Genomic DNA, 126,791 nt, shown 5'->3' on the forward strand with positions numbered 1-126,791 from the left:
ACAATGCGACTGGACTGCCACCTAGTGGTTTGTCCAAGATGCTTCCAGGTAGTCATTTATTATTATACGGGACATTTTGTTATTTTAAATGATTTGTTCGCTTTATTGTAGAACTCTGCATTGTCATTGTGCTTTTCTGCACTGATGGATACAACCATATGCTTTGGTCTTTGGATCCTGTGCCACTATTCATAGGCAAAATAGGGTCAAGGGAAACTGCCTAGGAAGACCAATAGTCCATCTAGCTCAGTATTGTCCACACTGCCTGAAAGCCCACCTGGGGGGGGGGTTGAACCCGGGACCTTCTGCATGCGAAGCAGATGATCTGTCAGTGAACTCTGGCTCCTCCTAACATCAGTGCAGGAGACTCGTAGGAGACTCTACAGCAAGGTGTTTGGACATTTGCTGAGATATGGAATGAGAAAAGTTGACAAATTTTCTCTACCATTAGTGTAAAAAGAATAAGACTCCAAGTTACATAGAATGCTTTGTCAGGCAGCTTCCACACCTAAGTACTTAGCAGTTTGAGACTTTGGCCTCCCCATAGCTTTCTTCCCTGTGTTCCATCATAATGTTAAGATAGGCATTCTTCTGTCTTGCCCCCACCCCATTCTTGACTAAACCTTACCTTCTTTCCCTGTTCCATCCCTATTCCTATACTATTTTAGGTGGAATTGGTGGGGACTGGATTTAAGCACTGCCTGACACTGCCCCCCCCAGGCCATCACTGCCCCCCCCCCACTTAGCCTTACCCCTGGCCCATCTCAAAACAGCAACATAAAAGCACCACCACATTTCAAGCAATCTCTGCAAGTCCATTAAGTTTTGGTCATCAGACGCCTTTTGGTTTCAACAGATTGCTGAACAAATGGCTGGATTTTGAGAATGTACAGATGTTTGGCTAAGGATAAGTCCTTCCCCTCCCACATCTTTTTTTGGATTCTAGGAAAACAAAACAAAAAACAGCTTGAGACACAATAACAGTTACAGTCACTAGTTTCCCCTCCCTGGCCATGGGCAGGGCTCGCTTTTTTTTGCTCAGCAAAGAGCAATTAGGGCTGCATATTTCCAATATGAGGGAAATGATCCAAAGGTCCGGTTTTGCTGCTGCAGCCATGTGTGGGATGCCAATGGCCATTCCTGTAGAAGGACGTCAAGCTGTAGAAACTGCAGCTGGACTTGTCTCTCTCTGTCAAGTCCAGCTCCTCAGCTTTAAAGCAGGTGGCCCAATGTCAGCCCCAAGGGAAGAGCTGGAGAATGCCCTTTGGAGACCTTGAGGAGCAGCTCTGCAGCTCCACATGCCGTCAGCCTTCCTGAACGAGAGAGCCTTGCTATGGACTTCTGTAAAGCAGGCCCCAATGGCAACAAGATTCTGCCAAATCAACAGATGCATCATCTGTCGACACAACTTTTATCAGTATGGGGTAGGGATGTGTGGATCTGCCAATTCCAATTCTCTTGATTTCCTGTTTTTCAATCTGTGGTTAAAAACAACAACCTAAAGAAGATTCATCAGCATTTTAGTGCAAAATTTCATCTAATAAACCTGTTTTTCTATGCAGTTTGGCCTAATATAGACAGCTTTACAAAGCAATTCCCCCTAATATCACACATTTCTATGTTATTTTCATAAATATATGCAATATTATGCACAAATATATTCATTTTTGTGCATGTTACTGGGCAAGAGAAATTGCATTGCAAAATTCAAGCAATGTAAATGTAAAACGATGGCCGTTCTTTGCTTTGCATATTCTTTCACAAAGTGCAAATTTGGTAATTTTGGAATTAAAAGAGAGCTTAAATGAATGTCTTCCCCATCCCAGCTTTCCCCTAGGAAAATTCGCAGATTACCACTGAATCAGAGCAAACATTAATGAGCTTCTCTCCAGATTGATGTTTGCTACAATTTAGCAGACATTTTTAGTTTTGGGAGGGAAAGTGGTGCAGCATAGGCAAAGCCACTGAGACCAGTGTCTAGAAAGCACAGGACAACTACAAGAGTGGTTGGGCCCAGAGCAAGCAAAACAAATTCTGCATGTGTACCAGAGGCCTTGGATCTTGAAGCAACTAGGGTTCCCAACTTTTCAACAGGCTGCTTCCACCCTGTCCTTAACTGTTGCTTGGTGCGCAGCCATTAGCAGACAGCCATGCTAGTGCTGGGAGCTTCACCTGCTCAGGTAAGCTGCAGTTTCAAGTACAATCCTCCAAGTCCAAGTGTGGCAAGCAACTTTCTTCAGAAACAAGGCATTGGCTACCCCAAGCCTGTTCTGCTCACTCTCTGATGTACCTGATTTCCTAAGCACTTTGCATGTTAAGATTTACAAATGCTTTCAGAAGACTGTGATGCACCAGCTAAGCAAGCAATGGGAAGGAGTTAAAAGTGTTGAGCTGGCCGGCTTCTCTGTGTTGGCAGCCAAGGAAGAGGCTTCCTGGGAAAGCTGCAGTGTAAGGGATTGATTTCCCTTGGAATTTGCCTTTGACTGGGTGAACGTTCTTGATGATACAAGGCGGCTCCGTGGTAGGCGGGAGAGAGTCCTAGCCAAGGACAGCAACAATAGCAACAGTTCATTAGAAACCCCAGCAGAGCCCTCACTATTCCACAAGACAGTTCTAGGTGGATCCCTAGGACAGGACTTTGTGACGGGGTGGCAGCAGCTGCAGCACATTAGAAGAACGGAGGAAGCAGGCTGCATTCAATATCCTTCTAACTCCTGGATTCAGCAAGTATTAAAATACATGCCAGGCTACCTTCCTGTATTGAGGTGATCTCCTGGGTTATGGGCCATTAAGAGAGCAAAGGGAAAATGAGAAGGCAACTCAGAGATACTCCTCATTCAACTCAGAGATGGTTAGAAAGGCGAAGCTGAAGTTTAAAGTAGGCAGTGATGTGATCTAGAAGAAAAGCAGCAAGCTGGAGACAGAGTCCAATCAGCATTTGAGATCCATGTTTTATTTCTGCTTGTTTCTTGGGAGAAACAAGACCCTTTGGGGGTGCTGATGCTCTGCACCCCTCCATCACAGCCTAATAAAGCCTCATATATCATAAAGACACCACAGTTTTCACTGTGCTTCATTCCAAAAAGAAACACAAACCTTGGGTACCTCCAGAATCTCACACTGCTCAGAGATTGGTGGCGTGCAACAATATTCAGAAGCTCAGGAAAAGCAAGGAAATGTGAATCCAAAATGTCTGTGGTCTGTCATTACATCTCTGGACAAGTGTTTGTGGATAGATTCAACAGCAGGATTGTTACTTCTGACAGATGCCGCTCACAGTTCGCCAGAAAAAAACAGTGTGTCTTTAGGGTCACTAAGGAGTTGAAACTGAAAGGCATTGAAATACCCTTCTTGCAGTTGGCAGCAGTTGTTGGCATAGGGCTAACAACACCCCTGGAACAGCCTGCAGGTTTTGATTGTGCCCTCCTTTCGCACAGCACTAGCAGTCAAGGGAGAAGCAGACGGAAGATTATCTTAGGCAGCAAAACTCTCGCTAAAATCAGGGAGTGGCTAATGGAAGCTTTTCCAGGAATCTGTGCGTGCATTTCTGCACGTTAGCAGAATCATGAGAGGCTTCCCGCAATGATCATAGAGGGAGGGAGGGAGGAGGTATGATGGTGTGCCTTTTGCCAGCACCCCCGGGTGAGGATTGCCATGCCCAGAAGGAAATAAATGATGCACCAGCTGCCCGCTGAAGGCAAGTGCCTTGGCATAGCCCATGGAAAGGAAAGCAGCTGACTCTCCTGCTTCCTAGAGAGACTCCTGTTCATAGTCATGCCTTGCAGGCACAGCCGTCTCCGCTGTAATTTGAAGAGCATTTATTAGACTTACATAACCCAGGCGGATTGTGGCACTCTCTGCCAGCTGCCTTCTTGCACAGCAGAGTCAGAGCAAGGGCATGGATGGCAAGTGAAATCCTCTAGTGTTGAAAGTCAATCTGGAAACGGCTGGGAGGGAAGCAGAGGTGTTTCTCTGGCCCTCTCGGGTACTGTACAAGCAGCGAAAGAGGCGGGCGGCAACGGAGCAAAATGTACCAGTTGTAAGAGCCAATGCCAGGCTGTTGATGCTGTTCCCATGGTGACAGCATCCCCAGGGATGCCTGAACACAGCTCTTCCACTTCTTTACCCACAGAGATGTAAGTAGCAACCCTTGCATTGTTGCCAGTGCTTGGAGTTAGCTAGTTTTGGGGGTTCTTTCCTGAAATGTTTTATTTGGGCGAATTAAGGCCCAGCTCTCTGGACTGCAGAATCGCCTTTAAAACACCCAGCCCTTACAAGTTGGGGAGGTACAGCCCCAAACCCCATCCAAGAGCATAAACGAATTCCCAGGATCATCTTGGTAGTCTACAGCAAGTGTGGAGAACACATTCCCAAAGCGGTTTAACAACTGATCCCTCTTGCCAGCTCTGTGAAGGGAATAGGTGTCTCCTATCAACTCTCAGCACCCTTAGCAAACTACAGTTCCCAGGATGCTTTGGGGGAAGCCACAACTGATAATGTGGTATAACAGTGCTTTAAAAGTCTGGTGTGGATGAGACCATTGTTTGGTTTGCTTTAAATTGATGCTGCTGCTGCTTCTTTTGGATTTTAATATTATGTGCTTCTAACCTACCCTGGGAACTTATAGTTAAGGGCAGGCAAGAAATTTCTGAAATAAATACCTAATAATTAAATATTTAACAAATCAATGATGATGACAATAATCATCACCACCACAGCATGCAACATAAAAGGAGTCTGGTGTACACTCAACATTTTTCCTTGAGTGGAAAATCTATTTATTTCACGTGATTCATATACCTCTTATTGTAATAAAGCCTCAAAGTGGTTTACAAATCGTACGTTTGGACACAATTTATTAACATCATTGTAAAGGTAAAGGTAAAGGTAAAGGTAAAGGTAAAGGTAAAGGTAAAGGTAAAGGTAAAGGTAAAGGTACCGGTACCCCTGACTGTTAGGTCCAGTGATGGACGACTCTGGGATTGCTCATAATAATAATAATAATTTATTATTTATACCCCGCCCATCTGGCTGAGTTTCCCCAGCCACTCTGGGTGGCTCCCAATCAAGTGTTAAAAACAGTACAGCGTTAAATATTAAAAACTTCCCTGAACAGGGCTGCCTTCAGATGTCTTTTAAAGATAGGATAGCTGCTTATTTCCTTCACATCTATAGGCCGAGGGAGCTGGCGTTTGTCTGAAGGCAGCTTCCAGGTCATGTGGCCAGCATGACTAAGCCGCTTCTGGCGAACTAGAGCAGTGCACGGAAATGCCATTTACCTTCCCGCAGGAGCAGTACCTATTTATCTACTTGCATTTTGACGTGCTTCTGAACTGCTAGGTGGGCAGGAGCTGGGACTGAGCAACAGGAGCTCACCCTGTCATGGGGATTTGAACTGCCGACCTTCTGATCGTCAAGCCCTAGGCTCTGTGGTTTAGACCACAGCACAACCTGCATCCCTTCACATCATTGTACCCTTAGTTAAACGAATGTCTACCAAACTTTTTGCTCTTGAGCTCATGAACAATCTCTTCTGCATTACAGCACTATCTGGAATGACATTTCCTAGTGTTTTATTCAATAATGATTTCGTGCTTAAAACAAAAACAAAACAAAAAAACTACCTTGTACTTTATTTCTTCCTTTACCACCAGGTTTCAGGCTGACTGTTTTCAAGAGAAATGCAAAACCGACCACCATCAACTTCCTCTCTATTAAACGTCAGCAGCATCAAAGGACGATTTCCTCTGTTTATTATCTTCAGCTCCTTTCAAGTTGCTGCACTTTGGTTTTAAGCAATCTGTGTTAGATGAAACCACAGAGCAGTTCAGCTAGGGTACATTGACTCTGATAGGACGAAACCTTCACCAGTCTGCGTACTCTGGTTTGGGGCAGGACTTGCAGTTTGAGATAAACACGGACTTCCCCAATAGCTTAACCCTTCTCCTGCCTTCAGCGGTTAGGTAATTTTAGATTCTGGAGTTATTGGGGTATGGGCGTTTGGAGTGAGAGTGCATTAACTCCACGTATTTCAGAATAAACAGCTGAGCTGCAACGTTGGGAGTGGGGCGGCTTTTGTTCATTCTGCTAAGTGGGACCCTGGACTTTTGCCCCAAAGTCCCACCCAGACTGTGCCGCTTCTTGCCTGCAAAGTTCAGTTCTCTCTTCCGATGCTCCTAAGCTCATACTGTAAATAAAAATTCCGTTGAGGGGAAAAGAACTGCCTTGAGGGAGGGGGTGTTTTTCTTTCTTTTTCTTTCGCAATATTTTTGTTTTGTTTTCCAAAAAATAACTGGGTACAAGTCTAGTAATATAATACAATCTCCACCAAAATAAAAATAATAAAAATCATTGAGTTTGTAGTGTCATTTCAAGCATATTCTTAAGACGTTAATGGTTAAAATAGCCTCTCCACAGCCAAATTTGAGTAGTTGGTGGAAGTGAATTGTTATCTTCTTCCCTTACATATGAAAAGAAAGAAGATCAGGTTTCAACAAAGGTATCTCTCTTTGTAACAACTTTTGCTACGCTCTTAAGTGACAGCCAGATCCCAAATGTTGTTGAACCATACCTGGAGGCGTAGCTTAGGCTGAAATTTCCAAAACTCCGTTTATCTTGAGCAGATTTTGCAGTTTCACACATTCCCTACACTAAAAAGGAAAGGAAACCTGAACTAACACAAAGCGATATTTGCCGTTTCCGTGATGGTTTCTCCATAGAAGTCAGTAGTTCTTATCTACTGTAATAGTAGATTCATTTATGACTCTGCCTTAGTTAAGTAGCTTAACAGGGAGAAAAACAAGAGTACTTTAAGAGTATTTGCAAGTAACAAAAGCATTACTTGGCCAAAGAGGAAGGTGAAGGAGAAGAGGAGCTTCTGTCCCAAAAGAAGGTGTTTTAATATAGTTTGGGCAGTTTTGCCTAAGTATGGAAACTGAGCACATTGTACCCTTGTGTATATGCTGTAAACAGCATTTCTGTAAATGCTATCTCTGACATTGCCTGTCACATAGGTACTTAATAAGCATAGAACCTCACGTGCCTGATCCCCTGCTTTTTTCAAACTTGACATTATCGTTATCAGCTTTCCAACCAAACAACTTTTTTTTTTACAACTCCACGTTTTGTATCCACCTGCACACTAAAAAACAACAACCACCACAACCACACACAGGGTAATAATAATAATAATAATAATAATAATAATAATAATAATAATTTATTATTTGTACCCCGCCCATCTGGCTAGGTTTCCCCAGCCACTCTGGGCGGCTTCCATAAAAACCAAAAATACACTAAAATATCACAGATTAAAAACTTCCCTGAACAGGGTTGCCTTAAGATGTCTTCTGAATGTCAGCTAGTTATTTATCGCTTTGACATCTGATGGGAGGGCGTTCCACAGGGCGGGCGCCACTACCGAGAAGGCCCTCTGCCTGGTTCCCTGTAGCTTTGCTTCTCGCAATGAGGGAACCGCCAGAAGGCCCTCGGCACTGGACCTCAGCGTCCGGGCAGAACGATGGGGGTGGAGACGTTCCTTCAGGTATACTGGGCCGAGGCCGTTTAGGGCTTTAAAGGTCAACACCAGCACTTTGAATTGTGCTCGGAAACGTACTGGGAGCCAATGTAGGTCTTTCAAGACCGGTGTTATGTGGTCTCGGCGGCCGCCCCCAGTCACCAGTCTAGCTGCCGCATTCTGGATTAGTTGTAGTTTCCGAGTCACCTTCAAAGGTAGCCCCATGTAGAGCGCATTGCAGTAGTCCAAGAGGGAGATAACTAGAGCATGCACCACTCTGGCGAGACAGTCCGCGGGCAGGTAGGGTCTCAGCCTGCGTACCAGATGGAGTTGGTAGACAGCTGCCCTGGATACAGAATTGACCTGTGCCTCCATGGACAGCTGTGAGTCCAAAATGACTCCCAGGCTGCGCACCTGGTCCTTCAGGGGCACAGTTACCCTATTCAGGACCAGGGAGTCCTCCACACCAGCCCGCCCCGTCCCCCAAAAACAGTACTTCTGTCTTGTCAGGATTCAACCTCAATCCATTAGCCGCCATCCATCCTCCAACCGCCTCCAGGCACTCACACAGGACCTTCACCGCCTTCACTGGTTCTGATTTGAAAGAGAGGTAGAGCTGGGTATCATCTGCATATTGATGAACACCCAGTCCAAACCCCCTGATGATCTCTCCCAGCAGCTTCATATAGATGTTAAAAAGCATGGGGGAGAGGACGGAACCCTGAGGCACCCCACAAGTGAGGGCCCAGGGGTCTGAACACTCATCCCCCACCACCACTTTCTGAACACGGCCCAGGAGGAAGGAGCGAAACCACTGTATAACAGTGCCCCCAGCTCCCAGCCCCTCTAGACGGTCCAGAAGGATGTTATGGTCGATTGTATCAAAGGCCGCTGAGAGATCCAGCAGAACTAGGAAACAACTCTCGCCTTTGTCCCTAGCTCGCCGGAGATCATCAACCAGCGCGACCAAGGCAGTTTCAGTCCCATGATGAGGCCTGAATCCCGATTGGAAGGGATCCAAATGGTCCACATCCTCCAGGCGTGCCTGGAGTTGTTCAGCAACCACGCGCTCAATCACCTTGCCCAAGAATGGAAGATTTGAGACTGGGCGATAGTTGGCCATACTGGCCGGGTCTAAAGATGGTTTTTTAAGAAGCGGTTTAATGACCGCCTCTTTCAGCGGATCTGGGAATGTTCCCTCACAGAGGGAAGCATTCACCACCCCGCAGAGCCCATCACCCAGCCCATCCCGGCTTGCTTTTATTAGCCAGGATGGGCAAGGATCCAGGAGACAGGTGGTTGGTTTCACGCGTCCAAGCAGCCTGTCCACATCCTCGGGGGTAACGGATTGAAATTGATTCCATGCAACTTGACCAGATAGAGCTCCAGCACTCTCCCGCCCCATCCCTGCTCCCACGGTGGTGTCTAGCTCCTTCCAAATATGAGTGATTTTATCTGCAAAAAACTTTGCAAAATCGTTGCAGGAGATCTTGGGGTCTTTACGAGGCCCCGGTGGTAAAGGTGGTTCCGTTAAATTACGAACCACCTGAAAGAGTCTCCTGCTACTATTTTCTGCAGATGCAATAGAGGCGGCGAAGAAAGTATTCTTCGCCATCGCTATCGCCACTTGGTAGGCTCGACGTTGAGCTCTAACCTGTGTCCGGTCAGATTCGGAGTGAGTTTTTTGCCACCGACGCTCTAGCCGTCTCAGCGATTGTTTCATCGCCCTCAGCTCCGAAGAAAACCACGGGGCTGTCCAGGCTCCATGCAATAGGAGAGGGCGCTTCGGAGCCAGACAGTCGATAGCCCTGGTTAACTCCACATTCCAGCGGGCCACCAGGGAATCAGCTGAAAGGCCATCAACATGGGATAAAGCATCCCCTACCACTCTCTGGAAACCATTTGGATCCATTAAGTGGCGGGGGCGGACCATCCGAATTGGTCCCACCTCCCTGCAGAGGGGAAGGGTCGCGGAGAAGTCCAGTTGCACCAGGAAGTGATCTGACCATGGCACTTCTTTTGTTTAACTTTTACTTAGTGTCAGATCACCCACGTCACTAGAGGTGAACACCAGGTCTAAGGCATGTCCATGACTATGAGTTGGGCCAAACTTATTCAGGGACAGCCCCATGGAGGCCATGCTTTCCACGAAGTCCCGAGCAGCCCCTTGTAAGGTCGTGTCGGCATGGATGTTAAAATCCCCTAGGACAACCAAACTAGGTGTCTCCAGGAGAAAATCCGCCACGACCTGAAGCAGCTCAGACAGGGAATCCTTGGTGCAGCGGGGAGGTCGGTACACCAAAAGGAATCCTGTACTGCCCCTATTGCCCAACTTCCAGAACATGCACTCAGAAAACTGGATCTTCCCAGTAGGACGCCTGGTGCAAGCTAGTGACTTCCTAAAAATCCCCGCCCCCTCCCCGCCCCCTCCCCGCCCACATGACCTGGGTTGCTGTGCGTAAGAGAAACCTGGTGGGCAAGCAGCGGCAAGGACAGGCCCATCTGCTTCCTCCAACCAGGTCTCTGTCACACATGCCAGGTCAAATCCTCCATCCACAATCAGGTCGTGGATGGCAGTGGTTTTATTCATCATTGACCTGGCATTACACGGCAACACCTTCAGGTCATGTAGGTTTCCCCTGTTGATTCCAGTATCCATCCGGTCAAGGCCAGACCTGGAGGCAGGGATAGTCTTCAAACAACGACTAAACCTGCCTCCTCGGTAATGACATGGTCTGGTCTTAGCGTAACTCCGCCTCCTGCCCATGATCACCGAGATCGGATGTCCCAGTGCTTCCCCCCCTGTGGAACTTGTCCCAGCCATCATGTTGGCTGGGGCCCCACTCCCAGGCAGCCCTGATCCCGCCCCTTAAAAACAAGACACAAACTATACAGAACCAATAGAACAACAACAAAAAGGAACAGAACAATTATACTAAAATTAATCCCCAACCAAATATCCCACCCACCCACCCCCAACAATGGAAAAAAGGAAATAAAGAAATAAAAATTTAGTGAAATCCCGCCAAGTTAAATTATTTTAGCTTATTACATATAACAAGACAAAGGTTTGAGAGGTACAGAAAAGAGCAATGATATCATCTGGTCCACAACTTAAGAAAGAAAATGATTCTGAGAAGAGAAATGGTTATTGCAGAGATATAAACAATGCCACGAATAATAAGATCATGATTCCACACAAACGGGGTGAGGTGGGTGGGTGTATGTGCTGGGAAGAATTTGTGGGAAAGAGAGGTATTAATCACCCCACCCACCCACCCACCTGCCAATTTCACCTACAAATACCCCTCCCCACCTTGAATCGCATTATAAACAGCAAAAGACACAAGACTGGGAGAGGACTTTGTGAAGATAATGAGCGCTTTTGCCCTCACACCTTTGAAGCGTTTGGCGAATAATATTAACTAGCTGTCTTGCTTAACTGCAAAAAAAAAAACACTAGAAAGTGTTCCAAGAAATAACAGGACTCCTCTGGAAGTTGGACTTTGCACCCCCATCATGTGCCTCATTATCTGTTTGTTTTATCTGGTGAACATAACCTGATCTCTGGAGCGCAGAGACTTATGCAATCTGGAAAGTTATCAGGGCTCTCTTGGGCCACTCTGCCACAAGACACACACATCTGTAGTGGCAGACACAGGTCTTCTAGTGCTGGCCGGTGTTTTAATCTTTCTTCAAAAACCTTACCTTGCTGAAGAGTCTCCAGTCTGAAAAGGACATGGCCTGCTCTACCCGCATCATAGCAGTCTGGATTTTTCTTCTTCATGGTATGTACATTGGTGGAACAGGGACCGTGGAAAGAGGGAGGGAGGGCTTGTCTACAAAACCATCCCCAAAGGCCAGTCCAGTCCATATGACTACATGTTCATGGTGAGTATGGCAGAACTGAATGGATCTTCTGGGCTGATTTGGTACACAAGGTTGACAAATTTTTGGTTGCTTTTCTCATGAGCATCCAGCTTACCATGACATTCCACTTCCCTCAGATTGTTCAGGGCCTGCACATTCAACCACTTCAGCACCTGCGAGCCATGCGGAAAGCCTTGGGTTTATTGAGCATTCCCGATTTGCTTTCACAAAGCTTTCACAGAGGTTAGATTATAGTATTCATTGAGCATTAGGGATGGGAGGATCTTATAATTTCAGTTCACATTTTGTCATTCTTAAATTTAGCTCACCACATTTCTGCAGAAGTTTGCTACTGGGGGGGGGGGGGAAGTACTCATGGAATTTATTCAGCATTTCAGTACAACTTTTCTTCTCATAAGCACATTTTCATATGTAGCTATGACCGGTGTACATATTTTTGCAAGCAATTTCTTCTAATGCTATGCATTCTTGTGTGTTATTTTCACTAATGTATTTGTTTTTATACCCAGTTTCTCCTAATACATTATTATTATTATTTTGGTAAACACTCTGATTGGAGAACTGCATTGCAAAATTTAGTAAGTGGGAATTTCGAAGGATGTCTGTGTTTCGGTTCTCATATTGTTTCAGAAACTACAAATTTAGCTTTTAATGTGAACTGAATATAATTTCTCCTCGATCTGGATCAAGCATTCATTCTGATTTGCTTGCAGGGAGCTTACATATCTTCCCATTTATCATTTGTTCAACCACACTTTTCAATGCATTTCTCTGTCATTTTCCAAACTGCAAAAACAAAACACCAATATGCATTATATTAGGAGAGTGTGCTTTACTCAAATGTAAAACTGCACACAAACAAATGTATATTAAGACAAATCAGTACTAAAATGCTGGTGAATTTTCATGAGGGCTTTATTTCCTTTTTTTAAAAAATGGAAACTGGTGTAGAAATATGGAGAACTGAATTTAAGGGGGGGGGGGGAGAGAGAGAGAAACAAAAACTGAGAAATTCACCCATCCCTACTCTTCACAAAGGGAACCTGTAGAAAGAGCAGAAACGTCCTGCTTCAAGTCCTGGCTAACTCTGGTGCCTCGTCAACTCAGACTCTGGTAAACTGCTCAATGGCATTCTCCAGTCAATTTATGGCACTTAAAATGATAAGCCGGAGGGATGCTCAGCAAATCCTACATTGTGCCAAACATAGCCAAGAACTATCCAGTCTATGCTTATCATGTTCCATGATTTGTGTCATTGGGCTTCCACCCTGTTATCAGCTGCTGTTCCCTTTGGGGCAGCGGCAGAGAACAGACACTGAATTGTCATTAATTGCACCTGTCAGTACAAGCACTGGATGCAGGCATCATGCAGGCTAACTCTCCAAACTCACAACAGTACGAATCAAATTATCTCCCCTACCCCATTCCCAGGCCTTTTCCCCCCTTGCACCTCTTTTTCTAGGGGGGGGACACACACACACTGCCCATCCCCATGGCTTTTGCAATTTTAAAAGCAGCAAAAGCTGGGAGGAAGATATAGTCAAACTACCATTAGCTGATTCTGCCTGCCATTGGCTCTGCCTCCACTTACTTCTCTCCTGTCTGCCCCCCCAATCCCAATGGGCACCAGCCAACACTGCCCAGGAGCCTAAAAAGACTCCTAGGATCTCAAACCATTTTTCTTTGTTTACTGTACCTACTTATTTATGTGTCCTTTAACAGTGTCTCAGCATGCAGACCATATTAGGGAAAGGGAACTTTTCCTGGCATGAAGATAAAAGTGACAGACATAGTTCTCCTTGTTGGATTTCTTCCTGTCATCAGGTGACTGTTAATTTGAAAAGAAAACCCAACAGGAGCATAAAAATAAAAGCAGACCCACCCCCACCCCCAATTTTCCCTGTGCTCCATTAACTCTATCTAAATATGCTTTCAGCCCTGAGCATGGCTAGCTGAATTTCTAAGGCTGCAACACAGAGCCAAAGTACTGTATAGCACCGCATGCTCCTTCGATGATGTAAACCTCTGCCTGCTGCCAGCAGGGAAAACGTGGCACATCTGGTGCCAATTGCTAGAGCTGATTACTCTCTTGCCATCCTTGCTAATGGAACGGACCACACACTCTCACGCCAAGTGTCATCTCTCTCTACTGGAAACCAATGGTAGCATTAATCCAACGGGATCAGCTCTGCACAGCCTCTTACAGGGGCAGTAAACTTGAAAAAGTTCAGGAAACTTGTACGGTTTGCCTGGGCAACTAGGATCAGTGCAGTGCACCTGAAATCAATAAAGAAGCAAAGGCAAATGATCATTGGGACTCCTACACTCAGTGAATAGGGGGAAGAGCCATAGCTCAGTGGCGGCAGAGCATTTGCTTAGCATGCAGAAGCTCCCAGGTTCAGTTCCCAGCTTCTCTGGATAGGGCTAGGAGTGCTCCCTGCCTGAAACTCTGGAGAGCTGCTGCCAGCTAGTGCAAGAAATAAAGAGCTAGATGGACCAATGATCTGACTCCACAGAACAGCAGTTCCCTACATTCCAGATTTAAATATTTATATATCTTGTTGGTAAATTTTTGCAAAGGTAGGCTCATTCACACTTGCAGGTTGATCACTGCAGGACCAGCTGATGATTTGCATGTGTGAATATGCCACCACTGAGTTAGCCACTAGAGGTCTTGTCTAAAGGTTGCAAAAGGTAAAGGGACCCCTGATCATTAGGTCCAGTCGTGGCCGACTCGGGTTGCGGCGCTCATCTCGCTTTACTGGCCGAGGGAGCCGGCGTGCAGCTTCCGGGTCATGTGGCCAGCATGACTAAGCTGCTTCTGGCGAACCAGAGCAGCGCACGGAAATGCCGTTTACCTTCCCGCCGGAGCAGTACCTATTTATCTACTTGCACTTTGATGTGCTTTTGAACTGCCAGGTGGTTGGCAGGAGCAGGGACCAAGCAACAGGAGGTCACCCCGTCGTGGGGGTTCGAACCACCAACCTTCTGATCGTCAAGTCCTAGGCTCTGTGGTTTAACCCACAGCGCCACCCGTTGTAATGTGTCTTAATTTGCAATACAGACCTCTGTTTGAAGGGTTGCCAGAAGACAGCCCTCTCTTTGAAGGGCCGTCAAGTCCAGTTTAAAGATATAGAACCAGGAGTACTGGTTGGTTCTTAAAAGACTAGAGGAGAAAGCTGAAGTGGTGGAGCCTCTGCCTCACAAACAGGAAGATCTCAGGTTCATCCCTCAGCATCTCCAGATAGGGAACGTCCCCTGCCTGAAACCCTGGAGAGCTGCTGCCAGTCAGTGTAAACAATATTGAGCTAGATAAGACAATGGTGTGACTCTATATAAGGCAGCTTTCTATGTTCCGAGAAGACTATACATATGTGGAGGGTTCCCCCACCCCAGCATATTTACTTTTAGAGACTTTCCTATTCCCTGAAGCACAATACCTGCAGGAGCCAGGCTTCCCTGCTCACCTTCCCCAGTTATTTAAGGCTATATTTCCTCTGTGATACAAGAGGAGATGTGAAATCAATATTCCATGCAAGCACTCAGTGAATTATAAATCTAACCCCTGGCTTCCAATGATGGTCCTACTCAGACTAGACCCAACTGAGATTATAGGCATGGCTGCCTTAGGTCCAATAATTTCAACGGGTCTCTGAGTAGGACTTTAGCATTTTAGCAAACAACTGCAACAGGATGGGTGAACGAGCATTTGGCCATACATCCTCTCCCCCGCTCCCCATACACAACCCAGACATTCTTACTCGAATATGAATGGAGTGTTTCATTCTTTTTTAGGCCTCATCACAGGTTACCCCAGGAAAAGAAGTTCTGACTCAGAAGACATCAGAAACTGTACAATCACTCCTCCGGTGAGATCCTTAATATTGCTCAAAATTGAGGAATCTATTATTTGTGTTTGTGTGTGTGTGCATGGGGGGGGGGAGGGAGAACGCCCTTCCCAAACTGTCTAGCATCTAGGGATGGCAGAGAAACTCTATTCAGTTCGCATTTGAATCAACTTTATCAAATTCACACTTAACTGAAACAATACACCTACCTTAAAATACAGCTGTGCTCTGAAATTAGCACTTATCGAATTTTGTGGTGCAGTTCTCCAACCATCTTTTAAAAAATAATAATGTATGTATTAGGTTAAAACATGCATAAAAATAAATATACTCATGAAAATAACATGCAAAAAGGGCATCACAAAAATGTGAATTTTAGTTCAAAACTGAATATAGTGGTACCTCGGGTTAAGAACCTAATTCGTTCTTGAGGTCTGCTCTTAACCTAAAACTGTTCTTAACCTGAGGTACCACTTTAGCTAATGTGGCCTCCTGCTGCCATCGTGCCGCCACCACACAATTTCTATTCTCATCCTGAAGCAAAGTTCTTAACCTGAGGTACTATTTCTGGGTTAGCAGAGTCTGTAACCTGAAGCGTCTGCAACCTGAAGCGTCTGTAACCCAAGGTACCACTGTACAAAAATGTGCAAATTGGGTAGAATTGCATACAACGATGTGTATATTCAGAGAAATTTGCACTACAATGCTGACGAATTGTCATGAGGATTTAAAAATAAATAAATTGCAAATTGCTGCAGAAACGTGTAAAAATGAGAAACCGAAAGAACGAAAACTGACAGATCCCTACGAAGGTGTAGTCCAGCCCTATGAAGCACCTAGTCAGGCAGCCTCTGAGGTCCAAGTGTCAGTGCTTTGCTGAGACTGTGAGGCAACATTGAGAAGGGGCCAGTGGAGGAGAGTGAATGGCTGCCCTGACCCCCATTTCTTCCTCTTCTGCCCTTGTACTGATCATCCATTTGTGCTTTCAGCACTTGCCTCCTACAGTCACCAATACAAGTGAGCGCCTGAGCACCCTGCGGCTGCACATGCAGTCTCACAACTTCTCTGCCTACATCATTCCTGCCACGGATTCACACATGGTAAGGCAAAGGGTGCAGTCGTTCCACCTTTATCAGGGGTGGGAAGGGACTGGGTTCTGTCCAAAAAGAAACACTACATTTCCATACCTGAAGCTACAAAGATAGGATGGCAAGTGTGTCATAAGAGACCTGGCCATGTATGTGGCTTCAGATTCCCAGGACTAGCAGAAGCAGGGTAGGTTATGCAAGACAATCTATTTCTATATGGTAAAGGTGCAGGTGGCACTGTGGTCTAAATCACTGAGCCTCTTGGGCTTGCCGATCAGAAGGTCAGCGGTTCGAATCCCCACGATGGGATGAGTTCCCATTGCTCTGTCCCAGCTCCAACCTAGCAGTTTGAAAGCACACCAGTACAAGTAGATAAATACCACTGTGGCGGGAAGGAAAACAGCGTTTCCATGCACTCTGGTTTCTGTCACTGTGTTCTGTTGCACCAGAAGCAGTTTAGTCATGCTGGCCATGTGACCCAGAAAGTTGTCTGAACAAAAGCCATCTCCCTTGGCCTGAAAGCGAGATGAGCGCTGCAACCCCGTAGTCACCTTTGACTGGACTTAACCGTCCAGGGGTCCTTTACCATTTACCTTCTAATTTGCATATATCTGCACACTTTGTATAATGTACGCAGATTGCAGAATTCTGTTTTTCTGGACACATAATTTTGATTTCCTAGCTGCATAAGTTTTCTGTTTTGTTTTGGGTTTTTTAAGAGGAGATAATAGGGACGCGGGTGGCGTTGTGGGTTAAACCACAGAGCCTAGGACTTGCCGATCAGAAGGTTGGCGGTTCAAATCCCCGTGACAGGGTGAGCTCCCGTTGCTCGGTCCCTGCTCCTGCCAACCTAGCAGTTCGAAAGCACATCGAAGTGCAAGTAGATAAATAGGTACCACTCCGGCGGGAAGGTAAACGGCATTTCCGTGCGCTGCTCTGGTTCACCAAAAGCGGCTTAGTCCTGCTGGCCACATGACCCGGAAGCTGTACGCCGGCTCCCTCAGCCAATAAAGCAAGATGAGCACCGCAACCCCAGAGTCAGTCACGACTGGACCTAATGGTCAGGGGTCCCTTTACCTTTAAAAGGAGATAATATAGTGGTATGTTATTAGAAAGGGGAACCTTTCTTGCACTTAAGTGCATTGCAGGGGGTTGGACTAGACAGCCCTAGAGGTCCCTTCCAACTCTACAAATCTATGATTCTGTGAAGACAATTCACTGCACTCAGAGGGCTTTTCTGTTTCCCAGAGTGAATACATTGGTGAACGGGACAAGAGGCTATCCTGGATGACAGGCTTCACAGGATCGGCAGGTAAATACTCTTTCAGACTTACCATCCCACTTTTCCTGGTCTACATTGGCCAGGACCCTAAGATACACAGGTCCTGAACAATAAATGGGGGACGTGTGGCCCTCTGCAAGTTGTTGGCCTTCAGCTCCCATCAGCCCCAGCCAGCACAGTCAGTTATTAGGGGGGATAGGAGCTCTGTAGTTCAGAAATATTTAGGTCCCAGGTTTCCAATCCCCAGCCTAGGCCTAATACAGACTTCTGTTCACTGGGAGTTAGAACCAGCACCTAAATGGAATGCCAAGTTAATGGAATGTGCATAGAAATATCAACAGCACATTACTGTTAGCAAAGTCGCTTCTATAATACAGGAGTCCAGAGTGAAATGAAATCCTGATAACACATTACTCAGAAAAGCTGAACAATACAGTATATAAATTGGGAAGAAAAGAACAAAGAGATTTTGTCTTTATTACTTCACAACATCCACATAACCAAACATACAGAGAAAAGAATTCCCTCAGAACTACACAGCCAATCAGGGCATGTGCTACCTCAGCAAAAATCATTTCCCCCTGCCTGCCTGTTTCCCTCTTGGCTAGTTGACTTTAGCATTGACAGAACTAACCCTTAAGCCATATGTGGGGAACCCCTGATCCTCTGGATGTTGCTGAACTACAATTCACATCAGCACTTGGCATGATCGCTGTCAATTGACTCATTATGAACATGCAAAGGAAGGAAGGCAGGGAATAAAAAAAAATTCTGAATTTTTGAAGAAGAAAAGTAGCTGCATTTAATGTTTTAAAGATGTTGAGAGGTGTCATATTCAAGGCACTGTATTTGCTTGTTTAAAATAAAAAAATTAAAGGGGAGGGGGACACAAAGGGCAGAAATTCACCATATCTGATTTCTCACACCTGTAATATGAGTGTGAAGCTTGCATCGGCAAAGATTCACATGTGGTCTAAACTTGGCACTCATGTTCTCTGTGTCTTTTCATTGACATCATTTATAAATGATGCACTTCACATGAAAGAGCACTCACAACATCGGTTGTGAAACACATTGCCACATCCATTCTACACCATGCATATAAAGGACATTTAAAGCACATGGCTCCCCCCCCTGCAATGAAACCTGGGAACTGCAGTTTATCATCACAGAGCTACAGTTCCCAGCACCCTTAATAAACTACAGTTTCCAGGATTATTTGGGAAAAGACATGTGCTTTAAATGTATGGTTTGGATATGACCTATTTAGGACGTGGGTCCAAACCACTGAGCCTCTTGGACTTGCTGATCAGAAGGTCGGCGGTTCGAATCCCTGTGACAGGGTGAGCTCCCATTGCTGTGTCCCAGCTCCTGCCAACCTAGCAATTCGAAAGCATGCCAGTGCAAGTAGATAAATATGTACCACTGCAGCAAGAAGGTAAACAGCATTTCCATGTGTTCTGGTTTCCATCATGGTGTTTTCTTGCACCAGAAGCGGTTTAGTCATGCTGGTCACATGACCCAGAAAGCTTGGACAAATGCTGGCTCCCTTGGCCTGAAAGCAAGATGAGCGCTGCAACCCTATAGTCGCCTTTGACTGGACTTAACTGTCCAGGGGTCCTTTACCCTTTACCTTTTATTTAGGCCTTGTTTAGCTCTGGGATACCAAGACATAGTAAAGAAGCTTATAGGCATGTACAGAGTATATTTCCTTCACCAAGTAGTAACCAGTTCCAGCAAGTGCTAGGAAATAGGGCTGAGGAATGTGTTTTCAAGCAAGCTCAGGTCATAGCAACTCTGATGTTAGGAATTTATCATGATACACACACATTAAATTGTTCTGCTTGTTTGTTGTAGGGACTGGTGTGGTCACTTTGCAGAAGGCTGCGCTCTTCACTGACAGTCGCTACTGGATCCAAGCTGAGCGGCAAATGGATTGCAACTGGGAGCTGCAGAAATCAAGTTAGTGCCCTCCATAAAAATGTCTTGGGGTGCAGTTCCCCCTCTGGCCACCAGGGCTGCAAAGAGATAGGGAGAAATTCAATTCAGCTCACAATTAAATGTGAACCTTCTTAATTAGCTTTTCCTGAAACAATATGCAGATTGAAAAGCAGCCGTCTTTCAAAATTGGCACGTCTGAATTTTGCAGTGGAGTCCTCCAGCCAAATAATGTGAAGAAAAATGCATCTACTAGGACAGTGTGTGCATAGAAATGCATATAGCAGTGAAAATAACATAGAAAAATGCATTGTACTAGGGGAAGTTGCTTTGTGAAACTTGTGCATACAAAAATGTGAAAATGAATAAATTTGCACTAAAACACTGGTGAATTTTCATGAATACTATATATATATATATATATATATATACACACACACACACACAGTGGTGCCCTGCAAGACGAATGCCTTGCAAGACGAAAAACCCGCTAGACGAAAGGGTTTTCCGTTTTGGTGGTGCTTCGCAAAACGAATTTCCTATGGGCTTGCTTCGCAAGACGAAAATGTCTTGCGAGTTCCTGCGGGTTTTTTTCCCTCCCCCCCCCTTTCTAAGCCGCTAAGCCGCTTATCAGCTGATCCGCTAAGCTGATAAGCCGCTAAAAGCCGCTAAAAGCCGCTAAACCGCTAATAGCGCTAATCCGCTAAGCCGTCAATGGGCTTGCTTCGCAAGACGAAAAAACCGCTAGACGAAGAGAATCGCGGAACGGATTCTTTTCGTCTTGCGAGGCACCACTGTATATATATATTGCACCCAGATGTGGAAATGCAGAGAAGTGAACTTAAGACTGGAAAAATGAGAAACTGAAATCGACAGGTTTGTTCATCTCTAGTGCCACACATCAGCAGACAAGCCCTTCTAGACTAAAGCAGGTGTCCTAGGAGACTTCAGTGTGAAATGGATGACCAGGTCAAACAGATACTCCAACCACAAGTCCTGGGCTGCTTCCACCGTGTGAATTTCTTGTGAAACAGCTATGCTTTGTTCACCCACTTTTTTTAATGAGGCACCTGCATAGCTAATTAACTAATTCAATTCATTAATCAGTGCCCATAAAATATCTCAATATGATTTCACAATAAATTCACATCAAGAATAAAAGCAATTATGCGATTTCATATATGAAAAACAGGCACACAGACTCAGGAACCGCTGACACGTGACACCTACATCTTGCTAGGATTCAGACTCAAGTCTACTGACCTTTATCAAGCCCATCACAGAGCAACTGGTCCAGGGCTGGCATAGTCTCTCCTGATTGCTTCATATTGAATAACATTGGTGGCAAGATGGTACTATTTGGAACCCCCCAGCACAGCTGCCACTGAGCCAGAAGGTAATCACCTGAGGCTATTCTCTGAAACCAACCCTGGAGGTGGTATCAGAGCCACTGTAAAACAGTGTCTCTCACCCCCATCTTCCCCCCACCCTAGTCTGTTCAAGAGGATACCATGCACAGTGGCAGCAAACGCTTCTGAGAGTGCAAGTAAAAATAACAGCATCACCCTATCTTTCTCCTAATAAAAGTCATCTGTTGGGGCAACCAAGGTCAATCCAGTCCCATCACCAGGACTGAACCCAGATTGAAATGAATCAAAACAATTGATTTCACCCAAGAGTGCCTGGAGCTGTTACACCATTACCCTCTCAATCCCTAAATCCGAAAAGGGAGTATTTGTAGCTGGGCAGTAGTCACTGCAAAGTCCAGTGTGGGCCTTTTCAGGAGTGATCAAATCACTGCCCCTTCGACAATCGCTAGGACCACTCCCACCCACCCCGCAAGGATGCCTTAATCACATCCTGGACCCACTTGACCCATACCCACTGCCCTGTCCAGATTCATCCAAGTATGCTGCTGTGATGTCAGCATCAGGGAGGCAGTTCCACCCAACGACATTGGGTGCTACTGGCTCTGCCATTGAGCTATGGCATTAGTTGACTCAATGGCCAATGTTACCAATGGAATTGCAGCTAGCTTCTTCTTCTCTTGAGGTGGTCCATGCAGTTGCTGGAACACTCACCAGTGTTCACTCTCCTTTCTCTTGCAGCCTGGATCAACTCTATTGGGCAGTGGATTCTTCAAGAAGTTTCAGCTGGGGAGAGAATTGGATTGGATCCCTTCCTCTTTTCTATCAGTAAGAAGCACTGTTCGTCACATCTGCACTATGCATTTAAAGCACATGGTTTCCCCCCAAAGAATCTTGGGAACTGTAGCTTACTCCTCACAGAACTACAATTCCCAGCAGCCTTAACAAACTACAGGTCCAGCTCGCACTGCCCTTATTCCACCTCTGGCCTGTGTTTCCTTTTGGAAAAATGAGGCACAGCAGAAACTATGGTGTCTTTATGATACATGGTTTATTTACACATATATACAACCTGAAGCCTAGCTAGAGAGGGATACAGAGCACCACAAGGTTTCTATTTCCCCCCTGGTTGCAGCCTTGCAGCTCAGCAGCAAATCACTCATCTCCAACCTTCCCCTGACAGCTTGCATCACTCTGTTCCTCTCAAGCTTTCATTGTCTCGGCCTCAGGAAGAGGCCCCACCCTTTCGTGATGCTAATGGTTCATTATCCTCAGGCCACCACCTCAAAGGGAATTAAGATGACTCCATTACCTTTCAACTCATGCTGATTTCCTAGCATTAAGAAGTGCCTAATACACAACACAGGAAGTCTGCCCAGCATAATATGCTAATTAAATTATTAGGACGCAGGTCAAATACATACATGGATCTATGTTAAACACACATGAGTGCGCCTATTTCCTGGTTCTAGCATCCCAACTTAATTAAATTCTAACACTAACCCGATCCAGAATTCAGGTTGTCTTGCACCACAGATTCATAATAATACAATAAATAAAACAAGATTACTTAAACAACATGCAACATCCAATAGCAAAAATAACAAGAGAGCTTCACAGTTTCAGCTTAGTGCTAGAGATACTGCTCCCATTACGTTGCTCATGTCCCTCTCATGCATTTACTTGCAAGGCTCCCAAGCACAAGGAGTTGGGTAGTTGGAAACACGCCTCTCATGAGATTTAGACATACATCTGTGTAAATGCACACTTAGCCATGGTGCTCAGTGGGCGATTTTACCTTCTAAGAGGGATGGAGAGGCCTAAGTCCACCCAGAGTCTAAGAGTAACTGCTCTACTACAGGTGACTTGCTCTGCCCCTCTCCCACAGACCCTGGCCAAGGAAAGCTGCTCTGTACCTGTGGGCACCTATGGAGTCATTTTCAGTCCCTGGATTGAACTAGTTCAGATTAACTTAAAAAAAATCTGAATAACGCATGAAATCAGTTGCTGTAATTTCCAGGTGAACTGAATGTGAATTAAGGGCTCATCCCCACTTCCACCTGTCCAGTGCAAAGAAAGCATGATGGGTCTGAGCAGTTTTACCTTTGCTCCCCACCCCACCCTGCTTCCCCCGGAAAACATGCTCTTTAGCGATTAATCAGAACAAATGGCAATCTGCAGGAAACCTGATTGCCATTTGCTGCAATGCAACTCTAAACCGTGGATTTTCCCAGGGGAAAGCAGTGCAGGAAACAGAAGTGAGATAAGCCCTCAGTTCCTTCTGCAGCGGAACTTGGGGAGGTTGTATAAATTCAATTCAATTTTCATTTTCATTCAATAATTTTATACATGGGACTACTCTGTGTTTGATTGTGGTCACTGCATTTCACATTTTTACCTATCTAAAAAGTACAGTGGTACCTCTACTTACGAATGCAATCCATTTCGGGGTGCCATTCACACCCTGAAAAGTCCATAAATAGAGTGCCGCTACTGCGCGTTCGTGAAGTGCGATAGACCACTTCTGCACATGAACGAAGCGCACAGATCGCTTCTGCGCATGCGTGAAGCGTGCAGATCACTTCTGCGCGTGTGTGAAGCATGCAGATCGCTTCTGCACATGCACGCGGGGCGAACCCAGAAGTAAACACTTCCAGGTTTGCTGCATTCATAACCTGAAAAGCTGCAACGTGAAGCAAACGTAACACGAGGTATGACTGTAATGCTGCTATTTAAGTTCAAATAATGTAATTGTTGGGGGGAGGAACAACCACTCACATTACATAGTGTGTTTCAATGTTCTTTTAAGTATATATTCTAATTTAGCAGAACGACTTGTAAGATACTGAAGGCTGGGGGGAAACCACCAAGGACGACATGAATAAACTGAATTTAACTGTGGACTGAACTGGAACAGAATCAATTCCCTTTGGGAACAAAATTAGTTCCTTTTCTGTAATCGTTCTTGGCTGCTGTTCAATGTGAACTGGAACTAATTTCTTCTAGAAATGATATTTACAATCACTGGTGATTTTTCCGCATCTACCTGCTTGACATCCTCTTTCCGCAGAAAACTGGGAGAGCTACAACCAGATCCTGGAGGGTTCAGATATAATCCTCGTTCCCCTAGAGGACAACCTGGTGGACCAAGTGTGGGGGGCACAGAGACCTCCTCCTCCCACCAACACCATCTACCAACTCAATGACAACTTTGTGGGTATGTTCTTGAGCCATGCATGGACTGGTGCCGGCCTTCCTGGGGAAGTGCCACACCTCAGTGGCAGAGCTCCTGTCTAGAACAAAGTCCTAGGTTCAATCCCCAGAATCTCCAGGTACAGCAGGGAATATCCCCTGACCTCTGTCTGAAACCCTGGAGAGCTGCTGTTAGCCAGTGTATACAGCACTGAGCTAGTTGGCCAATCCTATGACTATAAGATGGATTCCTGGTATGCCCTGCAGAGGACCTTAAGGTCCATGAATAACCATTGTTTAGAGGTCCCAGGCCCTAAGGAAGTCAGACTATCCTCCACCAGGGCCAGGGCCTTCTCAGTGATGGCTCCGACCTGGTGGAACGCTCTGTCCCATGAGACTAGGGCCCTTCAGGATTTAACCTCCTTCCGTCGGGCCTGTAAGACAGAGCTATTCTGTCTGGCCTTTAATTTGAATTCAGCCTAATCATTTATTTCCCTTCTCTTCTCTCCCCTTACCCTTTTATGAAGATCACCCGCTCTGAGACCCCACAGCTAATTCTCCCCTGGCCTCCTCGCTGGCCCAAGTAGGACCAATTCAGCCAGCTAGCCCTGGGTGTTATCTAATGCTTATTTCCCCTAAATTGATTTTTGAATTTTATTGTTATTCATGTTTTTATACTGTATTTTATGCTGCTTTATAATTAAGTGTTTTAAATTTGTGGTTAGCTGCCCTGAGCCCGGTTTTTGAACCGGGAAGGGCGGGGTATAAATAAAAATTTTTTATTATTATTATTATTATTATTATTATTATTATTATTATTATTCCTATGTTCATACATTACACTAGAGTTATTTGGCAGGACTGGCCTGTTTTCTCTAACATTAATGAAGTTCACGGGAAGCAAGAAAAGACATTCAAGTTGGCATGCTTCAGTGTTCTAATATTCCCTGACTTGGCATCAGGCAGATAAGTTCTGTATATATTTCCTATTTTCATCTGTTTGGTTTATCTCTCCTCCCATTGCTTATGTAACTCCGTAATGTGCCCTGTACACTGATAGCCTGATGCTGTCCAGGTTTTCACAGCTGCCTCTAATACCTTCATTTCTGGACCATCGAAACTGGTTCTTAACTGCACATGGTCTTGCATGTAGCCCTCATGGAGCCACAAGGTGCCAACCCACCTCCCATTGAATCTCACCTCCTCCTCTTTCAGGGAGCAGTTGGCAAGAGAAGATTTCTGCTATCCGGACTCAGATGGAGAATCATGGCAGGAAGCCCACAGCAGTCCTGCTTTCTGGTCTCGAGGAAACTGCCTGTGAGTGCTCCGTTGTAATCAAGTTAATGCACAGCTTGCTTTCTATATTTCCACATTGCCTGTTTCTGCAGCCTCCTCAGCTATGTCAGTACACATTCCCTTTGTTGTCCTCACTTGCTGTTCCTGAGCTACTCCCACCAGGGCTGGCTCCAGAGAGTGGCATTGTTAGGAAAGCTTCAGATGCTTTGGAAGCAGAAGGTCGCATGTTCAGTCCTGTGCTTCTTTAGGTAGGGCTGGGAAGTTCCCTTTGTGAAACCCCAGAGAGGTGCTGTCATTCACTATATACAACACTGAGCTAGATGGACCAATCACATCCCTGCCAATTAAAATTGTACAGTGGATTGGGAGATCTTGCATATCAAACTCTTTCTCCCCGAAAGATCAGACTTTTTTTTTATAAGGAAAGTGATTGGGAAATGCACTGGAGAACATGTTGATAACATTTGCTTTGGCACAATGTCATCTAACCTCCCCACAAACAAATCAGAATGAATGCACAATAAATATCCACCATGGTCTGATCTCCCTGCAAACAATTCAGAATGAATGCTTAATAATAATAATAATAATAATAATAATAATAAAAGGTCATCTGAATGTGCCCTTATATACAGTTTGCACGCCACCCCAATCTCTGAGCTGTGCAAGATTCCAGGGATTTCAGAATGACCCACGTTCACTTCAGGGCCTTCTCCTCTGCTTCCCCCGTGACTCTAATCCTGTCTCCGTTCTGCAAGCCACTCTCCCTATAACCCTACCCTGCTTCCTTCAACCACTTAAAAGCCTCCTGGGCAAAAAGAAGAAGAAGGGGGAAAATGGAATTTGTAAGAAACTCCTACCTTTCCACAGGGCTCTTCAATCTTCGGGGAGATGACATCCCTTACACACCTGTCTTCTACGCTTACACACTTCTCACCAAGACAGATATCAGGTATTTGAGCAACTTACTCACCGTCTCAAACAAGGGTCTGGTTCAAACAAGTGGGATCCAGAATAAAATGGCTGCAGTGTGAGATGCTCTCCTCAGGGTGCATGCCAGCCAGCCATGCCCTCTTCCAGAACACTCCATTTCCAATCCTCCATTTCCTGTTTTACCTCCCCTCCCCCAAAACAGAAACTCAGCATTTTTTCCTAAGCATTAGGGATGAGGGAGAAATTCTATGCAGTTTGTATTTACAGGCAACGCTACCAAATTTTCACTTTCAGTCTTCATATCGTTCCAGGAAACACAGCCCTCCTTCGAAATTCTCACCTATCTGAATTCTGTGGTGCAGTTCTCCAGCCAAACAATGTTAACAAAATTCCCATAAGTTCCCTGAGAAGAGGGATGGGCTGCTTTTAAAACCACTCTTGAAAACTGGAGCTCTGTGAGAGAAATAGAGGCATCCTAACAGCTCTCAGGGCCCTTAGCAAACTATCCTTCCCAGGATTCTTTGGGGCAGGGGAGGCCATGACTGTTTAAAGCAGGGGTCAGCAACCTTTTTCAGCCATGGATCGGTCCACTGTCCCTCAGAACCATGTGGTGGGCCAGACTATATTCTTTTTTTTGGGGGGGGGGGGTAATGAACTAATTCCTATGCCCCACAAATAACCCAGAGATGCATTTTAAATAAAAGCACACATTCTGCTCATGTAAAAACACCAGGCAAACCCCACAAATAACCCAGAGATGCATTTTAAATAAAAGCACACATTCTGCTCATGTAAAAACACCAGGCAGACCCCACAAATAACCCAGAGATGCATTTTAAATAAAAGCACACATTCTGCTCGTGTAAAAACACCAGGCAGACCCCACAAATAACCCAGAGATGCATTTTAAATAAAAGGACACAGTCTACTCATGTAAAAACATGCTGATTCCCAGACCATCCGCAGGCCGGATTTAGAAGGTGATTGGGCCGCATCCGGCCCTTGGGCCTTAGGTTGCCTACCCCTGGTTTAAAGTGATTTTTACTGTTTACTAGCACATTAAATGCATAGTGTTAGAGGGGGCCAAAGTGAATCAGCAAAGTAACACACAGTTGTTTGTTCTTCCGACCTCACTTGGTTTGCCTCCACCCCTCCTTAGTCTGTTTGTGAACCAGAGTCGACTGAGCAAAGAGGCATCCCAGTCGCTGGTCTCTCAGTGCCCAGGGCCCCTGTGTGTGCAGGTGGAGGACTATGATCAAGCAAGCGCAAGTCTGAGAAAGTATGCCCAGCAGGATGGCGTTCAAATCTGGATTGGGAGTGAATACACCACCCTAGGACTCTATCGAGAAATCCCCCTGGTAAGTAAGAAAGATGGAGGGACTCTTGTACAGGGGAACCATTGAACGGGAGAGGAGGCTGCACTGGAAAAACTGGGGGAGAAGCATAGGTAACTGCCTTCCATTGAGTCAGACCATTGGTCCATCTAGCTCAGTATGGTCTACTACACTGACTGGTCAGGGATGTGGGTGGTGATGTGGTATAAACCACTGAGCCTCTTGGTCTTGCCGATCAGAAGGTTGGCATTTCGAATCCCCACAACGGGGTGAGCTCCTGTTGTTCTGTCCCAGCTCCTGCCAACCTAGCAGTTCAAAAGCATGCCAGTGCAAGTAGATAAATAGGTACCACTGCGGTGAGAAGGTAAACAGCATTTCCGTGCGCTCTGGTTTCCGTCACGGTTTCCGTCACAGCTTAGTCATGCTGGCCACATGACCTGGAAAGCTGTCTGTGGACAAACACCGACTCCCTTGGCCTGAAAGTGAGATGAGCGCCTCAACCCCATTATTAAGTAGTGGGTTGACAAAGCAGACAACACAGAGATTTCTCCTAGTAGTTCTTTATAAGTAAGCTGGAACTGAACTGAACTGAACCGGCTTGGGGCTGTCAACATTATAACAGCAACCCAGGGTTTCCCACCTAAATAAACTGATGTGGACCTGAGTGAAAACTATATACACAGTACCCATGGTGGCCAGGGTGAGAACATCAGTACTTAACACCCATGGTCACATTTGACTGGACTTAACCATCCAGGGGTCCTTTACCTTTTACCTTACCTTACACTGACTGGCAGCTCCTCTCCAAGGTTTCAGATGGGAGGCACTCCCATGTGGAGATGCCAGGGATTAACCTGGGACCTTCTCTGTGCAGAGCAGATGCTCTGCCACTCAGCTATGGCCCTTCCCATGTGAAAAGGAAGAACATAGAGAGTGAGCCATCATCACCACTCATGGTTTGGAAACTTAGGATAGGAATCTGCCTTGGACCAAGTCAGACAATTGATTCACCTAGCTTAGTATTGTCAACCCTGGGCCCATCCACACGGGTACCCCTTTCTGTTTGCTAAAAGCAAAAGTTTTGTTATGTTTTCATATGGCATCGAATAGTGCATCGCCTCCATTCACTGTGCAATTAAGAACGTAAGAGCTTGCTGGATCAGGCTAGTCCAGCATTCTGTTCTCAGTGGCCGACCAGATGCCTGTGGGAAACCGGCAAGCAAGACCTGAGCACTCTCATCCTGCAGTTTCCAGCAGCTGGTATTCAAAAGCATGCTGTCTCTGAGGGCATAATCAACATAGCTGGTAACTTCCTGCACAGGAAGCTCTCTGCATGGTTTTTGCATGCTGTTTGCTGTCTTAAATCCTGCAAAGTTTCTGCGCCACCTGACAATGTTTGCAGCGGGTGGCAGTGCATGACAACTGAGCTGCCGAGCCTTGCTTTTTAGGTCACACAAGCTATTATTAGGCACACCTCTCCTTTCACTCTGGTTAGGGCATATGCATTTGCACAGAAAGTTACCTGTGCAGAGGCGTGGTTTTTTTCTGGGTGGTGTAACTGAAGTCTCTTTTTTCTGCACTGTATTTCACCACAATGCCTTGTAGAACCAACAGGGGGAAAGTTGTGAAAATGAAATAAAATGCCATCTGAATTCAGCCTGAAATTGGAAGATTTGCTAATCCCCTAAACCTAGATAGACCTTTCATCTGATCCGGAGGGACTCTTCCTCATGTGTTATGTTTGTTACTTCACAAGTGTTTTTAATGTTGAGCTCTGGGATTGAAACCAGGCTCCAGGACCAGAGCCCTGCCTCAAATGGAGTTCATTGAGGGACACAGCAGACATCAGGAGATGATCGTGCATGCATGCATGCAGGCACTCTAAGATATGCTGTGAGAGCTGCCACATATAGAATGCAGCATAACCAAAGGGGAACTGCGCAACATGCTCTGCAAGTGATGACAAAGGCCTGCCTCCAGCTAGTCTGTTTCAGAGTAAGCCGACAGGTGCATCCCCCCTGAGAATGGCCTGTTGACATGGCTGCCTCCTTTCTGTCTTACAGGAAAAACTCTTGGTAGAGGAGTACTCTCCTGTCATGATCACCAAAGCAGTCAAGAACACCAAGGAGCAAGAGATGCTGCGAGCTGCCCATGTATGTAAGCCCACCGCGAGTGCAAAGGCAGTAGAATGTTGTGGTGCAATGATCTTGTGAGTTTAGATTTGGATGGAAGCTCAAGGGAGTTCTCCTAAAACACAGCAAGTGGACCCTTTACCCATGACTGGTCTGGACAGTGTTGCCTGAAGCCTTTGGGGCTGGCACCCATCAGGACTGGTGGGGGAGAGGGTGGCTCCTCATCTTTGACAGTTTCGGGAGTTCTTCAACAAGTATCAACTTGGGGGAGGACCCACAAGGGGATCTTCGGCATTGAACTCTGGGGACCCTGCCTGCTCCCCAAGATTCTCAACCCATGGGGTGTCTGTTTTGTCTTCTGAGGACTCCATGTCCAGTATCAGGTCAGGGCTAGACATTATGCTGGAAGAGATTATAACATGAGGCCATGTTGCAGCCATATAGCGTGGCTCCAGCCAACTATGATGCCTTCTGCAGATGAAAACTTGATGCAGGGTGTAGACAGTCAAAATGGGACATCTGTGAATGATGTGTGCATTCCAGAACAGACATGATGATAAAATGATATTTGAATATTTATTGCAATCATGTGTTCCATTTGGTTTTGAGAGAGAGAGAGAGAGATAGAGAGATAGAGAGAGAGATTGAAGGTGTTTTTGGACATGCTCATAAATTTGCAACGTGGCTATTTATTATTTTGCTGTAAGTTTCTCTGTGTACTTATTATAGAAAGGCAGGATAGAAATACTAAACAATGATTACAACCACAGGTACGAGATGCCATTGCAGTGATTCGGTACTTGGTCTGGCTGGAAAAGAATGTTCCCACCGGTTCTGTGAATGAAATCTCTGGCGCCCGTTATGTAGACCAGTTGCGTAGGTCAGTCTGAAAAGGGCAATGCTTCATTTAGACTAGTTTTGCCATGGTCTGATGATTATCACATTGTGAGACCATGGAAGAAGGCCTTTTCACTGGTGGCACCAGTGTTGTGGAATGTCCTCTCTGCTGAAATATGAGAGGCCCCATCTATATTGGCATTCTCCCGGCTATTGAAGGTACACCTGCATTCATTCCCCTGAACTTGAACTTCTTGACCTATCTATTTTAATTGGGGGTTTTAAAAACTGTCTCATTGTTATGCTTCGGGTATAGGGTGGTATAGAAATTAAATAAATAATAAAAATAATGGTATTAAATCTGAGTGGTTTTACTATTTTGGTAGAGTTGTTTTATTCTTTTATTTTAATTATGTATGGAATTTATAGTAGATTTTATGCTTGTAAATGGCTTAGAAGCTTTTGTGGCATGTGAACAGTATGAAAATCAATCAGTGGTGATGACGCTGTGGAGGGTGAAAAGGGTGCCAACCAGAGTTTTCTCTTTCCCTCCACAGCGAAGAGGCCAACTGCAAGGGACCCAGCTTTGAGACAATCTCCGCCACTGGTCTGAACGCAGCTCTGGCCCATTACAGGTAGGGATTAAGGAGAATTTTTTTTCCGTTTGCAACCCTACCTGATTCACATTTACCAAAACAATACAGGAACCGAAACACAGGTAACCTTCGAAATTCACAGTGCCACAACCCAAAACATGTGGACAGCTCCCTCTCTCAGAACCAAAGTAGTGGAGGACTACACCATTTTCTTCTTATTATCACTCACCATTTCCATCTCCTTAACTAGGGCCTATAATTAGAGATGGATAGGGATGGAGGGCTCTGCCCTTATCAGTTCCCCCCTTTCCTCATTTTCCCACTCTTAAATTCAGTTCTCCACATTTCTGCAGAGATCTGTGATTTGTGAAAATTCATCAGCATTTTAGTGCAAATTTCTCCTAATAAACATGTTGTTGTTTCTTTGTATGCAGTTTTGACTGATGTACACATTTGGAGGCTCCATCTGCATTATACATTTAAAGCAGTATCACCCCCCCACTTAAAACGGTAAGGGCTTCCCTCAAAGAATCATGGGAACTGTAATTTGTTAAGATTGCTGAGAGGTGTTGCCCCTTCAAAGAGCTACAGTTCCCAGAGTATTTTAACAATCAATCCCTCTTCCCAGGGAACTCTGGGAATTGTAGTTGTGTGAGGGGAATAGAAGAATCTTAACAACTCTCAGCACCTTTAGCACAGTTCTCATGATTCTTTGGAGGAAGCTATGACTGTTTAAAGGGGGATGATATTACTTTAAATTATAGTGCAGGCAGAGCATTACAGTAGGCTACATTCCAGCAATACAGAAATCAGGCCGGAAACACACAATCCTATCCACACGATAACATTTAAAGCACATCTATGCCACTTGAACAGTCACAGCTTCCTCCCTTCGAAACCTTGGGAACTGTAATTTCCCCCAACAGGGCTACAGTTACCAGCACCCTTAACAAATGCATAGCTGTCAAGTGTCCCTTATTTGAAGGGACAGTCCCTTATTCCAGCGCCATGTCCCACTGCTGTCCCTTATTGATGGATGTCCCTTAAATGTCCCTTAAATGATGTCCCTTAAATTTCAAAGGAAGCAGCTCCCTCCCTCTCTGCCGGCCAGGGAGGAGGGAGGCTCCAACTGTGTTGCTTGGCTGTGTTGCTCACCCAATAAGAAGTCTAAGAAAGACTGGGGGGGTGGAGCTTGCATGCCTTTTGTGTGGCTAGTTAATGCAAGCTGAGGGGTTTTTTGAATGCTGGGCGCCATTTCGTTGCACGTGCTGCTGCAAACTTTGCAGTGCAAAGCCAGGCCGGGGAGGCATCTTAAGTTGTAGCTGCATAGGCCTTGTGGTGCATGTGATTCAGATTCTATTCAGTTGAACCTCTGGTTACAAAGTTGGTTGGACAGTGTTCTCGAAGCTACTAGCATGAGTTTGACCAGACTGCAGGAGGACAGGAAGACTGGAATGCCTGGAATAGGTGAGGCTGCAGGTCCCTTATTTGGGCTGCTGGTCCCTTATTTTCAAATCTGTAAGTTGACAGCTATGAACAAATGGCAGCTCCCAGGATTCTTTGGGGGAAGCCATGTGATTGAAATGCATCAGTGTGGCCTCTTCTCTCCCCATCTTTCAGCCAGACACAAGCGCCCAAGGAGGAGCACAAAATGGGGGTGGTGAGAGGCGTGGCCAGGGGAGAGGAGGTGTGGCCTTGAGAGGCAGCCAGTCCAAGGGAGAGCCCCAAAGGGCCAAACAGAGAGGTCTGGAGGGGCAGATTTGGCCTCTGGGCCTGAGGTTCCCTACTTCTGCCTTACTGCCTCCTTGCATTCTCCACAAGAACAGTTGAAAAATTGGGTTTGTTAAAACTGGCGTCACAGCCTCTGAGAACTTAGGCTTGGCACCCATTACCACTTACTTTGGCTCCAGTGCAATCCCACCGCTGGTGTTAGAAGCGATGCACACATGATACTGAGCCAGGATCCTTATCCATGCTGTTGTTTCTTGAGATACTGTATACTGCTGTTTGATGCAGCTTCTACCCGATTTGAAAACCTAAACCATGTTCACTTCACAGTTAAGCTAAGGCGTGTACATTCGAAGCAGATGTTGCACATGTACAGATGGCAGATTCACGAAGACCAATGCTGGGCCAGGGGTGGGGGAAAATCAAACAGTTAATGTGCATCAGCTGAAGACATCCCCCCACCCCCTCACTGGTTTGAACAGCAACATGGAAGCACAATGTTGTTGTTGTTGTTGTTGTGTGTATGAGAGAGAGAGAGAGAGAGAGAGAGAGAGAGAGAGAGAGACTTTGTTGCATTTTAAGCTACTGATGTGCACATAGCCTTGGTCTGCAATGCTCACATAAAGGAGCCCATCCTAAAAGCCGTGAGCGTGTAAAGGGAAACCACAGAGCTGCCAAGAATCTGCACAAACCGGGGTGGGCAGGATCTAAAAATGGCATGCCCAAATATAGGTTGTGGTTTGTGCACATGGGTTCCTGAGCGTTCATGTCACACCTGCCTCTGCAAAGCATAGGGAGAGAGAGCCCTGCTGGTGAATTCAGCATCCTGTTTTCTCAAACTTGCTAGCCCTCCCCCCCCCCCCCCGCCGCTTCCAGGAAACTCACAGAAAGGCACAAAGGCAATTATATCCCCACCTGGGAGCCTTGGGACATGGAGGTGCCACTAGGGAGCTCACTCCCACAAGAGGCAATAATGACCACCAATTTCAATGGCTTTAAAAGGAGATGGTTTGTGGAGGATACGGCTGCCAATAGTTGCTAGCTGCTCTGTTTGTATGCTATGTTCAGATTCAGAAGCAGGCTGCCTCTCTGGGGAGCTATCCTGGGAGAGAGCTGTCACTCTCTTGCTCTGCCTGTGGGCTTTCCAGAAACACCCAGGTGTAGACATCCAGTGCATTTAAAGTATCTGGGAACTCTAGCTTCTTCATGGTGCTGGGAGTTGTAACTCTGTGAGGGGTAAACTCAGGAGCTGGCCAGGTTAGCCCACAAGGGCACAGGCCTAGGAAGGCACAAGAATTGCACCTCTGGCCTGGAGTGGCTAGGAGCCTGCATACACCCCAGGGCTGCTCCTCCACTGTTCGGTCAGGCATACAGGCTCCTCTGGCCATCTCTGCAGAGGAATCCAGTTGCTGGTGTGTACTGCTGTAGCCATGTGGGCAGGAACGGGACTGGACCTAAGGGTCAGGGGTACCTTTACCTTTACTTCACTGTTGCAGCAGCCCAGTGGAGCCCTCTCCAGCTGGCTGGCAGAGCTTTTAGAAGTGTGAGCAGGGGCTCGGAGAGAAGAAAGACAGAGAGAGCAGGGAAGAGTTGTAGGAGGAGGGAAAAGGAAGGGGAGCAGAAGGGAAAGCATGGAGCAGAAGGAGGCAGTAGGCAGACAAGCAGACAGACTGATTGGGGGGATGGGGAACAAAGCAGACCCAACTCTGATGGCCAGGGAGGAAATCACTGTCGGAGTGCAAAAGGTGAAGAAAAGCAAACTTTAAGTTTCTACTCCATAGTTTCTCCTGGCTTTGGAGGCTCCAATACAGTTCCTTGCCAAGGGCACAAGCGCCTAGGCTCGCCTCTGGGTAAACGACAATTCCCAAGATTCTTTGGGGTGGTGTTTGAAATGTATGGTGTGTACATACTGGTCACTGTAGAAAACAGGAAGAGGGTACTGGATTAGTCTATTCTTTGGTCTGATTCAGCAGGGTTTTTTGGGTTTTTTACTAGCAGCCTTTGGGGTGAGGTGGAGCAGCCCTCCCAAAACCAGCATCCCTGCCACTTACTGGGTGGGACTTGGGTGACCCATGGTGGTGGCTCGGATGGGATGCACCAGTGAGAGTGGCAGGTTGGCACTCGGTGCAGCCACACAGCCCGACCTCACCACAACCTCACTCCACACAAGGCACAATCAGATAAGCTGCATCGACCCTGGTGCTAGGAGGACGGCTTTGCAGCACATTCCCACCCCTTGGGCCACTGTTGCTTCTTACATTCTTGCTCTGTTTTTCTGACTGCAAATTGTTGTGATCTATGTTGTTATCATCTGCCGTGGGACTTTACGGTAAAGGGCAGGGAAGGAATAAAAACCATAATCTAAACAGAGGCTGTGTACCCATGCCTCTAAAGCACATGACTTTCCTCCAAAGAATTCTGGGAACTGCTTGTTAAGGGTGCTGGGGATTCTAGCTCTGTGAGAGGTAAACTACAGTTCCCATGATCCTTTGGGGGAAACTATGTGCTTCCATATAATAGTAATATTCCTTTACTCTTGTTGGGTGAATGTTGCCACCTTATCCTGTTTTTGAATTTCCCTGCGTCTGCTGACGACTGAACACTGAGCTTGGAGGCACAACTGCCTGACCCAACATGCTAATTCTGATGTTCCTCTCTGTACCTTTCTTTTCCTCTTTCAGCCCATCCAGTGCTACTGCCCGAAACCTGACTGTGAATGAAATGTACCTGCTGGACTCAGGGGGCCAATATTTGTGAGTATGGGATGCCCTTTCTCTCTTTGGCCAGGCTCAGGGGCCTGTACCTGGCAGCGGGTTTTATGGAGAAGCAGCTCACCTTGTGGGCCAGAGCCTCTGGCAGGTGGGTCACTGTACTGTAGGAGGGAGAGAGGAAAGTGGCAGGAAGGTCAGCGGAGAGCAAACACACTGGCTTACACATCACCAGCTTCCCCACTGCCTCACCCTTCCTCCTCCGTCTACACCAGTGAGCCATCTGCTGAGAAGGTAGCAAAGAGACTCCTCCCCACCTAGCAAGCTGCTTCTGGATTTATGGAGCTTTCTCCTATCAAGGATAGCACTCTGAGTATGCCCCAGTGACAACTCATTGTACTCTAGGGTTTGGTTTCATCTATTGATCTCTGAAATACAGCATCCTACCCTACAGACTATATCAGAGGCAGATTTGAGGGAGTGCAACTGGTTTGGTCGCACAGGCCGTGGAACCTGGGGGTGCCACAACTATTATTTGGAATGCAGTGAAAGAGGTGGGGGCACTGCTAAAATTTGAGAACTCAGCGTCTGCCACTGACCGTATGGAGTGTTAAGAGCAACAGCTGGGACCCTCTTGAGAGTTCTGCTGCCCTCACAGGCTCGGGGTGGTAGAACCATAGACTTGTAGAGTGGGGAGGGACCCTGTGGTCATCTAGTCCAACCCCCTGCAATGGAGGGATTGTGCCTGTGGTGGCCTCTAAATTGTGGAACTTCCTCCCCACAGAGGTGCATATGGTGCCTACATTATGTAGTTTTTGTCATATGCTGAAGACACACCCCTTTACCTTGGGTTTGACAAGGGGTGTGTGTGTTTTAGGACTCACCTGTGATTTGTTTAAACTGTTTTTAAATTGTTGTAACCCACACTGGGGCTGCTGGTGAAGGGTGGGTAATGAATTTGTCATAATACTTGTTGTTGTTACAAATTATTGGGCGCTTTCTCTATAAAGTCTGTAAAATGTTGTGAACAGGTTACAACATATAAACAGTCAGAATATTTACTACCCATCACATGATACAATTGAAATATCAAACTATGCCTAGGAGGAAGAGCAGAGGTGCTCCCAGATTGTCATTATTTTTGTTGTTAAGATTCATTAGGCTCCCTGCTCAAGGAACAGGTCTTGTGGAGGAGATCCAGGGTTGAGGCGCAATAAATGGTATTTAAAAATACAGCTACTCAGAATAAAACAGGTAACCAGAAGGAAGAACAAAGGCATTGCTAAAAAAACGAAACCCTCCCTTCCTAAATCAGGGTTAAGAGTCAGTCAAGTATCTGGGAGCAACAGGTTCCACGTAGCAAAGGGGGAACTGCTGCTCTCAGAGGTCCTCCATGTGCTCCCCTAAATATATCTGGCACGACTTTGGGGCTAAGTGTGGGGAGCCCGATCCACCAAAACAGCTCCTCACTACCTAAAACTAGGTAGTTTTATACACTCTGGACTCCTTAAGGAGTGGGGGACATGCCTCTTTGCATGGCAATTGGATTACTGACTTTGCTTCAAAATGTGGTAAGCCAGCCTTGCTACATTTTGGGAAGCCCTCCAGCTCCTTCTGCCAGGTGAGGCTCTGGACCTCTGCTGCAAAATCCTGACCTGACGGGCACCGTTGCCTGACAAAGCTCCCTTCGCTTTGCTTCTCTCACCCCTGCAGAGATGGAACAACGGACATAACCCGCACTGTCCACTGGGGGGAGCCCACAGATTTTCAGAAGGTACTGTTTCTTCTTCCAACACGTACACCTGGATTGCACACCTGGGACTCAGGGGCAAAGTCTTGTTTTCCTTCTGCTGTATTTCCACCCCCACCCCCTTGTTTAAGTTACTTTGCCCTCCTTTTCTCTTGCTACCTTCAGGGTGGCTATGGTAAAGCAGGTGGCTCCCAAGTGCATTGTTGTTGTTGTTGTTGTTGTTGTTGTTGTTGTTGTTGTTGTTGTTTTTCAAAAAAATGATTTTTACAAAATTAAAAACACACTAACAAATAAACAAACATAAACCATAACCTTATTAAAACTAATATTCTTAACATTGTTAAGTGACTTCCTCGTATCCCCCTAGTTGAATTTCAGTGCTTATCATTTTAACAGTTTTCCAAATCAAAGTTCTTATAATTTTAACTTAATCACTTAACATCACTCTTTCTTCCCAATTCAGCATTAAACATAATAATTCATCACATTACTTATTTAAGTCTTAAGCCTAACTGGTAATTGCAAGCTTTCTCCAATTAATTTAACTTAACATATTTAACTAAATAATCATTAAATTTCATCCATTCTTCCTGGTACTCCTCATTCTGGTCGCGGACTCTTCTGGTCAGGTCGGCTAGCTCCGAAAAGTCCATCATCTTCATCTGCCATTCTTCCACAGTTGGTAGTTCTTGCGTTTTCCATTTCTTAGCTAGTAAAATTCGAGCAGCAGTTGTGGCATACAAAAATAATTTAACAACTTTCTTGGGCAATTCCAAACCTGTTATTCCCAGAAGAAAGGCCTCTGGTTTCTTTATAAATGTATATTTCAACATTTTTTTCAATTCATTGTAAATCTTTTCCCAGAAGTCTTTCACCACATGTGATAAAAAGTTTCTTCTTTCTCTTTACATTTCCAGCATAGATTGTCACAGTTATGATAAATCTTAGCTAATTTAACAGAGTCAAATTCCATCTATACATCATTTTCATTATATTTTCCTTTAACATTGTACATGCAGTGAACTTGACCCCTCTCTTCCACGATCTTTCCCAATCCTCAAACATTATGTTATGTCCTACATCTCTTGCCCAATCTATCTTCTCTGATTTATCTTGTTCATCCTTTGTATGCCACTCCAAAAGTAAGACAGATTCTTAACTTTAGTGTCCACCAACTCCATCTCCAATTTAGATTTTTCAGAAGCAAAACCATTTTTCTGATCTAATTTGTACAATTCATTAATCTGGTGATAATGTAACCAATTTACCTTATCTTTAACTTGATCAAATGGTTTTAACTTATATCCTTATTTATCCTCCAGTAATAAATCTGAATATGTCAACCATTTGGTATCCATATTTAAATTTTTCTGGGTCTTCGCCTCCAGTGGTGAGAGCCATCTGGGCATCTTCCTTTCTAAAAGATCTTTATATTTCATCCAAACATTGTACAACGATTTCCTAATTACATGATTTTTAAATGCATTATGGGCCTTTACCTTATCATACCATAAATATGTGTGCCATCCAAACATATTGTCAAATCCCTCCAGATCTAATACATCAGTATCTTCTAGCTGTATCCACTCTTTAATCCAGCAAAGCGCTGCTGCTTCAAAATAGATTTTCAAATCTGGCAGGGGAAATCCCCCTTTTTCTTTGGAATCCGTAAGTAATTTATATTTAATTCTGGGTTTTTTCCCCTGCCAGATAAATCTAGATAAAGCTTTCTGCCATTCTTTAAAACATTTCACATTATCTATAATTGGGAGGGCTTGAAACAAAAAAAGCATCTTAAAAAAGCAACACATTCATCTTAATCACTGAAATCCGGCCCATTAATGACAATTTTAAATTTGACCATACCTCCAGATCTCTCTTAATTTCATTCCATAATTTCTCATAATTATCTTTGTACAAGTTCAGATTTTTCCCAGACAGGTTCACCCCCAAATATTTAACTTTTTTCACAAAATCAAGGCCCGTCTTTTCTTGTAGTAGTTTTCTTTCATCATTGTCCAGATTTTTCTCTAATACTTTGGTTTTGCTCTTATTTAACCTAAATCCCGCTACTTGTCCGAATTCCAGTATCAGCTCCAGTGCTTTTACTGCACTGGAGTCTGGGTCTTGTAATGTCAATACTGTCATCAGCAAAGGCTTTTAATTTATATTGTTTGGATCCTAATGTAATATGTTGTTGTTGCTGTTAATTGAATTAATATACCACCCTATACCCAGAGGTCTCAGAGCGGTTCACAGAAAAGATCACAACATATATAATCAGAATAAAAGCAACAACTCAATAACACCCCCCCCCCTGAAAAGAGCCACATTTTAAAGTGTATAGGACAGGCATAGGCAACCTAAGGCCCATGGGCCGGAAGTGGCCCATGGGGGTTGTTTAACTGGCCCATGGACCCCCGCCACCCACACGGCTGGCTCCTGTGCACCGGGCTAAACTGGTGCAGAGCAGAGCGGGGACCGCCTTCCACGACGCTGGGTGGCTTCCCATTGGCTGCAGGAAGCTCCTCTAGCCAATGGGAAGCTGCACACGCCTCCTCTGCGCCGGAAGGAGTGCTGGAAATGGCATTTGTGCATGCATGCGTGCGCTCATGTGCACACATACACATGCACTCTGGCCCACCGTGGCGTCTGCAGGATTGCGAACTAGCCCATGCCCCAAAAACGTTGCTGACCCCTGGTATAAGATGTCAAACAGATCAACCATAAAGGTACAGGGACCCCTGACCATTAGGTCCAGTCATGACTGACTCTGGGGTTGCGGCGCTCATCTTTCTTTATTGGCCGAGGGAGCCGATGTACAGCTTCCGGGTCATGTGGCCAGCATGACTAAGCCACTTCTGGCAAACCAGAGCAGCTCACGGAAACTCCATTTACCTTCCCGCCAGAGTGGTACCGATTTATCTACTGCACTTTGACGTGCTTTCGAACTGCTAGGTTGGCAGATCAACCATAGGCCTGGTTAAAAAGTAAAGTTTTTGCCTGGCGCTTAAAGGTGTACAATGAAGGCACCATCACTTTGGGCAGAAATATCTCAACTGGCTTACCTCCTGAAACCTGTCCCCATTCTAGGGAGACCCCAGCAGTAACCAAGCCAAGTGGTACATTATTTCCCTTGTGGAACCGATGTCCCTGGTACCTCTGCCTATATTGGGCACTTGGTGAGAGTTGGTACAGGTCTCCCCCTCCCACCATGCATTTAAAGTGTACCCCTCACAGAGCTGCAGTTCCCAGCACCTCCATAAGAAGGAAGTATCAGCAGGCTTGGAGAACCCTGAGGTTTGCAAAAGTACCAAAAAACAAAAAACACAACCAACAACACTTTTCAGGGGAGGATTCTGGGAAGGGGAGGGGACAAAAACAGCTGAATAAGAAATAAGTATGTTCAATGGAATGGCCACAGAATGTGGAGGGTGGGGCTGGAATGATAAAGGAATGGACTGCAGGGCAGGGCAGTGGCCAGGCAGCAGCACCCAACACTGCAATATTTTGTTGCAGGATTTGCATGTTGGTTTCAGTTCATGACTCTGAATGGAAACTCATCTGCTGTGCTCCGCAAGGGGCTTCCCAAACCAGACAAGGAAACTGGGTGCTTAATAAAACATACTGTTTGATTATCTTTCACAACAGCAGGTTTTTGGCATCCATCTGTCTCAAGAGACAATGGAGTGTGCCTCCGAGGGTGAAGTCAAACTGCTGCATTAGTAGCACCGAAGTGACGTTTCTGGGGCACAAACCTAGGCAGTGTGTATGGAGGCCCTGGGCTGCCCAGACCACAAGACCCACCCCCCTTGGCCTCACTGATGTGGTCCAGTATCTTTGGTTGAGGAACAACAAATAAGGGATTATTCTGTAACCCAGGGAATTCTGGGTGAAAGGACTCTGAGTGGGTGGGTGAAAGAGCTATTGGAAAATATGGTGTGTGTCCCCTTCATCCCTGAGTGCTAGGTCAGGGTTGGGTTCTTCACCCCTCCCTGCTTCCCCTAGTACAAAACAGATCAGTGGTTTATAATAATAATAATAATAATAATAATAATAATAATAATAATAATAATAATAATAATTTATTATTTATACCCCGCCCATCTGGCTGGGCCTCCCCAGCCACTCTGGGCGGCTTACATAAAAACCAAGAATACAGTAAAAGGGCAGGTTTTGTGTGTTCTTACAGCAAATAAATTTTCCATGAATCTGGCTCATCTCTCTCTCCCCCCCCCCCCATTTCAGACATGCTTCCTTTCATCTCTTTATTTCTTCTTCTCTTCCACTTCTTAGGAAGCCTATACCCGTGTGTTGATGGGAGTCATTGACCTGTCCAGGCTCGTCTTTCCATCCAGAACTTCAGGTGAAAGGGGGCACCAAATAAAGTCAGAGCCAGCTTCTGATATAGAATGTTTGTCTCTTCCAGATTTAATTTCAGCTCTAGGAGGGGCAGCCCAAGGTCACACCCACACCATACATCTAAAACACATTTAAAGCAGGTAAACATATGGTGCGAATGTGGACCAAGACATTTTGCTGCCTGAGGCAAATGAAATGATTCCATGGACAGAAGCTGGCTGGACTGCTGGTTGAGTCTTACACAAACACCAGCATGGTGTTTTTCCACCATAACTGACAGCAGCAGTCTAGTTTAGTAAGGGTGGTTAAGGCAGACTACGTGCGATACATACAGCTCTGTCTTCCATCAGTTCGCTGCCACTGCCATCAGCACCACTCTTACCTGAGGCAGCTTCCTCACTCTGCCTAAAGATAGAGCTGGCCCTGTGAACATGCTTTGGACATAGGTGAGAGTGTCTCTGCAAGTTGTTCTGTTCCCGCTCCCACACCGCTTTCCTCCTGTGTCTCAGTTCTACTTAGACCCTGACCCACCAAGCAGTTCTCCAGACCTACAGCCTCAGGGGTCACTTCTCAGGCTATGTCACACAAGATGTAGTGATGGCTGCCAACTTGGGTGGCTGTAAAAAAGAATTAGACAAATTCTTGGAGGATATCAGCAGCCACTAGGCATTCTGGTTATGTTCCACCTCCACTGTCAAAGGAAGTATGCCTTTTATTACCTGTTGCTGAGATTTGCAGGTGTGGGAAAGGGTGTGCGGGAAAACTAAGTGTTCTCTCCTGCTGTTCCTCAACAAAACTTGACTTTTCTGTTTTAGGGAGACATTTGGAGGCCCTTGCTCGCCGAGCCTTATGGGAAGCTGGGCTCAACTACGGCCATGGCACTGGTCATGGCATTGGCAACTTTTTGTCTGTTCATGAGTGTAAGTCGCACCAGGGTCAGATTGAATTGCGCTTGTATTGCCCTTCAACAGTGACAAACAATGAAACAAACATTTTAAAAATGGCAATCCACCTTCTACGCTACTAGAAGCTGAATTCTGGAAAATCTATATAACAGCCTGCCCTACACATTTGCTTATAGATCGGGTCTGCTGTAGCAAAGGCCAGTAATTTGCACAGGGCACTGAAGCTTTGACAAGCTTGGGGGTCACTGGAGGTGGGGCCAATTTATTCCAATTTCCTCCCCGTCCTCCTTCCTTGCAGATATACTATGGACCTTTAACTAAGCTCAGTCCTATCAGGATACTTTCAAGCTGATCTCTGTAATATTCAGGACTAGAAACTTGGGGAGTTTTAACATGAAAAAATGAACACCAAGATTTCTCATGATATTATGTCTGTTTGCAGGGGTTGTGTAGCTTTGGTGAAATGCCATGGGAGAATTGGTTTTCATTGCGTTAAGAGGGGAAGACTTCATAGTTCAGTAGGGATGGCAAAATCTCTTGGGCTGGTTTTCTGATAGCAATAACTGATCCTCTCACCTTTAGGGCCTGTGGGCTTTCAGGCCAACAATGTGCCCTTGGGAAAAGGCATGTTCACCTCCATAGGTAAGTGCCACATGATCTTCTCTGGTTCTGATGCCACCAAGCCTTGCTTCCCGCTCCCCATCCTGAATCGCAGGCAGGGATTCTTTTTCTTTCTGGAGTTTGTATCTGGGAACTGCTAAATGTTTTATTCACTACACCATATTCTAGAGGGGTACTTGTGTTAGTCCGTTACAGCGAGCAGAAGTAAGATTTTTTGCAGTTCTTTAAACCACATGAAATCACAATAATGTGCATGTTTACCAAAAGTCTTAGTGTGTCCGTAGTAAAAGCTGTCCACAGTTTCAGTCTAATAAGATTTATTGCAGCATAAGTGTCTGTCATTCAGAGCCCATTTCGTGAGACTGCCTTCCCTCTGGATTTCCACCCTCCGGTACCCAGGAATTTGCATTGCTAAAGAGGGTCTCATTTAAATAAACAGCCTGACTGGTTTGGGCAATGAAGTAAGAAGATTTGCCGGATTGGTGGGGAGGGGGAGGCACAGAAGCACTCTGAACTCTCTCTCTCTGCCTCCTCTCTCCTTTGCCCCATTCTCTCCAGAGCCAGGCTATTACCAGGATGGTGAGTTTGGGATCCGCCTGGAGGACATTGCTGTTGTGGTAGAAGCAAAGACCAAGGTGATACTCCTTCTCTGCCTTTGATAGGTCACTAATGGGTGGATGCAAGACAACCTGTAGGACATTTTCTGTACAAACTGTGAGCTGTAACCTTAAATAGGTAGAGATTCTGCAACATACAGGTCAGGCCTTAAGGTATTTGGAATCCTCAAAGTCTCTTTCATTCCCATTTCCCATTCTAAGGAGGACCCTTCTGCATGTTCAAAGGGGGGGAAAGCATTTATAATTGTCCTTTGTGTGAAATAACTGCAGCCCCTAATCCAGGACCAATTGCATAGTAAGAGGACAAGGGGAGCCTTTGTGGCTGAAGTGTGGTGCAAAAAATACAACTCCCATCAACCCTGACAATTGATCATGATGGCAGGGTCAGGTGGGAGCTGTAGTCTAGCAACATATGGACGGCCACAGGTTCTTCATACCTGCTATAACGAAATATCCAGTGCAAGGGTAGGTGGTCATTGTCACCCGTAGGATGGTGGGGGACAACCCCATCATCCCTTGAATTTCCCTGGGGCCAACTCAGTCGTGTATGGACAACATTTGGCTTCTTCACTCTATAACTTGACAACTGGCAATTATATATGTGAACAGACTTCATAAGGGCCAGACAAGATGTGAATCTAAAGGTGTCATGGCAAACCATGCCCATGGGTGGTGGTTGTTGTTGTTTTTAAGGAAAAGTAAATGCAGTGTGTAATTTTCATTAGGACTGTAGTATGTGAGGAACCCCTGAGTGGTTTTGGCTTGTTCACACGCCCGAGTTGCCCTTTGATTCTACAGAAGAGAGAATGTACATGCAAAACTCAACCTCACAAAATTGATGCAACTGCTGAAAAAAATGTGAGCCACCTCCTTTCTTTGTCTGCCATAGTACCAAATGTCTGAAGAGCCCTACCTGACCTTTGAGGTGGTGTCCCTAGTGCCCTACGACCGGAACCTCATTGATGTGAATCTCCTGTCCTCTGAACAGGTGAGTGCAAGCTAAGGGTGCACAGATCAGTCTGTTTCTGGCATTGTTCATTCGTTCCAGCCCATTTCTACACCCATCTGCAATTTTTAAGAAAACACATACAAAAAGTAACATTATATTTGCATGCACTTTATCCTAAAATATGTGTTTTTGCCCTGATAGGGGGTACATAAATGATCATAAAACGTGCATTTGGTGTGCATCTAAAACATGCATTTCTGTATGCATTTTGGTATATTGAGACAAGAACTGCAAAATTTGGAGAAGTGCAAAAGCTAGAAGAGAACTGTGCTCGATCTGTGAACTAGTATTTATTTAATTTAATAGGATTTCCTACCAGCCCTTCAGCATAAGGCCCTGGGGTGGGTTGCAAACCTGCACTCATAGAATATTAAAACCCAATGAAACAATTTGGAACAGACCAAAGAAGGGCCCAGGGTGTATGAATTAGATTTGTTTGCTTAAAATTACAGACTGATTAAAATCCTCAAGCATCTCTAGCAAAAGCCTGGTGGGTAAAGAGAGCAGGGTCGTGCAGTGGGGAGGAGCCTGCCACACCAAACACAGTGTTCCATTTCTCTGTCTCTCTGTCTCTCTGTCTCTCTGTCTCTCCCATTCCGCCTGCCACACACACACCCCCAGATCAAATACATCAACAGGTATTACGAGTCCATCCGTGAGCACATCGGCCGTGAGCTACAGAGACGCAAACTGGATGAGGAATACTTGTGGCTGGAGCAGAACACAGAGCCCCTTTCTCACACCAACCTGCTGACAACATCCCTAAGTACCCTGGCTGTAGGCACCTTGACCTCTACTCTTCTGCCTAGGGTGTAGGGCTGAGTTTGGGGCATTATACCGCTTCACTGGTCCACATAGCTGCACTTAAGCCTGCCTCTCCTTGCTGTTCCACCTCCAAACTTAGCTTACAGTTAGCAGCCATCTATGGCTGCCGGACACTGTTGCTTCCAAAGCCTTCTGCCCATCAAGTCTCCGGCTCCTTACAGGACAAAATATATGCAAACAGCCCTTGATCTACAGAGATCCAGTCTGCTCTGAGAATTTGGAGAATCTGTGCTCATCTTTACCTACAGTATATCCAATAAAGGGCTCTGCTGTTAGGCCTTAAAAAGAAGGACCTGAGATGTCCATGTCTGAAAGTTCATTCGATGCCCTCCTTCATTCTTACTGCATTATGTGTCAGTGTCATTTTCCCCCCAGTTAAGAAAAAAAAATGCATCTGTATGTAAAAATGGCACACAGAAAAAGATACATCCCTATTTGACATCAGGATTTAATACAGCAGTATATATAGCCCCAAAGAAAAAGAAAAACCCCAAAGGAGGAAATAATGTACTTGATTCCCTTGAGTCAGCACCCCATCTGTGCATGGGATTGTCTTCATGTTTCACCAACTAACATGGAGCATCTGTGGCTGTCTCAGCCTGGTTCCCTCCAGATTTTGGACCACAGGTCTCACAGTCCCTTGTCCACTGGCCATGCTTGTTGGGACTAATGGGAGTTGCTGTCCTACAACATCTGGAGGGCACCAGGCTTGGGAAACCTCAGTTTGGATTTTCTGCGGATTGTCGTTTGCTCCAATTGAGTTTTAAAGAGTGTGGTTTTTGCAGAGAAATCTCCAAACACAAACAAAAACAGGTGCTTTGACATGGAGCTTTAAAGCACAGACTGTTCCTGGGAAGAGCAGAGGAAAGGTAAATGTGGATAAACCCAGTTTCAAGTGCATATTGTAACTTCAGTTTTTTTGCAATTAAAGTGGGCCTAAGTGTCCCATTGCCTTTGCTCAAGAAAGCCACTTATAAAAAAGAAACAGACTTTTTGCAGTTTGGAAAGCAGTAGAGAAATGCCTTGAAAGTGTGGCTTGAAAGAATGATGTATAAACACCTGCAAGCAAATTAAGATGAATGTGGGACAAACACTCATTGTTGTATAAAACCACCTTGCAAACAGATCAGAAGGTTATATATTTTCTTCCCTCTTATTGCACTTACGATCATGATCTCTGCCCTGCTGCAATTTGGGGGTGGGGGCAGGGACAGAGAAGAGAGATGGACCATAGAGAAGGAAACTTTTAGAGCAACCCATACAGGGCCATAACCAGACAAAATGGCTGTGCAATAGACCATCTATACTTGGGGGAAATGCACAGAAATTCCATTATGCTTTAAAAGTCTGATTTTTTGAGGTGGGAGGAGGGCGAATGGACCAAAACAAGAGAGGAGCATATTTTGATCATGGTATCATGTTGGTGTCCTATAAAAAGCAAATGAACAAAACACAAAGTTCCATAATAAATGTCAAGTGTGGAAAAAGCCAAAATGTCAACATCACGTGTATTTTCTGGAGGCATGGTACACGGTTATGACTTGCATGGACAAGAAACACTTTACTATTTTTAAAATAAAGTACAAAATATTCCAGCATTTGTTGACGTGAGCAGCGTGCGTCCTTCATTCTTGACATCGCATGAAGCCGGATTGCAAATGTCACGCAGCCCCATAACATTTTGTATGTTCCGTGTGCCTACCATCTCCTTGGCAGGGCTGGAATGTAATTAATTTCTCCCTCTCTTTTATTTCTTCTCCCCCACCCCCCTTTTTTAAAAGACATCCCTCTTTTGCTTTCAGCCTGGGACCATTATTCATCCACTTTGTTGATTTCATTTTTATTGCTTGAGCTTGCTGCTTCAAATCACCAAGGTCATACTCATCTTCTGTGGGAGAGATTCATTGTGAGGGAAAATAAGATGGTCCTAGTAGCAGCTGCGCCACGGAGCGCATAACACAGGCACAAACAAAACACATGCACGAAGCGCATACGGCCGGGTTGTGTATATTACTGTGCAGATAGGGCATGCCATTTTAGGGAGTTAAACTTAATTTCTGTGAATTTCTTCAGTGAGGAGTTTTAAAACTATGTTTTGGGGTGTGAGGAATTCAGATCTGCTTTTATTCGTGACTAGACGTTTAGCTTGGTAAATCTACATGTGATGAAGAAGCATATTAAGATGCTTTCAGAAAATCAAATAATTTTAATTTTACCTTCTGAAAATGTCAGGTAATGCAAACAAACAAACAAACAACAAACAAACATGTATCTGCCAATCATTTTTAATGAGTTCTGTGCAATTTAACAATTCACTTACCAAGCAAAACTAAATTACTTTAATATAACCAAAGTATCTTTTGAATTCCCAAGTCATGTTACAACCTTATAGCACCTCTCATTTGCTGAATTTGAAAGTTGAAAAATTCAGCAGCTCCTACTATGCTGGCCAATATTCCTACCAGACTATCATTTTATTCTGGGTGTATTCTGCAACAAGTTATTGGCACAATAATCATGCACTAGTGCACTAGTATTTATTCTGCTTTAGTTTACTCTGTGATGCATCTTCAATGCTACCACCTTATTGCTGTCCAGAGGACCAATAGTGCAACAGAAGTAGCCCATGAAATCCCATTTGTGGCATTAAAAATTACGAGTTTTAAGTTACAGGATATATACTGACTGGAAATGAAGCGGTTTGATCAGCTAAAAACTTTTTCAGGTGAAAAGTGAGACTGCACACAGGGGTGGACTTTGGTAATATGGTGCCCTGAGTGAGGACAAAATTTGGCTCACCCCCACCCCAGATTTCTTATTTTCACAATAATTAATTTTGGTACAGTTGCCTTTTTCAGGATCTTCTCCGTAGGTACCCACATAAATATAGGTATGATGATGTGCCCTCTTAGCTCAGCATCCGGCGGGGGGGGGGGCAACCTGCAGTGCCCTAAACCCATTGCTGTTGCACATGACCACCCTAATAGAATTGTGGGCACAAATCATCATGAAGTCATATCGAGAAGTCTGTCTGGAAGGGGGCCTGCACAGAATGGAGTTTGTGTCAAAATGTAGTATCCTGACAGTGCGAAATCATGCTCTGAAATTATACAGAGGCTTTCTGAAATCAACTGCAATATTCAGCCAGGAAGTGCTGTGTTGCTTTTAGTGCTTGTGCAGTGAGCAGACTGTCACTATCCTGCACAGGAAACCACCAAGGCCTCATTCCACCTTACAAAGTTAGGTGCACTTAAGCCCATTGATTTCACTAGGCTTCAGCACATCACACTTGTTTTGTGGTGGCCTGTTTAAGCTGTGCAGAAAACTACAAAGCCCATGATGTAATGTGACTTTGGAGGCTGACTGCGTGACTTTCAGCTAGACACTCTCTCTGAGCCTATCCTACCTCTCACAGCTATTGTGCAGATGAAATGGGGAGGAGCGCCTGCTAAATTTCTTACAGCAGGTGATGCAGGGGACCATTGGATCTCCAGATGTTGCCGGCCTGCAATTGCCATCACCCCAGGCCATTGGGCATGTGTGCTGCAACTGATGGAAGCTGTGATTCAGCAGTATCTGGAGACCCAAAGGTTCCCTCCGTCTGCCTTAGAGGAATGGTGGGCTAAAATGGAAATAAATATGGAAGTGTTAGTAGATAATCCTTTCCTTTGGCTCTCCAAACAACCCCTGTGCTCCAAAGACCCACACCACCACAGCAAGGGCCCCACTATTGTGTTTTCAGGGGGAGAGGCACCCTTTTGAGTCTCACGTTTCGAGAAGACAGGCATCAACCTCTCACTTGGTCTTGGGTGGAGAAGTCTGCCTCTGCATGTAAGTCGCCACTTCCTTCCTGTGCAAGCGTGCAAGCGTGGGGCTGGGCCCCTGACTTCTGCTGCTTGAGGCCCAGTTGCTGGGAAAGGAGCCCATGTGATGCAGTGATTTCCTGCCTACTTCCTGGCCTCTGTCGCTTCTCGTACTCGCCTGCTGCTTCTCTCTGGCTTACACTCTCGCTCTGCCTGTCACTTAATGTACTCTGGAGAGGGAGCACCATGCTGCGCCGGAAGCCATCCAATGCTAGTGAGAAGGACCCAGTGCAGAAGAGGAAGGTGAGTGATTGGAGAGGCAAGCACCAGGTCCTCACCTCTTCCCAGAGCCTCTTCTTGCCCAACAGATTGCTAGTAGGGGCACAACAGCAGCACTTGACCAATGGGATGAGACTGGAGAGCACCAGGGCCTGGATTGCTTACATTTCATGCTAGTCCTTTGTACCTATTGTTTTTAGAAGACTTTGGGGGGGGGCATAGTTTGCCAGCCAGAGGCTAGGGGTTGTGGATTTCCTTAGCGCATGGGTAGGCAAACTAAGGCACGGGGGCCAATCACCTTCTAAATCCAGCCCGTGGACGGTCCGGGAATCAGCATGTTTTTACATGAGTAGAATGTGTCCTTTTATTTAAAATTCATCTCTGGGTTATTTGTGGGGCCTGCCTGGTGTTTTTACACAAGTAGAATGTGTGCTTTTATTTAAAATGCATCTCTTGGTTATTTGTGGGGCATAGGAATTTGTTCTTTCCTCCAAAAAAATATAGTCTGGCCGGCCCCCCACAAGCTCTGAGGGACAGTGGACTGGCCCCCTGCTGAAAAAGTTTGCTGACCCCTTCCTTAGGGGCTACGCTTTGGTACAAGGGTTGCTGTAGCTCAGTGGTAGAGCATTTGCTTTTCATGTAGAAGGTATTGGGTTCAATCCCTGGCAACTCCAGGTAAGGCTGGTAAAAGCTTCTTAGCTGAGACCCTGCAAGGCCACTGCCAGCCAGCATAGACAATATTGAGCTGACAGTTGACAGCCCTGCAGCTCTCCAGAGCACCAAACTGTCTAGGACAGATGCTTTTTAGATACGAGTCCTCCAGCTTGCTTCATGGGCAAACTGTGGCCATCCAAGCCTTCCACCCCTGCTTTTGGGGGGTCAGTTTCCTTCAACAGGCACCCTTGTTATGCAGTGTCTGTGTACTGCATATGTGGATGTGTTTGTGTGTTTGTTTTCTGACTCTGAGCTTGTTCTAGTTTAAGTGGTATGATGGGCAGAAATCCATCAGGGACATTTTCCACACCACAGAAAACAGCAGCTGATAAACAGTGCAGCACTTATGCCAGGGCAAAGGGAAGGGGAGACTACATCTGTAACCCAGAAACACAGGAGAAAAGAGGAGTGAAATGATCAAGCCATAGAAACATGAAAGATCAGACCTCAGTGCCTACTCTTTTCTCTGCAGACAGAGGGTGCTCTTTCTTAGACCTATTAAATAAATGTTAAAGATTTTATAATATGAGTACAGTATTGGTCATTAACCTGTCAATTAAATTTGCACACATTAAAAACAAATGTTTATGAAGCAATCAGTCTGTTTTAGGAACAAGAAGCTGCATTCATGCTGACTATTGGCTCCATCTAGTTTAGTATTATGGGACGCAGGTGGCGCTGTGGGTTAAAGCCTCAGCGCCTAGGACTTGCCGGTCGAAAGGTCGGCGGTTCGAATCCCTGCGGCGGGGTGCGCTCCCGCTGCTCGGTCCCAGCGCCTGCCAACCTAGCAGTTCGAAAGCACCTCCGGGTGCAAGTAGATAAATAGGGACCGCTTACCAGCGGGAAGGTAAACGGCGTTTCCGTGTGCGGCTCTGGCTCTGGCCCTGGCTCTGGCCAGAGCAGCGATGTCACGCTGGCCACGTGACCCGGAAGTGTCTCCGGACAGCGCTGGCCCCTGGCCTCTTAAGTGAGATGGGCGCACAACCCCAGAGTCTGTCAAGACTGGCCCGTACGGGCAGGGGTACCTTTACCTTTACCTTTACACCGGCTAGATAGCAGCTCTCCAAGGTTTTAAGCAGGGATCTTTCCGGGTTGTACTTGAAGATGCCAAGGATTGGACCTGGGACCCTCTGTATGCAAATGTAATGCCTTATGGCTGCGCTATGACTTTCTCCCAATTTTTAGCCTATTCTCATGTGTTGCGTAGCTTGCATCATCTTCAAAGCTGCTTTCCTACTGGACCTAAAACAAGGTGTTTGTCATCTACAGCTTTTATATATTTTCCAAACAGCAGCCTGATTGATTTCAGGGCATATTATTTCCCATTTATCTCACTTATTAGTGGATTAAATGTTACTGCCCCTGTTTCTTCCTCTCTCATTCTTTGGGGCATGCTGTTCCCCTCACCTCTCCATCTTCTCCAGTCACACACACACACACACCCCTTTCACTTCCTCATTTCTCTCTTCCAAAACCAAACAATGGTTCAAATTCCCACAGAACAGCACCCCCTATAGAATATCTTCTTTCTGGCTTCTTACTGTGGGGCAGAGCTTTGCTAGGCAACAACCTACCTCATCAGATGCATCTGTTCTCGGATGCATTTGATGAAATGGGCTGCAGCCCCTGAGATCTCAAGCTGCAACTCAACTACAGACCGCGAATAGAGCTGTCATTGCACGGTTTCGTTGCGGCCGCCCCACCTGGGGAGCCCTCTGAGCAAATCAGTTCCGAGTTTTGCACAGCGCTGAAAGCTTGCAACTCCGAGAAGAGCTCAAGCGAGCCTTCCTACGTGTGACCGGAGGGCTACCGCAAAAGAATTGACTGTGTGTGTTTTTGGTGTGACAGGCTGATAGTCCTGCTCAGGGGGGGCGGGGGCACTGCGATGATGAGCAGCTTTTGCATCGGGGCGGAGTTGTGGGCTTCGTATTGTGTGGATCTGGTGTGGGCTTGCCAGCAGCTCCCAGCTCCCCACATCCACCCCTTCCTCCTGCTTTGCTTATGCGCCGAGGCGTGAACTCTGCTTTGCAAGCATTTGCATTTCCAGATCTCAAATGCGCCACCGCGTGCGGACACACACACGCACGCACGCAATACCCGTCCTCTGACTTCGGCAGCTTCTCTGTTCGTAAACTAAGCCCCACCTCCCGCACACCTTTGCCGCTCTAGCGCTTAGGCTCGAGAGAGCTTGCTGTTGTTGGTGGTGACAAGCCACACGCTTCATTCGCTGAGTGGCGATTTTTGTAGCGACCTTACAAAAAGAAAAAAAAGAGATGCACACCAAATGTGAAAGCGGGAACGGCTAGGTTGGCTTAAGGCCAGTGATTCGTCCGTGCACCCGTTTCCCGTCTCTGACGGCGGGCAAGATCCAGAGCAAGGTATTAATGCAATGCATGTACAGTGGTACCTCTGGTTAAGAACTTAATTAATTCCGGAGTTCCGTTCTTAACCTGAAGCACCGCTTTAGCTAATGGGGCTTCCTGCTGCCGCCGCGCCGCTACCACACGATTTTTGTTCACATCCTGAAGCAAAGTTCTTAACCCGAGGTACTATTTCTGGGTTAGTGGAGTCTGTAACCCGAAGCGTATGTAACCTGAGGTTACATATTGCGAGATGAGAGGACGGGGGACTCCAAGTGATGCTAACACTAATTGGAGAGAGAGCAGGACAGGAGCGACTTGCTATTTCCTCTTACCAAAATGTACAGTCAGGTCGTGAGCTGGCGAGGAGCGTAGACGTGCAGCTGTCTACGGTACTTCCCTCGTAACAACAGTTCATGCTTCCTTAAAAAGGCCTGCTTCCTTCCCGAGCCACGCCTTCCCACAGTTCCCCATTTACTCCCCCCCTCCCCAGCCAACATATCAATAACAGAGCTTGATTTGGGAGAGGTTGTTGTTGTTTAAGGTCGCCAAGTTAGTACCCGCTCCAGCTATTTTGGACTACAACTCCCATCAGTCCCAGCTAGTCTGACGTGGGTGCCACCATCCGTGTGCATGGCACTTCATAAGAGGCCAGGTCTCTGCCCCGCGGAGCTTTCAAATCTAAGGTAAAGGTAAAGGTACCCCTGCCCGTACGGGCCAGTCTTGACAGACTCTGGGGTTGTGCGCCCATCTCACTTAAGAGGCCAGGGGCCAGCGCTGTCCGGAGACACTTCCGGGTCACGTGGCCAGCGTGACATTGCTGCTCTGGCGAGCCAGAGCCGCACACGGAAACGCCGTTTACCTTCCCGCCGGTAAGCGGTCCCTATTTATCTACTTGCACCCGGGGGTGCTTTCGAACTGCTAGGTTGGCAGGCGCTGGGACCGAGCAGCGGGAGCGCACCCCGCCGCAGGGATTCGAACCGCCGACCTTTCGATTGGCAAGTCCTAGGCGCTGAGGCTTTAACCCACAGCGCCACCTGCGTCCCCTTTTCAAATCTAAAAATACTGCAAAGTGGATGCAAGAGAGGAATGAGGAAATGAGAGGTTGGGTTAACAGGAAGAATCTTTATTTTCTCCAGTTACACCAGCTTGGATTTGGTTGCAGAATTAGTTACAACATGAGGACTAGGAGGCTGAGCCTTCACATGCCCCTCCACCCGTTTCCCGATGTGTGCTTCCTGCTTTTTCCTATATTTACATTCTGCACCCTCTTGCTCCCCTTATCAGCTGTCCCTGCAGCGATCCAGCAGCTTCAAGGACTTTCCTAAATCCAAACCCAGCTCCCCTCTACCAAGTGAGAAGGAATTCAACCTAGAGGAGGAGGTGAGTACCCCCATTTATTTACCTATAACATTTTTAGGACACCTTTTCCTCCAGGGAGCTCAAGGTGGTTCTCCCAGTTTTATCCTCACAACAACCCTGAGATACAGTGACTGTCCCAAGGTGAGCTTCAGTGCTGAATGGGGATTCGAACTCTAGGCTCTAATACTCTGACCATATCACCTTTATCACAGAGCATCCGGCTCTGCCCAGGCTTATTCACATATTAATCTGTTTATTTTCTTACCCTTATTCACATATTAATCTGTTTGTTTTCTTACCCTAACATCCCACCTTTTATCCACCATGGAATGGTCACATTCTTTTCTCCAAAGAATTCTGTCTATGCACTGTGATTTGCTCAGCGTGCTGGGAATTGTAGCTACAAATCACAATTCTTTGGGGGAAGCCATGACTGTTAAAGCAATATAAGTGTGTTTTAAATGTATGGTGCTACCAGGCAACATCTATATGGCTCTGACCACCAGTTTCAGCAAAGCAAAGAGTGGTCTCATGTGCCTTGGGACCATACCTGTTCCCATCCATTGCCTACAGTCAGTCCTGCTCTTGCCTGCCTTGGGCTTCCGCTGCTGCAGCCCTGAATCAGCTGCATCACATTTGCGTCTCGTACTGCAGCTCATGTTAGCTTCTCCTACCTGTGACATCCCAGAGCTGTTGGGACTCTCATCAGCCTCAGCCAACATGGCCATTGGTCAAGAATGGCAGGAGCTGCATCCCAAACAACATCCAAATGGCCACGGGTTCCCCATTTCTGGTTTATATTGACAATGTTAGAGCTCCTGCCCCTTTCAAGGGATGTCGCCTGGTCCTTATTTCCCCTCTTCCGTGGTTCCTGCACTATCCAAAACGCTGTGCTGTCCATCTCTGTCCCATCTCAAAAGCTACAGTTCAGCAACTGCGCATATATTTACGTGCACTTCCCCCCTTGTATTCAGTGGGGAAAGGGTGTGTAGACAGCTATGCAAATAGCTCAGCCTGTCTGAAAAGGCAGGCCTCATCATATCTGTTGCTGGGGGCACATGGAAGGTTTGATTCACCCCATCCCACACCCAGCAAGTAGGCATCCTCCTCCTTTCCAGGCCAGCTGCTCTCAATACTTTTCCTCTTCTGTACAGGTCCCCGAAGGCAGTCAGACAATCTCTGTGCCCAGCCCAGATGACTCAGGCCGAAGCAGCACCTCAAAGCTGGGTAAGAGATGGAGAGCTGCCATCTCCCGGACCATGAACAGGAAGACTGGCAAAGCAGCCGCCAAAGCTCTCGCAGAGCAGGTGAGAAACGAGGCAGTGTGACCAGCCGACTTTCCTTTCCCACTGAACCTAAACTGCGTCATTGCCTAAAGGGAGAGGCTTGCTCTTTTCTTGTTCTTTTCTCAGCCCTCATGCTTGCGAGGGGAAAGTAAATAGGCAGCAACAGAAACGAAGAGCAACGCCAGCGAAGAGGCTCTAGGGATAAGCAATAGGCCCCTTGTACAGCTGCCTGGTGATGTCAATTCATGCAGCAAGGCCTGGGTCTCGTGTCTTGTGCGAAACAAAACCACCAAGGTCTGTGATGCTTTGACACCTTGGGTCAAGGAGCCAACAACCTTATGCTTTCAGCACCTGCTAAAGACTTTTCGTTTCACCTAACCCTTTATGGAGTAGCTTGCTGGCTGTGCATTTTATTGTCTCTTACTTGGCCACTGTGGTGCTTGAACAGGTTTTATTTCAGTGGTTGGCACCGTGTGCCTTTTATCCTTTTCTACACTGCGTTGCGATTTTTTTGGATGCTAAGTGGCTTATAAATTCTTTATTAATAATAATAATAACTCTTTGAATACTTGCCCAGAGCCTGATAAGACTGATGCCTAAGCACCAAACAAGACATGACATTTAAATGCATCATTAATCACTGTTTGTTTGTTTTTTAAAAAATTAATAATTAATAACAGGTGCAGAGATCCATGAGCTGCTGAAAGAAAGCACCAGCAGGAACTTTCCTTCTGAGCTTAATAGCAGCTTGGGCAAGGGGATATTCATCTAGAGCAGGGTTTCCCAAACTTGGATCTCCAGCTGTTTTGGGACTACAATTCCCATCATCTCTGACCACTAGCCCTGCCAGCTAGGGATGATGGAAGTTGTAGTCCCAAAACAGCTGGAGACCCACTTTTGGGAAACCCTTATCAAGAGCACAGGGCAGGGGGAAGAAATGGCCAGAATGCTGCAGATAGGAAGCTGACTTATACAAAATCAGACCTAAGGTCCGGCTAGCTTGGTACTGTCTCTACTTGTTAATGCTTTCTGGAGTTTCAGACAGGGTTCTCTCCCAACTCTACAAGGAGATGTCAAGGATTCAAATTAGGACACATGCAAAGCAGATGCTCTGGCCCTTCTCTGTGTGGGTGTGTAAGAACAGATACACGATTGCTAATGACATGTTAAGTACCCACAGCTAACCATGATGTTTAGGACTTTAAGGGAGAAATCCAGGTCCCGACTCAGCAGCATGGCATCTGAACACTTATGTAGGATTTACATACCATATTTTGAAGGGAGTGACATAATTCATGATACCCTCTAAAGGTTTGGGAGTGGGGAGAGAAGGAACATACGACCAGTAATTCCAAAATATATGGGCCCTAATAGCTCAGTGATGGACCACTGGGCATGCAAAGCACATGTTCAGTTAAAGGGTTGCCCAGCTGGGAAAGACTTTTGGTAGTTGGGGGAAGAACAGAACCGAGCAGGATGCTACAAGAAAACAGGATCTAGACACTAGACCTGAGCAAAGTCAATCCACCCGTCTGTCTCTTCTTCAAGCGCAAAGGGGTGTTCATTGTGCCTTATTGCCCTAATGCAGGGGGAGGCTGAAGACGAGGCCGCTGCATCTCCCATCAGCAGCCCCACTGAAGACGAAGGCCCAGTCTTTCCAGAATCAAGTGAGGAGACGAGCAGCTCTCAATCACCAAATGGTGAGTCCAGCATGAAGGCTTAGCACTGAGGCTGGGCTATATAAACACTTCGGACTGCAGACAGAAGTTCTTATAAGAGGACGCCTGTCTGTACAAATAAAACCCCACAACACCAAGCTTCCTCCATACAGGAAACGAGGCATCATAGAGAAGGATTTGAACATCGCTTTTTTCCCTTGGCACACTAGCTTTCTGTTTGCAGGGATTTCTTTTTCTGGATGGAGGAAGCAGGAGAAATACCACAAGCTGGAGGGTAGCTTTATATCAGCACACACTGAATGATGTGGCTTGGCGAGATCTCCTAAACCCTGAGTAGCTCACCCCCTGCTGAAAGGGGAGGAGGCAGTTTACATCCATCAATCACTATGTCTCCATTTCACTGAACCTACCAGAGGTCCAGTGTCCAATCTTTTAAGCCCCAGCAAAATCCACCCACTACAATTTCTTCCTTCTGATTGGAACCTCTACTCCTGCAGGGACTGAATTGTCCAATCCCAGACTGATGGGAAGCAGCTGCAGCAGCAGCAAGAAGGGAGACGAGGCCAGCCCCATACCCTACGTTGGCCCTTTTTGTGGAAAAGCCAAAGTTCACACTGACTTCCTCCCCAGCCCGTATGATAAAGACTCTCTGAAACTTCAGGTGGGTAACAATGCAACACTTGGCATTTATCTTCCAATGCAAGTCTGCAAAGGCAGACCTGTTCTAGCAGAACAATCTCTTTCGTCATCAGCCTACAAAGGAAATATTTCATGCCAAGTTATTGATCAGGCCAATGTGGCATCATCCTGAAAAATGGTGACCCATTGTAGGATTAGGACTGTGTAGCAAGAGTTGGCTCTCCAGCTGTTGTAGGACTCCCAAGTCCCAACACTGCAGCCAGCATGGCCAGTGGTCAGAGATGGACAATATAGTCCAGCAACACCTGCAGGACCACAAACTCCACAAACTGGAGCACTTTAACAACTGAGAGGGATAAATTAAATAAAAAAAAAACCTTTGTCATTTCTCAAGTGTTGGTTCTGGCTGTCTTCCCTGCACTCGGTATAATAGCAGGTGAGAAGCCTCTCTTTTTTTTCAGCCAAAGGGCCTCATTCCCTTAGGCAACTTTCCAAGATCAGCACAGCAGGGGTGAGCAAGACCAGAAGCAAAAAGTGGGTGCAGCAATAGATGTGTGACCATTACTTGTGTACAGCTGGCAACACCACAGCAACATGAAGAGTGAGACTAGTTTTCAGAGGAAGGCAGTAGCTTGACTGAACCATACCTGAAGGTCACAGAAACCCCACATCCTTAGTTTGGGGGTGGGGGGGGGAGGAAGTAGGGAGATACCAGGCTGATACCAGCACCTGTGTTCCTGTAGGACTGAATAGTCATGCTGTGTGGTGCTGTAATATCAGCTAAGAGATGTGATGATTTTGCATTTGGCATAGAAAGGAGATGTCATCCACATCATTGCAAAGGCACCTGCAGGTACCTGGACTGGTCTTTTGAACAACAAAGTGGGCTCCTTCAAGTTCATCTATGTGGACATCATCCCAGACGACCCTGCGCCAGTTGCAAAGAGCAGTTCGCGAAGCAGGAGCAAGAGGCCCAAACCCAAGACCTTGCATGAACTGCTGGAACGCATGAATCTTGAGGTGAGGATGTTGCCCTACCAGCAGAGCAAAACAGCAAGGCTTTTTTGGTTTGGGTTTGTAGTTCAGGGCCTGGGCACACATTTTGCATGGAGGAGATCTAGGGGTCCGTCTCTGGAATCTCCAAATATGGCTCGGAAATGACACCTGTCTGAAACTCTGGGCCTCACTGCTAATTAGCAAACTATAGTTAGATAGACATTGGATGGGCTAATGGTTTGACTTGGTGGAGTTGTTTTTGAGGAAGGTTTGGAGGGTGCATGTAGCTCTAGCTCATTGCTGGCATTTTACTGTACAGAGAGGCTAGGAACAAATGCGATTAACCTGCCCAGGCTAGCATATAGTCCACATATGTACATACAGCCGTAATTCATTCCCCGTAAATGAATGATAGGCCAGCCTGAATTTTAGCAGCCTGAGTTCAACCATATAGAGCTGTCATAGCCACTGCATAAAAGCTCTTGCAGCTTGTACAAATGTGCAGCAATGAAGGATCTAAACTTATTGGCAAAAATTCCACAAGAACTAGCACTTGAGCTCCATTGCTGAATATCTGTTCTGATTGCATCTATTGTACAGATGTAGTGTATTTCTCCAAGCTGCTAGTCCCCACTTTTTAAATCCTCCCTCTCTCTATAAAAACATTTATTTATGTTGTTGCACAGAGGCCTCTGTCAGAACTGTTATAGCCTCTACTGTTGTTTCTCCCTTTGGGGGTTTACAATGAGACTTACTTCTTCAGCAAAATCTTTTATCAGCATGTAGGACCCTAGGGCAGTTGTTGGGGACAGGGGCTAGATCCTTGCTTTAGACTCCACTTGAAGAAACAATTTGCTTCCTTAGCACTGGGTGATTGGGTCTGGTAGCCACCAATAAATTTCCCACAATGCTCAGGACTTCTGGGGCATTGTGGGAAATTTAAATGGAAGCAACCACAGCCCAGCACTGATCAGAATGCTGCTGTGACCAATTTCAGGTAAGTCTACCAGAGTCTACACATGAAGTCCCCCAGTCACTGAACCTGGCTAGCTGCTCATAGCCAGCACATTGATGTTCTTTCCCATTCATCAGGAGTATGCCTCTACATTGCTACTGAATGGCTACCAGACCTTGGAGGACTTCAAAGAGCTGCAAGAGACCCACCTGAATGAACTGAATATAACTGACCCACAGCACCGTGCCAAGCTGCTAACAGCAGCGGACCTCCTGCTTGATTATGACAGTAAGTGCTTTTATTAAAAAGCTTGTTTCTTCCCCTCCCAATCACAGACTCTTTAGCAGACCTTCTGCTTTGCCTGCAGAAGGTCCTAGATTCAATGCTTACCATCTCCAGTTAAAAGGGTCAAGTAGCAGACAATAGAAGATACCCCATTCTACTTGAAATCATGGGAGGCTACTGCATTCAAGGGTAGACAACACTGGCCAAATAATCTGGCCTCATGTCCAACAGCTTCCTATTTTCCTACAGGTGGGCTTTCCAGTAACAATAGTTGCTTTCTCTCTCCCCAGCAAGCAGTGAGGCTGAAGATGAAGGAGGAAGCTTGGGGGGCCCTGGAGAGCCAAAGGGAGACATTCCCCGTGATTCTGGCTGCTTTGAAGGGACAGAGACACTGGACAGCGGGCGAGAAGACTCTAAGCTGGGGGAAGAGCTGCAAAATCTCTCTCTGGCTGGCTCACGCTGAGAAAAGGTTTTTCCTTCTTCGTCCTTGGGGTTGGTTTGGCAAATGTAAGCAGTCATCCAAAATGCGCCTGCCTCCAAGACAGAAGATACAGCTGCAAAATCAAAAGCTCCCTCTTCAGAAAGAGCAAGAGCATTGCTGCAGCCTTACTACTCCCGGAGTAGTGGCTGGATAAATCAATAAATCTGTCAGGTCCCAGAAACTCTGCCTTTCCCCAGGCTAGAAATTTTAAGAACAGGTTTTTGCATTTAGAAAGGCTTGTTGTTTAGCCTTCTTGCATGCAGTTGGCTCAAGCTGTCCCCCCACCACAGGTACTGAGAACTATTGAACATGCTGCTGAGCTGAGGATGGTTACTGTTCTCCCCATAGGCTCGGTACCTTCTGGCTCAAAGGACACCCCAACCCCCCTTACGCAAAATACAGAACCGACACAAGAGGGGTCATGACTGAAGGCTGGAGGTAGAACTAAATAACTGTGGTCTGTATCCCTGAAGAAGAGCAGCAGATGCAGAGATTAATGCTCTGTATGTAGCCACTGCTTTCCCCTTCTTTGTGTTGTGGAATGGAAAAAGGCTCCCCAGGAGGAATGGCGACCTAAAAAGCAGGGTGACTTGCTCTAATGTGGGGAGGAAATGAAGATGGACAATTTACTACTTTTTTGTGCTTTGAATATACCCATAATTATCTTGTTTAAAATGACGTGTGGTACTGCAACAAGAGAGAGAAAGCAGGGAAGGGCCATAACTCAGTGGCAGAATGCATGTTTTATACAAGGACCGTCCCAGGTTTGATTCATGGCATAGCCAGGTAGGGCCACAAGATGCTTCCCGTCTGAAACTCTTGGGATGCTGCTGGCAGTGTGGACTAAAGCTCGATGGACCATTGGTCTGGCTAAATATAAGGAAGCTTCCTGTGTATCTGGTCAACATCAGGTAGGTGTAATTCACAGGCCAGCTGAGCTGCCTCTGAGAAGCAGCACCATTTGGATTAGGAGGTCTGCACTTTACTGGCTGGGGATGTTGGGCTGTGTTTGGCAAATTGAACCAGGGTTTCTTGGGGTAAGATTTAGCATCTTTGTACAGGATCCCAATAAAGCACATTTACCCCCCAAAGCACAGGTCTGGTACAGTGCCTTTTTGGAAAAGTGGGTTTAAAACCACCACCCTCTACCCAAGCAGCAGAAAAAAGAAACCCTCCACTCTGCTGTGGAGTGAGGCATACTGGCCCCTCTCACATAACTGTGACAGCCAGTTCATCCTGTTTGTTTCCATCAGCCCCTCATCCAATTGCCCTACACCAGCCTACACAGAAGCCATGTCTTATGAAAACTTGAAGGCAGTTCTCCAAGCAGGCTTCCATGATAATGACTGGCAGGAAGAGATGTCATGTATACCACACAAGGTTTTCCCTCTTTGACAACAGTTATGGCCACTGATTCAGTGTGGCTTCTCTGTTTGTATCAAAAGGGTGGTGTCCTGGCAAAGTACCACTTCACAAGGCAGGCTGCCTCTTTTTTTACTGCGGAAGATTCAGTTTAAAGTAAATGTTGCACTATAAACAGAGGCAGGGGAACTACCTACAAGCCTAACACCAATAATGGAGACTAGCAGTGGAGACAAACTGGTGCCAACGCAACACACATAACACACCAGATAAATTCCAATACCTTCATTGAGATCAGAGGAGCACACCAAAGCATCAAGGCAGCCAGGACCATCCTGCTTCCTGGAGCAATTTGACACAGTACATTATAAAATATAATCCAAACAATATGGTTGCAACACTTGAGATTTGGTCAGTAATTGGGGAAATACGGGAGTAGCCTCTACCTTTGCCTCAAGGAAGGAGGGCAGCACTGGCAAGGCATCAAGCAATGATTGTTGGAGGTGCATCTGTCTATTCCTGGCTCCCACCATGCCCAGTGGGGGAAATAAGGAAGCTACATGGACCACACCACCATGTTAGAAGAGGAACCACCTTTCTCTCAGTCACTGCAGGGGACTTGCTAAACTAAGGTTACCAGATTTTTTTCAATGAATCCGTGGACACTTTTCAACATCAATGGATTTTGTATGGGGACTGATTTGTAAATCCAGGGACTGTTCCCGGGAAACAGGGACATCTGGTAACCTTATCTGGTAACACACTGATTCTACCCCTGCAGATGAAGAGAGCACAAACTTGGCCAGAGTGCTTCACTACTTAGAAACATAGTGGGAAGAACTGGTGATGTGACTGTCCTAAGCCAAGTGGGAATACACTGAGATATAACCTCTCACAGCTGCAGACCATCAGGGAGAGGTGAGGGGAAGATAAGCTTCTCTGCTCTCCTGACCTGAACAGTTAGCTAAATCTTAGGAATAGGCTAAGCAATGCTCTGCTCCCACCTCAAAGATGCTGTTCACTGCACTTTGGATATGGTCTACTCAGTGACAGCTGAACTATGTTAGAATTGCATGATGCAGGAAGAAGGCTAGTTTTTTCAGGGAGTGAGGGTTCCAGCTAGTTTTCTCCCCAATGTAATTGGCTTCTTATGCGGAGGGAGAGTTTTTAAAAAGAAGCATGTCCCTACCAACAGTCTGACCAGCAGCCACAAAATTATCCTATGGTGAAGAATCCTGATGATGTGCAGTTAAGCTGTATGAGTCTTGCTTGAAATGGCACTGAAGGCTACTCCACCCACTCACCCCAAACATACTACCACTCATTCAGAGCCCTTTTTTTGGCAACTCCCCTCCACTTATAAACAAGGAGGGATTGGGAGGCACAAGAAGGTCTGAACAGAGCAATTACCATTTAGCCAGATAATACAAAGAGCATCACTCAACACTGGATCAACTGAGCTGAAGAGCACCAGGTGGTTTATGGGCCACAAGGAAGTTATGGAACAGGACATACCTCCTATGCCTGTATAGTAGTATCCTTTCCAAGCAAATGCAACTGGCTCTTTTGCTCCCAAGTCACTTTACCACCTTGTGGTCCACCCTGCCCCTTCAGTAGCCCTGACTGAGCAGCTTAGCAGAATGGAGGGGCCTGCTTTTACCAATGCTACCTCAGAAGACTGGAATGGTTGGGAGGAGGGACTGAGAGAAGACCAGGAAGACATACTAACTGGGATAAAAGAGGAAAGAGACAAACGTACCAGAGTTTCAATATCTAGACAGATAGAGGGAGTTGGGGGGCAAGGACAAGCTAGAGCTCCCTTGGCTGGTTGTTTGATGATTTAGGACCACTTGGGGTTCAGAGGTACCATATGGCACAGTCTGGCAGGAAACATTTGGGAAGGAGCGCTATGTAGAAACCTGGTTGTCTTATGTTCCCATTATCAACTTGGCTCTGCTGGCTGCTGAGTTCAGCCAACATAAAATACTGCAACCACAGGTAGAAAGACAGTACAGAAAAGTGCCACCAGCTCCATCTTCTTCCCAGCTGGCTCCACACTTCAACGATGTCAGGCTAGAGAGGCACTCGCTTAGTAGTGTTAAGAGACCAAAGACAGAGGAAGTGGGCCTGCCCTAGGCAGCAGCAATTGCCTTTTGAGGGGGGAAGGGTCCCTCAGCAGCATAGTGGGTGCTCAGCATCCATTAGAAAGGGGAGTGCTGGCACTCATCAGTTTGTAGACACAGGTCACAACCACTGGTGAACAAAAAGCCAAAGGGAACAGCAAGGCCACTGTCCTGCCAAGCTGTTTCCTGCCCTGGTCCTCTCCACAAGGAGTATGCCAAACAAAAACAGCGTTCATGTCCACTTTGAAGGCTAGTGCGTTGTCTGCTCGTGATCCAGGGATGGAACAGATGGTTCTGCTGCAGAAGGGGGCTGCGCTGTTTCCTGTGGCACCTTGCCTGTTGGCACAGGGAGCTGGAGAGGAGAAAGGAAAAAAAGAGGAAGAAGAGAATGAAGGGTGAGTCACAGCAGAGTATAAAAAAAAAAAATCTATTTTAGAAGGAAAACTGGCAATTCCTGGAGGTTTCTTTTAGGACTGCATAGCAGAAATCACACCCACACACACCCCGCCCGAGAAAACCCCATCAAATTCCCTGCCCTTGGCCACCAGATTGCAGAGCTGCTTACTGAGTACATTCAAAGCAAGCCGGCATCTACCACACTTACCACACTCTCCTCTGGGAGGGCACTGTCACCACTGGTTTCCTGGGCACTGGGTTTTTCTGTGGTCCCCTCTTCTTGAGTGTTGGGCTCGGGTCCAGCACTGCTTTCAAGGGCAGCACTCTCCTGCTGCAAGATGCCCCGCCTATCCAGCACGCTACAAGGAAAGGATGTGGTGGGGTGAATCAAGAATAGTAGTATACATTTTTGATCTTTTAAAAACATTTTATTGTATTTTAATGAGTGGAGTCTGGATCATTAGGGTGAACAGATATATGCTTGTTTTTTTTATTATTCCCCCTCCTATGTTTTTAGCTGTTCTTATTTCTTTCTGTAAGCTGCCTTGAGTCCCTTTCAGGGGAAAGGGTGGGGTATAAATAAAGAATAGTAATAGTAATAATAATAATAGTGGGTCACTGTTGCACCAACCTCAGTTGCTCTCAGCAAGCCCTCACCTACCAGGGAGAACCAGCTGCACAAATATAAGATGTGGGACACCTGGCTTACAAGCAGTACATGTGAAAAGGATATTGGGGGTCCTAGTGTGCCACAAGCTTAACATGGGCCAACATTGTGATACAGCAGCAAAAAAAATGAATGCTATTCCAGGCTGCATCAACAGAAGTAGTGTCCAGGACAAGGGAAGTAATAGTACCTTGCTATTCCGCCTTGGCCAGACCACGCCTGGAATACTGTACCCTGTTCTGGGTGCAACAGTTTAAGATATTGACAAGCTAGAATGTGTGCAGAGAAGGGCAACCAAAATGACCAAGGGTCTGAAAACCAAGCCTATTGAGGAACAGTTGAAGGTGCTGGGTATGTTTAGCCTGGAAAAGAGGAGTTATGAGAGCCATCTTCAAGTATCTAAAGAGCTGTCACAGAGAAGGTGAAGCAAAAACTTGTTTTTTCCTCCTCTGGAGGGTAGTACTTGAACCAATGGCTTCAAGTTACAAGAAAGGAGATTCTGACTCAACACCAGGAAGAATTTTCTGATGATAAGAGCTGTTTGACAGTGGAACGGTCTCCCTCAGAAGGTTGTGGACTCTCCTTCCTTTGAGGTTTTTAGGCAGAGGTTGGCTGGGCTATCTGTCTTGGATGCTTTAGCTGAGATTCCTGCATTGCAAGAGGGTTGGACTAGGTGATCCTTGGAGTCCCTCTTCCAACTTTATGATTCTATGATAACCACTGGGGGTGTGGCTCTGCCTGTCATTAATTCTAGCTCAACCTACCACTGGGCTTTAAAGATATGCAGTTCAAATGGAACTATTTGATTAGATAAACAAACAAACAAACAAACAAACAAACAAACACACACACACAGAAGGCTTGAGACATGCTTTCCCTGCTCCACTGGGAAGAGCAGCAAGGAACTAGCCCAATGAAGCAGTAGCAATGTAAGCTGCCTTATCCATTTCCCTAGAATGTCATATTTCACACACACACCGCACCTCCTAGACTAATATACACATCAGAACATGATTAGCTGTCTAGTTTTGTCCAGCTGTCCACCCTCAGTGGTTATCATAGAATTTTATGGTGCTTGAACTAAGCAACCACCACCAAGTACCAAAACCCACCTTAAAATGTGTACTTAGAAATAAAATAAGTTGTTAAATACATGTTGTTGAAATACATTCTAAGTACTATGCAATTATGTTTTTTTTAATGACATTCATATGGAAAGTGAATGGAACAGATGTATAAATCAACACCTGCAGAACTGACATGAGCCTGTGGCCCTGTTGTTAAAACTCCAGCTTGCATCAGACTCAGCCACCACACCCAAGGAACACGGAATGAGGACAGCAATAATCCCACAATGCCTGAAGGACCACAAGTTCCCCATGCCAGATGTAATAAACTATAACGTGATCAGCTTTTGTGCACGTGTCTGTAAAAGTATCTTCAGCCATATGCCTCAAATAGGAGCATAAATTGCTATCAGTTCTACAGATTAGCAGAAAGAAATGTTTCTGCCATTCTAACTGGTTGTTTTAGTTATTTGTTTTTTTCTGCTCTTATTTTATATTACTGTGCTGATGGATATCACTTGTAAATTGAGTTATTGTACCCCACTCTGGGATCACTTGTGATGAAAGGTGGGTCAACAATATTTAAAATAAATTAAATTAAATGGACTGGAAACAGATGGATCTGTCCATCTCTCCTTGTGACCTCAACATGAAGCAAGACTGGGAGATGGAAACAGGAGGAATTAAAATATGGAGCTGGTAGTCAAGGAGGAAGATTATCCCACCCAATTCCCAGAAGCTGCCATTAGTCTCTCATCACTTACACGCACATGAGGGCCTTCAGTCCAAGCACCCCATACCCTACTATGCCCAGCACTATTCTCAGAGGCATAATGTAATATCCAAGCCCAAATCAAACCATTACCTGGGAGGCAGAGGGCCACACAAGACTTCACAGCAGTTCTTCATAATGTTGCCATGGCTATAGGGATTCTGCACACGGTTCTTCCCTGTCCAGGAACCTTTGATCTGAAAGAACAGCAAAAGGTGGAAAGAAGACCAAACACCAAAATTAGCACTCATCTGCATGATGACAGACCTCCCCCCACCCCCCGACCAAAAAAGCACCTGTCTTGTTATCCTGATTCTCCCTCTCCCCTTACGCTTCTCTAAGAGGATGGTCCCTGCTGCTTTCTTAATTACTTTGGTCCTAATAGAAACCTTTCTCATTTACAGAGAAGATCTGCTCCCAGATCATGGGCGCAGCTGGGGATGGGGTGGTGCAGCTGTCCATCATCATATAAATAATAGAAATAATTAACTGACCAATCGCATCACAGATAACTCAGTTCTTCCCCCCCCCCCCAGCCTCCTCCCGCTAACATAAATCCTGGCTATGCCCATGTCCCAGAATCTGGTACGTCACTGAAAGACTCGCCAAACTGTTGTCCAGCAAAACTTTTATCTTGCCTATTAATCTGCACTTGAAAAAGTTTCTTCCAGTTTGGTAGTCTCTGGAGGCTATGACTGAAAGAGAGGCTCCCAAAGTAGAGAAGCCAGAGCTGCACCTTCCTCCCACCTCGAAAACATTTCAGAAAGAACTAGGGATTAAAAAACCGAAAGAAAGGTTCTGCAATGTTATCTGAAGGAATCTGATTTAGTTCAAATCCATCCAAAATATGTTTTGGACCATGTTCCGATGGTATTTAACCACTCCTGCCCATCAGGCTTCCCAGCCCATGTTTGCATTTAGCAGCCTTTCTACAAAGAGTGTGAGGAGTCACATATGAAGCTGGAAGGCTGCTTGCTGGAAGGGGTGTATCTTTGTATTGACACTCACATCTTCGTTAGTTGTCTGGTTCAGCGCTACCAGAAAAGTGTGGAAGCCAGTTAAACCCACGACAGACCAAAGTGTGAAGAAGCAGATCAAAACCTCCAGGACTGTGAGCAGCTGAGTTAGGGAACAAGAACTGAACCACAGATGGCTTAGCTTCCCCCCACATTGCAGACAACCCCACCCTGATGCCCCTCCATTCAAGATGGTCTCTCTCATTCTCCTCCTGCAACAGGCAGGTTAGAGACAGCTGCAGCGGAAGCAAAAAGGATATGTCCCTGGGGTTTCTTTCAGAGTATTCAAAAAGCCAATCTTCAGGGATTCTATGTGAAAGGAGAAAAGTTAGTTAGTCTACAGGTGCCAAACAAACCAGGAAGAGCAGGTATTGTTTCCCAATAAAACCACCCCCTTCCCAAGTGCTCTTTCAATCACCAGCAACATAGCCCCTCTTCTCCTCCTCCGCCCCCCCGCCAAAAACATGGACTCACTCAGGGCAACGTAGACAATGTTGAAGGAGAAGATGTAGATTGTGAGAAGAGACAAGGAGAGGATGAAGAGGTAGAAGTAACGATAGTTCCTCTTTCCCACGCAGTTGCCCACCCAGGGGCAATGATGATCAAACCGCTCTGCAAGAGCCAGACAAGCACATCAGCAGAGCCAAAGCTGTACCTCTCCACCCTAGCCGTATAACTCTCAGCAAGAAGTCAGTACATACATATATAAATATATATGTATTTGAATTCCACTAACATGTCAAAGATACATTGCAATTTCCTGTACTAAGTTGCTAATGGACAGATTCACACACCCATTTTTGGGGTGGGACAACTGCCAAGGAGCAACTTTTCGCTTTAGAACCCACATGGTAAAAACTGCCCTTTTGGAAGGCTTTTGTGATTATATCTGAAGTGGCCACATCCCAGAAAAAAATACACTTCTTTTCTAACCTTTCACAGGTATAGAACAAGCAGTTTTACCACATGGATTTATTTATTTTTGGCGGGGGGAGGGGATTGGTGTAGGGCAATGCCTCCTCCCTCTGAATCTGTGACAACTCTTAAACACAACTGCTGATGCACTACTCTCAGGAAGAGGTAACCTAACCTTGCTATTGGTTAGGTTCCAGCACACCCAGACTGCCTGATGATTGTCTAGGCACCAAGAACAAAAACTGAGAATGTAAAAAAACTGAGAATGCTTTTATGTAACAAAACCAAAACCAAAATCAAGTTCCTAGTCCTTATGGCTGAACAGAGGACTGAAGGTGTGGAGACCATGCCTGGTCAAATTTTACATATCGTAAAGATGGAAATTCAGTGTTCCTTCCATGACTAACAGAACCAGGACACAGAATTCAGCTATTTACAGCAGGGAGCTTCTTTATTTGTAGTAAATATACAACAGTTCTCTTGTGACCTCTGTCACAGATTATCAGGAGAATTCCTATATTAAGCTTCTTTTTCAACCACAATCACAGTCCCACTACTCACCCACACAGTTGTCACAGATGCTGCAGTGCGAGGCACGTGGTGGACGGAAGATCTTGCATGTGTAGCAGTACTTCAGCTTCACTATCTGGTTATTGATCTGAAAGTTCTTAATGCGTGGGGGTGGCCGCTGGCCTGGAGGCACAGTCCCATTGGTTGCCTCTGCAAATGAAAACCACTTTGAATAAGGCAGGGGTGGCTACCATTTTCAGTCAAACTTCTGAGAGCTGTATGCCAGGGTAAAAGTGAAAGTGGGCACTACCAGTCTACACTCTCTCACAAAGCATAATCACCACCCACCCAGGCAGACAACTAAACAGATATGTGTATCTTTCTCACACACAATGCACAAACCACTCCAGAAAACTTAAATCTCTGCTCTTTGGAGACAGTGGTTTTCTTCATAATTTTGTTCCCCATCACAGGGCTGGGCTGGGAGGAAGCAAAGGCACTTCTTCCTGCTATTGCCAGTGTTTATTCTTCCCCTTGTGCTCTTGCTAATGGCTTAGAGGTGCTCAGGAAACAGGAAGGAGCACTTCCTGTTTCCAAAGCACTCTGATGTCATAGCAAAGGCAGTGCACAAAGGGAGGGAAAGGTGCATTTACAGGGGGGCTGACAAGCCACTTTGGACAGCTTGGCAGGCCTGATTAAGCCCATGGGTTCAGCACCCTGGTATGCAGCATAAAGTAAGTGGTGTGCACCCATATCTCTGGGCAGGACCCTACCCTCTCATACCCTTCATCATCCAGGAGCAGAGGGGGAATGCTTTCCATACCTGCAGACTCAAGTGGTTAAACTATGCTTGGAAGGTTTGAAGAAGGCACCACCCAACAGGCTAGAACTATGTTTGGAAAGCTTGAGGAAGATGCCACCCACTCACCAATCTCCATTTCAATGAAAGCTGCCTCATCAGGCAAGGCTCGAGGAATCACTCCTGGGTCACTGAAGCTTGTGCGCAGGAGGGTAGCCATTGCAAATAGGAAGAGGACAGCTCCAAAAACAGGGATAGTTGGGGACAGATGGACAGCAAGATAACGACACCTGCAATGAGAGAAAAGCCCATAGCAACTGAAATCAGACACAAAGCCTGTTGTGTGCCAAATTACGCTTTGGAGGGGCTAACCCCCCCCAACCTAATTGCTTTAAAATGTTGCCCTTTGACTTCATGTCTCCTTGATGCTCAGAGGCAGTGAGGCATGAAAAAGAAGACCTTGTACCAATAGAATCAGGAGTAAAGCAAATGCCATGGATTTCCCCCTGGCTGGAGGGTAGAAACTGATATTTGCTGCAGATTTTTGTTTTATTTTGAGAACCCATCTTTTCAAAACAAGATTTTAACTCTGCCATTTTTTTTAAAAAAATACACTTTCCAGTTCCATTGTTTGTTGACGAGAAGAACTAGGAAAAAGCTGAGCAAATGCTAGTGAAGTATGATAATCGAACAAAGTCTACACAGAACACTTTTGGGGCCTTCTCATATACCTATGTTTGAAAGTTAATGTTTGAAAGCATTTATCTGCCCCTGGAAGCACTGAAATCAAAGTGCAGTCTTTTGAAAGGCAAGACCCTGGCAAAAGCACTTGTTTGCACAATGTTTTTGAACAGCCCTCAAGTACAATGTATTTGCATCCATAATACAGGCTGGACTTTCCATCCTAGCATCCGAGTAGCTCTCCAGGGTTTCAGACAGGAAGTCTTTCCTGGGCCTACCTGGTAGGACTGAGCCTGGGATGTTCTGACTGCAAAAGATGTATCCCACCCAGGTGCTGACTGGACTGGGACCACCAGCTTACTTTCAGAATGGTTGCTACAACATGCACCTTTGCATCACTATCCCGACCTTTTACAGGTTTTTTTTTTTAAAAAAAGGACAGGAAACCGAGATCTGCAGAGCACCACCATGTCTATCCTATGCCTATCTTAACAATGTTCCTGCCCAAAAGGACGCTATCACTAAGACAACAAGGAGGTAGGTAAACTGTGGAGGAAAATCTAGCAAGAGCAAGAACAAAAGGAGACCACCCCTTTCCTGCAGCAAAAGAAGGAAGTGGGATGCTGACAGTAGTTCTGCGGCCTCCACATCCCTGCTGGAGCCAGCAGGGAACAACCTCTGCATGGAGCACAACCCATGAAGAACAGCTGACTCTCTGGCACTGCTGAAGCCTTCTCTTCTCCGCCCACCTTGTTTTCTCTTTTTACACACACTCTCCTATTGAATTAATATCTAACAAGAAATGCTGCGACACCATTTCCAAGTTTCTACCTCTGGTTTAACAGCTCACTGATATGACAAGGCCCCTCAATTCTGAATTTGGAAGTCAGAATAATTAATCATGGAAGTGTGCACATACTTCTTTTGCACAAATAATTCTGCTTTTAAGAATGAGATGTTTACAACAGTACCTGTTTTTTAACAATTGTTAGAAGGGAGGGAAGGAAATATAATTGAGATAGGAGTCAACTTGAAAGGTCAAAGAGGCTAATTAACAGCCTTCGGAAATGGAAAACCACTGTAAATGTTCCAGTGCCTCTTGCGCCATTTTAGAGTATTTATTTGGAAGAAAACAGATGATCTTACTAGTATCAGGGACACGTCTTTACTGTTTTCAAACCAGCTTATCTGAGGGCTAAATACATGTTACATTAATTACACTTCATAAAAAGTATGTGCTTAAATATGAGCACTTTTATTTGAAAGAAAAAGATGTGAGGCTCCAATCCAGGAACCAGAAGCAGTTTTCTGTTCAAAAAATCCTACCTTTCAGGAGTACCCTGGTATAGGCCACCAACCTGGAATGGGGTCTCACAACTGCTTTCTCCAAAATAAAGGTGGGTCAGTTTTAAACACACTTTAAGAAAGAAGAATGAATTATATTGTTATTTGGCCCCCTGTCTAGTACTTTAGAAATCAGTAACTTGCACCAGCCACCAGAAATCCACTCCAGCAACTACATTCTCCCAGCATTCTAATGTTGCTTCACAAATATTTTTGGCATTCCAAACATTCAGAAGGCTTGTTTCATTACTCATCTGATAAGCTCTCTTTAGCGAACTAAAATTAAACTTTCAAAACAAAAACGCCACCATATGAACAAGGGCGGGGTCACGTGCATCAGCCAGCTAAACTTGTGTCACCATTAAAACAAATCAACTGGAACTGACAGACAGAATTTCCTTCCACGCCCTCATTAGAGAGAATATGGGAAGAACCCCAGAAAGAGGAATCTTTAGCTGAATGTCCAATACGCCCATAAGCCAAACAGAAGCCCCATTTGATAGTGGCTACCAAGTAACAAAAACAGCCCATGCCTCTCCCTCCATCCCTTAATAGGAAATTTTCAGTATATAGACCATACTTAAAATCTTTCCAACTGGCACCCGGGCAGCTATTACAGTAATAGAAATTCCAACCAACCAATACAGTTAAACACAAAAATAGAAGGAACAGATGCAAGAGCAGCAGCAACCACCACCCAAATCCAGCCAAGTGGTGACTTTCCCACCCAGCAATCAATCAATGCTGAAAGCTCATCAGCATCCCCAGTGAAATACTTTTCAATGCACTCTTCTGTACTCCAAGCAACCTTCACATTACTAGCAAGTGGGATTGCCAGCCACAACCCTTTCAGTGAAAACATTCCTCCAATATCTGAGATTAAATATTTAGCCGTATGCCACAACTGCAGCAAGAATTTTGTTAGCCAAAAATTGGAAGCTACAAGAAATACCAACAGTGGAGGAATGGCAGATGAAGATGATGAACTTTTTAGAGCTGGCTGACCTGACTGGAAGAATCCGCGATCAGGAGGAGGAGGAGCATCAAGAAGAATGGAAGAAGTTCAAGGACTATTTGGCTAGATATTCTAACATAATTTAAGTAGAACTACTTATAAGTAACAAATTGGCCTAGGAGTAAAATAGATTGAATTGTATAACATGTTAATTTAATTTTATTTGAAAGTGGATTTTGGAAAACTGCTAAAATGAGTACTATGGAAACACAGTTAGGGCGGATCTGAGGAAGTCATTTAACAATGTTATTTAAAATGGGTCTTTAACAGTTAAGATATATGTTTGTTTGTCTGTTTGTCTATTGTAATGTTTTATTTGTGTGTTCATTATAAATTTGGAAAACCAATAAAAAAATCTGGGGGGAAAAAGAGAGATTAAATATTTAGTATGGAGATTTTTATTTGAAAGCACTAGAAGTTTGGTGGCAGGCAGGGAATATGTTCAAATTCAAAGGGCACTTTAATCATTCATGGAAATACGAGAAAAAGACTTTTAAAAAAACCTTATTTGTAGGCACAACTATGACACAGAAGCTTGGTACTTTGACAGGAATTTTGCATACCATCATTTATGAAACTGATCTAGCCAAACCTGCAGGTTCATTGTGCATCACCCTAAAAGAGAATCTCTGTTCTTGGTGTCAAGTAAAAAAAGCCTGTTCTTTGTCATTTCTTGTTCCAAGACTCACATTTTAAGTCCTGTTTTTCTACATGTGCACAAGTCACTTAATATATCCAGATCTATTTCACCAGACAGATCTCAAGGTAGAATAACTTTAGAAACAAATTGGACAGAGTCATGACTCATCAGGAAGACATACACATCACTTGAAACTCTTGCCAGCCCACTAGCTTCCTTGGGAATTCCACCTCCCCTCTCAGGATATCATATAAGGGTTCTTCCCTATTAAATAATGTTTAGCTTGCCGGGCTTTCCTCCACAAAACCAAACACCAGCCAGCGAGGCAGCACTAGCAAAAGCAACAAGCAAGTCCCACTTGTGAAGGAAGAATCTCCTGGCCCCACCATTCCTAAGTCAAGCTGTCATATAACTTCCTCACCTGCTCTTCAAATGCAAAAAGGTATTAAGATGCCTACCTGGGAGACTTGAGTTATCTGCCCAACTAGCTCTGGCTGCCCATTGGTTAGAAGGAGTCAAAGGTCATTCCCTCAAAAGAGAGGGAAAGAGCCTTTAAAAAGTTGAGCTGCCTGCCTTTGGGGGGAGGGTTGAAGATTGGGATTTCCATGCCACTGGGAAGATGACCATCCTTGAAGCCTACTCTTAAATATATTAGAAGTATTATATTGTAGCGGGTGAATTAGGATTAGCCCAGTTTTAGAGCCACAGTGTTATGGTTTATTCTGTATTCAGTTTTTACCTTCCACTTGCTCCTCCTCTATCTATTACTTCTAATAAAATTTCACAATTTGGCCACCGATGTGTGTGCAATTGCCAATCTCAGGATTCTAAAATCTCCATGTGCCATCTGGGTGAGTCTTAGGGAGTGTTGACTGCCTTTAAACTCTGAATAACTTAGAAGGTAACTGTCTGGGAAATGAAGGGTGCATTGGTCCCAGAATTCCTGGGCTTTAGGAAGTTTGGGAGGGGGGTATGACAGGGAAACAAGAAAGCTGCCTTGATATCAGAGTAGGAGAAGGCAATTGGAAGCTAGCCCTGATTTTCCCAGCAAGTTGTGTGCAAGTTGAACCAAGGACTGCAGAGTACACTGGCTCAGAACCTTTTTAGAAATTAACTTTTTGTGCATGCTCAGTTTTTCCCCTTGCTTCTGGGGCTGTGGGTGACAAAAAATGAGGGTGGCAGCAACTATCAGAGAGCAGGACCCAACTGATAACACTGCACAGCTGTTGTGCAGAGTTGGGCAAAGAAGGGGATGTAAGAGGCTCTCCTGGGCATGCCTCCTTTGCCACATCACTATCATAATAGCAAGGCTTAAATAGTCATGATCAAATTGTACCAGGAAGCAAATGTTTTTGGGTTTTTTTTTTAAAAAAAATTATTAAGAGTTTAAAGATTACAAAAAGAAAGAAAAAGAATTAAACAAATCAATATAATAAAATACATAAACAGAAACAAAAACACTACATAAAACATTGAATTAACAAAACAAAACAAAAACAATTAAAAACACTTCCAATATTTTCAATCTTAACTTTCATTCACTTGTTTCATTGACTTCCTCACACCTCCCTTTTTGTATTCCACTTCAATTAACTGTTTCAGCAATTCCTTTCCATCTTCATCTATTTTCTGTCCTGTAATTAATCTTAACATATTCTAACCTTGTTTTTTGCCTTTAATACATTAACAATCTATCTGTACCTAGTTCCTTATAACATTTCTGCCAAAGCCATATTACTTCATTCCACCATTTTTCTATAGCTCAGGAAGCAAATGTGTCTTGACACAGTCGAATCGCATTAGCAAAATAGCAAAACACATTACTGAAAACACAGCACTGGGCAGCAAAGAGCAAGTCACACACCCACTGACACAGCCTTGTGAAGAAGAATAAAGTTGAGGATGATCATTCATCTCCTGTTCCACTTGTCTATGCAGCTTCTTCTCCCTATCTGTTATATACAACTGCTGGGTCATTTACAGTCAGGAGTGGGTCTGCCCTTCTTTCCCATGCAGAAATCCCAAATATGCTGGTTGTACCAGTGGCACATTCTCTCAGCACAGTCTCTCACACCCCTTTGCTTTAAAAGGCCAGTAGCTCTTTGAAAACTACAGAACCAATACACAGCCAGGGGGATTTAAGCTGCTAGTCCCAGGTTTAGGTGCTAATGCTAAGAGGTGTAGCAGTGTCAGCAAGTAATCAATGGCAGATGTGAAGCGAAGTGGCCAGAGCATAGGAACATGGGGGTCTGTTTATCCAAGCTCAAGTGATCATGGCTACACTAAGATTAAACTGAATGACCGTTTATTTCCCTTTCTCTTTTGCTCGTGCAAGTATTTCCCAAGAACAGACACATTTTCAAAGGTTTAATTCACTGCATCAGGTTTGAAAGAGTCACATTTTGGGAGGCACTCTACAAATAAAAACAGAAGGGCAGATGGTGCATATACAAAACATGACTACACCTTGCTGGGACAAAAGCCAGGTTGCCACATGACAACAGTAACAGAGCAAACTGAGGTCATGCCAAACAGAATATAATAAAACTTACATTAGATAGTTCTTGTAACTAGAGAGAACACATGCATCCCCAAAAAGAATAATTGAGAAGCTGACTTTCACCAAAGGACTGTAGCTCTAGGACAGCACCTGCTCTGCAAGTAGAAGGTTGCAGATTCAGTCCAGGTGTCTGCAGACAGGACAGGGAGATACCCATCAAAAACCCTAGAGAGCAGGTGTCAAGCCAGTGTAGACAATACTGAGCTAGATCAGGGGTGAGAAACTGGATCTGTTTGATGGGTCAGATCATCACCACACCTACCTCCAATGGGCCCAATGTGACAAATGGGTAGGGCCACAAATCTGTCAATCACCTGATGGCACAATGCCAAGCAATGCCAGGACTTTAAAACACTATGCAGGACTCTTTACAAGTTTCTTACAAAGAACTCTGACCCGTACTTTGAAGCTGCTAAACAGACCAATGGTCTGACACAGTATTACTTATGTTTCTAATCCAAGGATAAATGGATAGAAGTGTCCTGAGATTTCTTCCATGGCTTGAACAAGCTCCTAATTCAGTTTCAGCAGGCAACACAACATTGCTATAGTTAAAACAGCAGCAAATAGGCACTCGTCTACCCAAAGAGTAACTCAAGTAACAGTCAAATGAATAGTACATGAAGATTTTCAGGAATCTGTGACACTGATTTGACCTCCTTTAGAAGACAGGTTCAAACACTGAACATTCCAGACTTTCTCCACAACTCCATTTCAAAAGTGAAATGGGTTTTTTAAAATTTTTGTTTCACTTTGACCACAAGGGGAACAAATCGCAATAAACCAATTAACCTGACCCCTAAGGTTAGACCAATACAACAGAATCAGCAATAAATTCCAGGGTATGTACACACTGAATGTACATAGCAGTCCTTGATTTTACCCTTCACCATGTCATGTTCTCATTTCTGTTATTGTATTTGCGTAAGGAGGTGGTGCCCAGGACCTTAGAGAAACACAGGAGAACTGGAGTGGTACTAAGATTCAAACTCTTCTTTTCCCTTTAAAAGCACTCCCCAACATTACAGATGAAAAGAAAAATCCCTGCACAATCTGCTTTCAAATGTGCATCAGGAAAATAGAATGGCTGGGGAAACCCAGTTAGATGGGTGGGGTATAAATAATAAAATTAATATAGTGAGACAGAGCTGCACAAAGTGCCTGGCTACTCCAAAACTTCTTCCCATCCATAGTCAATTATTGTCAAAAACATTTAAATGGCTTGACAAATGTTCAGTGTTCTCAATTAGGGATCTACCTTACCCAAACAAGGACCCATCAAGGAGCATGTGTCACTCAACAAGAAGATGCCAAATCACACAACAGTCAAAGGAGTCTTGGGTGTTCACTGTTTTATCAGAATCTGCTGCTAATTTGGCAATAACTTGCTGGGCACTACTATGACAGTAGTGATGATCATTACTCCGAACCCAGGATCAGAGGGCAGCTTCTCAACAGTCAGCAGCTACAGTAGTGTATGTACATCAAGAGAGACCCTGGTTTGAATTCCCATTTGGCAATGAAGGTCACTAGATCACCTTGAGCCAGTTACCATCTCTTACTGCAGCAATAGGGAACCTGCAGCCCTCCAGATGTTGTTGCATTACAACAACATTACAATTCCCATCATCCTAAAACAATGGCCATGCTTGTTGGCACTGACAGGAATCCAGCATCTGGATGGCCTCACCCCTGTCTTAACCTAACCTACTTAACAGTGGCACTGTGAAAATAAAAGTGGTGCTGGAAGAGAACCATGTATTCCTTAAGTTTATTGGAGAAAAGGCAGGATTTAAAATACAACAATAAACTCTATTATGCTAGCTCTGAAGCATCAGTTCATATGCTTCCCACAGGTAGCTGGCTCCTAGGGGTAGATCTGTCAACTTGTTTGTATCATGTTTAGAAGAGAGTCAAAGTAAACCTTCAGGCAGATAAACCTGGAGACTCAACATGCATGGAATTTGAACATAAGAAGAATCTTCTGGATTAGGCCAATGGCCCATGTAGTACAACATTCTGTTCTTAAAGTAGCCAACCCAGATACCAATGGAAAGGCTGCAAGCAGCACAGGAGCACTCTGCCCACTTGTGATTCCCAGCAACTGGTATTTAGAGGAATACTGCCTCAGGCAGTGGAGATAGAACATAGCTATCATAGCTAGTTGCTATTGATAGCCTTATCCTCAGTGAATCTATCTAACTCTCTTTTAAAGCCATCCAGGTTACTGGCCATTAATGACTCCAATGAGTGGGAGTTTTATAGTTTAACTATGCGCTGCGTGAAGAAGTACTTTCTTTTATCTGCCCTGAATCTTCCAAGCTGGATTAGAAATACTAGCATAGTCCTACCTACCCCTCCCTCCATCTCATCAGCAAATGCTTGAGTGCTTAGCAAGGTGAGCTGGAAATGATGTGAGTACCAACACACAATCTAGTTTTGCGCAACAGCTGCTGGGTAGAAACTGGATCAATCAGTCTATTATCTGCCAGAATGTCACATGCACAGTGTCTTAAGGGGCTCATTACAAACGTAAGGTAGCAAAATCTCTAAGAAAGAAGGCTGAACCTGTGGCAGCATCCATGATTTCAGGATTTTGATATGGACATACCTGGACATATATCTGGACATATATATCGATTAAGAAATCAAAGGATCATAACCCTTAAGTGATTGTGTGATTCTATATTAACCTCTTTCTGTATAATGTACCATCTTTCATTAATTACTGGGGATTATTTCCAAGTAAATGTACATAGGATTAGATCATAATGATGATTTGAGAGACATTCAGAATAAAGCAAATATGACCATGTTTAGGTTCCAAATCAGAATTCAAGTTTGCTAGTGAGAAGAGGTGCCTTCTAAGCTGATTCCTGATGAGAGCAACCTGCACTGATATAATTAGTTGACAGACTTCATGCTTGGCTACATAAAATGTTAATATCAAAGTTTAGAAGCCTTCACAAACATTGTGTTACATCACAAAAAAATTCCCAGTCTCAATAACTTCTTCTTTATATCATTTCTTGCAATGACACATGAATTCAAAACAACTGCATCTTAAGAGTTAAAAAACCAGCACCTACAGTGGTACCGCAGGTTACATATGCTTCAGGTTACAGACTCCGCTAACCCAGAAATAGTACCTCGGGTTAAGAACTTTGCTTCAGAATGAGAACAGAAATCATGCTCCAGTGGCGCGGCAGCAGCAGGAGGCCCCATTAGCTAAAGTGGTGCTTCAGGTTAAGAACAGTTTCAGGTTAAGAACGGACCTCCGGAACGAATTAAGTACTTAACCTGAGGTACCACTGTATTTCCAGAGATGATCCTAATTTCAGCTCTCAACAATGCAATCAAGGTGAACTATGGGATTCTTAGAAGGTTATTTCTTATATTTAATTTTTTCTACAAAAATTGGCTCCAAAGTTTACTTACAGTAACACATAACTACACTCAGAGATGTCTCTCTTGATGCATACTATATTGCAGCATGGTTTCAATAGCTAATCTGGAAAGCGCCTTCCAAAAAAGCACACTCATTTGTCCTGGTTAAGTGACTAGCCACAAGTTTATTAACCTGGACATTCAACAATCTGAGTAGATAAACTTCAGACCCTTTGTGTTACCAAATGATTCATAAGCTCTAGTGATGAGCTGTTCAGTTAGCAAGCCAACGGTTCTCACAAATGATGCTGTAAGCATATTTGGCAGAAACAAACTGAAGTAACATCTTCTGCAATGCCACTTCCTAGTTTATAAGCCATCATAATCAGATTATCTTTTCACAAGCAACTCACACATATCAAATCCACAATGGCAGCAGCAAACCACTAAGATACAATATTCATATCTTCTGTCATCAACCAAAAACAACACCTTTCAGAGGTGGTACAGTACTTTATAGAGGCTAACAAGGCCCTGTGGATCTAAAGGGCCTCACCCTTATTCATCCCCTTGCATGGGACAAAGGCAAAATGATTTCCAATATATTCACACAAGTTTGAGTTGGCTGGGTCAGATTATGAATCAAAAAAGGATTTTAAAAATATCAGCATAGTTTCACAAATACTTCTCAAGACGGATAAAGACATCTGATTACCAATCTACTCTGCCCTTACAATAGCAGGCAGCAGCTCAATATTTCCAATGAATATGTACTCTTCTGACAGTCAAAGCAACTCAAAGAGTAGAGCCATTCCAACCAACCACAGCCTTGAAAACACCCACACAAACAAAAGTTTCAACCACTGTGAACTTACTCAAAAGCAAAGAAGAGAGCACAAGTTCCCACAATGAGGAAGAGGGTCAGATAGAAGATGCCTTTCTGTCGAGCCATCATGATGCGTCCATCACAACAGAATGTGTTTCTTCCTGGCAGCTTCTCCCATTTCCGTATCACTTTCTTCCTTGCTATCATCACAGACATGGCTGCACCTTCACAGAAGGCAGGACAACTGAGCAATAGTCGATCTCCACACTAGCCACTGGGATTCACACACCATTCTCAGAGATCCAGCCTCAGCCCCTGTAGAGGTAGAAGACAAGGAAATTAGTTAGCATGGTTGTCACGTGACACCTGGATTTAAAAAATTATCTGAAATACCATTGCTGGAAGCATTTCCTTCCTGGTACACTCACAACCTACTCCCAAGCTTAAGTCATTCACTGAAAAGCACTCTTTTAAATGACATTAAGTACCTATCTTATCCAACAGGAAGCACAGAATATGGCTTGCGCCATATCTCTAGTATGAGGAAGGCGTACACACTCCCAATGTTTTACAGTTCATCAACAATTGCAATAAAAGAGACCTCACACACACTTGTGGCTGGGTGTGTTCCTCAGAATCCTTCCCTATACCTGAACCAGGATGGATGCCAGATAGGTCCCAAGAATTGCAATAGATTTGCTCTTCCCCCAATGACTTCCCAGTTTGGATCACAAAGAGCAGAGTCTTGCCGGTCAGAAGGTCAGTGGTTCAAATCCCCACAATGGGGTGAGCTCCCGTTGTTCGGTCCCAGCTCCTGCCCACCATCAGTTAGAAAGCACGTAAAAGTGCAAGTAGATAAATAGATACCGCTCTGGCGGGAAGGTAAATGGTGTTTCCTTCTGCTGCTCTGGTTCACCAGAAGCGGCATAGTCATGCTGGCTGCATGACCCGGAAGATGTCTGCGGACAAATGTTGGCTCCCTCGGCCTGTAGAGTGAGATGAGCACTGCAACCCCAGAGTCGTCCGCGACTGGACCTAATGCTCAGGGGTACCTTTACCTTTACATTATAGTATGATCCATAATGGCACATGGATTTCCACACCAAATGAACATCAACCATTTTCATACCCGGCATCACACAGACCACAGAACTCTCTAGCAGGCAGCTCCTGGATCCAGCCCAGAGTTTATGGTTCAGCATGTAAAAAAAACAAACAAACCTCCCTGGTGCTTTGCCCCAGAATAATCCAGTGATTGAACCCACTCAGTTTCTACAGAGCACTGTCCAACAGCTGTTAAAAATCAGCTTCCCATCTATTTCTTGGTTCTCTGTTGTTGCCCAGCAATAAGAACAGACAACCATGAAGAAAAAAAATTCCCCGCTTTCGCTTTCCACCTTGGCTTTACAAATCCTCTCATAGCCATTGCTCTCAAAACTATCCAACAAGGATATGGTCAATACAATATAGGTTTCTTCATGGTGTTCTAGAAATGAAATAGGCCTCTAATTGTCTGGGATTCTGGACGCAGGCTTAATAACTTAGAACATATTCGTTTCCATTAGAATTTTCTAGCCACCCTTTGTAGTAGCAACAGGAAAGCAGCAAGGTTCTTTGTATTTAATAATCTTTCACACCTTCAAGAAGCAGGTTAATTAATGAAGAGTGAGAATCATTGCACTACAGTGACTGAGCAGTAGGGAGAAATAACCCAGCCTAGCTAAACAGAAGCGAAGCTTAGGCTCTTGTCGATGTGATATTTGCCTATTCTTCCTTTCCCTTGGTCTTTCAGCACGTGGGACAGCAGGAGCCTGTTTGGGGAAGGGGAATGTGCGGGGTGGGGAGGGGGGCAATCGATTGTACTGACGCGCCTACCCATGAAAACACTCGAGAATCTGCCTTTCTTTCTTTGGGATTAAAAAGCACCCGCCCAAGACGCCCGCTTTGTTTATTTTGGTTTCGATTACTACAAGGTCCATCTTTCTTCAGCGGCTCTCTGCCGTCTCCACGTTTAATGCCTGTCGTTCTGCACAGACAATTAAACGTACAAAAAAACAATAATAACAACATGCATTACAAAACTGAGCCTGATTTCTATTCTCGTCCCACCCCACCCATGCCCACTCCCAACCCGAGCACAACAAAAGCAACCACCATTAGCATGGTTGGTTATTAATACTTGAATAGTAGCAATAGTAGTTATACAATTAATAAGGGGAAGAGGGAAAGCCGAGTAGAGACAACCGAATAAAACACACACACACACACACACCACCTTCTCTTACAACCTGGCTCCTGCAACGGGCTCCCCAGACCCACGCGCGGCTGCCGCCCATTGTTTCCAGCTAGGCGCTCCGCGACCTTGCACCATCCGCAAGGATCCCGACGACCGTCCGACACGTGTCTCTCCCAACTCCCACGGGCGGCGCGCGAAAAGAACCGCCGCACAATAAACGCAAAAACACGCGCGCGCACACACCACGTTCAGCGGCAGCAACGGGGAGAGAGAGAAGCCGCGCTCCTGCCGTGCACGGCTGGCTCCACGGATCGGAATGACAGCAAGGGAAGATCGTGTCCGGGTGACAGGGAAAGGGGCCCACTCGCGGACCACGCCCCACGCGTAACAAAAAGAAAGAGGGGAGGGGGACACCACGCCCACCGCCGCGACTGGAAGGACAGGCCGTTTGTGTGAGGGGCGGAGAGCACAGTGCGCTGTCCTGAGGGAACACCCGGGGCCCCGACCTCACCCGTTACAGGAACGGGTATGGGGGTGCTTTATTCTCCTCTCCCATGGCTCTAGATCTTTTTTCCCATTGCCATTTCTCCCGATCCTCCTCCCTTCCCTCTCACCGGCTCGCTCGCGTATTTCTGCCCCCTCACCTGCCGCTCATCGCTGTCGGGGCCGAGGCTGGGCTGCGTGCCGCCGAGGCCTTTTCTCTGGCAGATCGGCTGCTTATTGGTTGAGCTGTGCTTCAGCACCGCCTCCCAGCTCAGAGGGGATGGCTCGATTGGCTGAGCTGAGGATCGCTCACTCACAATGTGGTGAAGGGAAGAGGGTGAGGCTAAGTTGCGGGGCCTTTTCTCGCTCCCTCCCACCTCACCCGTTAGGATCCTGAGTGGGGGGCGAGCACTGGTGCGCTTGGCTCAGAGGCCGCTTCCTAAGACCAAGAAAGCGGCTCATCGGCAGCGGGGCGGCAGGTTGTTTACGTCAGGATCGTAGTAAAAAACGGGGGGGAGGTTTTCACCCTCCTGAGGAGAGGAACTAGGCTTTCCATTGGGTATCTCGTTCTCAAGAACCGCCTGCTATCCCTGCTTTCGCATTTTCATTGGCCGAACCGCACGTCATTCAAAAAAAAAACCAAGCCACGAGGGGGGCGGAACGGCCTGACGGGCAGGGATGAAGGGCAGGACCCGACCAGAGTTTTTTTGCGTCAATGGATCAAAGGCGGGCATTCACGTGGTTGCTGTTTCGGGCACATCATTGGCTCTTGCTAAGCCCCGCCTTCTGTGGTCTTGTCCAGATTCCCAATGAGGCGTGGTCATGAGCTGGCCACGCCCCCTTATTAAAATAGCCAGTAGCCTCAGGGAAGAAGGCTTTGTACCCTTCTTGCTCACTTCCCTTTTAGATTGCAAGGGTGTCGTTGCACGTATTTGCATGTATTTTAAATAATTAATTGGCATATTTAAATAAGGGCGGGTCACGTGGACATGTCCTTGCCCTCCCAGCGCAATAGCGGCCCCTATGGCCTCACCAGTGGGGGGGAGAGGGGAAGTACCGCAAAAATTTAGGTTCACAGCCGGAAGTGCTGCCGTGCTTTACGGCGCGCAGGGTGCTATTTGCTCCCTGCCGGGGCTTGACCATCCACGTGCTCAACCTCCCTTTCTCAGCCTCCCTTCCTGGACTGAAGAAAAAGGGAAGGGGAGTATTGGGGTGTCTGAGCTCCCCCCATGGCGGCCGCAGAAGAGGAACATCCCTTGAGGAACGGGCTGGTCATGAGTGAGGACGATGAGGAGAAGGAGGTGAACTTTCAAGCCCAACCGTATTTATTTCCAAAGCTGTACAGTGGTACCTCAGGTTACATACGCTTCAGGTCATAGACGCTTCAGGTTACAGACTCCGCTAACCCAGAAATAGTGCTTCAGGTTAAGAACTTTGCTTCAGGATGAGAACAGAAATCGGGCTCCGGCGGCGCGGCAGCAGCGGGAGGCCCCATTAGCTAAAGTGGTGCTTCAGGTTAAAAATAGGTTCAGGTTAAGAACGGACCTCCGGAACGAATTAAGTACTTAACCCGAGGTACCACTGTACTCTGTGTGATCCCATGTGTGGGGGAGGGGGTTGTTTAGAGCCATCCGCGCGTGGGGGAAGCGCTCTGTAAGCTCGGGAGGATACCTGTGTTGCCTTCTCGTCGTGCTGCGGTATTCCTGTTGAGCCGCTTTAATGCAGCTGGCTTTAAGGATTTCTTTGCCCCGTGAAAGATGCCCAGGACAGCATGCCACAGGCGTAGCCAAGGGGGAAGGGTCGGTTCTGCCCCCCCAAACAAAAGTCGGTTCTGCCCCCCCCCAAACAAAAGTCCTGCTCCCCAACCATGTCCTGACTCACCCCCCCCCCCGCAAAAATTCTGGCTACGCTTATGCAATAAGGAATAAATATATTAAAGCTCTGCGAGATTAAATAGCAGAACTGGATTGTTGCCTCCTTGCAAAGGCTTAAATGGCTTTTGAAAATTCTACTCCTAATCCTGAGTTTTGATCCCGACATCTGTGTCTCCCCTTGTCCTTTCTTTGTTGCGTTTTTCCTTATGGCCACTCTCCAAAGCTATAAGCAGTGCGTTTTTTCTATTAAAAGTGCTGGAACTCACCTTGAACTTCTCCTTTGTAACGGCAATAGCACCCACCTGAGAGGTGCAGGAATTTTGTTCCGGCAAGTTCCAACTGGGGAAAAAAGCCCTGGCTGTAAGGCAGTAAGTCCAGTGAGCAGGTCAGTCTGATTAGCTGGCAGCTGCATCTCCTCACAGGTTAGCACTGTCATGCTCAGTGGTACCCTTTGAAGTTATTATTCATAGTGTTGCAAGGATGAGTCTGGGTTCAGCCCTAGGTGAGATGGTCCTTGGCCCATATTCATTGGTAACCTTTTGTTCCCCAGGCGGACAATGAAGAAGCAACAAAGAAGCACCACCAGCTTGTGGATTCACTCACTGCCTTGGCTGGAGCGAAGCGGTAAGAAGGAAGGGAGACTGCTTCATGGCCCTGGTGATGGAGACAAAGAATGAGCGATCTAAATAGCTTGATTTTCCATTCCTAACTAGGTCAATGTCCTTTCCTTTTTTTTGCAGACGGAGGGCAGTTGAACGCACTGAGGCGAGCAGACAGATCTCAGAATTTGATATTTGTGGTGGAGGTGAGAGCTCTTGGAGCGTAGCAATCACTGACATAGATGGATCCTCTGTTACCCCTGGGGCATAGCTAGGAGGGAGCATGTGGCCAGATCCATGTACCATTTCTCAATATCTAGAGAACTGAGATGCATGGCTATAGAACAAGTTTGGCCTTCCAGATGTTACTGGACAACAGCTCCCATGATCCCTAGCTATTGACCATGCTTGCAGGGCTGATGGGAGTTGTAGTTCAGCAACATCTGAAGGTGCCAGAGGTTCCCCACACTTGCTATAGAACATATGCTTTGCATGCAGAAGAAAGTCCCTGGTTTGGTATCTCCAGGTTAAATGGTCACAAATCAGGTGATGGGGAAGGTCTCTCTGTCTGAGACCCTGAAGAGCTGGTGCTAATCAGAGTGATGATACTGGACAAGACGATGCACCCAGATCTGGCCTATCATCCAGTGTTACCATGTGTTGTGCATTGCAGATGCTAGAGAAAAAGTTCTCCTATCAGAACTGCTGCAACCAGCTTCCAGCTCACCAGGTCTGAGTTCCATTCAGAAGCAGCTGAAGAAAGCCCAGAACAAAAAAGCCATCCAGCTCCCACTGAGCAAGGAGGAGAATGAGCGAGTGAGTTCAGTGGGCTCTTTTGGGGGCAGCTGTGCTTGGGGTGGTGTCAGGGAGGAAGATGTTGGCATTGGAGAAATGTGAAGGAAAGGGCACTGGAGAGAGAAACCAAAAGGAGAGGAACAGAGGAAAATGTGTGTGTTGGCACTAGTAGGATAGACTGGCAAAAGTACCTTTTCCTGTGGTACAGGTAATTCTCAACTTATACGGTTACGTTCTGCGGTCACAGCATAAAGCCAAAATCACATTTAGTCACAGCACATTGGGAACAGTGATGGGTGGGATTGCCATTTTTCCCCAGATGCACCCTGCCTTTTTCAGATTTTTACAAAATTTGTTCGCCAAGCACATGAAGCTGAATGCACGCAAGTTCAATGTGTGTATGTTGGAAGTTACTTGTACCTCTCTTAATTTTTGTTGTCAAATTCATTTTCTCAAGGTTTGCTCCTAGGCTTATCCTTTTAAAAAAAATAAATATTGGGTCTTATAAATTAATGAGGAATAGGTCCACCAGGGGTTATCGGCTGTAACAGAACAATTCTGAGGCAGTATGCTAGACAGAGCATAAACAGGAAAAAGCCATCAGGTGGAATGTAGAACCAAATGTTCCTGTCTTGTGTGATAAAGCAAAGTATTTTTTTCTGCCTTGTGATGGACGTGAATTTAACTTGGGTGTGCTATGTTAATGGTTTCAGATCAAATAGATGGAGCGGAATTGATACCTGGCTACATTGCCAGCTCTCACTAAATGAAGTATTAAGATTCCAACAATGGGATTGCATCATATTCTGGGTGAAGTAAATTCCTAAATAACTTATACTGAGGCTTGACTATGGGCATCTTTATAGTGGGTGCTCTAAAATATGCCTCTGGGAAAGCTTGCTGTTGCTGGTCTACCATATATATATTTATACATATACATATACATACATGCGTGCGTGTGTGTATCTCTCTCTCTCTATATATATATAATATATGTTTCAGACTAGTCGGAGCCAACAGAGGGTCACACTTTTATAGTATGTTCTGCCAGAAATGGGTTCTGGCTTGACAACTCCCACGTCTCCTTAAAGAAATACCTGTGTGTCACTGGGATCTTCCTGCTGAAGGTTGTGCTTGTCTTATCTGTCTACCTGCAGGTGGTGAGGGAAGCTGCATACACTCAGACATCTCAAGCCCTAGCTAAGTGGCAGCCAGTGGTGCAGCAAAACAGACGTGCTGAGCAGCTAGTCTTCCCATTGCAACAGGAGAGAGTGACTGTCACGGCCATTGAGGAAGTGATAAATGGATGGCAGGTGGGTGTTGGTTGACCTCAGCAAGAAGTGAGAATTAGGCTTGAGCTGGACCCAGCTCTTGCACGGAGCTCTTGCCTCATGTTCAAGCCCAAGCTATGCCCCTAGGAGTGTAGGAAACTGCTCTTCTACTGTGTCCCATCTAACTTAATATTTTCTGCGTTGACTGCCAGCAGCTCTCCAGGGTTTCAGGCACAGTTCTCTCCCAGCCCTACCTGGAGGTGTGTGGGTGTGCCAGTCATCTACTGTGGCTTCTGTAGCTTGTGGTCTGGTAGACGGAATTCTGACTTAGCTATTCAACTTCATAGCTCTAATCTCCTATTTGAGCAGAACTTACCAAGTTGCTTTCTCAGTTCTTCTCTTCCTCTGAAAAGAAAGAGAATTAGAGAGACACTTACCTGTTTTATTGTGCAGATTAATACCATGTAAGTTGTTAGGCAATCCATTGTTACTATGCAGTTACAGACCCATTCAAAAACAAAGGAAACCCCCAAACCATATAACTTCTAGCATAAAATTTGATATGGTTCACAGGTGTGTACGAAACAGGGAAAAGAAAAACAGCCCATACAACACTTAACTGTCAGAATATTTTCATGAAGGTTTGTTGTGGGAAATGAATATCTATGAACTGTTTCTGTTACTGTTTTATTCATATCAGCCAATAAACAAGCTAAATAACACTCAAAAGACCTTTCTGGATATTTTAGTCAGACAGGAATAAATCTGCTTTGCTCATCTCTTTTAAAAATTACAAAAATAATACCTATTAGGATTTCTATCGCTCCATCCCCACGGAGGGCAGAATTGTTCATTGTAAGAAAACCCCAATAGGCAGTTAAGGCAATTAAATTTGGTCCTAGAGAAGATCAGCCAATATTTGGGAACAGTCACATTATCCATATATTTGGCACAACCCTTGAAGCAGTCAGTGGACAAATCAAGATAAATTGGGGAGCAGGTTTTATAAGCATCTGTCATGGAGAAATTTGCATCAATATCTTTAACCTGAAGTTTAAGAATACAATTTGCCCAGTAGTGGTACTGAGTAGGAAAAAAATCAACAAAGGTCTAATAACTGTAATTTATTGATGCAGGCTTTGGAATTTTCTTCTTTTTTGTTGTTGCTAGAAATAATATATGGCAATTATGTGGTAACGCTATCTTATATGGGCTATCCAGTTCCAGCTGATCTTTTTCCATACCTCTGAGTTACTTTTAAAAGACAGCTGAAGAAAAATCTAGAGAATTTAGCCACAGGTGCATTTTTCTGGAAGAAAAGTACCGTTCTGAAAGTTTTATAAGTGTTTACATTTTACTTAAGATGATGTGGCACTTTGAAAACTGGGAAGTGCAACAGAAAAGGAAAAGGTAGCAACCAACCACTTCCCTCTGTTTCTGTGCCCATTCAAGCTCTGTTGCTTTAACTGCTCTTCCTGCCTCTATCATACTATTTGGTCTCCATGAGCCTGTTCTTTTATACAGCTTTGCCATTTCAGCCAAGGCAGCCCTCCCTCTCATCATGTTTGGAGAGCACTCATTCTTAAAACTTCCTGTCTGTATTGGAACTAAAACCTATCCTTACTAAAGACTCTGAAAGGTGTGGTATTCTCCCTTTTTTGAAAAGGAGGGTTATGTAGAAATTATTCATGAGTTCTTCAGTAGGGGTGCAGTATAAATGTAACAAATAAATAATAATACATTCCATTTATTTGTTTGTTTATGTATGTATTTATTTATTTATTTATTTATTTATTTATTTATCTAGCTATCTATCTGCCTGCTATGGTTTTTGCTCGGCCAGTAACTAACATGCTTTTGGTACGATAAAAGCAGTGAAACAATAAAATAGGAAATAAATTCTAAAAAGTAGTATTACAACAGTCTTCATAGGGACAGAGAAAAGCTAAAACCATAACGACAGCATCTAATCACAAGCTAAAACATTTCAGGGGTAAAACAAACAGAGTTTGAATGCCTGTGCCCCCCTCCCTTTTAAAGGCTTTGCCTGGTTCTAAAACAACATTAGAGTTCAAGCAATCCCCTCTTGCGGAGGGTCTTATGCAACCCGGGGCCACTGCAGAGAAGTCCCTTTTACCTGGTGGTCTTCTCACCATAATCTCAGGGCGCTTGTGGGTACACAGTGAGATGAAGAATCCTTCAGATACTGCAGCCCTAAGCCATGAAGGGCTTGAAATGTCAAAACCAGCCGAGCCTTGGAACTAACTTGGAGCCAGTGAATATGGGAAAGCATCTGTTTAATATGCTTATAACTTCGTTAGTTCCTATGTTGCCTCAAGTTTCCAGATAGTCTCCAGAGGCAGCAATGAGAAGCATAGTCTGCAAAGAAAGAGGTAGCATCCCTTCACGTAAAATCAGACTGGCAAATAAAGTATTGTGAGGTCGGGGGGTGAGGGTCCCCTGTTTTGTTAGTGACCTTTTGCAACCTTGTTGGACTAGTCTTTAGAGTAAGCTGAAACTTACCTCTCTGTGTCCATCCTTCCGACGTCTCACCCGCTCTAAGGCACGAACACCCCTGGAGCAAGAAATCTTTGATATTCTGCACAGAGGAAAGCAGCCAGTGAAGGACCCACTCCTGACGCCACAGGAGAAGTCCTCGCTGCAGGCCATGAGTCTGGAGGAGGTGAGTCTAGATCTGGCTGTTTCTGTCCCATTCTCCATCTCTGCCTCCCTCCTGGATCCCACACTGCCTTGCTCTGTAAGCTTTTACAGTCAGCCCTCCTCTCCATTTGTGCGCATTTCCAGGCACAGTTGCGACGTATGCAGCGCCAGAAGGCTCGAGTCCTGCAGTCCTACTACGAGGCTAAGGCACGACGTCAGCGGAAGATCAAGAGCAAAAGGTAAGCAATTGTCGTAGAGCAGCGGCTGGCAACCTACAGTCCCATTAGTTCTGATAGCGAACCACAAAACTGTCGTTCCCCCCCTTCCCCTGCAAGCACAGTTACCTGCTCCGTGCCTGATATCAAATTTTACATTGGGTGTGGGCACAGGTAAAGACATGGGTGTGAAAGAACAATTGGGAAGCTGCACAGTATGCTCCCATTTGTTTCTGTTCCAAGAAAGGCTTGATGTGCTGATCAGATGATTGGTCGCGACAGCAAGGCTTGCAGGGATTGGCTGCACTACAGAGTTCTTGAACTCCTTAGTTCAACTGACCCCTGCCCAAAGCAGACATTGCTGTAAGTGCTGATCAGCTGACTTAAGTTGGAGAAAATTTGTGAACAGCCATCCAACCCACCTTCACCCTTTTAAGTTGGCTGCCAAAAAGAAATGAGGCTGGGTGGGAAAAGTCCTCTTCTCACTTTTGTGGATGAGCCCTGTTCAGTTTCTGCATAGTTCCTTGCAGCCCACAAAGGACTAGGCATCTTGCGACTCGCTACACTGGGCTCCTTTGGGAGGGAAGGGCAAGACTTAAATGTAATTTTAAAAATAATTAAATAATAAATAACATTTGGAGTATGTTAGAATGAGGAATTCTAAAACAGATTCAAATCCCTGTGCACGCAAAATGAAAACATGCAGCCCCATGTGCGGTTTCTCTGTTCCCCAACAGGTGTGGGCTCTGTTTGTTTATTTTTTACACTTTTCTTGCAATGATCTCTTGAGAAGATGGTGTACATTGCTCTCCCCCTCTCTCTCAACATTCCCATGCCCATTTTATCTTTATCCTGTGAGGTGGGTAAGGCAGAGACATTGACTCAATCAGGGTGACCCATTGAGCTTGACAGCTAGCAGGGATTTGAAACAGACCTTCTGGCCTTAGGCTGATACTCCACACAAGGGGTGGGGAACTAGTAGCCCTCAATAAGTTGCTGGATTCCAACCCCTACCATCCCTGGCCATTGGTTGTACTGGCTGAAGTTGAGGGGAGGGCAGCAACATTTAGAGTCACAGTTTTCTTGTCTCTTCTCTAACCACTTCACTGACTCTCTGCTGCAGCCTCTGGCCCTCCAGATGTTGCTGAACTACAATTCCCATCAGCCTCAACAAGCATTGCCAATGGCCAGGGCAAACAGGTTCTACACACCAGCTCTATTGCCTCCCTTGAATCAGGAGTTGGCAGTGATGTCAGTTAGCTGTGTGTCCTTTCCCTCTGGCCTGGCTATTCAAGCCTTAGACATTGCTATCTTCCTCTTCCTGAAGGTATCACAGAATGCTTAGGAAGAGCAGGAAACGCAAGGTGCTGAAAGAATTCGAGACGTTGCGGAAAACTAACCCTGAGGCAGCTCTAGAAGAGCTAGCTAAAATTGAGAAAGCGCGTATTGAGGTGAGTGCAGCCCTCTTCCTGTGGCACCGAGATGAGGCCCCTCTGCCTAGTGGAGGGCGCTCTCTTACTGTACTCCGCCATCGTGACATTTTGCCTTATTTCTCTGTGCAGGAGAGGATGAGCCTGAAACACCAGAACAAGGGCAAGTGGGCCAAATCTACAGTCCTCATGGCAAAGTACAACCTAGAGGTGAGAGACGTGTGGAGCGAGGAGGCTTTATCAGCCAAAACCCGCTCTTAACATGTAATTAAACCAAGGCAGGTGCCTGAGAGATTTGATCGAGCTGAAACGTACCTTCCAGAAAAGGATTGGCTGAAAATATCAGTCTTTTCCCATAGAAGTGGTTTTTAGAGCACCTTTAACAACATTTGCAAGTGGGTGATAAAAGGCCTTTCTTTTGTCTGCTTGCCTTCCCACCAATGGGTGGATTTACATCCAAAGCCAAAAACAGATGGCAAATCATTTTCTGGCCAGTTGCAATTCATACCCTTTCTCCTGGGAAATTGACTTTCTCTGGAGAGTATTGTTTGAAATTCTTACTTGGGAGGGGGAGGAAATAGTATTGTAAGTTGGGCTGTTAAATATTTTACTTGCTTCCTGGGTGGTTATTAGATGGGTCTATGCTTTGCTGGTCCCCTTGTGGCTGAAAATACGGGATACTGTAAGTCAGGGAAGGGCCAAAGATAGATCTACAATCTACTGGTAGATTGTTGGACAATTTGCAGTAGATCAGCAAGGGTTTCTGACTTCTGATTGCTTAACAACAGCTGTGTCAAAAAGAATCCTCTGGCACCAGACCTTTCAAGCTCTTATCTGAAATAATACAGAAACAGGTTTGTCTATGCAAACCATCCCAGTATCCATGTTGACTTTTGGGATGCAGCAGATAACTGTCTCCTCCCCCTAAGCCTCCATTTTGCATATGGCGCCACCTTCAAAGGTAGAGCTGTCATATTTCAAAAAGTGAAAATGTTGTTGAGATTTTGGGTGGTTGTGTTTTTGCCAGAGTTTTTGAGCTGTGTGTGTATGTGTGACAGACATTTTTTTAGCCATTTTATGGAAAATAGGCAAAAACGACACTGCTGACATGAGTTACCATACGTCTAGATTTTCCCAGACATGTTGCTGATTTCCACGTGGACACTGCTTCCAACTGCAGTATTCTGGATATGTCCAGGAAATTCCAGACGTATGGTAACCCTATTCAAAGGCTCTACTCTTTCCACCTGGCTTTGGGGGTTGGATGGACCTGGGAGGGTTCTAGTGAAGAAGCAAAGAATAGCTTTTGTAAGCCTAAGGTCTGCAAGTACAATGCTCTTGCCTGCCTGCCTTTCTAGGCTAGGCAAGCCATGCAGGAGCAGCTGGCCCGGAACAAAGAACTGACCCAGAAAGTACGCCCGGCATCCGATAGCGAGGAAGGTGGCAATGACACTGACGCAGAGGGGGATCTTGTTCCAAGTGTTGTCAATGAGAGGCCTGCTGGGCTGGATCCAGACAACCCCTGGATGTTGGGACGGCCCCACGCAGAGCCCAAGGAGGACCTTCCAGCTGCACCAGAAGACAGTGAAGAAAGTGACGAAGAGATGGAGCCACCTGCAACCAAGGAGGAGACTTTGCTGCAAGGCTTTGTTGCAGGTCAGCAGGGCCAGGGCCATAAAACAATGCATGGTGTGGGGGAAATGAACAGGGCCATCCAGTGAAAACGATAGGCTGTATATTCAGGATACAATTTATTATTATTATTATTATTATTATTATTATTATTATTATTAATTTTCTTTTCTCATAACAATTATTCAATATCATCATTTAACATCCATTTTCTAGTTTTCCCCCTCCCTGTTGACTTCTCCCAACTTCTACTTCTGGTTTGATACATTCTGTTTATACATAATGTTCTGTTATCACTAATTACCGTATTTTTTGCACCATAACACTCACTTTTTTCCTCCTAGAAAGTAAGGGGAAATGTCTGTGCGTGTTATGGAGGGAATGCCTACGGGTGGCATGCCTACGGATTTTCCTCCTCTAAAAACTATGTGCGTGTTATGGTCGGGTGCGTGTTATAGAGCGAAAAATACGGTATATTTCTTGTTATCTGTAAATAAAGTTGTGAATGTTTCTTTAAATCCTGCTAACGAGTCCATGTTTTTTTCTTGTTTCTGCAAGTATGTTGTAAAGTGTTCCCATTCTTTTCAAAAGTCACTGTTGTTCTTTTCACGCAGTTTGGCTGTTAATTTTGCCAGTTCTGCATAGTTCATCAGTTTTTCTTGCCATTGTTCTTTAGGTGATATTTCTCCAGTCTTCCAGTTCTCTGCTATTAGGATTCTTGCTCCCGTAGGTAGCGTACATGAATAATGTCCGATTTTTCTTTGGCATTTCTTGTCCTAGAATACCTAACAAAAAGACTTCTGGTTTTTTCACAAAGGTTATTTTAAACATTTTTTTCAATTCATTATATATCATTGCCCAATTTTTAAAAATAATCTTACAATCCCACCACATGTGATAAAACGTACTTTCCCCTTCTTTACATCTCCGAAAGTTCTTTTGTTCTGTTTTGTACATTTTGGCCAGTTTTAATGATGTAAATTACCACCCATAAATTTCAAGTTCACTTTCCAAAGCCTTATCCAATCCTCAAATTGTATGTTATGACCTATGTTCTGTGCCCACTTCATCTTTCCCATTCCAACAGAATATTATACGCCTCCTTTAACAATTTAGAATTATCATCTATGATATCCTTTTGGAATTTGGAAACTGTAAGTGAATCCTCTCTTGTTGTCTTCCGTGAAGATTTCATTTAATGCCTATAATGTAACCAACTCTGAAGGTGTTCCTTTATCTCATCGTAATCTTTCAATTTCCACTTTCCTTTTTGTTCTACTAATAAATCTCTATATGTTGGCCATATTCCTTTCATTCTTAACGTTTTAAGTGATAATGCTTCAATAGGTGACAACCACCACGGAGTTTTGGATTCCAGTAATTCTTTGTATTTTCCCCATACCCTTATCAGGGACTTTCTAATTATGTGATTGTGGAATTCTTTGTGTACCTTTGCTTTTCCATACCACAGATATGAATGCCAACCGAATCTGTTGTTGTGTCCTTCTAAGTCTATTGTCTCCTCTTTTTCCAATTTAATCCAATCCCGAATCCAAATAAGGCATGCTGCCTCGTAGTAAATTTTAAAATCTGGAAGAGAAAAGTCTCTTCACTGTTGTAAGTCTGTAAGTATTTTGTGCTTTATCCTTGGCCTTTCCCATTCCAAATAAATTTTGAAATATCTTGCTGCCATTTTTTGAAGCAAGCATTTTTACTTATTATCGGTATTGTCTGAAAAAGGAACAGCATTTTTGGCAGTACATTCATTTTTATTGCAGCAATTTGTCCTAAAAAAGAGAGGTTCATCCTATTCCATATTTCCAAATTCCTTTTTATTTCATTCCAAATTTTTTTCATAATTGTCTTTGTAAATACAGTGGTACCTCGGGTTAAGAACTTAATTCGTTCTGGAGGTCTGTTCTTAACTTGAAACTGTTCTTAACCTGAAGCACCACTTTAGCTAATGGGGCCTCCTGCTGCTGCTGCGCCACGGCTGCATGATTTCTCTTCTCATCCTGAAGCAAAGTTCTTAACCTGAGATAATATTTCTGGGTTAGCTAACAGTTTGGTTTTGTTTTTATTAAGTTTAAAACCTGCCACTTGTCACCTGCCACTTGAATTTTTTCTATTACTCAAGGGAGAGAATTATTTGGATCTTCTACAGTAATAACCAAATCGTCCACAAAGGCTTTCAATTTATGTTCATTTTTCTTTATTCTTATTCCTGCTACTTCTTTATCCATTCTAATATTCCTTGCCAGAACCTTCAGGACCAGAATGAACAAAAGCATTGATAATGGACATCCTTGTCTAGTTCCTTTGTGTATTTTACATTGGTTTGTTATCACCTGGTTAATAATCCATTTTGCATTCTGTTCTGAATAAATATTCCCTTGTTAAATTTTACTCCAAATTCAATTTTTTCAAGAACTTTTTCATGAAGTCCCAAGAAACATTATCAAATGCTTTTTCTGCATTTATAAACATCAATGCTGCTTGTTTTTCATTTTGCACTTCCAGGTATTCAATTATGTTTAAAATGTTTCTGATAATATTTTTCATTTGTCTACCTGGAAGAAATCCTGCTTGGTCTTGATGTAAATGTTCCTCCAAAGAACTTTTCATTCTGTTAGCAAGGATATATGCAAATAGTTTGTAATCGTTGTTTAATAGTGAGATGGCCTACAATTTTTTACTAATGTTATATCTGAATCTTGTTTTGGTGTTAATGTTATATAGGCCTCTTTCCATGTTTCTGGGACTTCCCCTGTTTTTAAAATCTCATTCATCATATATTTTAAGGGAATCACAAGCTGTTCATTTAATTTTTTATAATACTTTGCTGAAATTCCATCTAGTCCTGGGGATTTGTCTGTCTTTGCTTGATTTATTGCATCTAATATTTCCTGCGATGTTATTTCGCCATTTAATAGTATCCGTTTTTCATCTTTTATTTTTGGAAGACTGCTGCTTTTTATATATTCTTCCATCAGTGTCTTCTTTTCAATTCCTTTTTTGTAAAGATCTGTGAAGTACTTAATGAAGTCTTCCCTTATTTCCTTTTGTTTGTCAGTGACCTTACCATTATGCTTTATCTTATTTATATAATTTTTTGCTCACTTTTCCTCATTTGCCATGCCAGTAATTTCCCTGGCTTGTTGGCATGTTCAAAATACTTTAGTTTCATCCTTTTAATTTTCCAATCCAACTTATTTCCTCATTAATCAACAGTGAGTATTGAATTTGTAATAGTTTAATTGCCTGTTTAACCATGTCTTTATTTGGTTTTTTATCTTTTCTCCTTGGACTTTGATTTGTACCACTAGAATCCTCCCTTTATTGTCTTTTTGGATTAGCTTGGGTTCAAGTGCAGGTTTAATGTAAAATACTACACCACGTCTTTTAGCATTGTCTGCTAATATAAAGTCCATTCCTAATTTTTTTATTAATCAGAATTACTTTGTGTTTGTTTGCTACGTGTGTTTCCTTCAGGGGGAAAAAAGTATATTTTGACTGCTGTAAGAAGCAATAATTTTATTTAGCTAGTTGACAGAAGTTTGCATACTGCTTACTTGACTGCTTAAATCTCCACACGGTTTTAGAAGGAACGAACTGAAATATTTCTTTTAAAAATACTGACAAATGCAAAAACAGGTCAACATTTATTTTAAAACTCAAAATAAATAGAAATAAAATCTGTTGTATTAAAACAATATGCCTGGGTAGGCTTGCTGGGGTGTGTGTGTGTGATGTATTCCAAAAAGTTGATTAGTGCAAATTTTGGGTCTGCCGATATTAACCATGGTGGCAATATGGAGCATCCACATCCCAAGGCAGTGTACCCTTGAGTACCAGTTGCTAAAGAGCAGCAACACAGAGAGGGCCTTGGTTTTCCTACCTGCAGGATGCTGGGCTAGAGTGATGTCTGATCCAGCAGTGCCCTTCAGATGCTATGTTAATTTGTGTCGTGTTCTTGCTTCAGGTCTTAACGGTGAGGAAGTGACGCCCAAGGTGACGGACGTGCTTTTACCAGCACCCCCAAGCCCTGTGCCAGAGGGGCCGCTCCTGAGTGAAAAGCTGGAACGGCTTCGTACCTTAGAGGATATGGAGGCCATAGAGACAGAGGAAGTCCCACTGGAAAACGGAATGCCAGAAGTCAACGGTGCTGAACTTCAGCAGCCTCCGGAAGCTGAGTCATCGCCCAAGGGCGGCAAGACCCAGAGCTCCAAGAAGAAAGCCAAGCGCAAGGCTCTGATTGATCTGAAGGCAGTGCTGGCTCAGCCACTTCGTCCCATTCAGTGTCCGTTTTTGCCTTCTGCTGTACAGGATGAGGTGAGCACCATTGTTGTTGTTTAGTCGTTTAGTCGTGTCCGACTCTTCGTGGCCCCATGGACCAGAGCACGCCAGGCACTCCTGTCTTCCACTGCCTCCCGCAGTTTGGTCAAACTCATGCTGGTAGCTTCGACAACACTGTCCAACCATCTTGTCCTCTGTCGTCCCCTTCTCCTTGTTCCCTCCATCTTTCCCAACATCAGGGTTGTTTCCAGGGAGTCTTCTCTTCTCATGAGGTGGAAAAGTATTGGAGTCTCAGCTTCAGGATCTGTCCTTCCAGTGAGCACTCAGGGCTGATTTCCTTCAGAATGGATAGGTTTGATCTTCTTGCAGTCAAGATTCTCAAGATTCTCCTCCATCACCATAATTCAAAAGCAGTGAGCACCATTAGGAGGGGCTAATCAGGGGTTCCATGGATCCGGAAGAGCTAAGTGCTAACACTTTACTTGCACTGTGCCCCTTCAGGCTAACGGCGTGGGAAGCGTTCATCTTTGAAAGCTCCCCAATGGGAGAAAGCTAGTATGTCAGGGAGAAGGTTTAATCTCCTTGGCGGGTTTGTTTTCCAGCTGCAGGGAGCCTTATCCCAATGCATCAGGGAAGAGAGAGCATGCTTTACATTAGGGATGGGGCGGGGCTGTGGCCCTCCAGATGTCATTAGTCAACACCCATCAGCTCCAGTTAGCATAGCCAACTATGCTAAGGGTAGTTGTAGTCCAATAACATCAGGAGGTCCACAGGTTCCCCTTCAATCACATGTAGAAGGGCTTTGGTTCATTCCTTGTTTTGTTTCTCATTAAAAACTGATTTTGGGTAGCAGAACTAGAAGCCGTATTTGCCTAGAGTTATTGGAGAGCCAGCACTGAGCTAAAAGGACCAACTGTCTCACTGTATGAGAAAGCCAATCGTTGCCTTCACAGATTAGCTTTTTCAGAGCAGGCTGGCCCAGTTCAGAAATGAATGGCAAATTAGGACTTGTTGTTAGAAGAAGAAACCTGAGGCTCACGCACTCCTCCACATGTATAAGAGGAGGCTGAAAGCTTCTACTTTACCCCTTTTTAAAAAATGTTTTTATTTGAATGCACACACATTGTGTGTGTGTGTGTGTGTGTGTGTGTGTGTGTGTATACACATAAACATATATACATACATATAGAGTATTAAGAATAATAAGCTGGTGAAAGCACCTAAATATTAACAACAGCAATTATAAAAAAACAAAAACTAGGCTATTAACATTAGTACAATTTATATGCCTAGAGAAACTTAGACATTAAATAGGAGTAACTAATAATAGAATGGTACCTCGGTTCTCAGACGAAATCCATTTGCTTTTTCGAAAACCGAGGCACGGCTTCCCATTGGCTTCAAGAGCTTCTTCCCCTAAGCGGAAGCTGCATTGCACATTCGGATTCTGAAAAGTGTTCAAAAACGGAAGCGTTTACTTCCAGGTTTTCAGTGTTTGAGAACCAAAACATACAACAATGCAGGCATTCGGGAACCGAGGTTCCACTGTATAACCAAAGGGACATTATTATGCTTTCACTTTTGAATTAATCACAGTTCCCTGTTAAGTCCGAACTTGAGGAACTGTGGTTAGGTGTCTTCAATATGCTGGTTTATTTTTTAATGAGCAGCAGATAAAACAAATTTCTGTTCCACAAGTGCAGACATAACAAGGAACTGTCCAGAGCTTACAAGCAGGTGATTTCAACCTCCTTTCACATAAAGAAGGGAGAGAGGAAGGGGCAGCAGCAGCACACTGACACGAATAAAATCGTCAGAAGGAACCATGAGGGTCATCTAGTCCAACCCCCTGCAATGCAAGACTCTTGCCCAACATGGGGCTCAAACCCACAACCCTGAGATTAAGAGTCTCTTGTTATGCAAGTGTATTATTATCTAATCAGCCTTCCAGGTGGTGTTTGACTATGGCTCCCATTATCTGTAAGCATTGGTTTTGCTAACTGGGGGGTGATGGGAATTGGAGTCTATCAGTACTGGGGGGGGCACATTGGGGTGGGCTGCAATGTGACAAAGCATGCTTTGTCATTTAGTTTGAATCATGCCAGCATGTCTTAAGCAGACAGCTTGTGTACTACAGGAAAGTATTCGAGGACCGAACTGCTCCAGAGAATTCTTGCAAGCGAGCTGAGTCACATGCTGCTGGGAAAGGGAAGGAGGTGTTTTAAAATCCAAACACCAGAGCTCCCAGACAGACCTCTGGGCAGAGAAATTCCTTCCTGCTCCAAATCCCTGCACTGAGTCAGACTCTGTGAGCAGAAGCAATTCAGCAATCTCCTTGAATGAGCTTTCATTGGATGTAGTTCCGTGCCACTCAGCAGTATCATGCTCCCCGTTGGTTAAGGATGCAAAGTGGGGAGGAGACTCATTTGTCTGTTCTCTTCGTTCATTGTACACCTGTCTTTTGGCTCCAGCAGGGCCTGCAAGAAAGCTTAACAGCACTTTCCCTAAAACAATTACATTTCCAATTGAGCATCAAGGTCACTGTTAGATTATACTCTTCCTGTTTTAGTTACCTATTGTCTGGAAATCCTGTGAGACTCCTTGTCCACCTGCCTGCTGATCTTTTTCTCCCTTGCAGCTAGAGATGGGCAAAGACCAGCGACAGGTGATCCGGGAGGCCTTTGCAAGTGACAACGTCGTTGCCGACTTTATGAAAGAAAAGCGTCGGGCAGAGCAGAACAGCAAACCGAAAGTTATCAATCTGGTGCTTCCAGGATGGGGCGAGTGGGGAGGCGCGGGACTACAGCCGAGTAAGATGAAGAAGAGACGGTATGTTTCAGGGCGGAAGCTTAATGGTCTGTCACTGCCAGCTGTCACCTGCTTCACCTCCCTTCTTCCTTTTCTTTTTTGCCCTCTAGATTCCTTATCAAACCAGCAGCTGGGCCCCCAAGGAAAGACAGGCACCTGCCCAATGTTATCCTGAGTGAACAGCGCAATATTTCAGCAGCGGTTCATCAGGTGAGTTTATCACTCTGGCCTGGGAGACTGCCATTCACGCTTTCACCTGCAGAAACAATGTGGGGAAAAGAAAATGCAGTATAAATGTTCTTAGAATCATAGAATTCTAAGATGTTAGAATTGACTTCTTTTTCTTCTTAATTATAGAGTTGGAAGGGACCTCAAGGGTTGTCTAGTCCAGCTCCCTGCAATGCAGGAATGTAATTAAACTCTGTGAATTTAACTGTTCCATTAAACTACTTCTTCATTACACTGCAGGTAAGCCAGCTGCCCTTCCCCTTTGAGAACAGCAAGCAATTTGAACGCAGCATCCAAGCACCCATGGGCCCCACTTGGAACACCCAGCGTGCTTTCCAGCGTCTGACAGCTCCTCACATTGTCACCAAGCCTGGCCACATCATCCGGCCCATCAGTGCTGAGGACAGTGAGCATCTCTGCAAAGTGGAAAAGGCAAACGGCATGGGAAGGGAGCCGGATTTGGCACTGTCATTGTCACCCCACAGTCATCACCCACGCCATGCTTCAAAGAGGAAGGGTCGGCGGAGCTAAGTCCTACAGGGACTCCGCCATACAGGCCAGACTCCTTAGGCTAACTGGCATTGTTGTCTTCTTATTTTCTTCAGTCAATTTTATTGATTTTCAGTATATAACACAGAAACACATACAACAAATGTCTTCGTTTCCCATCCCTCCCTCCCTCCATTTATTCCTACGGAACAAATCAGTTTATTAAATTCTGCCAGAATCCATTGAGTGAATTAGGTGGATGCCGGTCATCAGGGTTATCATTTTGGAAACCCAATGAAAGGATGACAAGTTTCAGACATCTATGTCTTCTGTGCTGTTCAGTGTTTGTACTCTCCTTGTTCGTTTTTCCAGTAAGGGAAATTGTCTGTGCATCTTGCTTCCACACAGAATTCTGTGAATGATCCAGTCTCTTCCATTTCTGTGCCACCAAGTGGAAAGTGAATCTATTAACAATTTGTATAAAACTGTGGAACAGTAGAGTTTGAAGGGATCTCCGAGGGTGATCTAGTCTAACCCCCTGCAATGCAGGAATCTCAACACGCGATCCCTTGTCCAATTTGAAACCATACCAGACCCTGCTCAGCTTTACAAATGTGTTAGTAGTTTTATTGCTGCAGTTGAAATTAAGCTGATCTTCCCTGGAAATGGTTAACAGTCCTAAACTTGATGTGCAATCTGCATGTTGCCCCTTGATGTGGCTTCCTCCCCCCACCCTGTGAACACCTTTTACCAAAAGGATGTACATAAGTCACATGTGGAACATTGTACCAATTGTATTGCAAGCTTACAAACACAAGTATGATAATGATTTATTACTATAGCTGCATGTTAGATGTGCCAGATGCCATTTACGTAACAGCTTAAATGTAATCACTCATATATGAGTTGAGACTAATGCTAAGGGTTTTTTGGTCCATAAATTATTCCAATCCACATCTTCACTTTCTATGCTAAATCAGTTTCCCACAGCAATTTTACATGATCATGTTGTCCAATTGTTAGTTGGCTGAGTATTTTGAAAAGCATAGGTTTGTATTGCATATTATCATTCTAATTGTATTTTGTAGTCGAGCCACATCATTATACTTCTGGAAGTGTTGGTAAATCACTGTCAATCTTAGGTCTTTTGCCTTGATGGACAAACCTTACCAAACATTTTAAGAGTTTCGATCAATATACAAATAGGAATAGTCTGAAATGAAAACAATTTTTGTAATACCATCATTTTTACCGATGACGCTCTTACCATTCATGATAGGTTTAACTTGGGCCTATTACTTACGGTCTTTAACAGTATCTTTAGTAATGGTAAAAAAGTACTTTTATCAAGCTTTACCCAAGAATTCCTAGATATTTTACATGGTGGGGGCAGATCTTAAAGCCTGTGATCACTTTGAATGTATCACAATTCACAGGATAAACTAAAACACAACTATTTGTTCAGAGATAGCCCAGCAATTTTACCATATGCTTTCCATCTCCCTGTTGGCCTCTGACAGTGATTAGTCTGGATCAGAGATCATCAGTGCGATATAATCAGCAAATAAATTGAGAGGGTAAGTCTGACCGTTGCGCAGATGACGTCACCACCACCCTGTCTTTTTAAATAAGTGTTATTTGTTTTTTGAGAAATCAATAAGACAGACCCATCACCAAATTTCCAGCATTTAGCTTTTTGAGGCCAACTGGAGTTTATTCTAGCGTTTAGCTTCCACTTAATTGAAGAAGCTAGCTGTCTGTGAGTTCAGCCAGTTGTGTTTTCTTGGAGGGAAAGAAGGGAAGATGGGATAGGGTATTCCATGTGAAGACATAGGTCTACTAGCCACGAATTTGGTGACAAGGTTGGTTGGTTTAAAAGTGCAAGCTTGTATTGAAAGATATGTTTAATACCTGGCTCTTTTTCATAAGCAAATTACTTTAAAAATAATGCAGTTGGGTTTGTTCATCTCTTCCAAGATTAATTGCCATACTCTACTCAACCTACTATGGGGAAAAACTATAAATATACTGCTACTTCAACAGGCTCAATGGAAATAAAGCTATTAACATGTATTTATCTCCAATAAAACTTCTACATTTGATTGCATCATGTGTGGGATTGTTGTTGTTGTGACTTCCTGAGGTGTAAATCTAAGAATCGGTGCTGAAAGCTTCCTATTAATATTTGCACATTTAAAACGCTGTTAATTGTGTGCATGTGTGTGTAGAAAACAACTACACCTTATAAGCAGAAATGGGAGTGAGAGTGCAGAATACAAATAATTACAAATGACACTTCTATGGCAAATTGTTCCTGTGTTGGCTCTAAAGACTGAAAGCATATTTTGCAGATCAGCACTGTCACGCTACGTGTTTCCATTGCCCCTGCTGCAACATATGAACAGCCTGCTATAGAGATAAGGAGTGTTCAGGTATTTGCCTGAACTCTCAAACTCTGTATCCAAGGGCAAAAGCAGGGGTTTGCATGGCAGCCCCACTCCCAAGGTTCGGTGTGCCTGGTGTTAAGTGGGGAAGGTATATCAGTCCTCAATGTGAGATGTTCTATGTTCAAGAAAACAGAAATTTCAAAAAGCCCTGCAGACCTTTCTTGCTCCACACAAGGGAGGTTGGGGACACAGCAAGGGTGCTGCACGAAAGGATGTTAGGGCATGTCCACATTTGTCTGATGCCCAGAGTTACATGATTCACATGACCAAGTTAATGCCTGTAGCATTTAGGACAGGGGTCAGCAAACTTTTTCAGCAGGGGGCCGGTCCACTGTCACTCAGACCTTGTGGGGGACCGGACTATATTTTTTTTGGGGGGGGGATAACGAATTCCTATGCCCCACAAATAACCCAGAGATGCATTTTAAATAAAAGGACACATTCTACTCATGTAAAAACACGCTGATTCCCGGACAGTCCATGGGACAGATTTAGAAGGCGATTGGGCTGCATCCAGCCCCCGGGCCTTAGGTTGCCTACCCATGATTTAGGACCTGGAGAGGAAGATTAACCCTACACAGGCCCATGGTCCCAATGGAAATCACCTGCCAGAAGCTATTGGTTGCATGGGATGTGAGCTGCTCTTTGTACCAATGGAAGCTTTTATCTCAATGCGAATAGTTTCAGGAACACACTTTTTTTTGGCAGGACCACACAAGGCACGGTAGGATACACCTCCTCTCCGATTCCCATGGTCTGGAGGCTGCTATTTGCATATTTAAAAATACGCATGTTGAGAATGTAAGAATAGCCCAACTGGATCAGACCAGTGACCCACCTAGTCTACCATCTTGTTCTCATAGTGTCCAAGCAAATGCCTGTCTGAAGCTAGCAAGCAGGACATGAGCACTTTCAATAGCACTTTCACCTCCTGTAGCTTCCAGCAACTGGTATTCAGATGCATTTCTGTTTCTGATCATGGGAGCAGAGCAGAGGCATCATGGCTAGTACCCATTAACAGTCTTCTCCATGAATTTGCCTAATACAAGTTGGGCCATCACTGCCTCCTGTGGGAGCCATGCGACAGACTTGCTAAATATAGTTTCCATCCTCTCAAGTTCCCATTTTTGGAAGAAGGCAAGAAGAAGAAGAGTTTGGATTTGATATCCCGCCTTTCACTCCCTTTAAGGAGTCTCAAAGCGGCTAACATTCCCCTTTCCCTTCCTCCCCCACAACAAACACTCTGTCAGGTGAGTGGGGCTGAGAGACTTCAAAGAAGTGTGACTGGCCCAAGGTCACCCAGCAGCTGCATGTGGAGGAGCAGAGATGCGAACCCGGTTCACCAGATTACGAGTCCACCACTCTTAACCACTACACCACACTGGCTCTCTAGGAATGCATAGTTACCCCTGTAGATTGCCAATATCAAGTCCACTGGGAGATGTTTGTTCAAATGAGGACTTGCCCCTTCCTACCTGCTGCTCCTTTTTTCTTTTCTTTTGTTTTAAACTCTCCATTGCCCCAACAATGGCAAACAAAAACAACCAAATGCAGCATAAAAGCAAACTCCATGCTGGGAATCATTAGGAAAGGAGCCACCAATATCCATTTATTGATACAAATTTACAGTGTGATTGCACTTGGGATACTATGCAGAGTTCTGGTCACGGCACCTCAAGAAGGATATCACAGAGCTGGAAAAGCAAGCAAAATGATTAAGGAGCTAGAGCAAAGGCAAGGGGCAAATGGGATAAAAGGTATATAAAATTAAGCATGGGATGGAGATAGTGGACAGAAAGGAACTTGCCTCCCTCTTGTAATACTAGGGCCCACCCAATGAAGCTGAATGTTGGGAGATTCAGCACAGAGAACAAAGAAGGATTTCTTGACCCAAGCACATACTGTAATTAATATAGGGCATTTGCTACCACAATATGCAGTAGTGGCCCAACTTGGACAGCTTTGGACATTTTCATGAAGGATAAGGCTAACAATGAGCACTACTAGTTAGGATGGCTGGATACTACCTCCAGGCTTGGCGATAGTATACATGTGATTACAGATTTCTGGAGACTGCAGGAGGTGACAATGATTTAATGATACTATATCTGCAGTTTTATTCTCCTTTCCCAAATGATCTGTAGGGTTGAATTTGCCTTTTTCACAGCTGCTGAAAACTGGGTTGACATATTCGGCAAGCTATCTACTGCAACCTCAAAGACTTGCTCCTCCTCACCACCAGTTTAGACCCCATGAGCATATTCATATGTGAAATTTAGATTATTTGTCCTGATTTGAAGCACTTTACACTTGTTTACCCTGAACTACATTAGCCATTTCTGTGGGATAACCAGCCTCATATAACCAACCTGTTTAAGTCTACTTAATTGCATGAAGGGGTTAATACCATACTGCAAGATATCCTGCCCGGCTTAGCTCACCTTGGGAGGAACGAGGTCAGGCATAAGCAAACTCGGCCCTCCAGATCTTTTGAGACTACAACTCCCATCATCCCTAGCTAACAGGACTAGTGGTTAGGGATGATGGGAGTTGTAGTCCCAAAACATCTGGAGGGCCAAGTCTGCCTATGCCATAGCTGTCAAATTTTTCCTTTTTTTGTGAGGAATCCTATTCAGAATAAGGGAATTTCCCTTTAAAAAAGGGAAACGTTGACAGCTATGGCCTATGCCTGAACTAGGTAGACAACCATTGTTCCCATTGAGTCTACCAGAGAAGCTCAATGTGTGAGGAAGTCTGAGCTCGCTGCTGAAGCTCAGATCATATGGCTATTACAAGCCTCTGTTGAGCTCCTATACCAATAATTTAAGGACTTTCACTGCTTTGCAACTAAACTTTTACTGCCTGTGCAACCTTTTCTGAATGCTATACGGTAAAGCACATGAACCTGACCTTTGGAGAGTGTGTAAGTAAACCATTTTTAGCTTACAAAATGAGTAGTCCTTTTCTATGCTAGGGGAAGTGGGAAGCTTTGGAAGGAACTTGGAAGGGCTTATTTTAAAGGTCTAACAGCCCATATCTCCATGCTTTACTTTGGTGCATTTTTTGTGATTTTAAATCTCTGCTGGGGTTCTCTCATTAGATCTTGGTATCCAAGGAATTATGCTTTCTATATACCTATTTTTTAACTTGAACCAACAATTTTAACTGTCAGTTTGCTCAATTTGGAGATATATTTTAGGAGATCTTCGCAATCCCTTATTAATGACCCTGAACAGCTCCGTATCATAAGCAAACTTGGCTACCTCACTGTTCATCCCTAACTCTATATCATTTATTAACAAGTTAAAAAGCATAGGTCTTCTCCAGAAAACCAAAGACTAGTTCCAAAGGTTTCTACTAACTTGTGGACCACTTAATAAGAATGTGTTTCACAGATGTATACGGTTAAAAGTTGAGGTGCATGTATGAGAGTACTGCTTTTCATAATGTATTTGGGTGGAGTTTCCAGGGATGTTGTCTTTGTCCATGGAGTTTTCTTGGCAGGGATACTGGAGTGGCTTGCTGGTTCTTGCTCCAGGTGGATCACGTTTAGTCAAAACTCTCCACTATGACCTGTCCATCTTGGGTGGCCCTACACAGCATAGCTCATAGCTTCACTGAGTTATTCAAGCCCCTTCACCACGGCAATGCCAAAGAAGTGATGCTTTTGAATGATGGTGCTGGAGGAGACTCTTGAGAGTCCCATGGACTGCAAGAAGATCAAACCTCTCCATTCTGAAGGAAATCAGCCCTGAGTGCTCACTGGAAGGACAGATCCTGAAGCTGAGGCTCCAATTCTTTGGCCACCTCATGAGAAGAGAAGACTCTCTGGAAAAGACCCTGATGTTGGGAAAGATGGAGGGCACAAGGAGAAGAGGACGACAGAGGACGAGATGGTTGGACAGTGTTCTCGAAGCTACAAGCATGAGTTTGACCAAACTGCGGGAGGCAGTGGAAGACAGGAGTGCCTGGCGTGCTCTGGTCCATGGGTTCACGAAGAGTCGGACACGACTAAACGACTAAATAACAACATCCAGGGAAGTAAAAATAAAAAAATAAGCACAGGTCCCTGTATAAATCCTTGGTGGGCTCCATTTTCTACATCCTGCCATCATCATCATTTGCTCCTATGCTCTACTTTCTGTTACTTAACCAGTTCCTGATCAATACCTCACCTCTCAGTCCATGATTGTTAAGTTTACTCAGTTTTTTGTAAGGTACTTCGCTGAAAGCTTTTTAGAAGTCCAGCACACTGCATCAACCACATCACCTCTATCAATATGCTTGCTGACACTCTCTGTAGGTTATGAGACAGGACTTCCCCTAGCAGCAGCCATGTTTGTTCTGCTTCTTCCGTACACAGTGGTATTTTATCTTTAACAACACTGTCCGTCAGCAAAATACATTAACTAACCTATAATTTCCAGAATTCCTCCTGGATACCTTTTTCAAAAATTGGTATTACATTGGCTACTTTCTAGTCCTCAGATATGAAAGCTGACACTAGGGATAAGTCACATATTCTTTTTGAAAGACCAGTAATTTCACCTTTGAGTTCTTTGAGAACTCTCAGGTGGATACCATCTGGACCTGGCGATTCGTTGGTTTTTATTTTGCCTATTAGGTGTAAAACCTATTACCTACCACCACTGTTTGCCTCAGTTCCTCAAACTGTCTTTCTGCAAAAGTTACTTCAGGCAGAAAGGTTTGTCTTATATCTTCTTCTCAGAAGACAGATACAAGAAGACAGATTCAGCTTCTCTGCAATAAGTTCCAGGACACCCCAAATGACATGCATATTGTCTCCTACAAGGGCTGTTAAATTTAGAAACCTTTATTACAGCAGAACATGAGCTTTTAATAACTAACACAGGCTTTCAGACAGATGTTTATGTTTTATTTTGATGCTGACTTAAATTTCAGTGAGTTATGCAGGCGTGCAGTTGCGGCATTCTGGAAAGCGTAAGGAAGGTGATCATGTTTAAAAAGGACCGAGGTTTTGAACCAAACATCTGGATTGATCTGCTTAGAAGAGTGAAGAAGTTGTGGCTCTCCAAGTGTTGCTGAACTCCCAGTTCCCACCCCACCCCCAGCAAGCATGGCCCATGGCCAGGAATGATGCAGGATGCAATCTAGCAACATGAAGGGTCACATCCCAGGTCTAGTATCTAATGACATGTACATATTAGCAGCTTAAAATACAGGAAGGTAATTTCGCACACACATACACACACACCGTGTTTCAAGCTGCGTTTTATGTTGCTGTACACACCATTACCTGCTTCCCCCCCCCCCCCAACACACATATTACCTGATTTGTTATCCCAAACCTCCAAAGTCCTATTCAATGAAGCTGTCAACTGCACATGCACTGCCATTTGTGCATGTATAATGGCTTTTTGAAATGTATCAAATAGCAATCTTTCTCAAGAAGATACAGGATGCAGATGGATTGTGGCAAACATCATGTGCGCTTGGTTTCAGAAACCAGTGGTGGGAGCCAGAGTAAACGGCAATGTGTACATAGCCTAAGAGTGCTGCTGCAACTCAAGCCTGTGCGGATGACGCTGTTTCTCAATTGGAAACCCACCTCTTCTCATACCTCCTGATTTGGAAGGAGGTGGAACTGTGGTTACGAAATGGAGAGAGGGAAATGCATTTTGCAAACACTCAGAAGTAGGATTTCCCTCCCTCATTTCTTCTTCTATTTCTACTGTGGCCAAGCCTTAAAAAAATATTATAGGGCTGCATTTCCTCCCCAGTTCAGCTCAAGACCAGGTCAGGCACAGATTATGAGCCCCTCTCCACCGGGGACAGATAATTGCAGCAGGCACAAAATGAATGTTAAATGAACTAGCGGGCTCAGGGTTCACACCTTCCCCCACACAATTGGACTGACAACTATCATATGCAAATATTTTTAATTGAGAGAACTATAACACTGGGAGGGATCTCCCAAGGTTTAGTCCAGCCACCTGCTAGGGGCAAGATCTGCAATGCAAGGTATTAGCAATTGAACTGGGGCCTTCTGCATGCAAAGCATACACCTGCCAGTGAGCTACGACTTTTCCCAAATGGCAAGTGAAGTGTTTGCACACCTATGTGTGAAAGTGCCCTTTCCCAGTGTTTGGAGGCATTATACCTCTGAACACCAGGTGCTGGGATCTGTAAGCATGGAAGACTGCTGTGGAGCACAGTTCCTTCTGGCTGGTTTCCCATTAGGCATCTTGTTGGCCACCGTGAGAACAGGGTGCTGGACCAAAATGGGCCTTTCATGTACTTCCCATGTGATCCAATTCACACCAAATGCACCATATTTTATACAAAGAAGTATGTTCCAGGTAGGTAAGAGCGAACATGTGAAGCAGCTCCCCTCAGCTCCCCCAGTCTTAAGTTGCCTGGTTTCTAGAATGAGAGGTCTCAGAACTTGCTATTGGAGACAAATAACCAGAGCTGAGCCTTGGTAAAAAATAATAATAAAAGCCCTGAACCACTGTGTTTATTTAGCATCATGTGATGAACTGGAATGTGGCTTTGGATGTAAAGAACCGAGTGCCCTGCATGAAGGTGGGTTGGTGTTTAATGCCACGTGTAAGGACTCAATTCCACATCTAGTGGAGGTGGCCAGATTGGAACTAGCACAACATTGGGGATTACACTCTTACTTCACCCTGAAAGGCTGCTGGAACATGACCTGGAATCTAGTTGTTATAGAGAAAGTAACAAAATTAAATAGGCAAGTTATATGGCGCTGTGGGTTAAACCACAAAGCCCAGGACTTGCCGATCAGAAGGTCGGCGGTTCAAATCCCCACAACGGGGTGAGCTCCCGTTGCTCGGTCCCTGTTCCTGCCAACCTAGCAGTTTGAAAGCACGTCAAAGTGCAAGTAGATAAATAGGTACCGCTCCGGCGGGAAGGTAAACGACGTTTCTGTGTGCTGCTCTGGTTCGCCAGAAGCAGCTTAGTCATGCTGGCCACAACCCGGAAGCTGTACGCCGGCTCCCTTGGCCAGTAAAGCAAGAGGAGCGCCACAACCCCAGAGTCAGCCACGACTGGACCTAACAGTCAGGCGTCCCTTTACCTTTAACTAAACACTATTTATTGACCACCTGGCATCCATTTACTGAACATGTAATCTAACAGCAGGGTGTTTCTCAAGCCTGTGACACACATCATCCTTTAAGGCAGGAGTCCTGAAACTATGGTCCGCGGGCCAGATCCAGCCCGCCAGGGTCCTGAACTTGGCCCACCTGGGGTCGGGGAGATAAAGATGAGTTGTCATGTCTTTGGAAGAGGAGGCAGTTAGGGAGGGAGGGGATTGGGGAGGAGAGAGGCGCGTTGCGCACCTCAGACCCCATGCGCCCTGCCTCCCACTCACGGCCTCCTCACCTGCCTGCAAGTATGCTGCCTGGGCAACCCGGGCCTCTCCCTGCCCGCCCACCTGCCTCCCCGCCCCAGAGGACGGCGGTGCATAGTCGGCGGCCGCTCCTGCCTGCCTGCCTGGGACAGAGCCTAGGACTTGCCGATCAGAAGGTCAGCAGTTCAAATCCCCGCGACGGGGTGAGCTCCTGTTGCTCAGTCCCTGTTCCTGTCATCCCAGCAGTTCAAAAGCACGTCAAAATGCAAGCAGATAAATAGGTACCGCTCCGGCGGGAAGGTAAACAGCGTTTCCATGTGCTGCTGTGGTTTGCCAGAAGTGGCTTAGTCATGCTGGCCACATGACCCGGAAGCTGTACACCAGCTCCCTTGGCCAATAAAGCGAGATGAGCGCCACAACCCCAGAGTTGGTCACGACTGGGTCTAATGGTCAGGGGTCCCTTTACCTTTTTATGAATATATATATATATATATATATATATGAAAAGATATGCAAAAACTAACTTAGTTAGGATTGCAGCCAACCAAATTTCACTTGAGCAGAGACCCATTAAACTTAATAGGCATAAGTTAGTCTGTTAATAAACATGAATTTACTCTTCCTAACCAGTTTTTACTGATGCTTTCCCTGTAATTTGTAAGTTGTGTTGTTGTAAATTTGTAAACTGTCTTGCTGAGTTTTTATGAAAAACACAGCTTATAACTTTATTTATAAATGTCCATTCAATGAGTATGACTATTGCTGCCAATAACCCATCAAAAGTTTTTTTTCCAAAATTAAAACCAATCAAACAAATGCATAAAAGTGGAGAGAGAGAGAGAGAGAGAGAGAGAGAGAGAGAGAGAGCGCACAAAGAATTTGAAGCTTTTAAAGAACATATATAAAATATATCTAAAGGATATGTATAAGATCTGCCTGATTTGTGTCATTTAAAAAATACAAAATCAGAATCACATTCTAAATAGCTTATTCAAGCCAGACAATCAGCGCACAGCAAATAGCTGGGACATTTTCTTGCACTTTTTACGTCACCTGCAAGGAGAGATATTCTACCTGATGCACATCACTGGCCTGCTGTCCATCATTACTGCAATACAACAGTGGATATTCCGGGCAGGCGAAAGGCAGAGAGTGAGTGGGAAATGAGATTCTCTGCTCTTGCATTCACTGGAAAGTACCGTGGCATCCTTAGCGGAGGGTGAAGCTGCACTTGTAGGCAGAGGCTTCATGAATTAAGTCTGTGCTTGTCAGACTGCAGGTGGGTGTATTGCATCCACTTCTGGTCACCACATTTTAAGGATGGGAGCATTTGTCAACAGGAAGGCAGCTAGGATGGTGAGGTGGTCCGGAAGCCAAGCCCTATAAGGAATGGTTGAAAGAGGTATGTCATGTGGAAAATGGAGCAGAATTTGGTTTCAATTGCAGCAGAGGATGGGACTAGAAACAATGGGTGGAAACTCATAGGGATTCATAGAATCATAGTGCTGGAAGAGACCACGAGGGTCATCTAATCCAAAGCCCTGCAATGCAGGAATACTGCCTACAGCTGCCTTGTTGGCTCAAACCAACAAACATCTGGCCAAAAGCCAGATGCACTGACCCTTTGCACCAAAGACTCCCTTAGAAAACCTACAGCACCCAGTATTCCAAAGCAGTATCCCATCCAAGTACTAACCAGGCCTGACCCTGCTTAGCTTCTTGCACATTTTAGTTCAACATCAGCATGGCACTGAGAGTTGCATTCCCTTCTGGGCAACCCTCCAAGAACCACGTGACAGTGGTGGGTGGGACCATAGGAAAAAGCAGGCAGAGCACGCATATAAAATTTTGCCTTTCTGCAGTAGTCCTTCATCCAGGCACATATATTATCAGGGTTCAAAGACACATTCCAGCCCTTGCAAAACTACCTAAGGTATAAAATGGAGTGCACTAATGGGTGTCACTGGAGAGAGTGTGTGGCCTTGGGAGAGTCCCAAGGGCCAGAAAGACCAGGAACAGACACATCTGGCCCATGGGCCTGAGCTTCCCCATCCCTGCATTAGGAGGCTGTGGAACAACTTGCCTTGGAAGGCGATGGGGCCCCTTGGTGAAGGCTGGGTGGCCATTTGTCAGGAATGTTACTATGCTAGAGTTCAGGTGTTATTGGACCCAACTTCCATCACACCAAGTCAACAGCCAACGATCAGGGGTGAAGGGAAGCTGGAGTCCACCCACATCTGGAGGGCGAAACCAGTAGCCAACACCACCTCCTACAGACAATTCCACAAATTATATGTGTGAAGGCACAGCAACCAATGTGCAATGGGCATACATGCGTGAATCAGAAGTGTTCCCCAAATGCTCCAATGGTATTGGTTCCCCATCTCCCCTTTCCATGAACCACTTGAAAATCGCTGATAAGTCTTGATGGGGTTTTTTTCTGCCTGTTGTCACAATTGTAATGTGCTGTGCTAACATGCTGCATGGTTTTCGATTGTATTTTTATTGTTTCGTGTGTGTTTTTTTGCTTTTTTGCATTATGATCTGCATTCCATAGAATTCAAATTCGAAAAGAAAAAAATTCAATATAAGAAATAAAAAAGCCACAAAGATGCAATTAGAAATCAATATGAGCATTTAATGTGGAAATGCCAAGGACCACCTGAATGCAGCTTGTGGACCAAGGGTGGTCCTTAGACCACAGTTTAGGAACCCCTCCTCTAATGTGCACACAACCTATTTAGTTTGCTAAGCATCCCCAGAAAATTAAGAATGGTATATTTTCCTGGTAGGTGTAGGACCCCAGGCCATTCTCTCTCTTTTTTTTACAATTTTATTCTCTTTATAATTACATTTACATCCCACCTTTCCTCCGTTTACCCTCACAACAACCCTGTGAAGTAGGCTTAGGTTGAAAGACGGATGGTACCTAGTGAGCTTCACGGCTGAGTGGAGAAGCTGAGCTTTGGTCTCCTAGGTCCTATTCTGTTCCTCTAACCATCATACATGCTGCACGGGAGAACACCAGCGATAGGGATCGTTGTTTCACCGCGCATTTAAATGTTTCTGCCTTCTTCTTTTAAATGTACTCCAGCGCCCTGCCCCTGGCAAGCACTGATCAAATAAATAAATAACCAAGTGAGAAGCACGGCCACGCGGTTCTTAGCGTCACGTGTGGAAAGAAAAGCCTCCGCTTTCTCTGGCGTGCTACACAATGATTCCGAGGGGCGCAGAGAGGAATGCAGATTCTGGCGGAGAAAAAGAAAAGTGAAATAAACACGCAGCTTTTGCAAGCAGACCCGGAGGATGGAGTAGTTAGTTGCGGAACCTCCCTCCTTCCCTGCGACCGCTCGATCTGCTAATGCCAGCCCCTCGCTGTGTGTTTCTCCGGATCCGACACACTCACAAGGCCCGCCGCCTCCCCACCTTGCAGGGCGGGTGGTGCCGGGGGAGGGTTCACTTGCGGCAAAGGCGAGCGGAGCGGCCGCAGCAGAGCCTGCCTGGCCTACTTTGCAGAAGCAAAGCGCGCGTCCCCTACCAGCTTCGCGGAGCAGATTGGCGGCGGCGGCGGCGGCGGCGGCGGGGTTTAGAAGGAGAAAGCAGCCACAGCCAAAAAAAAATTGCAAGGAAAAGAAAGGGAGTCGCTTCCCGTTCTTTGGTTTGCCGCCCTCCCTCGCTGCGTGCTCACCCGGATACCCTCCACCCTCTTCCCCGACTACTCGTCGGGCAGATTCGCAACCAAGACGGCCTTTACTCAAGGGGAGAAACGCGTGTGCCGGGGCCGCTCCGGAGTCCGGTTTCCACCAGGGTCAGAAACGGCCGTTTAGAAAAACACAAACAAACGCCGCGCTCATGCCCTTAGGCGGCGGGCTCCTCCTCGCCGTTTCCTGGAGAGAAATGCAAGCCAAATCAGCCCCCAATCCTTCCCTCTAGGCCATGCACAGCCGCTTCACACATTACACACGTGTCGTTTACCTGGAAAGGAAAGCGCTTCCTTGCAGACAGTAGCGTGCGAGCAACTCGCATGTATAAATCGTCAGTGATTTGGTGCCGTCGAGGATAAGTTTGGTTATTTTTTTGGTAGGATGCCCCCTTCGTCACCCCCGTTCGTCCAGGCTCACTGAATGTCTGGAGTGGGGACGCAGTAATGTTCGAGCCGCGGCTTCTTTCACAGTTAGGACCCACAAGAAAAATGAATGCGTTCCCTAGCCACGGAACTAGGTACTGTACACCTATCTCTATTTTCTGTGTCCCCACTTTATGTCATAACGCCGCGCACGTCTGTAAAGCTCTTGCGGGAGCCTAGTTAAAGGTGACTCTGTGGTAACGAATGTTTGGCGGGGTGGGGGCGGTTGACAGTCACGAGTGCAATTTGCTGTAGTCGCGTATCTCTCGTTTGGCTGAGGCTTCCATTGCAGGTATGCCAATTGCACGTGTGTGCTGTCATACCATGTGACGTTCGACACGTGGGTAGCCGTCCCTTTCCCACAACCTGTTTCCCACAACCTACTTGCTGCGATGGAAAGGAGCCTTGGGCTTCTCAGGGGTCAGTAGCCTTCAGCCTTCTCAGACCCAGGAGCCACTTTTAACTCAAACATTTCTTAATCTTTTTTTGGTTTAGGCGAATCACTAGTTCATTAGGTAATTTCAGCCTTGCCTAAAAATGCCACCTCCAGACTTGGAAGCCGTGAAAGTGAGGGTTGCTCCCATGACAGTTGGTGTTGGTAGAGAAAGAGGATAGGAGTAGGAATTGAGTAGCGAGAGAGAGAATACTTTGCTTATAAGGAGGTGTTCTGCTGTTCCACATTTCTCAAGGAAGAGTCCAGGACTCCTGGCTTTACAAAAGCGCTTGTTCCTTCCTACTCCACCCGGAACTGAGGTTGAGCCACCAAAGCTGATTCAAGGTTTAAGTAAAAAAAAAAGTGATAAAATGATGGCTGCTCTGCAAGGTTGCTCAACCTTTTCTGACCGCCCGAGTCTATGCAGCAGCTTGAAACCACAGACAGTGCCACTGAAATTCAGCAGGATGGGTCAGGAAATATGGCAAGAAGGAAGGGAAAACAGGTTGTGTGGAGGCTTGGCCAGGGCAGCCAGACAGGTGGAGACAGAACAAAGCAGGGAAGAACCATTTCTGGCTTTGTCATAGGAAGCTGTCTTATACCAGATGAGCCCATTGGTGCATCAGCACCGCCTGGCAGTGGCTGTCTTGGGGTGTCAGGTGGAGGACATTCCCAGCCCTACTTGCAGATGCTGGTGATTGAACCTGTGGCCTTCTGCATGCATAGCAGATGCTCTACCGCTGAGCTACAGCCCTTCCCCAACATTCTGTGGTGCCACCATGTGCTCCCATCCATACCAATGAGGCTTCCACAGGAGAAGTTCCCTTAATGAATTGTGGCCTCTTACCTTCTCTTTGACTTCTTTGCTGTATGCTAGAGAAGCTTTTTGTGACCCTTGGTCCTGGATTCCTGAAATGCAGCCTCCGAAAAAAGGGGGGTTGTGTGTGTGTTTTATGGCCACATTACCGCATGGGGAGGATGTTCTGCTTGTTACGGCTGGTTATAGCTGAAGGTGGTGTGGTGGGGAGCTGTTTGCAACATATTCGGAGGGTACTCCAGATTTAGCTGCAAGTAAATCCTTGTTGCTGTAAAACTCTGGACCAGGAAGCTTTGAATTATTGGAGAGTTTGACGTTCCTGCTGGAGTAGTTTAGCAAGATCCATTTTCTCTTTTACGAAAGCCATCCTGTGTGTGCTTTGGAACAAAGCAGCAATCTGGCAAGTTGAGGGAACTGTGTTAAAAAAGGGGGGGGTGTCTCCTTCATTCCTAAGGTCCCCACCCTCTTGTGCCACAGCCCCTGTGTCTGAAGTCTGAAAATTCCTAAGAACTTAAAATGTGCTTACTGTTATAACAGTAAATAATAAGATTGCTTACACCAGTGACTTCCCATCTATTTCTTAACAGACTGCTTGAAAATAGCTGAGGGTCTTGGACCACTTCAGTGAGTTTTCTGCCTGTAGTAGCTGTGCTAAATGCTGTATAGTTTTAAACAATACTTTTATTGCTTCTTTTGTTTCTTATCTTGTATTCCATTGTAGTACAATTTGCATTCCATAGAATTCAAACTACAATACAATAAGATAAAAAAAAATTTTAAAGCAGTTATAGTACAGTTAAAAACCAATATGTATATTTAATATAGACATGCCACAGCCACCAGATTGAAGCTAGCAGACCACTGGCAGTCCAGAGACCACAGTTTGGGAACTCCTGATTCGTATCAACTGGGGAGGTCTACTCATGGCACCACACTCTATATAATCCAGTGTTTCCCAAACTTGGGGCTCCAGCTGTTTTTGGACTACAACTCCCATCATCCCTAGCTGGTAGGACCAGTGGTCGGGGATTATGGGAATTGTAGTTGAAAGCAGCTGGAGACCCAAGCTAGGGAAACACTGATATAATATTACAGGCAGTAACCCCAAAGCACACATTTTTTGCTCCTGCTCTGCACTGTGGAAAGCCCTTCCTTCTGCCATATGCTCCCTCTGCCAAAGTGATTTATCAGCCAGTCCCCCTTCCCAGGGAACTCTGGGAATTGCAGCTCTGTGAGGGGAAAAGAGGTCTCCCTATCTATTTTTAGCACCCTTAACAAAATACAGTACAGTTCTATGATTCTTTGGGGAAAATCACAAGTGTTTACAGTGGTGTGATACTGCATTAAATGCTTCTTCTTCTTCTTCTTCTTCTTCTTCTTCTTCTTCTTCTTCTTCTTCTTCTTCTGCGATCACTCGTAGCCGAGTAAGATTGTCTTCCATAAACACGGTTTTAACAATAAGTCCTTAAGTGATTGTGGAGGCCAATTCTGGATCCACACGTCCTTCCACAGTGGGGACATTGGTCTCCAGACGGGAGTTGATCACGGTGTGGATTTGCCAAGTGTGCCTTCCTCTTAGCACATTTCTCCCTTGCGTCCTGAGTTCGAGTGTCTTCAAAGCCCATGGCACCTTTGGTAAAGGCTGTTCTCCAACTGGAGCGCTCGCAGGACAGTGTTTCCCAGTTGTTGGTGTTTATACTACATTTTTAAAGATTTGCCTTGAGACAGTCTTTAAACCTCTTTTGTTGACCACCAGCATTACGCGTTCCATTATTAGGTTCGGAATAGAGTAGTTGCTTTGGAAGATTATAACCAGGCATCCACACATGACCAGTCCAATGAAGTTGAAGAATCTGCATAGTGCAGATGTGGCCATTCTTGCACAGGGATAGGGAGCCTATGGCTGTCCAGATGTTGTCTGAATGCAGCTACAGCTCTGATCACCCCTGACCAATGGCCATGCTGGCTAGGACTGATGGGAGTTGAAATCCAGCAGCATTAAACATCTGGAGGATCACAGGTGCCCCATACCTGCTCTAACCACCATACCCCATGGGTTCTAATACAGGAAGCATAAGAAACCGCATTATCAAGCTCAGTCCACACTGACTGGCAGCAGCTGTCAAGGGTCTCAGTCAAAGGCGTTTCTCACCCAGTCTATTTAGAACTGAAAATGCCACAGGTTCTCCCAAAATTTTGATATCACCAACCCCAGCATGTCTGATTTTAAATCTGATCTAATCAGACAATTTATGTTATCTTTGGCAGTTTATATGGAATGTACCACCAAGTCGGGACGCAGGTGGCGCTGTGGGTTAAAGCCTCAGCGCCTAGGACTTGCCGATTGAAAGGTCGGCGGTTCGAATCCCTGCGGCGGGGTGCGCTCCCGCTGCTCGGTCCCAGCGCCTGCCAACCTAGCAGTTCGAAAGCACCTCCAGGTGCAAGTAGATAAATAGGGACCGCTTACCAGCGGGAAGGTAAACGGCGTTTCCGTGTGCGGCTCTGGCTTGCCAGAGCAGCGATGTCACGCTGGCCACGTGACCCGGAAGTGTCTCCGGACAGCGCTGGCCCCTGGCCTCTTAAGTGAGATGGGCGCACAACCCCAGAGTCTGTCAAGACTGGCCCGTATGGGCAGGGGTACCTTTACCTTTACCTTTACCACCAAGTCATCAATTTTGTATAATTCTCTACAACTGAAATTTTGACAGTGGAGGAGTCAACAGAGGGAAGGCAGAAATGGGAGATGCAAAGAGAAGAAATAATGAATATATGCAAACATAGGATGTACTGTTCTTACATGTTACCTGGGAGATCCATGTGACTGGCTGCTTCCAGACTATTGCTACTTTATGAGTAGAATTCAGTTGTGCATGGTCAGATTCAGGTTGCATAATTAAAGTGGATTTTGTACCCTTGTACCCCTTCATGGATCACTGCCTTGCCGTGGCGAAGGGCTTGAAGAACTCAGAGAAGCTATGAACTATGCCGAGCAGGGCACCCAAGATGAACAGGTCATAGTGGAGAGTTTTGACCAAACGTGATCCACCTGGAGGAGGAACCGGCAAGCCACTCCAGTATCCCTGCCAAGAAAACTCCATGGACAAAGACAACAGGCATATAAAAGTTATGATGCTGGAAGATGAGCCCCTCAGGTCGGAAGGCGTCCAACATGCTACTGGGGAAGAGCGGAGGGCAAGTACAAGTAGATCCAGAGCTGATGAAGCCGCTGGGCCAAAGCCGAAAGGACGCTCAGTTGCGGATATGCCTGGAAGCGAAAGGAAAGTCCAATGCTGTAAAGAAAAATATTGCATAGGAACCTGGAATGTAAGAACCATGAACATGGGTAAGTTGGAGGTGGTCAAAAATGAGATGGCAAGAATAAATATTGACATCCTGGGCATCAGTGAACTAAAATGGACGGGAATGGGTGAATTCAGTTCGGATGACCATCATATCTACTACTGTGGGCAAGAAACCCATAAAAGAAATGGAGTGGCCCTCATAGTCAACAAAAGAGTGGCAAAAGCTGTACTGGGATGCAATCTCAAAAATGATAGAATGATCTCGATACGAATCCAAGGCAGACCTTTTAACATCACAGTAATCCAAGTTTATGCACCAACTACTGGTGCTGAAGAAACTGAAATTGACCAATTCTATGAAGACTTGCAACACCTTATAGAAGTGACACCAAAGAAGGATGTTCTTCTCATTATAGGGGATTGGAATGCTAAAGTAGGGAGTCAAGAGATAAAAGGAACAACTGGCAAGTTTGGCCTTGGAGATCAAAACGAAGCAGGGCAAAGGCTAATAGAGTTCTGTCAAGAGAACAAGCTGGTCATCACAAACACGCTTTTCCAACAACACAAGAGACGACTCTACACATGGACATCACCAGATGGGCAGCATCGAAATCAGATTGATTATATTCTCTGCAGCCAAAGATGGAGAAGCTCTATACAGTCAGCAAAAACAAGACCTGGAGCTGACTGTGGCTCAGATCATCAGCTTCTTATAGCAAAATTCAAGCTTAAACTGAAGAAAGTAGGAAAAACCACTGGGCCGGTAAGATACAATCTAAGTCAAATCCCTTATGAATACACAGTGGAAGTGAGGAACAGGTTTAAGGATTTAGATTTGGTGGACAGAGTGCCTGAAGAACTATGGATGGAGGCTCGTAACATTATACAGGAGGCAGCAACGAAAACCATCCCAATGAAAAGGAAATGCAAGAAAGCAAAGTGGCTGTCCAATGAGGCCTTACAAATAGCAGGGGAGAGAAGGCAAGCAAAATGCAAGGGAGATCGTGAAACATACAGGAAATTGAATGCAGATTTCCAAAGAATAGCAAGGAGAGACAAGAAGACCTTCTTAAACAAGCAATGCAAAGAAATAGAGGAAAGCAATAGAATGGGAAGAACCAGAGATCTGTTCAAGAAAATTGGAGATACGAAAGGAACATTTCGTACAAAGATTTCCATAATAAAGGACAAAAGTGGAAAGGACCTAACAGAAGCAGAAGACATCAAGAAGAGGTGGCAAGAATACACAGAGGAATTATACCAGAAAGAAACGGATGTCTCATATACCCCAGGTAGTGTGGTTGCTGACCTTGAGCCAGACATCCTGGAGAGTGAAGTCAAATGGGCCTTAGAAAGCACTGCAAATAACAAGGCCAGTGGAAGTGATGGTATTCCAGCTGAACTATTTAAAATTTTAAAAGATGATGCTGTTAAGGTGCTACACTCAATATGCCAGCAAGTTTGGAAAACTCAGCAGTGGCCAGAAGATTGGAGAAGATCAGTCTACATCCCAATCCCAAAGAAGGGCAGTGCCAAAGAATGCTCCAACTATCGCACAATTGCACTAATTTCTCACGCTAGCAAGGTTATGCTTAAAATTCTACAAGGAAGGCTCAAGCAGTATGTGGACCGAGAACTCCCAGAAGTGCAAGCTGGATTTAGAAGAGGCAGAGGAACCAGAGACCAAATTGCAAACATGCGCTGGATTATGGAGAAAGCTAGAGAGTTCCAGAAAGACATTTACTTCTGCTTCATTGACTATACAAAAGCCTTTGACTGTGTCGACCATGGCAAACTATGGCAAGTTCTTAAAGAAATGGGAGTGCCTGATCACCTCATCTGTCTCCTGAGAAATCTCTATGTGGGACAAGAAGCTACAGTTAGAACTGGATATGGAACAACTGACTGGTTCAAAATTGGGAAAGGAGTACGACAAGGCTGCATTTTGTCTCCCTGCTTATTTAACTTATATGCAGAATTCATCATGCGAAAGGCTGGGCTGGATGAATCCCTAGCCGGAATTAAGATTGCCGGAAGAAATATCAACAACCTCAGATATGCAGATGACACAACCTTGATGGCAGAAAGTGAGGAGGAATTAAAGAACCTTTTATTGAGGGTGAAAGAGGAGAGTGCAAAATATGGTCTGAAGCTCAACATCAAAAAAACGAAGATCATGGCTACTGGTCCCATCACCTCCTGGCAAATAGAAGGGGAAGAAATGGAGGCAGTGAGAGATTTTACTTTCTTGGGCTCCATGATCACTGCAGATGGTGACAGCAGCCACGAAATTAAAAGACGCCTGCTTCTTGGGAGAAGGGCAATGACAGGCCTAGACAGCATCTTGAGAAGTAGAGACATCACCTTGCCAACAAAGGTCCGTATAGTTAAAGCTATGGTTTTCCCAGTAGTGATGTATGGAAGTGAGAGCTGGACCATAAAGAAGGTTGATCGCCGAAGAATTGATGCTTTTGAATTCTGGTGCTGGAGGAGACTCTTGAGAGTCCCATGGACTGCAAGAAGATCAAACCTTTCCATTCTGAAGGAAATCAGCCCTGAGTGCTCACTGGAAGGACAGATTGTGAAGCTGAGGCTCCAGTACTTTGGCCACCTCATGAGAAGAGAAGACTCCCTGGAGAAGACCCTGATGTTGGGAAAGATGGAGGGCACAAGGAGAAGGGGGCGACAGAGGACGAGATGGTTGGATAGTGTTTTCGAGGTTACCAGCATGAGTCTGACCAAGCTGCGGGGGGCAGTGGAGGACAAGAGTGCCTGGCGTTCTCTGGTCCATGGGGTCACGAAGAGTCGGACACGACTAAATGACTAAACAACAACAACATGGAATGTACCACCAAGTCATCAATTTTGTATAATTCTCTACAACTGAAATTTTGACAGTGGAGGAGTCAACAGAGGGAAGGCAGAAATGGGAGATGCAAAGAGAAGAAATAATGAATATATGCAAACATAGGATGTACTGTTCTTACATGTTACCTGGGAGATCCATGTGACTGGCTGCTTCCAGACTATTGCTACTTTATGAGTAGAATTCGGTTGTGCATGGTCAGATTCAGGTTGCATAATTAAAGTGGATTTTGTACCCTTGTACAATCAATCCACTTTTTTAAAGGATTTTTTTTTCCAGTAAGGAAAGTGATGTGAAAATGCACTGAGAAGTTTGAGATTATAACTGCTTGACCCGACTTCATGGTGCAAACAACTAAGCCACCATAGGGCTGGTGTGCAGCAACTCTTTCTGGTATTTTGAATTACTATAACATTATTAGTTTACAAAGATTTGATTCATTTGTTGCTATTGTTTGCTTTATTTATAAGCTGCTTCGTTTGATCACAGTGTTAGTCGTTGTTTTTTTAATGCTATCGTAACTATTGTGAGCTGCTTTGAGCTCAACATTTGTTGTTGGAAAAGTGGGATACAAATATTAAGCCAAGTAAAATCAAATAAAAAGCAGCATGAATGTTCAACTCTAGTCTTCTAATATATTGATCTACTTGTAAAGGAAGTTATGCAGAGCCCAGTTTGGATCAGGCCCATATTGTGGGAGCACAAGATTAAGCAGCTGGCATGTGTGTGTTGGGAGAATGCAATTCCATTCCATACCCTGCACCAATTCCCCTTCCCCAATGCAAATTGCACCTGCAATAATTTGTTGCCCAGTCTTTTATGTTTCCCCCCAATACAGCTAATATCATGTGGCAGGGGCTAGGATTTGAATTTTAGTATTGGTATAGGGAGGGCAGTCCTGATCAAATCACCTCCCATTCTACCCATGATGCTTTTAGGAAATCTAAACAGAAATCTCCTGCTTTACATGCAGTCTGAGGCTTTCTGGCAGAGTGGTTTGTTTCACTACTGTACCGAGTAATCACACACCTGGGATGGGAGACAAAAGTGTAGGCTTTGTTTTGTTGCATTTGGCAGGGGCGAAACTTGACTTCATCTCATGCAGGTGAAAGACCCAGTTTGACACCTCCCATCATGCATTTGTGTGGGTGCGCACGCGCGCACACACGCGCACACACACACACACACACACACAGGCTGAGAGCCTCACTGACACTCCTCTGGAAGCTTCACCTGGGGCAAAAAACCTGGCTAGACCCCTGTAGTCATGGCCCTGCATTTGGTGAAAGTGCTGCAGCTCACCTGTGTGCAAGAAGTCCCTGGTTCTATCCCCAGAATCTCCATGTAGATCTGGGGCAGACTCCTGTCTGAAACCCTGGAGAACCACAACTAAGAGAGTGCTGAGCTACATCAGCCAATGGTCTGACGCAAGGCAGCTTCCAATGTTCCATCTGCACTACTCAGATCTCATTTGTAGTATTGTGTTCAGGTCTGTGGGTCACACTATTAAGATGGTGATGTAGTCATGGCCACCAGTATACTGTATATATAACTAAATATATCTCAGTAGGATTAGACCGTAGTGCTGATAACACCAAGGTTGCAGGTTAAATCCCCTTATGCAACAGCTGCATATTCACAGTACAGTAGTAGGGTGTTCAACTAAATCAGTGTTTTTCAAACTTGGGTCTCCAGATGATGGGAGTTGTAGTCCAACCACAGCTGGAGACCGAAGTTTGCTAAACACTGGACTAGATGATCCTCAGGGTCCCTTCCAACTATGATTCTGATTCTAATTTGGATAGAAGAAGAGTAGAAGAGTTTGGATTTGATATCCCACTTTATCACTACCCAAAGGAGTCTCAAAGCGGCTAACATTCTCCTTTCCCTTCCTCCCCCACAACAAACACACTGTGAGGTGAGTGAGGCTGAGAGACTTCAAAGAAGTGTGACTGGCCCAAGGTCACGCAGCAGCTGCATGTGGAGGAGTGGAGACGCAAACCCGGTTCACCAGATTACGAGACTACCGCTCTTAACCACTACACCACACTGGCTCCCCAGGTCAAGAATTAGGCAAATTCATGGAGGATGGGGTTGTCAATAGTCACTAGCCACTGTGGCTTGGCTCTGCCTCCACAATTGGAGGCAGCAATGCTTCTGAATATGCCACTTGCTGGGAACTTCAGGAAGGGAGAGTGCTATTACACTCAGGTCCTTCTGACAGCCTTTCCACTTTAGTTTCTGGTTAGCCACTGTAAAAATAGGATGCCTGATTAGCTGGGGATATTGGTCTGCTCCAGCAGAGCTGCTGTTATGTACTTCTGAAAGCATTTTCATTTGTATTGATCAAGTGACTAGCAACAAGGTTATTAACCCAGGTGCTCAATGAGGTAAGTGGGCAAGCTTGAGACCTGCTGTGTTACCAAATGGTTCGCTCGCTCTAGAGATGAGAGGTCTGGTATGCCTCTGAATATGCATTGCTGGGAATCACAAGTGGTGGGGACAGGGGACAATTGCACTCAGGTCCTGCCAATCCAGCAGGGCTCTTCTTCCGTTCTTATAAACAGATTGGAATAGGTTAAGAGGGAATCAATGTAGATGGTCAACAGTATGGAAAGCAAGTTATTTCAGAAAAGATGAACAGAGTTTGGTATGATTAACCTAGAGAAGACTGGGAAGTCAGGGGGCAATGATTACCACAGCAACATGACAGCAGTCTTCAAGTATCAGGTTGTTGTTGTTTAGTCATTTAGTCATGTCCGACTCTTCGTGACCCCATGGACCAGAGCACGCCAGGCACTCCTGTCTTCCACTGCCTCCCGCAGTTTGGTCAAACTCATGTTCAAGAACACTCTCCAGCCATCTCGCCCTCTGTCATCCCCTTCTCCTTGTGCCCTCCATCTTTCCCAACATCAGGGTCTTTTCCAGGGAGTCTTCTCTTATCAAGTATCTGAAGATACTCTCTGCTGCCCAAGAGGGCAGGGCAAGAAACTGAATAGATTTAAGTAAGAGGAGGGTGAATTTTGGTTGAATATTAAGAGACGCTCCTTTATGGTCGGAGCAATTTGACATTGGAGCAGTTACTGGCAGGGTTTGGGGGGCACTAGAGGACTTCAAGGAGAGGCTAAGAGAGACTGGCACAAGGCCACCCAGACAGCTTTACGGCTTAATGGAAACTCAAACCTTGGCTTCTCAAGGTTCTTACCCAATAGTCTAATTCAGGGATGTGGAACCTATGGCTCTGCAGATATTGCTGGACTACAGCTGCTGTCATCCCTGACCATTGGATGTACTGAGAGACCAGAAACATATGGAGGGCCACAATTCCCCCATCCTACTCTAACTATAGAAACATAGAATTGGAGAGCCAGTGTGATGTAGTGGTTAAGAGCGGTGGACTCGTAATCTGGTGAACTGGGTTCGCGTCTCCACTCCTCCACATGCAGCTGCTGGGTGACCTTCTTTGAAGTCTCTCAGCCCCACTCATCTCAAAGAGTGTTTGTTGTGGGGGAGGAAGGGAAAGAAGAATGTTAGCTGCTTTGAGACTCCTTAGGCTAGTGATAAAGTAAGATATCAAATCCAAACTCTTCTTCTTCTTCTTCTAGAGTTGGAAGGAACCCTGAGGCTCCTCTGGTTCAAACCCCCCCCCCCAGTAATCCAGGAATCTCAACTAAAGCATCCATGACAAGTGGCCATCCAAATTCTGCTTAAAAGCCTCCAAGGGAAGAGCGC

General features: G+C 45.1%; 4 protein-coding genes across 11 annotated transcripts; 3 read left to right on the forward strand and 1 right to left on the reverse strand.

Annotated features, from left to right (window-relative positions):
• Positions 1–11,096: 11,096 nt before the first annotated feature.
• XPNPEP2 (X-prolyl aminopeptidase 2) lies at positions 11,097–46,718 on the forward strand. 2 transcript variants are annotated; one of them, XM_079962329.1, is made up of 21 exons: positions 11,102–11,304; positions 15,203–15,276; positions 16,245–16,355; positions 17,592–17,655; positions 19,483–19,587; positions 21,672–21,758; positions 24,001–24,147; positions 25,338–25,439; positions 26,289–26,370; positions 27,511–27,709; positions 29,749–29,838; positions 30,588–30,697; positions 31,212–31,289; positions 35,660–35,731; positions 37,400–37,460; positions 41,733–41,802; positions 42,614–42,718; positions 43,286–43,345; positions 43,883–43,959; positions 44,831–44,929; positions 45,572–46,718. In XM_079962329.1, exons 1-21 carry the CDS (start codon positions 11,256–11,258, stop codon positions 45,764–45,766), a joined length of 2,037 nt encoding a protein of 678 aa, XP_079818455.1. In that variant the 5' UTR covers positions 11,102–11,255; the 3' UTR covers positions 45,767–46,718. The 2 variants fall into 2 exon arrangements, 1 of the variants encoding a protein (XP_079818455.1); XR_013834939.1 differs by lacking the exon at positions 43,883–43,959 and having other exon boundaries at positions 11,097–11,304; positions 45,572–45,703.
• A 2,961-nt stretch (positions 46,719–49,679) lies between these two features.
• Positions 49,680–66,682, forward strand: SASH3 (SAM and SH3 domain containing 3). 2 transcript variants are annotated; one of them, XM_079962346.1, is made up of 9 exons: positions 49,680–49,881; positions 54,219–54,314; positions 55,448–55,600; positions 57,168–57,279; positions 57,756–57,919; positions 58,711–58,917; positions 59,986–60,136; positions 60,424–60,602; positions 66,382–66,682. In XM_079962346.1, exons 1-8 carry the CDS (start codon positions 49,825–49,827, stop codon positions 60,594–60,596), a joined length of 1,113 nt encoding a protein of 370 aa, XP_079818472.1. In that variant the 5' UTR covers positions 49,680–49,824; the 3' UTR covers positions 60,597–60,602; positions 66,382–66,682. The 2 variants fall into 2 exon arrangements, with proteins under 2 accessions (XP_079818472.1, XP_079818471.1); XM_079962345.1 differs by lacking the exon at positions 66,382–66,682 and having other exon boundaries at positions 49,684–49,881; positions 60,424–61,705.
• ZDHHC9 (zDHHC palmitoyltransferase 9) lies at positions 62,247–83,898 on the reverse strand. 6 transcript variants are annotated; one of them, XM_079962338.1, is made up of 10 exons: positions 83,575–83,896; positions 80,744–81,009; positions 70,371–70,531; positions 69,494–69,652; positions 68,492–68,629; positions 68,277–68,326; positions 68,010–68,111; positions 67,095–67,198; positions 64,704–64,854; positions 62,247–64,451 (listed from the first exon to the last, which is right to left on the reverse strand). In XM_079962338.1, exons 2-10 carry the CDS (start codon positions 80,908–80,910, stop codon positions 64,350–64,352), a joined length of 1,134 nt encoding a protein of 377 aa, XP_079818464.1. In that variant the 5' UTR covers positions 80,911–81,009; positions 83,575–83,896; the 3' UTR covers positions 62,247–64,349. The 6 variants fall into 6 exon arrangements, with proteins under 6 accessions (XP_079818464.1, XP_079818465.1, XP_079818467.1 ...); XM_079962339.1 differs by having other exon boundaries at positions 83,545–83,896; XM_079962341.1 differs by lacking the exon at positions 83,575–83,896 and adding an exon at positions 83,442–83,529.
• Positions 83,899–84,457: 559 nt separating this feature from the next.
• On the forward strand, positions 84,458–103,818 carry UTP14A (UTP14A small subunit processome component). Its single transcript, XM_079962327.1, has 14 exons — positions 84,458–84,714; positions 85,838–85,911; positions 86,028–86,092; positions 86,560–86,702; positions 87,839–87,994; positions 90,516–90,635; positions 90,758–90,852; positions 92,156–92,279; positions 92,391–92,468; positions 93,617–93,914; positions 97,873–98,222; positions 100,825–101,015; positions 101,105–101,204; positions 101,463–103,818. Exons 1-14 carry the CDS (start codon positions 84,643–84,645, stop codon positions 101,751–101,753), a joined length of 2,157 nt encoding a protein of 718 aa, XP_079818453.1. The 5' UTR covers positions 84,458–84,642; the 3' UTR covers positions 101,754–103,818.
• The last annotated feature ends 22,973 nt before the right edge of the window (positions 103,819–126,791 follow it).

This window comes from Podarcis cretensis, assembly GCF_951804945.1.
Source record: "Podarcis cretensis genome assembly, chromosome: Z".
Taxonomy (NCBI): Eukaryota; Metazoa; Chordata; class Lepidosauria; order Squamata; family Lacertidae; genus Podarcis; species Podarcis cretensis.

Coding starts and splice junctions, on each gene's coding strand:
- XPNPEP2 (XM_079962329.1), top strand. CDS start 11,256: ATGGCCTGCTCTACCCGCATCATAGCAGTCTGGATTTTTCTTCTTCAT. Junction 11,305..15,202: donor CTGGATTTTTCTTCTTCATG/GTATGTACATTG, acceptor ATTCTTTTTTAG/GCCTCATCACAGGTTACCCC. Junction 17,656..19,482: donor AGGCTTCACAGGATCGGCAG/GTAAATACTCTT, acceptor TGTTTGTTGTAG/GGACTGGTGTGGTCACTTTG.
- SASH3 (XM_079962346.1), top strand. CDS start 49,825: ATGCTGCGCCGGAAGCCATCCAATGCTAGTGAGAAGGACCCAGTGCAG. Junction 54,315..55,447: donor AATTCAACCTAGAGGAGGAG/GTGAGTACCCCC, acceptor TCTTCTGTACAG/GTCCCCGAAGGCAGTCAGAC. Junction 58,918..59,985: donor TGGAACGCATGAATCTTGAG/GTGAGGATGTTG, acceptor CCCATTCATCAG/GAGTATGCCTCTACATTGCT.
- ZDHHC9 (XM_079962338.1), bottom strand. CDS start 80,910: ATGTCTGTGATGATAGCAAGGAAGAAAGTGATACGGAAATGGGAGAAG. Junction 68,327..68,491: donor CATTGTCTACGTTGCCCTGA/GTGAGTCCATGT, acceptor CCTTTCACATAG/AATCCCTGAAGATTGGCTTT. Junction 68,112..68,276: donor TGAAAGAAACCCCAGGGACA/TATCCTTTTTGC, acceptor CAGCTGCTCACA/GTCCTGGAGGTTTTGATCTG.
- UTP14A (XM_079962327.1), top strand. CDS start 84,643: ATGGCGGCCGCAGAAGAGGAACATCCCTTGAGGAACGGGCTGGTCATG. Junction 92,469..93,616: donor TGGCAAAGTACAACCTAGAG/GTGAGAGACGTG, acceptor CTGCCTTTCTAG/GCTAGGCAAGCCATGCAGGA. Junction 101,016..101,104: donor AGTAAGATGAAGAAGAGACG/GTATGTTTCAGG, acceptor TTTGCCCTCTAG/ATTCCTTATCAAACCAGCAG.